Here is a 141,288-nt window from a genome sequence, read left to right on the forward strand (position 1 = left end):
GACCAGGCACTTGCCCCATGCGGCATTGGAAGGGAGGGAGCTCTGGATGGGAGCTGAGGGTGTGAAATCCTAGGCAGGCGCGTGGGTGGGGAAGCTGCAGCCCCGGGGTCCTGGTCAGTTTGGGGGTCTGTGCTCAGGGGCCAGCCAGGCAGTGGTTGTGCTGAGAGGTGCTGTGGAGACAGACGCCTGCAGCCTCCCGTCCCGGGCAGGGTTGTGCCTACGAGGGCGGGAGAGGGACGCGGCAGGGGGGCGTCTGCTCTGCTGTGTCTCTGGGTGTGAGGCCGTGACTTTCTGGGAGAGAGTGAAAAGCAGAACAACCCCCCCATCCCGGTCCTGCATGTCACTTCATCCATGATGATGATGATAACACACATCCTAATGACACCCCCTTATGCACTGTGCACACCACATATACACTGTATACACACTGAGTGTGCATACACACCCCATGTGCGCACACACATACACACTGTATACACACTGAGTGTGCACACATGCCCTATGTGTGTGCACACATGTGCACACTGTATACACACTGAGTGTGCACACACATACACACTGTATACATGCTGAGTGTGCACACACGTCCCATGTGCACAAACATACACACTGTATACCCACTGTGTGTGCACACATGCCCCATGTGCACACAAACATACACACTATATACACACTGAGTATGCACGCATGCCCCATGTGCATGCACACACACCTACACAGAGTGCATGCACACACATATACACAAAAGTGCACATACATGCACATAGGGCAGGCGCGCGCACACACACACACTTTGTCTGCCGAGCTCACCCTGCACACCTGTCCCCACACGAACACTCGTGGAGCCAGTGCAGCGCTCAGCAAATTCTCTCTCCCGTGGGGGGCTCGAGGGCATTTACCCTTTCCCCTTAGAGTGGGGCGGGTGTGAGGTCCACGGCAGCTCCTCTTCCCCTGGGGTCGAGGCCCTGTAGCTCCAGCGTGTCTCTGCTTGCAGGCTGCAGGTTTCTGCTCTTGGCAGGGGCCAGCTTTGCTCTGAAGGTTTCTCCCAGGGTTGGGGCTTGGCTGGGACGTGTCTCTGCTGGACGAGGGTAATACAGTGGTCTAGCCTGTGGGTGGGTGCACACATGTGAACAGCGGCCCTCTCGTGAGCGCACCCAGCACTGCTAGCCATGGCCCATAGACCCTGTAGCGAGAAGAGCTGCAGGATATTCGCCGTTAGCTTGCATTGGGGTCTGGCCTCTTCACACAGCTTGCTAAGCTCTCTCCATGGCTGGCCGGTGGTTTGCGAGGCTCTGGCTTTATTCCAGTGGTTGCTATTGAAGTCAGTGAGGTGGGACTGGAGCAGGTGCAAGAGAGACTGTGAACCAGCGGAACTCCCTGCCACAGGATGCCCCAGAGCTGAGGGGAAATGGGAACGGCACCTGCGGCAGCAATAACTGGTAATAAACAGAGAAGCTGGGGCTGGGCTGAGCCGATCCAGCCCCCAGGGGCTGCTGGGCTGTGGAGCAGAACCAGGCCCCGGCTCCACATCTGTGGCTGGCTAGGCACACTGGCGGGAGGGGGTCTCACAGGTGGAGCTAGGCCTTGAACTTCACGGCCCATTGGCCTTGCCCTCTCCTGAGACTGTATCTGCTGCCCCAGGGACCCTGCTCCCAGCCTGTCTCTTCCCAGCCTGTTCCTGGAAAGGGCCTTGCCTGGGATCTGGACCTGTGCTCAGCCACTTAGCTGTCTTCCCTGCCCCCTCCTGGGTGGCTGCTGGTCTGCTTCACAGAGTGTCATAGGTTCCTCACAGCCCACGCACCAGGGGCTGCGCACGCGGAGCAGCAGGGGCTGGAGTCTGTCCCGGAAGAGCTCCAGGATGCTGATACAGGGACCTCTTCCCCCAAGGCCAAACGCAGCCACTTCTGGGCTGCAGCAGAGTCCATGGCCACTTAGCATGAATTGGAAACCAAGCAGAGCTCAGAGGAGTTGGGCCCTGTTTGCTTTTTGGACTGAGGGTGTTGCCAGAGGCCCAGATTCCCAGGCAGAGGGCCGGCTGGCACGTGGGCGTGTGGCAGCACCAGGGGTGCCAGACAGCTGGAAGTGGAGGCTGTTGGAGGCACGAGGGTGTGGGGTGCCCCCAGCCAGACAGTCTAGCTGCAGGTCTGGGGCATTAGCGTGCAGTATGTTCCCAGGCTTTTTCTCCGTACCCGTGTTGTATCTGATGAGGGGCTTGGCCAGCTGCCCCTGCAGGGGCTGGGCCCTGGGCCTCGTGCTCGGAGGTGATAAGGGTCTTCATACAGATCTGGCTCTCTCTGAGGAGCTGAGCCTTGGGGCAGCTGTGTCCTTAGGCTGGATACAAAGGAAAACAGTAAAGGAAATATGTCCCCGCCAGATGTCAGCTCAGTCCCATCTCCAAGGGTGTGTCCCCTGGCATAGACATTCCTTCCCACTAAGCCTCAGCACAGTAGCACACTGGGCACAAAGGCTGAGCTGTGTGTCATATGCCCTACGCTGCTAATAACTAATGGCGATTTTCCTTCAGCTCTGGAGGAAGAGGCCTGCTTCCTGGGGGATCCAAGCCCTGTTCTAGCCTGATCTCTGGTGCAGGGCCTGGGGGAGCTGAGGTGGCACAAAAGGCCGGGAGAGCCAGGCCCACTTCCGCCCTGTTGGAGCCAAACTTAGCTCTCGGTGAGGTCAATGTGAAGCTGGGGCTAGCCTGACTCAGGTGCCTGATGTGGCGCTGGCTGAGGACCACTGAGAAACAGCAGTCCCGGCAAGTCTCAAAGCTGCCTTCCCGAGCCACACTCACAGGGGTTCCCATCCCCAGCCAGCTGATCCTGGCCAGGGGAGAGTGAGCCAGATTCTAGCCAGGCTCCTGCATCACCTGCATTAGAGAATGCAGAGAAAGAAGCCAGCAGGGAGGGGGGGATTGGACCCCTTAGCTGGGGCAGAGATGGGACGGGATGTGCCCCTGGGGCCGAGCTGCCAGAACTACAGCGCCCCTGTCCTGGCCACAATGCTTCCAGCTGGGGAGTGACGCTGCAGGCCTGGGGCGGGACCACTGACTCACAGCAGGGCACAGCTACCTCTCAGGCTGAGTAGCTGACCAAGCTGTGGTCCAGGGGAGACCTCCCATTGCTGACCCCTGGCCCGGGTGGGCTGGCTCCAGACTGGGAGTCTTGGACTGTGTTTCCCTTTCATCTGCCTAAGCTGCCCCCATCCCGAGAACATCAGGCTGCCCCTCCCATGATCTGGGGTCAAGTCTCAAGCAGCCTCATCCCAGCTCTGAGCCCACCCTAGTGTGACCATCCGCCCTGCTGTTCCCAGGACAGTCCCTTACTTAAGCTGTCTCACAGGCGTCCTGGCTTTTTTAAGCAAAGGGTCCAATTGTCCCGTATTTGTGGGGCTCCTGTTCCCGGGCATCTTGGTGTGGCAACCCCTGCTGCCAGGAAGCTCCTCCATGGGGCAGCTGCCCGTTCCCAGCACCACCAGTGAGCTTTGCCACTGGGCAGTTGACTTGTTCCCTGGTGCCCTACGCCTAGGGGAGGCAGCTCCTGCTGCCGGGGCACCCCTCTATAGAGCGGCTACCTTGGTCCCCAGCATCTTGAGCCTCAAGGAGGCAGCATCCACTGCCAAGCACCTTGCCATGGGGCATCGGCTGCATTCGCTGGGAGGCTGTGAAGCACCTATTCTTGGCCCCCCTCTGCCCCCACCCAGGAGACTGCAGGGGCTCCATCCTCCATGCCCCATCAATGGGAGGCTGCTGAGCTCCCATCCCCCGGACATCCTCGTATGGCAGCAGCCCCCCCACCACTGAGGATCCCTGACATGGGACAAACCGCCCCCCATCCCCGGAGGCTGGCGTCCCATGTTTGCCACAGCAAATGTGGTCACCCTCTCCCAACCCAACCGTGAAAAGCCCCTGGAGCACTCTGCTGCATGCACTGGTTCATTACCGTAGTGGCTAGCTGAGCAGGGGGCCGTGTGCATAGCTTTGTTATCGTGGGGTCTCCCTGAGGACTGTGCCCTAGATCGGGGTCGGCAACCAGCAGCCCAGGTGCCAAGAGAGCACACGTGCCAATTTTCATCTCCACACGAAGTGGGAGCTCAACCTCATCCCTCCTCCACTTTGCAGCCAGGAGCTTGCTGAAAGCCAGGCTGCCCGCAGTGTGACATAAGCCCAGCTAATGCTGCTAACCACCTACACGGTAAAGCTCTGTGTCCGGATGTATTTATTAATGAAGCTGTTGTAAGTAGGATTGTTAGTGACTTTAAAAGGTATCACCAGCACTTGGACCGTACATAGAGATCAAAAGGTCAAATTTCGGCTCTCCGCCTTGGAAAGGTTGCTGACCCCCGCCCTATATACTGGTTTGTTATTGTAGGGTCTTTCCACAAGAAGTACAGGAGGTAAGCAGGATCTCACTGGGAACTCAATGCCCAGCTCTAGGCTGAATGTTGTTGCTGCATGTGACCTAGAATTTGGATCCTGGTGGTGTCAAGGCCTTCTGCAGTAAGGGAAAATCCCCCTCAGCAGTGCAGGGCCTCTGACACACAGTTGAACAGTTCTTCTGCCCAGCTGAAGGCAGTGCTGCTCATGGCTCCTGTTAATACTAAGACTTCAGGGCACCAGCTGGGAAGGGTAGGGATCTGGAGGGAAAGTGTAGCCATCTTCTGCCACTGGGTGACACTAAGCAGGCAAGGATGGGATGTGGGTCCCCTCTGGTGAGGGAGTGTGTGAGACCCAGCAGCTGGCCATGAATGAGGGGCTCAGCAGTGCTGGTGAGGGGAGCTGGCTGTTGGAGCAGTCACAGAGCCAGGGAGGCTGGAGCAACCCGCCAGCTCCCAGCCCCGTAACCACCCCCCCATCGAGCTCACAGGAAGTCACTAAGCAGGCTGGCGCTTGGCTCCCTACTGCACAGAGAGGGAAACTGAGGCACAGAGCAGCATCGCTTGCCCAAGACCACTCAGCAGGCCACAGCCAGGGTCAGATCCCAAATCCCAGCCCAGCCCATGCACGAGGCCACGCTGTCTGCAATGGGACAGGGCAGTGGCCAGCAGCTGTGCCTGGCTGCACTGGCAGGGGGACGGGGACAGCTGTGTTTGCACCTAAGGGTCCTGCTCTGCTCTGCCCTGCCCTCCCCCCCCGCATGGTGCTGACCCCAAGGGCAGGGCTGTCTGGGCCACCGACACTGGGCTGGGCCACCCTGGTGGGCTGAGAGGGCTGGGCAGGAGCCAGGGCTGGCCCCTTCTAAGTGGGGGCCCCTCCTAAGCAGGATGTCCCAGGGAGAGGCCCTGCAACACCCCTGCCCTGCCCCACACACTGGGGAGGGGGAGGTGCCCTGCGGGAGCCGGGCACAGTGTTAACCAAGATGGGCTGGGCATCAGGTCGGCCTTGTGCAACATCCCGCCAGGGCCTTAGGAAATCAGAGGGGGTCGGTGTCGAAACAGGGGCGGGCGGGAAACCAGGGGCCCCAGAAGGTGATAACGGCCCAGAGGCTGCAGCGGGGGAGGGGGCCAATCAGTGCCTTTAACCCTTTGCTTGCTGCATTTCCCCCGAACAGCACCCTGGCTCTTTCGAGAGCCTGAGAAGCAGGTGGCAAAGCTGCTCTGAGAAAGGCTTCAGCCAGGTCACCCAGAGGAACAGGCACAGAGCTGGGCCTAGACCCCAGGATTCCTGGCTCCTAGTCTGATAATGCTAACCCACCAGACCCCAGGAGTCCTGGCTCCCAGTCCTGTGGTTCTAACCCCCCACACCCCACTCCCCTGCCAGAGCTCAGGGAGAGAGCCCAGGAGTCCTGGCTCCCAGTCCTATGGCTCTAACCCACCAGACACCGAGGAGAGAGAACCCAGGTGTCCCGGCTCTCCCCTCCCCCGCGGCTCTAACCCACCACACCCCTGCCAGAGCCCTTGGAGAGTGGAAGGGGAAGGGGGCTGATATTTAGGCCTGGCCCAATGCCCCCACCAGTGGCGCTTAAGTGGGGGAGGGGAACTGGGTTTGGTATCTGACCCTGTCAGCAGGAGGGTGTGTTGCATGTTGCTTCAGTGCGACCCTCCCCGCAGAGGGCATAGACCTGGCTCAGCCCTGCAGGGAGCTGCCCCTGATCTGGGGTCTCAGATCACAGGGAGGGGAATCGGGCCAGAACAAGGCGGAAGGAAGGGATGAGAAAACAGATGGAGTCCTGGATCCAGGCAGCGCTGGGGCAGCTCCACAAGAAACCCTCAGCAGCCTCGTCCACCCCAGCCTGCCCCCCTGCCCCACACCCGCAGCCCCTCCACTGGTTCATCCCCCAGACCACCAGGGCCACTAACCAGGCCTACGCTGGCTGCACTGGGCGCCCGGCCAACCCCAGCCTGGTGCTCCAGTCCTGGTGGGATGCTGCTGGTGCTGGCTGCAGATCCCACTGGCTGGAAAGCACCTGAAAGCAGAAGTGAGCGCAGCGTGCGGTCTGGCTGGGCGTTCCTGCGGCTCGGGCGTGTTTCTTGCCCCGGGGAAAGAGGGATGAGACAGCTGGGGGCATCTGCAGGGCATCGGCAGGAGACAGTGCCAACCTGCCCTCGCAGGGAGCTCCCACGAGCTCCAGGTCCCAGCCCGGCACACCACAGTGCTCCAAAAGCAGCACCAAGGCCTGTGCCCCATCTCGAAGACTTGGGAGTGTGGCGAGGCTCCCCATGGCCGGTTCTGATTGGCCGTGTGCAGTGACCAGGGTGTTTCGGAGGAACCCAGCCCCATATTTCTGGGATCAAAGAGTTGTTTCCTCTTTTGACATTTCGTCGTCGGTTTTCATATATATTCTTGGAAAATTACGAAATGTTTGTAATAGATTCAAAGGGGCGGTTGGGAACGTCTCGGCCACCGGCCCACGGAAAACCAGCCCGAAACTTCTCCTTGAACCAGAGTGGGCCCTGGAGGAAAACAGCCAGCCTGAGTTTCAAAGCTGCCAATGATGAAGACAAAAGCAAAGAGGGAGGGGGGAAGGGAATGAACCTAACAGACAGTCTTGGGGTGGATTTTTCACACCCCTGAGTGCCGTAGCTGTTGACCTAAGTTTTAAGTGTCGAGCACGCCTCTGACTGGAAGCTGCTGCATCGCACCCCAGAGGCGGCCGCATTTGACCATCAACTCTTTGGCAAAGGGACTGTCTGTTGTGTTTGGACAGTGCCTGGCAGGCTGGGGGCCTGGCCCATGAATGGGTTCCCATACGCTACCGTAATACACCTAACAAATGACTGTGGAAAGCAGGAACCTCTTGAACCCCTTCAAATCGGATGTTCAAACCGGAGCTGAGATGTGAGTCGGCAACAAGAAAGAAATTAGCCCAGGCAGCAGCTTCCCAGGGGACTGGGGGGTTCTCCATCACGAGGGTAGGCCCCCAGGTAGATATAAAATTGGTATCTATAACCACATCTCCATCTGCAAAAATGAGCTGCGATTATCTGTATCCACATCCACAGGTGCGGATATAAGTGGGTACCTGCAAATGTGCAGGGTTCGAGATACAAAATTTCCACCTGCATCCGCAACTGTGGCTAGTGACAAAAAATGAGTGGAGGATATTTGCCACCCGGCCAGCTGAGGCAGAGGCTCGCGGATGGGGGCCTTTGCAGGGCTCTGCATGTGGAGGCTTTCGGCTGCAGATGGATGTGTGTCTACTTGATCCGTGTTATCGGCTCCCAGGCTGCAGGAAGGGATCTGAAGAGGCCCTTCAGGTTTTATCTTCAGGAAATCTGTAGATGGTACATTAAATTCCTTGCTTGGCCTGCAGCCCCTTCCCTGCTCCCACAGCAGGTCAACTGCCAGAGCCTGTCAGCTTGGGGCGTCTTGGCTGAGTTAGCCGCCGGCGCTGCCTGTTGGGTTTGGGTAGGTGGCCATACGGTGGAGGCACCTTGTCCCTCTGTCCAACAGCCGCCTTTCTGGTACAGCAATGGGAGTGACCCATTCGGTGCCAATCAGCCGCAACACCACCCCTGATTTGACTTGTTGGTTACATGGGATCTGTCCAGATGGCCCTTGGCAGCCCCCGTCTCTTCCCCCAGTTCTGATCTGACCACGCCCACTGCCCCCCCCTGCCCCCGAGCTCATCCCTAGTGAGACTCACCCCTTGTGTCTGAGTGGCACCTGGCAGGGCTGTGGGGAGAGGGGACACCCAGGGTCTGTCTACACTACAGAGTTATTATTCCAAAATAAGCTATTTGGGAGGATCACGTCCACATTGAAGAGAATCCTCAAAACAAGCAAAACTTATTCTGAAACAGCGTGAGAGAACAAACCCTGTCCCAAGGAACTCCCAGGCTGAACAGATGAAAAGAAGGGAAACTGAGGCCGCAAGCAGGGGAGCAACCTGTTGCAGGTCACTGCCAGGAACAGAATCCCAGTGTCCCACATGCTAGGGCCCCCTCACATACAATAGAGCCTATGGCTGATTAGCACCCCTGGAAGGGCTGCTTCCTGGGGCTGCAATCCGAAACACTGTGTCTCCCTAGCAGTTTTATTTATGAATAAGCTTTTCCGGATGAAGCTGAATTCCCTGTCTACACAGCTCCTATTCCGGGACATTTATTTCAGAATAGGTGCCATTCCCCGTACAATGAGGTTTACCAAATTCGAAACAAGCCGTCTGCAATTTTGAAGTAATTTGGAGATAGCGGCCATGCTGCGTAGACCCTGGCAAAGTGATTCTGGAATAGCAGCTGTTATTTCGAAAGAACTCTGCTGTGTAGACACACCCTCAGTGGCAGGCTTTGCAGAACAGCATCTGAGAGGCCACATAATCCCAGTTGGGTTGTCAGTGGGGTAACACTGCCCTGAGGAACTGGGCGGGGGGGCAGTGAAGGGGGCTGCACCAGGAGATGGACTATGATCAGATTCAGGTGGGACCACAGTAGGTGAAGTCCTGCAGATTTGAAACAGTCAACTGGCTGGTGATGGGTGGCTGGCGACGAGAGCTGGACAGGCATCTGGGCAGGGTCCGTCTTTGCTTTTCACCCCTCCCTTGGTTCCAGTCTCACACCTCTGACCCACCATTTCATGGTTTATTGCCCCATTGCCATAGGTCTGGAGCTGGGCTGAAGGGGCAGGGATTTCCCCAACCCCCATCTTTATTGTGCATTACTCAGCAGGCTTCCCCCAAAGCGGGAGCTGGCTTCGTGGCTGTTCCGCTCTCAGGACGGGGTGGCAGGTTTGCAGAAAACTCCAGCTTCATCTGCAGGCCTGGCTGAACCCTCAGGAAGTGGTGAGCTGAGCTGGACTTTCCAAGGAACTGCTGTCCAGCCTGCCCCTGGCAGAGCCATCTGACGGCTGGCCTGAGTCTTGGCACTAGGAGACCGGGAATGAGGCAGGGAGCATTGCTCTGCCAGAGTCTGTCCCTGCATGCCCCGTGGAAACAGCTGGGCCATGGGGATGCAGGGGCAGAGCTGTCTCTCTGGACTCCACAGAGACACCCAGGCCATAAGGAGGAGCCAAGATCTGTGCCTTTGGGCTCCACGGAACTAGTCTGGCTATGGGAGAGAGCGAGGATAGGTCCCTTTGCGCCCCAAGGAGCTGGCCTGGCCACGTCACGCTCATTCCTGGGGTGGCACAAGCCCAGTGGGATTCAGTTCCACGGGAGGGTTGCGGATTCTGACTCCCCACTCCCCATACAGGGAGCCTCATCCTCACTGCTGGAGGAGGGTATTGTGGGGTATTCTTGGTGCTTGGCAAAGCTGAATGGAGCCTCAGAGAAGCTTCCCTGGCAGGGCGCTGCCAAGAGAGGGGGTAACACGGGCTGCGGGTGGGGCTGGGAAGCGACGGGGCCATTTCTGCTTCTCTTCCCGGCAGTCCGTGGGCTCCCCTGCTGCAAATAGCCTCTTGTGAAATCGCTGGAGGGTGGCAGCCCTGACCACAAGCTCTGGTGCTGGCACTGTGGAGGGCTGTGGGCCCAGAGAGCGGGGTAAGGACTCAGCAGGGGGTCGCACTCCCCTGGGTCTCAGTGCCAGCCCCACTACCCCATTGGGGCACTAGGGGGTGCTGTGCGGCAGACAGCAGAGTGAGAGGCTCAGTAGGGGGTGCTCTCTCCTGGCAGACAGTGTGGGCCCCACAACCCCAGTGGGGCACTAGGGGGCGCTGTGCTGCAGGAGGGTGCAATGTAAGCCAGGGCTCTAGTCCCCCCATGGCTGATCTGAGCTGGTTCACTGTCCGCCCCCTGGCCCCACTTCCATAGTGCAAAACAGGATTATTGTGTGTGCCCCAGAGACCCCGAACAAGCGCTACGCGGAGAAACAAACCCTGCCCTGAAGAGCTCCCAGGATGAATAGACGCAAAGAAGGGAAACTGAGGCCTCAAGCAGGGGAGCAACCTGCTGCAGGTCACTACCAGGAACAGAACCCCGGTGTCCCACATGCTAGGGCCCCTCACTAGATCACACTGCCTCCCACAGGCTTTGGGCAGTCTCATGGGGGTGTCTGGCCTTGGATGGCGACCAGAGGAGGTCAGGGCTGTGGGGGGGTGGGTAGCGCACAGTGGGGTTCGAGGAGCTGGCAGGGTGTGAGCCTGACAGCGGCTGGCCCGGGCACATGCTGGGGCCATGCCTCTGCGGGTGATAAGGTTCTTATCTGTGTGTTGCAGGAGCAGAGCAGGCATCCTCTGGGCTTCATGCATGTCTGATTTTGCCAGCTGCGGGCTGCAAATTCACAGAACCAGCTCAGAGGTGAGGGGAGCCACTGGGTCGAGGAGGGGGGGCTTATCAGGGTGCCAGATGGGGTGGCCACACCCAGGGCAGCTGTGGGGAACATCCCACCGGGCTGCTGCAGAAAACATGGTGCTGGAGAAAGGCTGCAGTATCCGGCCCTTTCTCCTTTGCCAGCCATGGGGCAGGGTGGGAAACACCAAGGGGTAGCTCAGAAAGGGCTAGAGGGGAGGAGGGAGCAGAGAGTTCACCCCAGGCACGGGGGGAAGAGACGTGAACAGGCCTGAGGCAGGAGTAGGGTACGGGAGCAGCAGGGGACGAGTGGAGGTGGGATCTGGTGGCTGTGGTCCTGACCACACCCTGCGTCCCTGGATGGGCTGGGATTCGGGGTAAGATCGCCAGAGACTGGTGGGAATCAGGGACTGGAGTCTTTCCTCTGGACATCCCCCACGCCAGCCCTGGGTCCACACCCCACTGAGCTTCAGGAATGGAATGTGTGAGACACCCCTCAGCCCAGTTACAGCCAGAACCATTCAAGGACACTCAGCTCCAGACTGTGACTCCCCCACGCAACCCCTCAGATTTGGGGTCTCCACAGCACGATCCAGCAGGAGCCTGGCCCCTGCCTGGTCCAGCAGGCCCATGAGAGATGTACACAGCAAAGTTGGCAGCCAGGTCCACCCATGGAGGGAGGGGAAGGAGGGGGCTGTTACCCCAGGGCCTGACCTTTCAAAGGACCTGGGCCTCCGGCCAGTGCTGCCGCTACTTTGGCAGTGGCTGGAGCTCCGGGCCCCTTCGAAGTGCCATGGCAACACCGCTCCACCACTGCACACAGCTTGGAGGGGTGGGTGGTGGGCAGGCAATAAGGACTGATTGCCTTGGCCCTGCCCTTTCTGAGGTCAGGGAGCTGGGTCCCTTCCCACCTTGCCCTGACCCCACGGTGGCTGTCAGCCCAGTTATAGGCATCCCCTGGCACACCCACCAGGCCATTCTGGCCAGAACAAGCCTCTGGCCCCTGGGGAACCTCCTGCCACAAAGAGCTCCTGGGGGCAGCCCACAGCAGAGACAGCTCTCCAGCTATCAAAGAGAACAATCTCAGACCACCAATCCCCAGGCTACAGAGTGGGTGGGTGGGGATCTTTACCAGTCATCCAGCACAAAGGCTGGGATGAATCCTGTCTCCACCAATCACCAGCAACGGATCTTGTCTTCAACCAATCAGCAGGCAGTAAAGTGAGGGTGGATCTAATCGCTACCAATCAACATTAGTGGTGGATCCAGTCTCTATCAGTCAGAAGGTAGGAAGGCTAGGATGGATCATGTCTCTACCAATCGGCAGGTGGGAAGGCTAGTTTGGATGCTATCTCTACCAATCAATAGATAAGAGAGCTGAGCCTTTATCCAATCAAATTTTTTCTTTATTTGTGCCGCAGACTTTCACTGCCACGGCTGGTTTTGGAGTGGCCCTCCTGGAGCAAACGCTGGGCAGGTCCTGGGCCGGCAAGATGCCCCCTTGCCCCCCGCAGCAGGGCCGGGCCCAGACGACGATCCTGCCTGCACCTCTGCCAAGTGAGCCCAGCCAGCAGGGGGAGATAGAGCTGACCTGGCAGGAGATTATGTCCATTGCAGAGCTGCAGGTGAGCCCCAACCTGAGCCCTGGGTCCGCTCTGCTTCCCTCCCCCACCCAGGCTGGCTTTGGACACAGCCCCGTTTTCCCCTCTCTTGGCTGAGCCGCTGGCTGCAGCCAGCCCAGATCCCCGCATCTTCTGGGCTCTAGAGAAGCTGGAGGGGCAGTTGTTGTACAAAGGGGTGGGGCTGACGCAGCTGTGCCGGGGCCCTAAGGCACTTGGTTGCCATGCCCCTCTCCTCACTGGGTCGCTGCCACACACCTGGATGGCTGACTCCCACAGAGCTTGGTTGGCATCTCCCCTGGCACTGGGGCTTTGTTCCTGGGCAGTGTCTGCCATCGGCTCACACAGGTGACCTGGGATAGGCCAGGCTGAGAACCCCGACCCCAGCAAGCGACTCACGCCCAGCACCTAGAAGGGGGAAACTCTGTAGTGCAGGTTGCCTTGAGCCTGGCCCAGGTAGGGGACTGCTGGCCCAGCCCCCAATGGCCCCCTACTCCTTTGGCCTTAGACTCGTTCCCAGGGGTGCTAACTGGCTCCCAGGGCTGATGGAATCCCCACACCCCCGAGGGATCCCTGAGCGAGGGAGCAATGCTGCCCCCTAGTGGCTGCTACCGGCACAGGCCAAGGGAGCACGCCTCCTCCTGGTTCTAGCCCCACATGCCTGGATTCCTTGCAGCCCCCTGGATCCATTGCACCAGGGACAGGCGACCTGGTGAGCATGGGGAGCCAGCTGGGGCCCCCACTTTCCAGCACCCTGTGCTTCCAAGGCCCAGGTGGAGCTGCAGGTATTAATTACACACCGCCGGCTCTTTAATCTTCCCAGTGGGGTGGAGCTGCTCACCTGCCCCTGCGCCAACACTGCCCCATTCACTGCAGGGCCCTGGTGGCGTTCGGCTGGTGGGGGCAGGGCGGGCGCACAATGGGGCATCTGTCTGGAGAGATGAATCGGCTCCATTGTTCTGGGAGGGACGGTATCGCGCTGTCCATCTCTGTAGGGCAGGCACCTGCTGCAGGGCTCAGCGCCTTCCCGGCATGCTCTGGGCCCAGCCCCCCCGCCCCCGCAGGGTGATCCTGGCATATTCCCTTCCCCCTCCCACCCCAGGAATGACACATTCCCACCATGCTGTGGGCCCCGCATCACACCCCAGGGAATAGTACATTTCCAGCATGCTCTGGGTCCCCCATCTCACCCCAAGGAATGGTACATTCCCAGCATGCTCTGAGCCCCCATTAAAACCCCAAAGTGTGTGTGGTGAGGTCCCTGCATGCTGCATTCCCCCACCCCTCATCCTTAGACCTCCCTGACCCCTGTCTAGGGCTGGCAGCCCTGCAGCGTGTGGTGTGGGTAGAGGGGCAGGGTTGCTGGAGCCCTGACCAGACTGGTGAGGGTGAGTGCAACATGTGACAGTGCAAAAACAAGAGGGAGGGCACATGCCCCCACCCCGCCAGGGCAAGATGCAGAGACAAGATTCCTCGACACCACTAAGGGCTGTGTCCTGGAGCAGTCAGCCCTGAGAGCTAGCGGACGAGGGCAGAAGTTCGGTGGCACACAGGATCTGGTCCGAGAGATGAACCCGGCTGACCCACCGAGGAATAGCAAAGGCAGCGTAATTCAATCTAGCATCCGAGGGGGATAACACAAGAAAACCCGCCCTGGTAACACAGCCCTTTAAAAAGGGGAACAACCCAAAGGAGGATGCTCAGCAGTGGGACACTAAAAGGCGGGGTCCCAAGGGTGAAATGCCTGCAAGTGGGGGGGGGAGACTGTTTAAACCACGAGAGTGAAGGCTCAGACTAAAAATACCCCAAATCAGGAGAGGCAATGAGAGAACCAAATGAACCACCAGAGCTAAACAGCCCGATATGCAGCACGAAGGCCTCCCCAGGTCCCGGTGAATGGGTAAGAGGAAGCTGTGCTAACCGGCAGCTTAAGCATCCCCCTAAATTAAGGCAGGCGAGGACAGAATTTGAGAAACTGCTTGCTCAGGACACAAACACTAATGGTTTAAATCCATCACAAGCAGGAAGCCTGTCCCAGCCAAAGAAGGGGGGCCATGGAGGTGCTAAAGGAATGGAGCACTCCAGGAAGGCAAGGAAACTGATTGAATCTTTCGCTTCACTGCCCACACCTCAGCCGCTCGTTCTTAGTGACCCACCCAAGGAACTGTCCCAAACCGAGGGCTCAGTAGAGGAGGTTTTGGAACAAGCTGATCAATGAAGCAGTGACAAGCAGGGGTGATGTGTGGGTGGAGGCATGAGGCACATGCCCCCCTGCCAAATGCTGTGGGTGGGAGAGGCGAGGAGTCAGGAGCTGGCAGTGCCAGAGCCACTGGGTGGCCTGGTGGGCTGGCCGGGTGTTGGGTGCTTGGTGCCTGCACTAGAGGTTGGGCCTCCCGCACTCAGTGGCAGGGGTAGCAGAGCCATGCAGCCTGGCCTTTCTCTGCTCCCCCGGCTCCTGGCCACATTGCTCAGGCAAGGGGATGGGAGAGTGGGAAGTGGAGCAATGCAGAGTGGGCTGGGCTGGGTCTTTCGCTGCTGGTGAGGGCAGGGGGGCACCAATTCCTGCTGTGGGTGCCAGACTCCCACTGTACCCCAGCATATGTTTTGCAGGGAGAGGGCTTTGAGGGAGGAAGCGGGGCAGGGGAGGGGACTAGGACAGACAGGGGGTTGTCCCACCCCTGTGCCAGACTAGGGGAGGAGTCATGTGAGGCGGGGGCAGGCATCTGGCTGGGACAGTCACATGGCCAATACCCCCTTGTCCCTTTTCAGCAGTTGCCCTTGGCAACAAGTCACCAGGATGCAGCATTCGTCAAAAAAGCAAATAGGATGTGAGGAATTATTTAAAAAGGGATAGAAATTAAGACAAAGAATATTTTACTGACCCTTTATAAAACTATGGTACGCCCACATCTTGAATACTGTGTACAGATGTGGCCTCCTCACCTCAAAAAAGATATTTTGCATTAGAAAAGGTTCAGAAAAGGGCAACTAAAATGATTAGGGGTTTGGAATGGGTCCCATGTGAGGGGAGATTAAAGAGGCTGGGACTTTTCAGTTTAGAAAAGAGGAGACTGAGGGGGGATATGATAGAGGTCTATAAAATCATGAGCGGTGCAGAGAGGGTGAATAAAGAAAAATTATTTACTTGTGCTCATAATTTAAGAACTAAAGGACATCAAATGAAATTAATGGGGAGCAGGTTTAAAACGAATAAAAGAAAGTTCTTTTTCACACAGCGCACAGTCAACCTGTGGAACTCCTTGCCAGAGGAGGCTGTGAAGGCTGGGACTATAAGAGAGCTGAAAGAAGAGCTAGATAAATTCATGGAGGTTAGGTCCATGAAAGGCTATTGGCCAGGGGGTAGGAATGGTATCCCTGGCCTCTGTTTGTCAGAGGCTGGAGATGGATGGCAGGAGACAAGTTGCTTGATGATTGTCTTCAGCCCACCCCCTCTGGAGCACCTGGAACTGGCCACTGTCGGCAGACGGGATGCTGGTCTAGATGGACCTTTGGTCTGACCCAGTAATGGCCGTCCTTATGTTCAGGGTCAGTTGGGAGTCACTCAAGAGTTCTGAAGTATGGCTGTGCAGATTTGCTAGCTGTACTATGGAAGTCAGGGACAGGCAGCCCTGGATAGAGGGTGAGCTGCAGCAGCCCGGGGCCCACCTGCAGCCCCCTTGTTGGCCCCACAACCTCCGTGTACTCTCATGCACTTGTACACCGAAGCACTGCACTCATTCGCTCCTCTGCATTCCTCCCAGCACTATCAGAGCATGGAAATCTGATCCCTGCTCTGTCTTGCTCCTCTGCAAATCAGCTGTTCACATCTGTTCAAGCTCTGGGAGGAAAGGAGAGGAGCAGGGATGGAGTGTGAATCAGGCTATTCAGAGCTCCTCCAAAAGTGCTGTGGTGGTGGGGTACAGGAAGGGCAGGGCTCCATTGCGTGAGAGGTGCCATGAGGTTGAGGGGGGCAGCCAGGGGGTCCACAGGCTGCAGGTTGCCCAGCATCAATCCAAACCCACCACTGAGATAAGCCTCTGGCCCCGTTGACTGGAGGATAGCTAATGTGATGCTGATTTTATAAAAAAGAGCTCAAAGGCGATCCTTCAGTTACAGGCTAGTAAGCCTAGCTGCAGTGTTGGGCAGATCACTAGAAACTATGGTGAAGACACATGAATAAACATGATTTGTTGGGAAAGAGTCAGCATGGCTTTTGTAAAGGGAAATCATGCTTCACCGAGCTATTAGAATTCCTTGAGTCAACAAACACGTGGACAAGCCTGATCCAGTAGATATAGTGAACTTGGACCTTCAGAAAGCCATCAAAAGATGAAAGGGAAGGTGCTCTTATGGATCATATGGATCTTATGGAATGGGTTACCTAGTGAGGTGGTGGAATCTCCATCCCTAGAGATTTTAAAGTCCTGGCTTGACAAAGCCCTGGCTGGGATGATTTAGTTGGGGTTGGTCCTGCTTCAGGCAGGGGGCTGGACTCGATGACCTCCTGAGGTCCCTTCCAGCCCTAGGACTCTATGATCAGTAGCTGTTTAAAAGACAGAAAACAAAGGGCAGGAATAAATGGTCAGAAATTGTAGGGTCCCCCAAGAATTGGGACTGGTGATGCTCAACATATTCATCAATGAACTGGAAAATAGGTAAACAATGAAGTGCAAAGTTTGCACAGGACATGCAATCACCCCAAGACAGTAGTTAAAACCAAAGCTGACTTTGAGGAGTTACAAACGGATCTCACAAAACTGGGCAACTAGACAACAAAATGGCAGATGAAATTCAATGTAGATAAATGCAAACTAATGGACATTGAAAAATATAATCCCAACTACACATACCTAATAATGGGTCTAAATTAGCCATTACTACTCCAGAAAGTGATCTTGGAATAACCAAGGAAAACCAGCTCAATGTGCAAAGCAGTCAAAAAAAGCGAAGAGGATGGTAGTAACCATTAGACGAGGGATAGATAATTAGAGAGAAAATACCATCGTGCTGCTACAGAAAGCCCTGGAAGGCCCATAAATATGAGTCAACAGTGTGATGCTGTTGCAAAAAAGGTGAACATGATTCTGGGATGCATTAACAGCTGTGTTGTGAACAAGACGTGAGAAATCATTCTTCCGCTCTACCCTGCACTGATTAGGCTTCAGTTGGAGTATTGTGTCCAGTTCTGGGCACCACATTTCAAGAAAGATGTGGAGAATTGGAAAGGGTCCAGAAAAGAGCAGCAAGAATGATCAAAAGTCTAGAGAACATGACCTATGAAGAAAGGGTGAAAGAATTGGGCTTGTTTGGAAAAAAGAAGATTAAGGAGGGACATGATAGTGGTTTTCAGGTATCTAAAAGGGTGTCATAAGGAGGATGGAGAAAACTTGTTCTTCTTGGCCTCTGAGGATAGAACAAGAAACATTGGGCTTAAACTGCAGCAAGGGAGGTTTAGATTGGACATTGGGAAAAAGTTCCTAATGGTCAGGGTGGTAAAGCACTGGAATAAATTGCCTAGGGAGGTTGCGGAATCTCCATCTCTGGAGATATTTAAGAACAGGTCTAGACCGTACTTGGTCCTGCCATGAGGGCGGGGGGCTGAAGTCAATGACCTCTCAAGGTCCCTTCCAGTCCTAGTGTTCTATGATTCTATACCTTGAATCGTGGGTGCAGTTCTGGCTGCTCCATCTCAAAAAAATATAGTGAAGCTTCAAAAGATTCAGAGCAGGGCCACAAAGATGAGGCGGGTGGGGGCAGGACTTTACAGGAAGAGGCTGGGAGAGCATGAGCTGGGGGAGGGGAGAGGACGTTGGTCCGTTCCAGAGCCTGTGGTGCTTGTGCGTCAGTATTTTGGGCCTGTAGCAAGGTGGGGAGCATGGCTGCGGGGCGGCAGGAGGGAACTGGGCAGCAGGATTCCCGAGTGCTGTTCCTGCCTCTGCTGCTGACCCTTGCCCCGACCTTGCTTACCCACCTGATGCCTCGCTTTCCTTGCCCTGAACGATGGGGACAGTGCCTCCGGCTGGGGGCCCAGCCCAGGGGAGCCTTGCGGGAAGCTCCTAGCAGCACTAACTCGCATTTCTCAACCCTCTAGGGCCTGGACGTGCTGAATGAGACCCCCTGCGACCCAGCGCTCTACACCCTTATGCACCAAATGGCGCCTGTTGCCAACTACGGGCACTGCCCACTGCTGGGGGATGGCCCAGTGCCCAGCTGCAGTCAGCCGGCCCCAGTCTATGACCGCCACTACCTGGATGTCATGGGGGCCCCGTGCCCCCGGCTGGGGATGGGCCCTATGCCATCTACAGACCCCACTTATGGCTACACCGGGATGCTGATCTCCAGCGTTGACCCGGGGCCAGGAACCACTGCCCTAGGCCAAGTGGGCACCAGCAAGACTCCATCCCTGTCTGGGCTGCTAAGTGAGTCCCTAGGGGTGGCTGGGGGCCGGACGGAGGGCTACGGCCCCCCACAGCCCTGCAGTGCCCAGGAGGACTTGGAGTCGGACTCAGGCCTGTCACTCAACTACAGCGATGGTGACTCTCTGGAAACAGAGGGGCTGGAGCCCAGCCGGCTACGGCCGGACTACGCGGAGCTGTACCCGGTGGATTACAGCTCGCACTACCCGCCACTGCCCTCCTTGCAGGAGACGTCCCCGTTTGCCATGCCGCCCCTGGATCCCTTCAACGCCCCCCTGGAGAAGGGCCGGGTGGCCCCGCGGGCCGAGCTGGCCTGCAGCCGGGATGAGCGCCGCGCCTTGGCCATGAAGATCCCCTTCCCCACCGAGAAGATCATCAACCTGCCGGTGGATGACTTCAACGAGCTGGTGTCCAAGTACCCGCTGACGGAGCCGCAGCTGGCGCTGATCCGGGATATCCGGCGCCGCGGCAAGAACAAGGTGGCCGCCCAGAACTGCCGCAAGCGCAAGCTGGAGAACATCGTGCAGCTGGAGCAAGAGCTGGAGCAGCTGGGGCGGGAGCGGCAGCAGCTGCTGCAGGACCGCTGCGAGGTGGACAAGACCCTGGGCCTCATGAGGCAGAAGCTGGGCCAGCTGTACCGCGAGGTCTTCCTCATGTTGCGGGACGATGCAGGGAACCCCTACTCGCCCGACGAGTACTCCCTCCAGCTCACCGCCGACGGCGGCATCTTCCTGGTGCCACGCAGCAAGAAGCTGGACAGCGGGGACTGAGCGGGGGGAGGCCCTGGGCCCCACGGCCAGGCCCTGCCTGTGTGTGGGATGGGGGTTCTTACCCAGCCACCAGACATGCATGGGGGGTGCCCCTTTAGCGCGTGACGCACCTGAGCCCTGGAGGCATCCTCTGGGGAGGAGAGGCCTGACAGTGCCTTACACACCCAAGCTCTGGAGGTGTCATGGGGAAAAGAGGGGTCTGCCAGAGTGTTGCACAGCCAAGCCTTACAGGTGGCCTCCGGGGACCCTGTAGTGCATTACAGACCCATGTCCCAGGTGTGGCACTGTTTCTGTGGTGAGCGCCACACCCTCGTCGCTCCCCCGCGGAAGCCAACCCTGCTGAGTTCCTTGCCGCCTGCCCCCCGAGCTGTGGTCTTAGGGGGCATTTGAGGCCATGGTGCCAATGGCAGGAAAGAACAGTGCTTCTCATGAGCACTTGCCCTGCACAGCTGCCATGGCCTGGAGAGAGGGAGAAGGGTTCAGCTGCAGGAGCTGCAAGGAGCTGGCCTGGCTGTGGCAGGGGATGGAGAACCAGGCTGTGCCCTGTGGGCTTCACCCAGTTGACAGAACCAGAACCTCTTCCTTCCTGAGCATCAATAAACCTGTTTCCCAACTGCAGACACCGAGAGCCAGAGGAGCCTGAGGAGTGATCCTGAAGGCCAGGACTGTTGGGGAGAAGGGCTGGGGACAGGAGCGGGTCTCTGAGGGCAGGGTGCGAAGGGTGGGGTTATGTGGAGAGGAAAAGCAGAGGATCTTAGAATCACAGAATTCTAGGGCTGAAAGGGATGTCAGGAGGTCAGAGTCCAGCCCCCTGCCTAAAGCAGGATCAACCCCAACTAAGTCATCCCAGCCAGGACTTAAAAACCTCTAGGGAGGGAGAATCCACCACTTCTCTAGGCAACGCATTCCCTGAGGCAGGGTATGAAAGATGGCTTTGTGTGGTCACGGGGGGCATAGGACAGGGACAGGAGGGTGTCCCTGAGGCAGGAGGGAAGCTGGGGGAGCAGGAGGGGTCCCCGAGAGTGCAGTGTAAGTAGAAGATCCTTTCCTCCTGGCAGTGACAGGCAAGGAGAGTCCAGCCTGGGGCCCAAGGCCCATGGCACTGAGCCCAGGTGGCTGGGAACAGAGAGCCAGCCAACCTTCATGGTGGGCTGTGTGGCCAGCTGGGACCCTGTGGCCCAGAGGCTGGGTGGCCTGGGTATGTCAGGGTCAGAGGGTTAAATATGGGGGGCTGTGACCCCAAACCATGCAGATGCAAGGCACCCTGGTGATATCCCCCCACCCCTGGGTTTGGGCAGTTGTAACTAGAGACCCGGCCTGTCGCTGTTGTCTGTGCCCAGAGGGATCGGGGGAGCCTGCCCCGGGTGCCTGTTGCTGTGGGTCACACACTGACCCGCACAGATGGAGTGGGAGGCAGACAACAGGAAGAGGCTCCAGCCTGTGGAGGGATGGGGGCGGGGTGTGAGCAATGGAGGAGTCTGTGTGTGACAGGAGTACAGGGATTGTGTGCATGTGAGCGGGAAGAGGGTGAGGCCTGTACGCAGCCAGAGGCTGGGGTGTGGGACAGTGGGCAGAGCCCAGCCCAGTTCCACTTGTCCTGGCTCCCCCGAGCCCTGGCTCTTCACAGCATGGCCTGCAGCCGGCTCAGCCTCCCCCCAGCACCACACAGAGCTGCCCTGTGCTGCCCACGGGCGTCGCAGCTGGCGGGTGGAGCAGCCTGTGAGCACCACACACAGGGAAACATGGCTCCGATGGGGGAAAAGTGGCCCATGAGGTTGTGTTGCTGGGACTGGCCATGGGGTGATATGGACAGGAAATGGGACAGGGCATGGGGAGAGCATGTGGACAGGGTATGGGGGAAGCTGTAAAAACAGGCTGTGGGGTTGGGCAACTCTCAGGCTCAGGATATCTGCTCTCTCTCCCCCCACCCCCACCCTTTTATCACATGCAGAGATGTGTTGAACTCAGAGAGAGATCTGACTGTGCCCCAGTTGGGTCACTCCCCCAGTAAGACATGGCAGAGCCTGTCTGTCAGGCTTTGGTTCCAGGTATAATGAACAAAGAACACAATTTTACTGATCGCCGTAGAATGGCGAGGAAGGGCTTTGTGTGGCTTATGCATTGTGTGCGTATGTCGTGTAGTGTAGATTGTGTAGTATGGGTGTGTGTTGTGTGCATTCTGTGGTTACGCATTCTGCAGCAGGGACTAAGCCCCCTCGACTCTCTGGCAGTGGCTGCATTGCTTGGGGGAGAGGTGGACACCCCCCCACTCACTGATGGGAACTGCAGACACAGCCAGGGGAGCACAGCCAGATAGGGCCACATTGCTCTGCTTCCTGCTGCTGTGCGTGGGGGACCTGACCTGCTGCTATATGCCTCCCCTGCAGCTTCCCAGGCTTAGTCACTTGAGGGGAAGGGAGGAGGCAGGACAGGGGTGGTGATGGGGTTGTTCTGGCCTGTCTCTGAACTAGGGTTAGTTAGTTTCATGGCCAGTGCCAACCCCCACCCCCAATGTCCTTCCTCACCAGTCACCCCGGGTGTGCTGTATGGGTGGGGGGATGTGTTGTGTGGGTGCATCGCATGGCAGGTAGCCACATGGCTGCTGCAGCTGGTGACACACATCCAACCCTCTGCCTGGTACTGTAATTGGGACAACTGACAGGGAGCACCGTGTTTTCCCAGTTAAAAGTCACAATAGAGCAGCCAGCGCAGCACAGGGGTGGGAGGTGACAGCACATCAGTTGAAGTGTGAGATCACTGCAGTGCAATCAGAGGCCCCAGGGCTCCTCTGGCACCCAAACAGGCTGGATTAATAGCCACAGTCCAGCCAGCTCATTACTCCAACCTCCTCAGACCGAAACCTAGTTACAAAGCTTTTAACCCCACACCCTGCTGGAAAATGGATGAGCAGATCAGAAGGTCACCTTGAGGTAGGTGCCATAGGGCTCAGTTCTGGCTCTGGGGTTAACACCATTATTAATGACTTGGATATCAGAATAGACAGCTGGTGGTCAGATCCGCAGATGATAATACCTGAGGGAGAGTTGCAAACACTGGAGGAGAGAGCTGAAACTCAAAGGGATCCTGACAAACCTGAACTGGGCTAGAGGCACATGACAGAAGGAAAACCCAGTGCACAAACACCGAATGGGGGATAACCAACTTGGCAGCAGCATTTACTGAGAAGGATCTGGGCATTGCAGGGGCTCTCACAATCTGTAATGTTGTTAAAGGGAAGCAACAGAAGCGCACAAGTCCCAGGAGGTGATAGGGCTACTCTGGTTGGTACTGGTTAGGCCTCAGCTGGATGAGTGGGCCCATTTTGGTCACCCCTGCACAGAAAGGATGCAGAAAAACTATGAAGGATTCAGCCGCAATGATCCAAGAGATGGAATGCAGCCCTAGCAGCAAAGGCTGAAGGAACTTAGTTTGGAAAAAGATGAAGGAGGAGGGGAGGGGCTGACAAAGCCGGTTTTTATTTCCTCCTGCCACAGAAGGCAGGACTGGAGGCAATAGGCTCAGCCTACTGCAGAGCAGATTAAAAAGGAATCTGAGGAAGTTCTTTCCTAACTGTGAGAGGACAAGGGCACTGACTGCTTTGGGAAGTCATGGTAACTCCTTCCTGGCAGGCTTTTGAGAAGAGGCTGGATAGCCATCTGCCTCGCATGGTTTCAGACACAGGTTGTGCAGCCTGGTAGGGGGTTAGATTTGATGGCCCTTGCAGTTCCCTCCGATGCTCAGGTTCTGAAGGGTAGCATGCAGGACAGAACTCGAGGGAAGTGCCCAGCAAGGGTTACGCCTACAAGGGCCTGGCAACACAAGGCCTTGCTGTTTCCTATCCTGTACTCCTCGCCAAAGTCAGGCAGGCAGTCTCTCTCACATCAGGCCCAGCTGATCCACCCCAGGAAGTGCTGCAAGTGCTTGCTCCACAGCAAGCCCAGGATTGCATGCAGGAGTGGGGCCCCTGAGCAGCAGCTCCTCCTGCCCCTCACGCTGCCATTGATTCAACTGCCCCTTAATTGTTCAAGTGAAGGCCCCCTGGCTACGCATCAACCTCCATGAACCTAGGGTGCAGTGGTCAGCTTCAGCGATGAGTAAAAGATACCTCTCCTGGCATCCCCAGGCCAGAGCTGTGCCTTCTTGTGACCTACCCAACCCAGGCAAGCTAAGACTATGAGGGAAAGAGGTTGGTAACTCTCCAGTACCAGACCCTATTTACTTCACTGATGTCTAGTGCAGCAGTTAACAAGCTGAAACGGAGCTGGGAGGGAGGCACAGGCCAAAGGGGCAACTGGTTGGACAGAAGCAGCACTGCGCCAAAGGGAAAATGGGCTGCTCGCCTCAGCTTGGGGAGATGCAGCTGCAAGGGGATGGGAAGCTGCCCCTGCACTGGCAGGGAGCCAAGGGAAAGCACAGGTGACTAGAGGCCATAGGGACCCATGTGGGCACCCTGAAACTGGGGGCAATTTAGCACCTCAAGTTTTGTGGTGCCTTATGGGGCTGTGGAGGCTACTGGTAGCAAAAGAGGTTAAGCCAATAGGATATTTAAGGGCAGCATGTACTGAAGATCAAGGACCCCCTGAAGGGGACTAAAGCACTTCAGGCATGGGTGGAGGCATCTTCTTACCTCAAGTCTGTAAAACTGGATGTCTGAAGTCACGCAGGACCAGGCTGAGAAGCCAGAGGTGACGCATGGAACTGCAGCAGCTGCAGCAGGACAACTCCGAGGAGCAGAAACCAAATTGTGAAGCTCAGAGTGACCTAGCCTCCCTGCACACCACCCCTGCTTCCAGGTAAATGTTTCAGTCCCCTCCTCCACTTAGCCCCATCAGTTCATCCCACTCCACCCCGCCCTACTTTTGGTGCCACCATTCACCTGCCCATCAGCCTCCTTTCCAGATACACAAATGGTTTAGGGCAGTGGCTCTTGTCCAGGGCAACAGGAACCTGTGGCGTATGCAGGTATGCAAGGAGGAACAGGAACCAATTTAGTTATTTGGCTAGTTTTAAAAACAGGCTAATAAAGAGCATTTGTGAAGTCAGCACAAATTAAATTTCATACAGCTTGTTTAAGTGTGCTATATACATTGAAATCCAAGCAGAATATTTATGTTCCATTTTATAATTGACAGTAGGATGAGCCATTTTTCTGCAACTGCGTGATAAAACACTTGTTCATCAGCAGACATCATGCCTCTCATGCTATTGGGAAGTCTTTGTAATACCTTGCACAATGGAATACTGTCTCAAGACTGAGGCATGGGGCAGGCCTGCATTACAATAAAAGTTCCAGCCACAATAGCTGTATTATAAAAAAATAAAATTTTATTTAAAAAAGGTGCACTCATACATGAATGCGTGAGCACAGCTACATAGCAGCTCTGATTCTCCACGAAGCCATCAGCTGGGTTTCCACCTGGTAAGGATAGAAAGCATTACAAGAAAGTGAGACAGTACATGACTAGAGAGCAGACATCACTACAAGTCATTTGGGATCAGCAGGTCTGGTTCTTCAGTGGGCCCCTAAAACTCCTTCATACTAGCCCAACCCTTATACTCCAGGTGGAATGCATGCGATCTGTAAGTCTCCCCCATCGTACTCGGTCTCTGTTCTAGCTGACCCCAGGAGTACCCCATTAGACAAAGCCACATCTTATTCCTGTTTGAGGGCTGAGTCTACCCCACCCTTCCCAAGATAGTATGGTTTGTTGGGAAAACTAAAGCCCTGAACATAAATCAGGCAGTAACAGCAGTGACAGAGTGACCTATAAGGGAAAATGCCACAGATCTCACCTTTTAAAGCAGGCACTACAGATGTACAGGAGAGTCCTCTAGTTTAGAGGGCAGACTTAAGCAAGGGACATTTCCTCCTACAAAAATGAAGGCAGACGTTAGATCCTCTAGCATACTTGCTCCCTAGGACATTTAAAAGTTACCCTGCTTGACCACCCCTTTGCAATTTAACCAGTTAACTGCTGGCCAACTTGTGCGATTCAGAGGGCACTCAATGCACTAAGGCAGTTAACGGAATCTGGATGTCAGTGCTAAGCAAATGGGTAAACATTAAGACGTGCCCATAATGGCAAAAGTATGAGAGGCAATGCCTTGTGAAAAAGAGTGTGCCACAAATAGGTTGGAGAGCATTATTTTTAGGCCAGTGACAGAATAATTTAAAGTCACCATATTCCAGCCATGTGGTGCTTGCACTTACAGCAGTGGGCAAATTTAAAGAAGCCCACCTTGTACATTTCAAGACAGCTAGCCTGACTACTTGGGTTCAGTACACAAAACTTTAGTAAAGTACCAACAGAAATTAAATACAGGCAAAACCATATGGACATAAGTAAAATCTGTTCTTACCTACAAGGACAGTAATAAAACCTTGCCTTCTGGATCTGACTGCTAGTCCTAAGAGCAAGGATCTTTACTCTTGTCTGCCTCCTTCGATGGTCACTGATACTCCACTCACTCCTAGAGTGCAGAGCCTGCACCTGGCTTATCTGTGTACACTGGACTCCACACACAAGTGTCTACTCTCTCTCAGCTGTAGGAGCGTCTGAACTCGAAGCCATTCGTGCTATGCTTGCTAGCAGCTCCTAGTAGCTCAACATCTGCACGTCTCCTGGATCTTTAAGCTACTTAGTTCTCGGCTCCTGGAGTGCCTTCCTCTGTTGTGGTACGCTACCATGTCCTCAACGTTATCAAGTCATGCCAAGAGCATACTCCATGAATCCTGAGGTCTCGTCTCCCTCTATAAGTTTAGGATCCACCTGCTATTGCGAACTCAGCCACACAAAACCCAACAGAACTAAAATTTTTTTTTTTGCATTCCACATTAATACACTTCATAAATCATTGAACTGAAGAGATTGGTTAGAAATATGCCAACATTATTTAGAATCAAGCCTGCTTCACAGTTACCATGGGACTAAGTTGCTTTTTTTAAAAATCAGAGGATTGATATCACAAGTGAATGCCTTCTGATTTGAAATACCAGTAGAGTAACAGAGTTCTGCAATGACTCCCATGTTCTGCAAAATAGCAAACAGAAGGAAACTAAAACCATGCTTTTGGGTAGCTGTAGAAAGCAGCACCATGTATATAATTTGTGTTAGAGAGCAACTGCAGAACAAAGATTTTATACTCTGTTTTTAGACATTTTATACATTAGAAGACTCAGATCTTCACTGTGTTGGAACATAGAAGAGAAAAATGGTATAGCCAGTTCAGATTTTATCCCAACTATTTCAGCAGCTTAACTTTAAACCTTTAACATACAAGTTTTTAAACATTCTTCAGACTGATAGGGCTGGGGAAGCTTGTGCATCCCACCTGATTGCCAGCCCTCTTACACATGCCAGCAAAGATCTGATATTCCTAATGAAGAGTAACAGAAGCTTGTTTTACACATTGGGGCCATATCCATACACTAATGGTTGGTTTTGTCCTCTGCAATTCCCCTTTAAGACAGGTTGAGGCATGTTTAATTACCAACTAGTTAAAGGGGGGACCCAGTTACAGCACCTGGATGTTTACTGTATATGCACAAGTTTAAAACCACAATGGAATCACACTGCAGGCAGAAAATGCCTCCTTATCAAGAGGTACCAATCATAACTTCTGCAGAACCCACTCAGTGCTTAAAAGCAGCAGCAATTAACTTGAAGTCAGCCTTTGAGTCAGTGTCATGCTTCTACCATACTTATGGTTACACCACTTTCTAGTGGGCGGGAACATTTAACACGGGCATCTGTGCTGGATAGCTTTGCGAGAAAGAAAGGGTAGCTCTTTCAAAGCGACCCTGGATATGCACAGCTTTCCTTGATCTCTACACTGGTAAGATTTGGTGGCCAACTAGACTGCCGCCCATGAGCATCTCCTGCTGCTTGCTGTGAATATGGGGTGTTCCCCCCATTAGGGCCCCACCACCTAACTGCTTGAAATAGGGTTTAGAATTACTCTTCCTTTTCTGGAGTTGGAAAGGCTGGTTTTAAGTTTCAATCTCTATCAGCCATTAGGGTCCTTGCCAATGGGAGTTAATATCACTTTAACACTGAGAAATATCCCATAAAACTGTGTCCCTGGGCAAGTTTTGGCTGGCAAGGGTTGGTTTGACTGGCTACTGTTGGAACTCCTTACTGGCTAGAGGAACCCAGTATGGCTGGTCTTATTTCACTTCGGTTTACAGCCCTAGCTAGTCAACAACTGACTTTTGTTTTTGTATACAGCAGGATCCTGATACTTTGTTCAGTGAAGTAAGTCTCGTTCAGTGAGACAAGGACAGTTTACGTGGGTGTATGCACCAGAGGGGCACTGAGCCCCTTTTGCGTGCGGTCAGTCTCCGGACCCCATCTATACTAGCACACTTTACAGCTGTAATTCACCAACAACTGCAGTCAAGGGAACTGGAATATAGGATACAAAATCAGGAATACAAGGAGGAAACAACTAACTTTACACATTCCATTGTTGCTAACTCTAGTGGTTACAGCTGTGAAGTTTGCTAATGCACACAGACTCTGGTATTAGTATTCAGGACCCACAAAGGGCTGTTTCTGTACAACACTGCAGTGGGACTTTTGCTGAGCTACATCTGGTCTAGCTACATGCAGGTAAAACATATATAGCTAGGATGGCATTCAATTGACTTATATCAGACTAACTTACACAGCACATTTAAAAAAGACACATTTATTCAGCGTCATGATCAGTCTATTACAATTAGCAATCAACAGCATGGCTGCGGAAAAAATAAAATAAATTCTACATAAAAACCCTTGTTGGAATGCTTTGCACTTTCCACAGAACAAAAACTAAAATAACCTGTTATACAATTAGTCACAAATACAGTCCTTATGTTTGCAAAGGAGAGTTTGTCTAAACACATGTCTTCATGTAGCAGCTACACCCTGCCACAACTGTGTTTGGCTGAGTTCACAACTGTTGTAACCTGTAGCTTCCCTGTCCCTTCTCTGGCTCTCCTCTCCTGCTAAGCTTTGTTTCCTGTTGAATAATATGGAATAAAGTTGTTAATCTAAAATACATTGAGACTCAAGGCTACAATCCAATAGCAAGTTCTTTCCCACAGATTACTGATCTGAATTAGATTAAACATCCAACAGTTTATTGCGATTATATCTTTAACTACCGTGTACTTGCTCAGCTACATTAATTACTATTACTGATTCATTAGTATGATACGTTTGACTGAGAGGTGCAACATCCAGATGCTTACCTGGCAGTTAAAACCTTCTACCACCGCCATAACTACCTCCACTACCGGAGCCACCATAACCACCTGAGAGAGCAATGTGAAATGGTGTTATAGCAAATGCAAAGATGAGGTGGGGTACCTGATTAGAATTATTCAGGTAAGTCACAACAGAAAAGGACTAAGTTTGATCCCAACTGTGTGTTACAGTCTCTGCAATATAAAAATCTATCCTGCGGCATCAGTTAGTTCTTGTTGGACAGTAAAGTTATGATATTCAGCCAGAGTTACATTTGACTTCTATGATCACAGCAGCCTAAATCTATTATGTAAAAAATAAACATTTATCAGGAGGAAAGTTTTTTTTTTTTTTTTTTGTGTGTTTTTAAACTGCAGACTGGTCAACGTTCTTTTAGTTAAGGCCAGATAATTGCAGACACTAAGCAGGTATATTTCAAGTTTCTACCATAAGCACGGCATGAGGTTTGGCTTCCTTTATGCTTATACCCTTTCACCAGGGCTCTTTTTTCCCCCCCAATACTCACCACCACCACCGCCGCCGCCACCATACGGCCCAGAGCTCCTGCCTCCGAAATTCCCGCCTTTCATAGGACCAAAGTTTGAAGATTGGTTGTTATAACTGCCAAAGTCATTGTAGTTGCCACCTCCTCCAAAGTTGCCTCCTAGGGAGTGGAGCAATGAAGGAGCAGGTTATGATTTTTAATGGAGTTTTAATCTGTCTGTTGCTCCCTCCTAAAGAGGGCACTTTGCTGTTTTTGCAACACAGCTGAGCACCTGAAGGCTGTCCTCAAGACAAGAATGTTCTCTTGCCCGTGCAACTTCACAAGGGAGGGAAAGAGGCAGCCCCAGGGTAGAAAGGGGACAGAATGCAATTTTGGAAACACAGTACTACATGTGTTAATGGCAAGGTTTAGCTGGCTTAAGAAATTATGCCCCAAAGGCTTTTTGTCAGGAAACGGCAGAGCAGAAAGCAGCACCACTGTTGACAAAGCTAATCACACTCCAAACAGGACCCCATTCTGTTACTGGGGGTACTTACCTCCACTGCCACCGCCAAAGCCACCACCTCCGTTGTTATACCCATCATAATTGCTACCGCCACCATAGCCTCTGCTTCCTCCTGAGTAGCTAGGGCCACCGCTGCCGCCACCACCACCATAACCTACAACACAAATACAGGGCTGCTGAATTCAAGAATTTCACAACCTCAAGTTCACTGATGGAATCCCTAAGAACTGATCGCAGTATGTGCTTTAGTAAATCAATGTATTCGTGTAGAAAATTTGTGACCAATGTGACACTTAATACAATTGTTCCATCAGTTGTATCCATGTAGTAGTAAGTTTGTATCAGCCATCCTCTAAGCCAAGGGATTGGAGTTTAGATGCTTTCCTCATGTTATCAGTGCCTCTTAATAGGCGTAGCACCTTTCAGTCTGAAAACAAGGAAATCTGGCCACTGATGTCAGTAAAGTTATGCTTTGGCCTTACCCTCATTGCTAAATCCATTATAGCCGTCTCCACTGCCTCCATAGCCACCACCGCGGCTGCCACCAAACCCACCTGAAAAGAACAAACCTTTGTGTTCAGTCTATCTGGGAAGGGACAGTATCAGGTGCTGGTGCCCAGGGCCTACATTTTGTAAGCCAGTTTTACAGAATAAAGCGGCTATGTAAATTGATGGGAGAGACCGTTGCAGGGAATCGGGGATTCCAAGATGTAGCTGAATGAGCCCTTGTACCACTGGTTAGAATGCAAGAGCCAAGGAAGGAGAATTGCATTTTAGTTCACTGTCCACCAAAAAACAGCCAGAACTTCAGGAGCCACATGCTAACCTAGGGGCTGAAACTTTAATTTTGTTAATCTGCCTTTTAACTTAAGTCAGAAAAAACCTCTCAAATCCCTTACCACGACCACTGAAGTTGCTGCCACGGTTAAAGTTATCATTTCCACCAAATCCACCTCCACGGCCACCACTGAAGTTCCCAGAGCCACTACGACCTAAAGAAGATATCAGCATTTGTGAATGACACAGCCACTTGTCCAATGTCTATTCGGGTTAGTTACAATCAGATTTATAGAAACTGGCACTCACCTCTTTGGCTGGATGAAGCGCTAGCCATTTCTTGCTTTGACAACGCTTTCCTCACTTCACAGTTGTGGCCATTCACAGTGTGATATTTCTGAACTGAAAGAGAGAAAAACCCAGACATTAGGTTATATGTACACCTGCCTCCTGATTTTAAGGCCAGATCAATTCTTTACCAATTTGCAGATCTCCGCATAATAGGCTTGCAAGGATACTTACTAACAATCTTGTCCACAGAGTCATGATCATCAAAAGTGACAAATGCAAAGCCTCTCTTCTTGCCACTACCACGGTCTGTCATGATCTCAATCACTTCAATTTTGCCATACTGTTCAAAGTAGTCTCTCAAGTGGTGCTCTTCTGTGTCTTCCTTAATCCCACCAACGAAAATTTTTTTCACTGTCAGGTGAGCACCGGGTCTCTGAGAGTCCTATGCCGAACAGAGCAACATACTATGAATTATTAAACAGAAATGTACAAATTTAGAAGTCCACAAACACTGGCTTGAATTTCAACATTTCCATGGGTCAAAGCCCGTGTACAAAAAACACTGTGGTAGCTGTACACAAATTACATTTGTCCCCTTTCACAATCACTTATAGTAACTAACAGGACGCTTCTGTTTTAAGAACTTCAGAACCATCTATACCCTCAAATATGGTTATAAATTTGTCAATGGCTGTTGACTAACATCTTCTCCATAAATATATTTTGGCAGATATTAATGTACAAAGGAAGCCCTGCATTAGTAGTGACAGCCAACATAAGTAATAGGAGGGGAGCACTGTCGTCTAACCCCATGAAAGGGGCAGAAGCTATACTCTTCTCCATTGAAGCCCTTCATTATAAACAAACCACTCACGCGATCCTCAAACCAATTCCCACATTCAGCATTTTGTAGCCTTAAATTGGCTGGTGAGACATTCCATGGTTAGAATGGACATGAATTCATACCTCTCTGGATACTGCCCTCTTCGGCTCGACAACCCTGCCATCAACTTTGTGTGGTCTAGCATTCATGGCAGCATCAACCTCTTCAACTGTAGAGTATGTAACAAATCCAAAGCCCCTGGAACGCTTGGTATTTGGATCTCTCATTACCTAGAAAGAGCATCTTGGTAAGTGGCCAAAGTAAGTAACACAATTCAATCAAAGCGGCATAAAGATGAGAATAAAGGAACATCTAAGATTATCATCTAGCATTGACTATATCTTAAAAAAGTTTTCTTCTGACTGTCAAAAGCTGAGACTGTGTGGATCATTTCATATGTTCCCTACTCTCAGAAGGGTAGCCATGTTATTATTTCCCCCACCACTTCTCCTCTTACTTCCTCCCCCCCCTCCGCTACATAAGCTCTGGATACTTACAAACTACTCCAAATCTGATAAAGTAGGTCTTACACATGAAAGCTAATATAAATGTTTGTTTATTCCCTGATCTGTTTACTTCTGTCTACAAAGATTAGCTATCAGACATCATTAGAAAACAAGATACAGAGCTAAAAAGGACCATTTAACTCATTCAATACGAAGAAGTAGGCTAACATATTTTGGAACATAAGCTTTCAGGGGCAAAGACCTGCTTTCTAACTTGGCTACCTCTCCAATATGTAGATCAATTTGGATGTTCTTATGTACACTGACTATTTAACCGGTTTTTTAAATGGGATTTTACCTCTCTACAATAAACTCTTTAGAGCAACGCTGAACATACAACAGTAGCAATTACATAATGTCTACAAATTTAAGAATAAATTTAAAAACTGCAACGAGAAAATAAAAACAAATTCTCTCTCCACACTGCATCAAAAGAATGGCATCGCCACAGAGCCCTTCAACCACTTCTGAACTTCAGCATCAAACCCATAAAAGTTCATTTTTGCCCCACGCCCTGTAAGGACACATTTTAAACCCCCCCTGGGCAGGAAGTCACCAGCAGGCCTCCATGAGATTGTAAAGCAGCTGCCGGGCCCAGGAGGGCTTGGGAGCTGGGGCTGGGCCCAGGCCACTCACCACGCAGTCGGTCAGCGTGCCCCATTGCTCGAAGTGGCCCCGAAGGCTCTCGTCTGTCGTCTCGAAGCTCAGGCCGCCGATGAAGAGCTTGCGCAGCTGCTCAGGCTCCTTAGGAGACTGGGGAGAAGAAATAAACCGTGAGCTCAAACGGTCTCCTGGGGATAACGCCACACGGCCTCCCCCACCCGGAGCAGCGCAAACCCCCCGTCAGGCGCCTCTCCAGCCCAGCCTGATGGTGGCGGGAGCACTCAGGCGCCCCACCGCTCCCGCCCCAGAGGGCACAGCACTGAAGAGGGCGCACAGCCTCCTCGCTCCCACCGCACCGTGCCCAGCGGCCGTGCCCCCGTAAGCTATGCCGCGGAGGCGGCGGGCGCGGGCGAAGGGCGAGCACACAGAGACGCACGCGCATACGATGCCCGCCACGCGCTCGACCGGCCGCCATTGCTCTCCTCCGGTTCTGCACAAAGGCGGGCACGCACGCGCAAATGGCAGCGCGGGAGGGCCCACGCCCAGATTACTCCCCGCTACGCATGCGCATAAGGGTGTTTTCCCCTCCCCCCCCACGAGGGGAGGACGGCGCCTGCGCGCGTTCTAGGACGGGCGCTCGGGAGCGCAGGCGCAGTCGACGGGCGCAAGACGTGGCCTCGCGGGTTAGACGGAAGCGCCACAGGCTCTAATAGGCATAAGGAGCCGCTGAAGGGTCCGGAGCGGCAAGGCCCCAGGCAAGACCGCGCTTGTTGCTGGGTGGAGAAGATGGCGGTCAGAGTCCTAGGGCCTAGCTCACCTCAGACTTGGACATGGCGGCGGGTGGGGAGGGGGCTGAGGGCCTCCGTCTCAAGCTGCTGCGCGCGCGATGCTTCCTCGGTGAGGCGCCGATTCAGAAAGGGCTGAATGGTGAGAACGTCGCCGCCTCACTCCACCTCCCCCTTTTAGCGCCCCACCCGCCGCGCTCTGCCATTGGACGGATGGGGTCCAGACACGCCCCAACACATCCGATTGGTGCGCTGTGACCGGCAGTCACATCTCATTGGTGAAGGAGGTCCTTCACCTGCCCACTGCGGCTGTCTACTGGCTAGGTCGGCTTACGCCCCACCTTCTGACGTATATGATTGCGGATCATAACCCCCCCCCCCTTTTTTTTCCCGCTCCACAGTCGAGCGAGTGCAGCTCGCTTCCGATTGGTTGACCGAAGGACTTTCCCGCTGTAAATCGGCCAATGGTGGGCTGCTGCCGCATGTCGAGTTTGACTGGAAGCCTGTATTGTCAATCGCTTGGGTGAGGCGGTTGGGAGGGAGTCTTAAGAAATCCGTGTCCCTAGCCCAACTGTGTGAGCATTACTCTATGAAACAATCCGGCTTTGGGTCTTGTCTGCGCATGCGCTGGGACCATCTCGCGGTAGCTCCCGTATGTGCGAAGGGGGGGGGAAGCGCGGAGTGGCTACGCATGCGTAGTGTGGGCGACCCAGGCGCCTGCGCGCTGGGGAGCTATTTTGGCGGGCGGCGGGCGTTGCGCAGAAGCGGCCTCGGCTCTGAGGGCCTGCAAGAAGGGGGCGCGGTGCCGGACGTGCTTCGTACCCAGGTACTCGGGCAGCCGGAGGCTGTCGGAGTTAAGGCAATGGGCTGCGCGCGCGGGAAGATCTGGGGGTGATAGGGGGTCATTGTACGGAATGAAAGGGGTTCGAGGGCGGGTCCGCGGCTTGTGGTGTACAGGCAAGTCCCCCAATGGAGGGGCGGGGGCGGGACTTAGGTTCGGGACTGGCAGGAAGATGTGCCAGTGCTGGCCGCGCGGAAGAGGGAGGGAGCGGCTGTTGGGAGCGACAGCTCGTTCCGCCAACCAGGCGCCGCGTTGAGGAAAAGGCCTTCTCTCAGGTCCTGATGGACGTCGCCGCGGGCCAAGGGGCGCGCGGTGCCTTGGGGAGTGGTCCTGCCGCGCAGAAGGGTGGCGCTTCGGCCTGATGGGCGGGGCAGCGGACCAATCGGTGCCCGACGTCTCAGGGGCCGCCTTGGGGCCCCGTGGGGTGGGGAGGTAGCGCACACCCCCAAAGTGCCGAAGGGGCCTGGGACAGGTAGGGTTGGCTGGACATGTCGCTTTTCGGCGCGGACCCATGCACTGTCCTGCCGCACGCGGGCGGCCCTCCCCGGCTCCCCGGGATCTTCCTGTGAGGGCTTGCGAGGCGGTGGGTGCCCGGGCTGCTGGGGGCCTCTTGCACCGCGATATTCTGCATCCCCCCCCCTCCGGAGGCGGCCCTGTTGCCGGTTCCCTCCAGTTGGTCTCCTAGCGCCGCTGTGCTGTGCGGCCCCTCGTGTTGCGCTTCCCTCCACCGCCCTATCCTGCAGCCTTCGCTCCGATCCCCAGGAAACCCTCCGCTGCCCCAAGCCCTGACCTGCACCATCCCCCCCTCCCAACGTCCAGTCTCCGCTGCTCTCCCCGCTTGGATTCCCTGCACGTGTTCTGTAAGGCTGCTCCCAGCCCGGGTTCCCTGCAAATCCTTGTCCTGTAAACCTCCGAATTTCTTGCAACACCCCCTTTTTGCTCTCTTTCTGTCATCCCTTAAAATTGTCCTGCCCTCCACCTCCCACATCAAATTCCTCACCAGCCCCTTGCTGTTCCTCACCCCCAGTCTTCTGCACTGCCCTCCGAATCCCCTGCAGCATTCCTTGCTGCTTCCCCATAATCCTCTTCTGCTTCTATCCCTTGAACCCCCTCTCCTGCAGCAGCCCCTTGTGCTCCCCCGGATGCTGTCCTCTGGGATCTCCCTCAGCCCTTCTGCTGTTTTCCCGAAGGATCCTGTTCATTTCCCTGTCAGCAGCTCTTTGTCTGGAGTTCTCCACATCACCACCTGTGTCTCTCTGGATCCTTTGCAACAGCTCTTGTATTTCCTGTGTTGCCATGTTCTGTAACCTCCCTGGGATCCCAAATATATCCCCATACAGCAGTGTTTTGTGTAAGTCATGTGTTTGTGCAGATGCTACCAAGCTGATTAGTAGAGTGTCCAAAGCTAGGTTAGTTTCTACTGACAGTACACATTTGAACATGCCTGGGTGCATGTAAAATTGTTCCTCGTATTGGTGGGAAAGATTAGAGGGAACATTGCCCTTCAGTCCCCTAAATCCTCTGCAACACCCTCCAGACAGTGCTGAATTCCCTGCAACAGCCTGCTCTCTACTGCTCAGTCTTTTCTAGATCCCCTGTAAATCCACCACCCAAAATCCCTGCTACCTCAATCTTCTGCAAACCTTCCCTATTCGCACCCTTCCCACAATGCCCTGCAGCCTCTCTCTGTCTATCTCTTGGATCTACTGCATTGTCCTGTCCTCTGCAACCTCCAGCAATCCCCTGCCACATCTTTTGCACCTCCCCACCACCAGTCTCTTGTATCTCCCCCTGCAAACTGCCATATACCCTCATGCCTCTCATCCCCACCAGAGATATGCAACTTCTCCCTGGCATTTCTGCAACCCATTCTTCCCTACTACCTTCTGCCACAGCCATCTTCTCTCTCACCCCTCATGTCCTCCAAAACATACTCTCATAGTCCTACTCCTGTATCTCCTGCAGAAACAGCCCACCTGTATTGTTATCCTTCCCCCTGTCCAGGGATCACCTCTCAGCCTTTCTTCCTGTGAACCTCCCTCACAATCCTTTCTCTCCCCTCAGGCTTTCCTGCAACTGCCACTTACAGCCTTCTGATTGGGGAGCTAAGAACTGCACTATACCCTGCAGCATCTTGGTCCCCCCCCCCCACCCTCGCATCTCCTTCAGCCCTCCCCGTAAACCCTTTTAGCTTCTTAACTCTCCCCACTATTCTTTACAAACCTCATGGATGTTCTTAGCTGGGCAGCCTCCCAATTCATCCCCTAGAACTCACACAGCCCTACTTCCAGGCTGTAACTTTTTCATATCAAAATCCTGATGTACCAAGGATTTCTCCAGCAAACCCTGTACTGCTCTCAGCCCTGCATGTGCTCCTGCAGCTTTTCTCATGCCTTTGCCACCTCCCAGCACTGCAGATCCCTGTGGACAGCCCTCCTTCTCCCAGTGCTCTTCCTGTTTGTAGTTACACCTTTCCCCCATGTGAGTTTCATGCCTTTGCATTCATGGTGTAGAGTTCTCAGAGCAGTAATCCTGCTTTAGGAACCTGAACTTGGCTGCCTTCATTCAGGCTTCTTTCTATTCAAGAGCTTCTTTCCCGCTGTGATTCTACATGACAACATTTTTGTTTTGTTAGGCCAATAGTGGAGCATACAGTATTTAACTTATCTACAGTCTCAGGAATACAGCAGAACCTCAGAACTGCAATCACCAGTTACCAATCAGCAATCAGGCAATGCACCCCCACCCCCTGAAACAGACCCGTACAGTTTTTGTGTTAAATGGTTTTAAAAAAAATCTTCAGAGTAGTAAAGCTTCAAAGCTGCATTAGCCAATGTTCAGTTGTAAACTTCTGAAAGAACAGCCTGTTGTTTTTGCTCAGAGTTACCAACATTTTAGAGTTATGAGCAATCTCCACTCACAAGGTGTATGTAACTCCAAGGTTCTGCTGTAGTACAGCTGAAACTCTTTAATATAACAGCAACCTTGGGAAACAGGGTATGCTGGATTAAAGATTTTGCAGTGCTGGGGTAGGAGCTGTGGGATCTGGGTGTGAGGGCGTGAAGATGAGGATGTGCGTTTACCTGGCACCCTGCTCTTGGGAGCACAAGTTGCCCATGCCTCCCACTGCTCCCAGGCACGCCCGCCCCATGAGAGCTATGGAAAAGCCTCAGGGGAAGCAGCTCTGCACACTGATGTTCTCTCAGAAAGGGGTCGGGTCAGTGGCTGCACTCAGATTCACTTCCTGCCCAATACAATGGGTGTCGCTGGATTATACACACCCAGAGTATTGATATTTCAGTGTAACTTCCAAACATATTCATAGCATTCTTAATTTCTTAGACGGTGTGACTCCCATTGTACTAAAGTTTCCTGAGATGTGGTCTTGTGCTCTGTTATGGTATTTGCAGGGCCATCCCTGTGGGGGTGTGGGACCTGGGGCAATCTCCCTTGCCCTAGGCCCCTTCTTAGCCCATCCCCTCCCTCCCCCATTGCAACTCTATTCTGAAGCCCTCTTCTCCAAGCAATGCAACTCAAGGGTGCCTGGCATGGACCAGTAGCTGGGGTCTTCCTCCCCTACTATTCAGTGCAGAGGCAGGAGCCGTGGGGAGCAGAGTGATCCAGCAGCCTGCTCTATTCTGCTACCCATCTCTGAGCCATGTCTATCTGCTTCCTGCCACCTCCATGAAGCAGAGCAACCTGACTTGGAGATGGTGGTGGAATGGAGCAGCCTGCCCCATCCATTCTGCTTCCGTGAGCTCCCGTCACCCCAGTGAGGGCAGGAGGGCTTGACTTCTGCTGCCACGCTATGCCAGGCCCTCCAGGCTGCCTTAGGCACTGCAGACTAAACATCAATATGAGAGACTGTCTTATCCATGGGGTGGTTACTGCAGGCTCTGGAATTAATGTCCTCATGTGAAAATTAATTTGGAGTAAGGTAGGATGTGAATTTACAGTGGTTTATTATAATGATCCGTAACCCCCTAATTCTCCTTTATCTTGTGACTGTAGTGGATTTAACTGCCGATTTTCACACTGAATGACCTTCTGCAATGTGTGTTAACTGCTTACCTGTTTCACACTTGTATTTAGCTGTAACACATACGTTAAGTACCTTTCCCAGACCTGAGGAACAGCTCTGTGTATACTTGAAAGGTTTGTCTTTTTCATTGGTGGAAGTTGATCCAATAAAAGATATTATCTACCCCATCTTGCCTATCTGATACTCTGAGATCAGTATGGCTAAAAAAAATTTGCAGTTTACTGTGTGTTAGGTGTTCCTCATTAACTCCATGTCTGGATGCTTGTATTCCAGAGAAAGCACATATTCTGAATTAGGTTGAACCTGAAAAAGGTGTTTATTTTGGAGTAAATATCCATATACAGCATGGTTTCCCAAACTGGATGGCATGAAGAAATTGAGGGGGAGGTGCAAGACAACCCCCCCCCCCGTCATTCCCATCACCCCAAGAAAGAGCTGGGCTTTGTTTCTGGCTCTCAGCCCCTGCCATTTTATGTGGGTAACCTGGCGCAGCTGCTATAAAAAGCAGGCAGCTGGTGAAGGCCCACGTGGAGCTAGCTGCCTCCTGCAAAGGTGAGTGAGTGTGGGTTGAGAGGTGGTGGGGGGGCTTGGGGGCACCTGGCTCAGGTGAGGGGACTAGAGATGGGGTAAGAGCGGGGGGGCTAGTGGTGCCTGGCCCTGTGGGAAGGGAGTGGCTTGGGTGGGTAGTTCACAGGGCTTGTGGGGCTTGGGTGGCCAGCCAGCTTGTGGAACTCATGGGGCATGGGTGGCTGGCCCCGGTATCGCAGGGCTCAGGGGGCTAGGGCTGGCGGCTGACCCTGGCAGCATAGAGCTTGGGTGGCTCAGGCTGGCAGGAGGATGGCTGGCCCCAGCAGCACAGGGCTAGAGCAGCTGGCCCTGGCAGCGTGGGGCTTGGGCAGATGGCTCGGGCGGCTGGCCTGTGTCTGGGGTGGGTGGCTGATGTGTGGGCAGCTGGTCCTGGAAGCAAACAGCTCGGGCGAGCACTTTAAATTCATACTCACTCTACTTTTCTCTGAATCAAGTTTCATATGAAGATACAAAGCTAGTAGCAACGGGAAGGGGTAGATATCTGTTGTATACTCTAGCACAGTGCTTTTTCACCTTAGTTTGCAGACTCCTGAATTTTGAATGGAGGTGTAGGTCCTCTTGGAAGCCTTAAATATTCTCTGCAGACCCCAGTTTGAAAAAACACTGTTCTATGGGAATGACAACCTTTCGTGGACCCCTTAGACATGATCGATAGACCCTCCGGGGTCTCTGGACCACAAGTTGAAAACCACTGCTGTAGCAATTGCCATGCTTGGGTACTTAGATACAAGTTACTACTCTATTTGTAGCAAGGTAGAACCAGACTTTAACCCTGTGGTGCCCAACGTGCTAGCCACATGTGGCTATTTGGCAAGTTGAGTGTGGCTAGTTGGCTTGAACAATAAATACGTTTTCAAAATAATGTGGCTAGAGCTACTGCTTCAGAACTGGTTGGACACCATGGCTTTAACCTGCATGTGAAGAATAAGAGTCTTCAATTTATAACTCTTTCAATTACATAATAAAGCAAAGATTGTCTAATTTCATATCAATTGTTGGAATTCTTATTCTTCCTTTACTCTTGCCCCAAAAATTGTTCCATGAGGCAAAATTGTTCGTGTCTAATGCAGTAGTGAGCAACTTTTTACGTTGGGCTCCACCTTATGTCCCTGCAAGGAGCAGCCCCCACTCCCAACCTATCTAATGTAGTCCAAACCAACAGAAATTTTAGTTATGCTCATATGAAAAAAACCTGGGATGGATGAGCCCTGAAACCCAGCAGCCAATCATGCTATGCTGTGTCCCCCCCCCCCGCCCCCAATGAAATTGCCTGCCCGTCCACCATTTGGTGCATCTCTTATCTAATGAAGGCAGACAGAGCCTTTTTCCTCTCTCTGAAGAAAATCAGGATTTCAGAGCACAATGAAGTGTTACCAGCTCTTGTTAGGTGAATTGTATGATTTAGTTCCGGGGTGGGGAACTGCAAGCTGGAACACTGGCTATGGGCCAGATCCCTGTAAGCTGAGCTCTTGAGCTGCTGCCCAGCTGATCAGCGGATCATCCACAGCCACTCACAGTGGGCAGCATGTGTTTCTGTCGGTGGTGCATGTCAACACATACCTTGGTGCATATAGCAATTTATTCTGCGTATGGGTGGAAAAAATTAGAGGGAACGTTGCCTGTGGTGTGTTTGCATCTGACCTGTGAGGTTTGTAGCTCAGTGCCTGTCCCTCACCTCCTGGCAGGAGCGTGAGCTGATGCTGGTTCTCCAGTCATGGAGTGGGCACCATGGCTGGAGCATCAGTGACTGCTGGCTGTCACCACTGTGGGGGATGGGGAAGAGCCGTGAGCCTCATGGGCCCAAACCAGGAAGCCGTGCCTGGAACCAATCCACAGCCTCTAGAGGGAAGCGCTCCATGCAGGCCGGGCATCTTTCACTTCCATGGGCTGAGTTGCGGCCAGGGGGAGAGGTCAAGGGCAGTGCTGGCAGAAGCCTCTTTCCTGAAGCATGCAGTGTAGTGTGGAGCCCCTTCCCTCCCCTTCAGCTGTGCCAGGTAGGTGTGCCCTTGCCCCCATCTCCTGCCTCCTCCCTTCCAGACTTCCCACCCTGCTCCTGCACACACCCCTTCCCTGTCCTCTCCGTCCATTACTGTACCCCTGTCCAGACCCTGCACCCCCAGTCCTGCCCCTCCCTTCCATGTACACCCTGCACTCCCTGCCCACTCCTGCATCCTACTGTTCAGACCCTGTATGCCCTCCCCAGTCCGTTCCCTGGCACACCCCTTCCTGTGCACTGTACCTCTAATTTTTTGCCCCACCCCAGAGTCTTGGAGTGTCCCACAAAATCTATTAACCCCCGTCCTGCTGGGCTTTGGAGTGGAGCTTTGAGGGTAATGAGGTAAATGTCTGCTAGTGAGGTCTATTTCTGCTTTCAGTTGGGGGCCACATCTGTGCAGGGGTTGGGTTTTTTTTGTTTGTTTGTTTCACTTGCATGTGTCCCCTGACTGATTTTTTTTTCTGTGGGTCAGTGGCCTCCAGCCCAATAAGGGTTTCCCACCCTACTTTCACGTCTGATGAGGAAATTATATTGTGCCCACATATTTTAGCATATGGGGTAATGAGAATCTGATGGTGTGAGTGGGTATTTCCCATTGAAATCCTGGGTTTATATCTTCTCTCCTCCTATTTAATCAGTTATGATGATTGGAAGCCAAGTTTGACACATTCATGTATGAAATGAGAGCAGGTAACTGGAGCCTGTGTTTCACAACTGACACTTATGTAACTTTAGTTTTTGTGTGCCTAAATTCTTGTCTCTGTCTCATCCATCCTGCTCTGAGCCTTCCTAATACAAGAACAGCCAGATTGCTTGTTTTCATAAAAGTCTTGTTTTAAAATAGCATTTGACAAAATGTTTGTGTCCCTGAACACTGTGTTAGGTAAAGACCTTTTAGTTGTGTGTCCTGTAACATAGAGAGCCCCTGTAATTCAAAATGCCTGAGGTATCAGTTGGTAGCGGTTTTTATTTAATAGCCTGCTTAGTATAATGATGAGACTAAGCATGTTACTGTTCCAACTGTTAACCCCCTTGCTTGTGTCCGTTGGATCTCTAACTAGTTTTCATCCTCTTACTACTTGCTGGTTTAACCATCTTCTATAAGACTTCTCTGTCAGTCAATTCTCACAAGATGGCTGCCATCATTTTGTTTCTGAAATGGCAATTTTTACTTCAGATTTAAATTCTGTTGAAGATCAGTAAGAGCAGTAATTTTGGGGAACGAATGGTGATCTTTCAGCTCAGAAAGGAGGCATATTTCTCCAACTGACGTCCTAATCACCATATTTAAATGTGTTGTACTTACTGTCTCACTTTACATGAACAGTAGCTCCATGAAGTGTTCATGTGCGTTTTACCTTCAATAGTTTGAAAGTGAGGCTACTTCTGTGCATTTGAGCTCCAATGAGCTGTCTTACAATAAAGGAAGTCCTTTAGAAATGTGTAGATAATTTTGATTTTTTTGTTTTTTCTATTTAGCATATTGTTTGTCCAAAGGAAATAAATGCATATTGCAGCAGTATTTGCTCATCTTTATTGAACCAGTATTGTTACCAAGTGCAGCAAATGTTTCTGTACTGTGCACAAACTTGGATGTTTTTCTTTGCTAACTATGCCCTTAGTTACAAGTAATCTTCATAAGTGGAAAAATTGTGATAGAAATACAGCTTTGCACGTTATCTTGTACCAGCCATTCACGAAACTGATGCATTTTCAGGGTAAAATTTTCTATTAAGGTAGTTCTGGTCCTGCAGATACAATCAAGTTTGCATGACACAGTGGGTGCAGTCTTTTGTTTTTAGTGCAGCTGGGACCTTACCACTAGGGTCCCCTTCAAGGCTTTATAGAATCATTGAACCATAGAAGACTAGAACTGGAAAGGACCTCAAGAGGTCATTGAGTTCAGTTCCCTGCCTACTCAGTAGGACCAAGCACCATTTAGACCGTCCCTGATAGGTGTCTGTCTAACCTGCTGTTAAACATCTCCGGTGATAAAGACTCCACAGCCTCCCTAGGTAATTTAATCCAGTGTTTAACCACCCTGACAATTAAGAAGTCTTTTCTAATGTCTAATCTAAACCTCCCTTGCTGCAGTTTAAGCCCATTTCTCCTTGTCCTATCCTCAGAAGCCAAGGAGGACAATATTTCTACCTCCTCCTTGTAACCCTCTGTAAGGTACAGTAGTCCCTCAGGTTACACAAACGTGGTGTTCCCATGCTCTCTCACGTGTCCTGAATTTCCACATGTCGGGGGGCGGCTTTTTTCCCTGGCGGAACGCATGTTGTGCGGCCGTGGAAGCAGCAGGAGCACTGACGCTCCTTTTGAAAGGTAGGACCTGGAGTTTGGTGGGGGTGGTGGTAAGGGGCAGCTGGAGAGGGTTAAGCCTGGCAGTGGGTTGGGGCTGCAGGAGGGGCGGGCGGGTGGAGTTGAGCTGGAGCTGTGGAGGGGGTTTGAATTGGGGTGAGTGTGGTGAACTGGGCCTGTGCAGGATGGGGGTGGGGCAATGAGTTGTGCTTAAACTCTAAATTGTGCGCTTTGAGGGTTTACTGTACTTGAAAACCGCTGTCATGTTTCCCTCTGTCTTTTTTCTAAACTAATCAAGCCAAAGTACAGAATTGACCCGCTGTGCTATCTGGGTCTCCTGGTGTGGTTATACTACGTGGGTGACAAGACCCTTCATATGAAGCCTTTTCATTTTGTTACTATAGCAAGTGGAGTGGGGAGGGAGCTTGGGAGGAAGAGAATTCTCCTATACCCGGGCAATAGCACTGAGTGTAGCTCCCCCATTGAAAAACTTGGGTCTGTTCCTCCTGTTCCCCCACATGAGCCTTTTGACCCACTGGCTCTGTTCAAGTAGGAAATACAATAGTTCTCTTGTGCTCTGGCTCCAGTGTATATAGGCTCATTGCCCCAGAACGTAGAAGTTGCAGAGGCAACAATATGTGGTTTCTCCAGCTGTATCAGTGGGGTTTTCTGCATAAGTGTCAACCCAGAGTAGATGCTGTCTGCAAATGCTAAAAACGCTTCAGCTGGACGGGTCTACTCTGGCCTAGTCATTGAAAATTAGGGATTCTATTCTTTCCTGTCCCATTTCACATAAAAAGATGTGAACCAGATAGCCAGGTCTTTGGGTTTCATAGGACCACCACTTCAAATCTACAAACCAAACTAAACAGGAGCCAGGTCATGCGTTTTTGTAATGCTGCCTCTCACCTCACTTGAAACAACTTTGTTTTTGGAATATCATAATCCTGGCTCTTAGTATACATTTTTCCAAAACAATCCTCATAAGACTTAAAATAATGGAAATGTTTTCATGATTTTTAAATATCTTTACTGGACAAAAGCTATTATTATACAGTAGACCCCTGAGATACACGTACTCATGTTTTGCGTATCTTGGGTTAACGCAACTGGTCAGTTTCCCAGCACCTTTCAGGGGCAGCAGCCAACTCAGCTGCCACTACTGACAGGAGAGGTTTCCCCGCTTCTGTCAGTGGTAGCAACTGATATGCTGCCACTGCCAGGAGTGGCTACTGCCCCTGACAGGAGCTGAGAAACCTCTCTTGTCAGGGTGGCAGCCTGACTCTCACTGCCCCAACAGGAGTAGTTTCCCCGCTTTTGTCCGGGGTGGCAGCCGAGAGTTAGGCTCTTCGCTGCCACCACGGACAGCACGTGGGGAACTGACCAGCTCAGCAGCCCTTGTTGGTTTCTCAGCTCTGCATATTTGCACAACAATGCAACTGTCTGCATAAGGGGTGGGTTGCTAGGGTACAAACGTTTCAAAATGTGCTATTTCAACACAGCAGTACTTAGATTAGAAGCTAAATGGAAAATAGGCAAAATTCTCTCACCGCCCTCCCCCCCCCCCCAAGTGACTTTGGATATTTATTGTTCAGCTTGAGAGAACAAAAAGTAGAATGGATTTCTAGAATCTTTAAGTTTTAATGAACTCACACTTGATGATAAAATTCTAATAGTGCATTTCATCTATAAGAATGGCCACTACAAGAATCGTCTGCATATAATGGTCAAAACCACTGGGACAAAATCATTCCCATAACAACATAAAATACTGCACTTGTAAGAATCAACCACTTATAGGAGGCAGTACAGGCAGCTATAGACTAGTAAGCAAATAGGATGAAACTGTGGTAAAGAACAGAATTGTCAGACACTTAAACGCACATAACAAGGAGTCCTGTGAATAAGGGGATTTCGAAGTTCCCGGGGTCCTTTTGAAAACGACCCCCATTTGGACGAGCTGCGCAGCAGTGAAATGTGGCAATTTTGAAGAGCTGCGGCTGGCGGCATGCTAATGAGGTGCTGAATATGCATTTCATCGCCTCAGTAGTAATCTTCAAAATGGCCGTTTGTGTGGCCATTTTGAAGGTTTGTGCTAGTGTAGACATGGCCTAACTGTCATAATGTGACTGTATACTCTGTGGTACATCCACAACTTGAATTTTATATGTAGTTCTGATCACCCCAGCTCAGAAAAGATTATATTGGAATTGGGAAAAAATACAGAACGGAGCAACAAAAATTATTGGGCGTATTGAAGATCTGTCATGTGGAGATATGAGACTGGGACAGTTCAGCTTAGAAAAGATCCAACGAAGGGGCAAGTCTGCATTACAGTCCTACAACAATGCAGCTGTGCCATTGTAGCATGTCTGGTGAAAACATGCTATGCCAGTGGGAGAGGCAGTTGCCCATTGGCTTAATTACTCTACTTGGGTGAGAAGTGGCTGAGAGAGCACCTCCCGCTGACAAATCCAGTGTGAACAGCACAAAATACGCTTCCTTCTTTGGAGGGATCTTTTTCACTTTCCTGAATGACTTAAGTTTGACTTAAGTGAACGATGGACAACCTACACTAGTGAGTGGGTCATGTGAGTGGCTATCCTTCAGCTCGGTGGGCTGTGAGATTGTCATAACCAAGGTGGTCTCCTAGGGTAGAGGTAGTTCTATTAATGGTGCTTGTGTACCTAGAATTTGTATGATGCGCTGCTCGAACCGTAGCAGCGCTTTATTGGATGCAGAGCATATGCATGGCTCTCGCAGGCAATGATGTGTACAGTCAGCACACACCTCACTTCCCATGCTCTTTGCACATGTATCAGTTTAGTAAATACTGGTAGGAAAACACCTCTGAACAGAAACCAATGAATCTGGCCACCCTGTGCTTGGGCGATGGTAAACAAGATGTCTCGTGGACTACGTAGAACCCTGATGTGGTCCATGATCCACAGGTTGCCCACCACAATCGTGAGGAGTAAGGGGAGTCAATAGGAGTGTTTCTCATGTTGATTTCCCGCTGTGGGGATGGCAGAAAATACTGATTTTTGGATACAGTGACTCTAGCTGGAGTTGTTTTAAATCTATTTTTCCAGCTAGCATAGACCTGGCCTAAGCTTGGTTGGCCCAGGTATACAAACCAGGGTGGGACTCATTGGACAGGATATTAGTAATTCCCTCCCGTGTTCTCCAGACACTCAGCTGGTAGTTGTAGCAACCACATAGTATGCACAGGCATCCCCTTCTCCACACCAAAACCGAGAAAGTCACTAGTGATTGGTGCTTTTCACTCTGGGGGGGTGACCACATCTGTCTCTTGAAAACTCAGGGTCTATGGTCCAGAGAGGATCTGTCTCTCGATATAAGTGTGATGGAGCTGAGGGGCAGGTGAGTGACAATGTATACAGACAGTACGGTGGCAGTGGGTTGTGTGTGCACAGAGAGGGTGTTACTCTCTCTTCTCTTGTGTGCTTCATAGCCCTGGATTTATGGGAGTTTTGCATGGCCAGTTCCATGACACTGTGAACATCATTCCTCCTAGGGGGTATACAACAAGCTGGCGAACCTACTCTGTTGCTTGCTCTGTAACCATGAATGGTCTCTCAGGCCGGACGTTTTGTTACCAATCTTCCAAACATGGGGCTTCTCCCAGCTAGACCTGTTTGCAACGAGGGTTGATTGCAAGTGCCTGATGTTTTGCTCCTTCCTAGGAAGCAGTCTCAGCTCCCTCTCTGTTCTGTTTCACGTGACCTGGGCTGCACATCCTGTTCTTTGCCTTGTCACTATTCTCACTAATACACACAGTCCTCCTCAAGAGGGACAGAGCCTCCATCATCCTGATAGCTCTGGCATGGCCCGATCAGCATTCATTCTTCTTTATATGGTCCCCGTAGGTGCTCCATAGCAGGTGATGGGCCAGCCCCAGCCCACAGATTGGACATTTGCAAAGCAGTTGCCATTCGGATCACGCATGCGCAGGAACGGGCCAGGCCCTTCGTGCCCTTCTAGTCACATGCATGATCTGGTCTGACCCAGTTCCTCTCAGCCGCTCTCAGCTGCAGATGGACTTCTCCTGCGCTCTTCAGCAGCATGTCTGAAAAACAATGTTTAATATTCATTATCTATTGTACATAGTTTCTACTGAGTTGTTAATAGTAGCTTTGTTTACTAGTTATAGCATTTTAAAAAATAGTTACATAAGTTTCTTAGTAGAGTTAGTAAGTTTAATAGTTCGTTCTACCACCTTGTTTGAAATTCTAAGAGCTAAGCTGTTAATAGTTGTATTGCTCTGATAAAATGCCTGCATCAGGTTTTTAAAAAGTGTGACTCTTGCGGAGAGGCAATGCTGGCCTCAGATGGCCATGCTCAATGCATATGCTGCGTAGAGTCCCATGTGCCTCATAAGTGCCCACATTGCTCTAAACTCACAGCAAGAGCTCGAAAGGACAGAGAAATAAGACTGATTCTCTTTGAAAAAACTCTCCAGCCTGATACCGCTGACCAGCCAACATTGGAAGGCAAGGGAGTGGGTCAGAAATGCCAAGTGGCCTCACTGGTTTCCCCGGAAGGCCATAAGAAAAAGAAATTCTCTCCAACTCGATCTTTGCCCATTTCATCTGGTGATGAGACGAGTCGTATTGAGGGCCGAGCTTCCTCACTGGTAAGGAGGACAAGCAGCCGAAGTCTAAGAAACCAGTTCCACTGGTGCTGGAGCAAGAATCCTGCCTGGAACTGACAGGTTCATGGAGCTCATTTTTGCTGACACCTACAGACCAGTCAGTGCTGGAACTACCCCTTGCGCTGCACACTGTGGCAGCTGAGCCAGTGGTATCAACGGTCCCAGCACCGGTTACGACACCAGGGTTGCCCACGCTGATTCATACTGTGCCAGTGGGCACCGACTCCTGGAGGGAACCGAAGAAGGCACATGCCAAGACTCAGCACTGTAGCCCATTGCCTCAATCACCAATCCTGGCCACATTCTCTCCTCAGCCTACGTATCCTTGCTTTCCTCTGGTGCTGTTGTCATTTCAATGCCCAGTGTCTCATCTGACATTCCTAAGACCACTGTTCCATCTCTTGGAACAACCACATCATGCCTACAGCCATGGCCACCGCAGGTCCCCTTCACGGCTACAGTCTTCGAGGTTGTCATACCTGCATTACTCTTACTATCATCATGGGTACAGGAGATGGTCTATCTCTTGTGCCTCATCCCTGGACACTTGCCTATCTACTACCCTCACATCCACAGGGACCCCCATCAGCGATACCACTACCACAGAAGATCTAGAGATGTCTCTCCCAAATCCAGACAAGGGTACAGGCATTCAGCTACCCCTCTACCACCGCCGTTACGACCATCTCCATGGGCTCAATCTGTAATTGCTGCCCAGTCGGAGCTGACAACAGGACCAACCAGGGGAGTTAGAGGAACGCATGGAAACTTACCAGACAGACGTATCCTCTTTGCCTCCAGATGTGGCAGTTATCTCGCGTGACTCTTTCCCTTCTGATGACTTGAGACCATTTCAAGAGCTGTTTAAAAGTGGCTCAAAGTCAGGATGTTTAGATAGCTGAAGTCCCAGAGACGCAACATACTTTTAAAGAACGTGAGACTTCTGGCACCATCCCATTGGTTGATGCCATAATGGAGGCAGCAAATAACATCTGGCAAACCCCTGCTGCCATCCCAGCCACTAAAAAGAGGCCAGATAAAAAGTGTTTTGTACCATCTAAGGGGATGGAATTCTTATTTAATCCTCCTCAGCCCAACTCTCTGGTAGAATCATCACAGCAGAGGTCTAGGGTATCCCAGTAAAAATCTACAGTCTCTGGCAAGGATGCTCAAAGGCTCGATCTGTTCGGGAGAAAAGTCTATGCTTCTTCTGCCCTCCTATTGGGCATGGCTAATTATGTTGTGCACGTGTCTGATCATAATTGTGATAACTATACAAAATTAACAACCCTCATGGATCACTTATCAGACTCCAAGAAGTCTATTATTAAGGCAGTTGTTCAGGAGGGTTATGCAGCATCTCAAACAGGAGTACAGATAGCCTTGGACGTCACTGATACTGCTGCATGTTCCACAGCGACTGCTGTGATTATAAGGTGAGTATCCTGGCTTCAGAATTCCAGGGTACCTAAGAAATTGCAGATCAAGGTTGAAGACCTGTCTTTTGACAAAAGCAAATTATGTGCCGAAACTACAGATACTGTATTACATTCCAGCAAAGACTCTCGAACAACACTTAGAACCTTAGGCATGTGTACTCCACCCTAGAAAAGAGAGAGAGATTACCTATGTCAAAGACAATACAATTACCCATACCAATGGCAGTCTTAGCAGCAGAGAGGCTAAATTCAGTTGAGACAACCCCATAGACTGTCTAGAAGGCATAACCAGCAATACAGTTCACCTCCGCAAAACCCACGGTGGCAACTTTGAGTCCTCTGTCGAGGTCTGTGCTACCGTCTTTACAGTCCAGCACGAACTACCAGCCCACCATCTTTCATTATCAGCTATGCCATCTTTACTACTAGTGGTCCAAGATCACCACAGACAAGTGGGTACTGGAAATAGTTTCAGCAGGCTATGCCGTGCCATACCACCCACCCTGATCCCCATCGTGCTGGGGCTGCTTACACAGAGCCAGCGGTCATTGACGCACTCACAGCTGTATACGCTTTGTCTACTGGCTTGGCTGATAATTAGTTTGACCCCTCAGAGGCCTTGTGTTCCGAACAGGTCAGGCACGTTTTAATGCACAGTCAGTGAACTTCCACAAGAGAGTCGTATACATACAAGTGGAAATGTTTTGTGTCATGGTGCTCCACGTGGGGCGTGCACCCAGAAGAAGCCCCCATATAGTCCATTCTGGACTACTTAGCTTATCTTAAGCAAGAGGGACTTGCTCTGCCATCTTTAAAGGTGCATGTAGAAGCCATCTCGGCCTTTGGACACATGACGGATGGGATGTTAGTATTTGTGCACCCAATCATGGCATGTTTTCTAAAAGGTTTCACCAACCTGTACCCTCTTCATAAAACTATTGCTGCCTTGGAGTCCAGACCTAGTTCTGGGTACAATATCCAGACCTCCGTTTGAACCATTAGATCTGGCTATCACGTCTGCTCACCAAGTTAGCAAGCTGGCTGCCCTGATGGCTCTTCCACTGTATATGATATTTACCGAGGAGGCAGTGACGCTTCGATTATGCCCTGCGTTCATTCCAAAGGTCACGTCCGAGTTCCACTTGAATGAGCCAATCATACTTCTGTCTTTTTACCTGAGACCGCATACTTTCAGTAAGGCAGCAAGACTGCATTCTCTGGATGTGAGAAGAGCCTTAGCGTTTTACCGAGAAAGAACAAAGCCCTTCTGAAAAACAGATGGGCCATTACTGTCTCTTGGATAGAGATCTAAGGATGAGGTTCTATCGTCACCGAGGCTTTCGAGCATTATTACTTTGTGTATAACTAGGTGTTATTCTTTGTGGAAGACAGCATTACCTGTCCCACCTAAAGCTCACTCTACTAGGGCACTGGCAGCATCCATGGCTGCCTTCAAGGGTGTTCTTCTTGAAGGACATTTGCTGAGCAGCGACATTGTCATCTTAGGACACATTCTCCAGGCGTTATGTCGTGCATTGCCAGATGGCTGAAGACACGAGTCTTTTAACAACCATGCTTTCGATGGCTACTTACATCTAACTCTGGTACTCCCCTCCATGTTTTTTGGAGCGGGGAGGCGGTCACTGCTATGTAGTCACCTGATATGGAACACCCATGGGGATCACTTGAAGAAGAAAAAAGTTATTCACCTGGGTGGTAACAGTGGTTCTTTGACGTGTCCCCATGGGTCCTCTGCTACCTGCCTGTCCTCCCCGCTTTGGCGTCTGTCTTATGTCTTTAAAATGTGTGATTTTTGAGGTGGCTTGGAGGAGCTGGCTCAGATTGGATTACTAACGTGACTAGAAGCGCACGAAGGGCCTGGTGTGCTCCCGCACTTGCGTGATCTGAAGGGCAACTGCTTTTAAAATCTCTGCTCTGCCGTGCCAGAGCTGGCCTGACAACTGATATGAAGCACCCATGGGGACACATCTTGAAGAGCCGTTGTTGCTACCCAGCTGAGAACTTCTCTTTCACTTAGCTAGTGAATCTGTCCATGGCCACTCCCATGATGCTACTCCCATGTCAGGCTCCATCACCCCAGTCTAGAGTCTCTGCTCCTCATAGAGTGGATGCTCTTTGATTCAGCTCCCCCCTTCCCGAATTGCTCAGCTCATGAGGCTCTCGTGAATGTCGGGAAATGATCCACAAAGGCTGTGTACCTGGCAAAATGAAGTAGTTCACCATATGGTGCCAACATAAATACTTCCTACTCCAGATGGCACCCATAGCTACAATTTAAGGTTACTTTCTACATGTAAAGCATCAGAGGTTGGTATTTTCCTATATAAGGGTACACTTAACTGCCATTTCCACATTCCACCCTAGGGCCCAAGGTAGATCTGTGTTTACCAGTCCGTTGGTGACACGCTCGCTCAAAGGACTAGAAAGACTACTCCATCACACAACCCATTATCCAGTGGAATATAAACCTTTTATTGGTAAAGCTTAGGGGACTACCATTTGTACCTTTAGCCACATGCTCCATGTCATACCTGTCATGGAAGGCAGCCTTTCTAGTGGCTATAACCTCGGCTAAGAGGGTCTTTGCACTTAGGGCACTTACAACTGAGCTCCCATATATACAGTATTTGATAAGGATAAGGTCCAGTTATGGCACCACCTGGTGTTTTTCCTAAGGAGGCTTCACGTTTTCCTGTATACCAAGCTATATTTTTGCCTGTCGTCTTTCTAAAGCTCCGTGCTAATGAGCACGTTACACTCCTTGAATGGTCGACATGCCCTCACATTTCATATAGACTGTACGAGGCTGTTTAGGAGATCACTGCTCTTATTGGCCTGGGCTAGTGGGTGAGGGGACTTCTGATCTCAGCACATCTCACATTGGATCATGTCCTGTAGAGGGATTTTTTTTTTTTTAATGACTTGGCGAAGATTTCTCTCCCTTCACTGTTGGCACAATCTAGGAGAGTCTGAGCATCCTAGAGAGCACCTTGGTTCAGGGCATATGCCAAACAGCAGCGTTGTAAATGTATGCGCTGAGTATGTCCCATTATGCTGTCGTATGACATAGAAAGGATGACATGACTTTTTTTCAGGGCAGTCCTTGCTTTGGCCACAAGATGAATTCTGATCTCCACGAGAACTGCTTGTGAGTCGCCTGTTGGCATGCCCATGAGCAATCACTAGAAGAAAAAAGGTACCTACTTTTATAACTGTTGTTCTTCGAGATGTGTTGCTCATGTCCATTCCAAATCTCTCCTACCTCCCCTCAGTTGCAGTATTCTGGCAGGAGGGAACTGATAAGACAGCAGCTCGGCAATGTCTTCTATGCCTCTCCCTGGTGGTGTCACTCCCAGGGTGCTCCACAGCCAACACAAAGGATACCTCTAGGATAAAAGCTTTCTGGCAGCTGTGCATGCAGTGTATGTGCACACCATTTGGAATGGATGTGAGCTGTGTTGCCTGTAAGCTGTACACTTGTGCAGCTGCTCGGGAGAGAGAAAACGCCAGCCGTCTGATCACCAGAATGCCCACAGCTAGGTTTTGATTCTGTTTTTGGTTGTGCATATGAGCACACAAAAATGAGCATGCACAAATCTGCCCATGGATGAAAAAATCTGCACCTGGATGAAAAATTAGAGGGAACATTGGACGCGAACAACACTTTTTGAAGATCAACAGTTTAAAGAGGTGTAGGTAACAATTTCTTATTGGGGGCTCAATTCTGCCCTGTCCCTGGGGACGCTGGATAATAAAGCTTTTATGGTATGTGCTTATACACTGTGATTAAGTCAGGCTTTACGCTACACTCTCTTTTGTTGAACTAAATACATTTAGTAACAGAGAGGGAGCCGTGCTAGTCTATATACTATCAAAACAAAAAGCAGTCAAATCGCACTTTAAAGACTAGCAAGGTAATTTATTAGGTGAGCTTTCATGGGACAGACATTTAATTTGTGCTCCTTGAGGGTCTTACTATAATGCATCTTTTCTAAGGCTTTTATCATGGTGGCTTTTCTCTGAAACTTCTTCAATATATCATCTCTTTTTTTGAAGTGTGGAAACCAGAACTGAACACAGGATTCCAGTAGTCAAATACAGAAGCAATAACGCTTCCCTACTCCAAGATAGTTGTCTATTGATGCACCCAGTAATTACGTTAATGTTTTTAAGCACAGCATTGTACTGGGAGTTTATGTTCAGTTGATTATCTACTCTGACTCCCAAGTGATAATCATCTACTTCTTCCCAGGATAGAGTCCCCCGTCCTGTAAACATGACCTGCCACATGTATGTTTTTCTGATGTTTTCAAGGAACTATCCAAGATATTCATAGAGAATCTTTAAGGTGAGGAAGGACCAGCAGGATCATCTAGTTTGACTTGCTGCTCACTGCAAGCCACAGAACCTCACTCCCACATTTCTATAATAGACCACTAACAGCTAATTTAGAAGCCATCATTTTATGTGTAGTTGGGTTATGTTTTCCAATGTGCAATTACTTTGTATTTATCAGCATTGAATTTCGTCTGTGTGATGGGGTTTAGGGGTCCCCCTGCACTGCACCCCGTCCGCTGGCAGGAGTGACTTTGACTCAGCAGGTACAACAGCAGGTTTATTAGGCAACAGATGTTCAGTTTCTTACAGAAGCAACAGCATAGCAGCCAGAGACAGTCCTTCCAACCTGTTCTGGGGGGAAGACCCCGAGGGGTGCCCCTCTGGGGTGTAGCTTTCCCCTCCTCAGGCTGGCTGCCTTTCAGCTCTCCCTTCTCCTCGCCTTTAACTGCCGCCCCCGATTTAAAACCCAGCTCAGCTCCTCCCTGCTCTTTGTTTAGGCAGAGGTGTTACCTGCCAGTTGTAGCCCCAGGGTTATCCTTAGCCACTGGGAGCTGCTGCTTGCCTTGGACATCCAGCCTGACTCACACATGCACCCCCCCTACTCCATCACATCTCTCCCCCCTTCCAGACCGCACTGAGCGGGGTCACTTAGCCAGTGACCTGGGGAAGTTTGGGGCCCTCCCTGCGTGACAGGGCATCGGCTATGGTGTTGTTGCTCCCCTTGACGTGGACCACCTCCATGTCGTAGTCCTGCAGGAGCAGACTCCACCGCAGGAGCTTGGCGTTGGCCCCTTTCATGTGATGCAGCCAGGTTAGGGGTGAGTGATTGGTGTACACGGTGAAACGCCGTCCAAACAGGTACGGCTGCAGCTTCCCCAGCGCCCACACCATGGCCAGACATTCCTTCTCTATGGCCGCGTAGCTCTGCTCCCGGGGCAGCAGCTTCTTACTTAGGTACACAATGGGGTGTTTTTCCCCTTTGTTAGTTACCTGCATTAGCACCGGCCCCAGCCCCACGTCCGAGGCATCGGTGAACACCAGGAAGGGCTTGTTGAAGTTTGGATTTGCCAGCACTGGGGCCCTGACCAGAGCTTCCTTCAGCGCGCAGAGGGCCTTTTGGCACTGCTCGGTTTAAACCACCTTGTTAGGCTTTTCCTTTTTACACAGCTCCGTGAGGGGGGCTGCGATGGAGCTAAAGTGGGGCACAAACCTCCGGTAGTACCCCGCCATTCTAATGAAGGCCTGGACCTGCTTCTTAGTTTGGGGTGTTGGCCAATTTTTGACAGCCTCCACTTTAGCTGGCTCTGGCTTTAAGCAGCCGCTGCCCACCTTGTGGCCCAGGTAGGTTACCTTAGCCATTCCCACCTTGCACTTTCCTGCCTTGATAGTTAGACCAGCCTTTTGGAGTTGGTCCAGCACCTGCTTGACCTGGGACACATGGTCCTCCCACGTTTGGCTGAAGATGCAAATGTCGTTCATGTAAGCCAGGGCAAAGCTTTTCATCCCCTTTAGTAGCTGGTCCACCAGACGCTGGAAGGTAGCGGGTGCCCCCTTGAGGCCGAAGGGCAGGACCAAGAACTTGTAGAGCCCCACAGGAGTGATGAAAGCCGACTTTAGCCGGGCATTTTGGTTTAATGGCACTTGCCAGTACCCCTTGGTGAGGTCTATGGTGGTGAGGTAACGGGCTCCCCCCAGCTTGTTTAAAAGGTTATTAGGCCTGGGCATGGGGTAGGCGTCCGAGACAGTGATGGCGTTAAGCTTGCGATAGTCCACACAAAACCGAACAGACCCATCTTTTTTAGGGACTAACACCACGGGAGAGGCCCAGGGGCTGGACGAGGGTTGGATCACCCCCAGAGCCAGCATGTCTTTAACCTCCCGCTTTATGTTCTGAGCCGTTCTCCCTGTGGCTCTGAATGGCACACACTTGATAGGGGCGTGGGTGCCTGTCTTTATTTGGTGGACAGCCAGGTCAGTGCGTCCGGGTTTGTCCGAGAACAGCTGTTGATGCGAATGCAGCACCTCCTTGATCTCCGTCTGCTGGGCAGGGGTCAGCTGGTCTGAGAGGGGAATAGACTCCAGCAAGGAGCCGGCTTCAGTTCTTGTGAGTAAATCCACCAAGGGATCTTCCCCCTGCCCCTCCCAGTGTCTGCACACGGCCAGCACCAAGTTCTGCCTGTTTCAGTAAGGTTTTATCATGTTCACATGATAGACCCGGTGGCGGTGGGCCCGGTTTGACAGTTTTACCACATAATTTACGTTATTTAGCTGTTTGACGACCTTGAAGGGCCCATCCCAGGCCGCTTGCAGCTTGTTTTGCCGCACAGGTATAAGGACCATCACTTGGTTCCCGGTGGCATAGGCTTGGGCCCTGGCGTTACGGTTATACCAGACCTTTTGCTTCCTTTGGGCCATGGAGAGGTTTTTCCTGGCCAGGCCCATGAGCTTGGTGAGTTTTTTCCAGAAGGTTAGTACATACTGTACCACTGACTCCCCTTCAGGGGAGGCCGTCCCCTTCCACTCTTTTTTGAGCAAGTTCAAGGGTCCCCGTACCCTCCTTCCATACAGCAGCTCAAACGGGGAGAACCCCGTGGATTTCTGGGGCACCTCCCTGTATGCAAACAGCAGGTGGGGTAAGTACTTGTTCCAGTTATGGGGGTATTGATTTATGAAGGTTCTCAGCATCTGCTTTAGAGTCCCATTGAACCTTTTCACCAGCCCACTGGTCTGCGGGTGGTAGGCTGTGGCCCAGGTGTGCCGGACCCCACACTTGTTCCACAAGCTTTGCAGTAGGGCCGACATGAAGTTGGACCCCTGATTTGTGAGGACCTTCTTGGGGAACCCCACTCTGCTGAAAATGGACAGCAGTGCATCTGCCACGGTGTTAGCGTTGATAGAGGTCAAGGCCACTGCTTCTGGGTATCGCGTGGCAAAATTTACCACTACCAAAATATATTTTTTCCCCGAACGCGTTGCCTTGCTGAAGGGTTCCACTATGTTTATAGCCACTTTCTGGAAAGGCTCCTTTATGATGGGCAGTGGCCTTAGGGCAGCTTTCCCCTTGTCCCGGCTCTTCCCCACCCTCTGGCAGGGATCGCAGGACAGGCAATACAGACGGACAGCTGCAAAGATCCCAGGCCAAAAAAAGTTTTGTAACAACCTTCTTCTGGTGCAGTGGATCCCCTGGTGTCCTGCAAGCGGGACATCATGGGCTAGGTACAGCAACCTGCGCCGGTACTTTTGGGGAACCACCAGTTGCCTCTGGACCTTTCATGGCTCCGCTTTGCGTCTGGGAGCCCATTCCCGGTACAGGAATCCCTTTTCCCACAGGAATCTTTCCCTGCAGCCCTCCCCCAGCTGCGGAGCTGGGCTGAGACTGGCCAGTTCCCTCAGCTTTTGCAAGGAGGGGTCTCTCTGCTGCTCTGCCTGGAATTTTTCCGCTTGGGCAGGAGCGGAGGCTACTTCCCCATCCCTGCTTGGCTCCAGCATCCCTGGCCTGTGAGATCTGGTTTTTGGGAGCCCCCTTTCTCTCAGGGTTGGCCCCTGTGGCTTTGGCTGGGCCTGTACCCCTGAATCTGGGGAGCGCACCCCTCGTTTTCTTTGGCTACGGGTCAGGACCAGGGCACGAGGGCGTTTACCTTGCCAGTTTTCCAGGTCAGCCCCCATCAGTACATCTGCCGGCAAATGGCTGTGCACGCCCACTTCCTTGGGGCCTTTCTTTTTTCCCCATTTCAGGTGCACCCTCGCCATGGGCACCTTGAAAGGGGTCCCATTAATTCCTGTTATTGTCAGGTGGGAATCGGGTATCATGCAGCCCGGTGCCACCACCCCGGGTTGGGCCAGCGTTACGTTAGCGCCTGTGTCCCAGAACCCCGTGACCTTTTTCCCGTCTACCTCGAGGTGTTTGAGACACTTGCTCCACAGAGGTAGCGCTGCCCCCACTTTGTAAACTGGCCTTTGAGCATTTGGTCCCCCTGAGGAGCTGGTCTGTGGGGCGGATTTGGCCCAATCCGAGTGCCCATTGTTAGCACCACCCGCCTTGGCCGCCAGCCCCTCTGACTTCTGGGACCCCACCCAGTTGACTCCATGACCCCCCGGCCTGCTCAACCTGTTTGGGAGCCTGGGGCACTGGGCTGCTCTATGCCCCTTTCGCCCACAGCGGTAACAGCCTGGGTCTGGTTGTGTCCCTCGGGCCGGCTGCTTTGTCCGGGCTCTGTTTGGCTCTTTGGGGGGTGGGTGGCTCGCCCCTCTTTCCTGGGCTTGCCCAAGAGGTGGTCCCCTCTGTCGTACAGTTAGGGACCGGTCTCTCTGAGATTCTCGGTTTCTCCAGGATTCCCTCTCCCTCCGGGACTTCCTCTCTCTCCGAGACTCCCTCTCCTTGTGGGGCTCACTTTCAAACCTGGCCCGGCTGTTTGTGAAGTCATCTGCCAGTTTCCCTGCATCATGTGAGTCCCCCGGCTTCCGGTCCACGAGCCACACCCTCAGGTCAGGTGCGCACATCTCGTAGAATCGCTCCACAACCGCCAGCTCGATCAGGTCCTCTACGGACTGGACTTCCATTTCGAATGCCCACTTTTGGTAGTATTGCTTCAGGCGGGCGGTTGTATCTACGTGGGTTTCCTCTGGCCTCTTCTGCGCCTCCTGGAACTTCTTCTTGTACATCTCCGGAGTCAGCCCGAACTTATGCAGCAGGGCCTGTTTGAACCGTTCATAGTCCCCAGGCTGCAGCCCCACCAGCTGGCTGAGCACCGCTGCGCCCTTCCGGCCCAGCAAGGGGGTGAGGTGCCGGAGCCACTCATCTGGGGGAACCTCATGCAACTCACAGGCTCGCTTGAAGGCGGTAAGGAACTTGTCCATGTCCCCTGTGTCCTGACACTGGGCCAGCACACGCGTCTCCAAGTGACTGGCCACCCCGAGCCGTCTGGCCCTCTCCCCGCTTACCGCAGCTGGGGCCTCTTGGCGTCTTGCCTCTGCCATGGTTCGCTCATGCTCCCGCTCTTGCTCTCTCTCCTTCTGCTGTCTCTCTTGTAGCTGGCACTCGTGCTCACGCTCTCTTTCCCGTTCCTGGAGCTCACGCTCACGCTCTCTTTTCCGTTCCTGGAGCTCACGCTCACGCTCTCTTTTCCGTTCCTGGAGCTCACGCTCACGCTCTCTTTCCCGTTCCTGGCCCTCACGCTCTCTTTCTCGTTCCTGTCGCTCATGCTTACGCTCTCTTTCCCGTTCCTGGTGCTCCAGTTCCTTTAATTTCACCTTGAGTTCCAGCCGTCTCAGCTCTGCGGCGGGGGACTCTGCCCGCGATGGACCACCGCTAGCTGAGCGCGACCTGGTGGGCACCGCGTCTGTCGGACGGCGTCGAGCCCCTGCTCCTGTCGGAGAATCCGAAATGCTTCCCGAGGCTGACCGGCCACTTTCTGCCGGGACAGGCTCTGCCCCCCCGGATTGGTCATTCTCTTCCAGCTGTGCAATGAGCTGGGCCTTGGTCGCCTTCCCCACGGTCAGGCCCCTCTCTCTGCACAGCCCTGCTAGCTCTGCCTTCAGGAGTCGGGTATAATCCATCTCCCCGCTATTTCCCGGGGTATCCACTCACCAGCAGCAGCTGCAGGAATGGCTCTGTTCCCCCTCTGACTCTTGTGAGACTCCTTCCTTCTCTGGTGCTCAGTCAGCCACTGCTGGGAGCTCATCCGTGGGTGCAGTGCATCCCACTTCTGACACCAGTGTGATGGGGTTCAGGGGTCCCCCTGCACTGCACCCCGTCCGCTGGCAGGAGTGACTTTGACTCAGCAGGTACAACAGCAGGTTTATTAGGCAACAGATGTTCAGTTTCTTACAGAAGCAACAGCATAGCAGCCAGAGACAGTCCTTCCAACCTGTTCTGGGGGGAAGACCCCGAGGGGTGCCCCTCTGGGGTGTAGCTTTCCCCTCCTCAGGCTGGCTGCCTTCCAGCTCTCCCTTCTCCTCGCCTTTAACTGCCGCCCCCGATTTAAAACCCAGCTCAGCTCCTCCCTGCTCTTTGTTTAGGCAGAGGTGTTACCTGCCAGTTGTAGCCCCAGGGTCATCCTTAGCCACTGGGAGCTGCTGCTTGCCTTGGACATCCAGCCTGACTCACACATGCACCCCCCCTACTCCATCACAGTCTGACATTTTGTTGCCCAGTCACCTCGTCCTGATTTGTGTATCTCTTCAGTCAGCTTTGAATTTAAACATCTTTAGTAAGTTTGTATCTTCTTCAAACTTTGCCACCTCACAGCTTATCCCTTTTTTGAGATCATCATCTATAAATATGTTGAACAGTAATTGGGAGATATTATTTACCTTTATGCATTCTGAAAACTGACTTTTTATTCCTATTCTTTGTTTCTTGTTTTTAATCTGTTAACTGAAGCATGAGAGCACTTTCCTTCTTATCCCTTGACTGCTTACTTGGCTTAAGAACCTGTGGTAAAAAAGTACAAAGAAATTCCAAGTACACCAGCTACCTTTCTGAGATTATCTCCACTGGATTACCCTTGTACGTGTATTTGTTGATCCCCTCAAAGAATTCTGATAGCTAAGGCATGATTTCCCTTAACAAAAGATGGGTTGACTTTTACCCCAACAAATTGTGTTCATCTGTAGCTCTGAATTCTGTTGTGTATTATAGTTTCAACCAATTTGCTTGGTACTGAAGTTAGGCTAACCTACCTGTAATTGCCAATATTTCTTCTGCATCAGTGGGTAGAGGCATTTCCCACTGAAGAGTGTGGAACCTCTGTTTTATTCCTTATGCCTAACAGGATCCTTTTTAACATTTTTTGTCCCATTAGCTGTCCTCCGAGTCTTGTGGTACAGAAGGTCATTAAATGATAGGTTATGTACCATAACTAGTAGTTCTGCGGTTTCATATCTAATTTCTGTTACAACTTTTGGGTGAATGCCATCTTGTCCTAGTGACTTGTTTTAATTTTTCAGTTTGTTCCACACTGTAATCTGGGACAGTTCCTCAGACTGAAAATCTAGAAAGAGTAAATCAGTTATTCCATTATTTTGCCCCAGATGGATTTTTGGCTGACAGTCCTGTAATTACTATATCTTGTTTTTTACCCTTCTTAAATATTGACACGTTAGCTTTCTTCCTGTTTGATGGAATTTCTCCAGTGCTCCAAGACTCTGTTTTTAAATCAGCATTAAAGAGTCTGTGAAGCTCTTCAACCAACTCTTTTAAAAACACTCTGGGATATAAGTTATCCAGACTTGCTGATACAAAAAAATGTTAATTATACTACCTCCTGATTAGCATTCTCCTTAGTGTTGGAACAGAAGGTATTTAATCATCAAGATATGTATATATCATCTGACTTGTTCCCAACTACAGATCAGAATTATATTTATAGTACCCTTCTGCTTTATTATTGACATCTTGATCTTTATTTTGACTAGCGAACATGAATTAAAACTACAACTTGCAGCATATACCTCTTACTAGTGCTGGCATGGCTTACGAAGCAGGCTAACAGATCTGCATTAACCTAGCATCTTTTAGCTTAAGCCTCTCCCCTAACCTAAAGCACAGCCAACTAACATGGTTTCAAACATACTTCATACCTTCATAGATCTTTTCAGTCACATTAACTTAGTTTAAAAACTACCTTTTTTGTCTGTGAAGAACAGGACTGTAAGCTACTTTCTAGGTTATGACAAGAGTAGCTAACATGACTGTGAAGATTTAAATTGTGTCTGCATTTGGTGCTAAATCACTTTTGAAATAATGTTAGATGAGGCAAGTTACCTACATCAATTTAAAAAACTGTCTTGTTTCTTGATTTAGTAAATATCTGCATGTAAATTAGAAGGTGACATAAAGCAACCCCCCGAGATTGGAAACTGTTCTAGTGAGATAGACCTGCTTGCATACAGCAGTGCTTGCCCTTTAAGGGGGCTATACCAGTTTCACCATATTGGTTTCAAAACTGATGCCAGGTGGACACTTAGTGCTTTGCTGGTACAGGTATACCAGTAGACTGGCATCAAAATGCCCACAGGGTGGATACATCTTATATTGGCAAATCTGTGCTTTTGCCAGGTTATTTAACACCCTTCTTCTAACTCCCACTACTCTCCTCTCTCTCAAGCCCCCCATGCCCTCCACTCTAGGGGCTTGTAGCTATAAGTCTGTTAACAACTTCTGAACATCATAGTTATGCCAGTAGTGTTGGCTTAGGTGTAAAGACAGGGCCCAAGGGTACCTATGGACTTCATAACATTTGCTTCTTAGCATTCTTAGTAAAATTATTTCCAAGACCTTCTAATAAATCAAAAATATTTTTCAGTGGAGTGGAGGCTCTTGTTCTCAGTAAGTACCACATCTGTGCCAAGTTTCAAACTGAACTTGTTTGTGCTATCACTTGTGTGTATTATTTTAAAGTGATATCGCAATGAGAAAAGATTGTTCTTATCTCTCCCATATCTTACTGCTGAAAAGACTCTGAGCGCTTTTCTGTAAATTTTCTTTGTGCAGAGACCATGTGCAGAAAATGTTGGAGAATATTTTTATGTGTTTGTAAGTATGTGGAAAAACAGGGTTCATTATAGTGGAAAATGTTTTGCAACATTGGTAATTATGGTGTCTGCTAGACCCCGTTAGAATAACTGCAGTTTCCTCTCTGGCTTACCTTCAAAAATGTTTAGGTCATTGCTGTGCTGGCACAGCTGTACACGTGGAAGCAATAGCAAGAATACTTGTGAAGAAGAAAAGCTGTCAGCTGTTGTATTTTAACCACCATGTTGTCTAGTCACTAAAATGCAGGTGACTGCTTTGCACTAGTGCTCTCGCTGCTGTATCTGCAGAGTGAGCTGACCTACTGTTTGAGCAATGGTAAAAAGATATTTTGGGCCTAGTATGAACAATGGCCTGGGGGCCTGAGTGGCACGCAATTCTTGAACCAGTTTTAATTGTTATGCATAGGACTGTGATTTCCCTCCCTTCCCCCTCGCCCCCGCCCCGAACTAGTTCAATCAGTACAGGTTTTAGTGGAGATTCACTTGTGTAAGAGTGTTGCATGCTGCCAGACAAAAATATCTATACCAGTACAAGTGCATCTATGTTAGGAGGGCTGTAACACTTCAGCTGCAGCGGTATAATTAGTGTTTGTAGACTAGATGGTGTTCGTAGTCATCAGCACTAAAACAACACCAGAAATGTGTGAACTTGGTGGAAATGACAAGGTCTAGTTGTTCCCATTTATTCGGCAGAATCGCACACTAATTAAAATGGGCTGTAACTCATTTAATGTACACACCACTGTGAATTTTTAAAACTCTGAAATAAATGTTGTACACAATGTTTAGATTTTAGATGCAGGTGGAGTTGGCTTCCTGCTTTCATAACAATGCTGTTTTCTTGGCATGACTCTTGCTGTGGGAAGAAGGCTGTATGGGTTGCTGTTCAAGGCCCCGTCTACTCTGGGAAACAGCATTTTTAACACAGTATCTAACATGCTAAATACATCTCTTTTCCTAGGTCAGACGAGGATTTAGGGCCAGACTGTATAAAGTGCTTGAACTTCCAAGGTGCTGAATCCTAATGAAGACTGGGTCTACTGTATTCAATGTGTAATCTGGTTTTGTTTCTTTATGTTCAGCATATTTTACCTGTGTTTATAACAATAGTACAGTATTGAAAGAATTTTCAAAAGCTATGTCTTCATTGCAAAAAAAGTTTTTATATCAAGATGTATCCACTAGGAATTTAGCTTATGAACTGTAGTTTTTAACTTGTACAAGTAATCAAAAGTAGACCTTTTTCCGTGAAGACAGCCATTGTCTTGATGTCTGTCCATTGGGGCAAATTTCCCCTTTCATTTAGCTTGGACATTTAAATTAGATGATTTTGTAATATTTTCTGGGTCTCCTGCCTGAAATCAATGCTGTTTTTTGGTTGCAAGCACTGTGGGAGAAGGTATATATTTTAAATATAAGTTTTGTAAAATGTCTTTAATCCAGAACCTAAAGAACCCCGAAAGAGGGAAATAACCATGTATGTTTGGGGTTCTGATAAATTGTGGCATACAATATTTTATACTTAACTCATTTAGAGAAATATAGAAAGAACTATCTCCTACAGCCTTGCAAATCTGAAATGGAAACATGATTTCTTCTCTTGGAATCATTTAAATTAATAATAATCTGTAGAAACTGAACATACATGATATGGTGGCACAGTAATTCACACTTTAAAACATCAGAAATACTTGAGAGGGCCAACAAGGTTCAATAACTGTGGTTTGTTTCACCGGTCATCAGCTATTATATTTTTACAAGCTCTTAAATTGCTACAGAGAGAAATTGCTTTGGATTGTAATGGATGGTTAAGCAGCTGCCAAGACTGCCTTGTTGAATGGGGTGGAAACAGTTCAATACTATTTTGATCTTATTTATCTAAGTTCTAGGCAATATACACTGATGTGATAGCAGGACAAAAAGTTATACTGAGTATTAAAGGGAGTTTGCCAAGGGCTCCACAAACATTTGGAAGCCTCTCCTTAGTGAAGAGCAAATATCATGATTGGAGCTCTCTCTAGTTCTTGTTTATTAGCATGGGATTCACAACATCCGTGCTTAGAAGAACCAGCCATTCTGGCTGGATCTACACTTGAGAGTTTTTCTTCTGTTGACGTAACTCAGGGAGCATCTACACTCTTAAAGCATTCTGTTGACAGATTGTCTAGAGATTATGCCTCAAATTTTTGAGGCATAATACTGTTGAGGCAACTGCAGAGTTCTGTTGACAATGTGCTGTCAACAGAAGTACAAGGTGGGCACGTCTGTCGACAGAAAGGGTTTCCGGTTGCCTGGCAGCCCTCTTTGCAGAGCTGCCATTCTGCATTACCATTGTGAGAGAAATTGAATCAAATTTTAAAGAAACCTTAGGAATTGACTTATTCTGCAGAGGCCAGCAGCAGGTCTAAGGGTACATCCAGAATCTAGACAGAGGTTTAAGGTTGCTGTATTTTAGTTATTCTGGCTTGTAGATCTGACAGATGTGTTAATTTTCTCAGGAGGATGTTAAACACTAGATATTTTAAAATCCGCATGTCTGAATAATTCACATTTGAGAGCTTTAAAAGAGCATTCAGTGGAACTTGTTGGACTGTTTAATTTTGGTTTTCAGTAAGCCTTGGAACATCAGAGAATCTGGTATGTCAAAATATTTAAAAAGGATAAACGGGTAATAATAGGCCTGTCCCTCTGACATTGATCACAAGCAATATAATGGAACAACTAATACATGTCTCAATTAATAAATAATTAAGGGAAGGTAATATAAATAATGTCAATCAACATGACTTTATGGAAAATAGATCTTGTCAGACTAACTTGATGTCTTTTCTTGATGTGATTACAGGTTTCATTGGTAGAAGTTGATGTAATAGACTTCTGTAAAACTCGGGAAATTTTTATTTTAAAGAAACCTAGAAAAAACAAAAATGAACACTGCTCATAAAGTGGATTTAAGGCTGGCTAATGGTTATATTTTTTTAAACTTATGAAATGAGCACATCTCTTTTTTTCTCGGTGGTCACGCAATAAGCAGGACATTCTTATGTCGCCCTCCTATGTGGGAATCTATTGGTGGCTACTTAACTCGATTCTGGGAGCTGCAGAGCTTATTGCAGAACAGGCAGGTGCTGATACCTGTTGGAGGGGAACGGGACAGTTTTTGATGCTCTTTTCTTCTCTCTATCTCCCCGTCTGCACTGTGTCAGGATCTCTCAAATTGTGCCACCCCCTCACCGATTGCCATTATCCACTGTGGATAGTCTTAGACGAGGTTTTCCCAAGACACTGATGGTGCACTTTTTCACGTGTGCTTTCAGCATGCCCTGGTCACTTGCTGGCCTCCAACAGTCATTTGTCCTTTCACCAACTCAGAAAACAATCTGTTTTGGGAGATTAAGCAGACATCTGAACCACATGACCAGTCCAATGACATTGTTGATGAATGATAATGGTTTCTATGCTGCTCATGTTCGACTCTTCCAGGATGTTAATGTTCTTGCGCCTATCCTCCCAGGAGATACTTAGGATTGTCCCGAGGCAGCATTGATGATGATGATCAAGTGCCTGGAAACGACGCTTGAATGTTGTCCAGTTTTCACATGTGTACAGTGGTTTTGGAACAACCACTACATGGCCTACAAGGAGCTTTGCATTGGCATAGATGTTCCAGTTCTCGAAGATCCTTTGTCTCAGGCAGGCGGAAGGTGACTCAGGTGATGCTGGATTTGCACATCAGTGTTGACTTTATCGGAAGGATGACTTTCAAGGTATGGAAAGTGCTCCACATTTTCCAGCAGTTCTCCATTAACTTCAATGGAATGTGCATGAGATTGGCCCATTGGCAAGGGTTGGTGGAGCACCTTGTTTTTTTTTTGATGATCAGTGTGAGGCCGAGATTCCTGTATGCTTCAGCAAAGTCACTTCAGATGGTGTGAAGGACTGCAGGAGAAGGAGCAGAACCATGTTGTCATCTGCCTACTGGAGCGCCGTGGTTAAAGTCGTGGAGGTCTTGCTTTTTTAGTCTTCTGTCTCCTGAGATTGAAAAGCTTCCTGTTCATTCTGGAGGCTTGCCGTCAATGAGGTGAAGGGTCATAGCGACTGAAAATGCAGAGCAGTGATGGGGCAGTGACCCAGCCTTGTTTGACTCCTGTTTTGACCTCCAGTGGGATCACTTTGGGGTCTGTTGTTGCTCAATACTGTGGTAGTTGTGTTTGTTGTGAAGCAGGCTCAAGATGCTAATGAATTTTTTCGGAGTGCTTAACTTTGAGAGGGTAGTCCACAGGGTCCTATGATTGACTGACTGAGTTGAATGGTTTGGTGAGGTTGATGAAACTCATGTATAAGGATTGGTTTTATTCACAACATTTTCCTTAACCACCTGGCAACTGCACGATCATGCCCCCTGTTCCTTAAAATGGTCAGAAACCACACTAGCATTCTGGAAGAATTTCTTCGGAGAGTGGCAGGTGTCGGTTTGCAAGGATTTGAGCTAAGATTTTTCCCTGCCATTGCCAGGAGAGGGATGCCACAGTGATTTTCACAGTCTGACTTGTCACCCTTCTTGAAGAGACTGATGGTCAGTGTGTGTCTGAAAGCTCACAGCATCTCCTCCCTATCCCAGATATTGAGAATCAGGAGATGAAGTTGTTTGTTTGTGGAGCTCTGGCCCATCTTCTATGAAGACTTCAGAGGGGATTCTATCTAGTCTGGCTGCCTTGCTGCACTTCATCATTTTGATGGCAGCTTGGACCTCACTTGGAAGGAAGTGTTGTAAGACCGTCCTTAGGTAGTTGCTGAGGGATTTGGTCACGGAATTCTAGGACCATAGGTGGTGGTGGGGGGCAGTTCAAGAGCTCATTATAGTGCACCATCCAGCGAGAAACAATGGCTTTATTGTCTTTCAAGAGATGGTTACCATATTTTGATCTCAGGGGCTTGATTCCATGGTTTCTCAGTCCATAAACAGCTTTGAAGAAAGCTCTTGTGTCATTGATGTCTGCAAGATACTTTCTTGTGCCTTGTCAGTCCACCACTGGTTTCCTCAGAGTCCTTGTTTTATGATGGACTTCTGCGTTGGCCTTCGCATGCGCTGCTCTTTGTTCTGCAGTTGATATTGCTTTACCAGGCCTTAAAGGCTTTCCGTTTTGCCTCAGTTAGGTGTTCAATTTCCATATCATTCCCACCAAACCACTCCTGGTGCTTCCTGGACTGGTAGCCATTGGCTTTCTCCACAAGCTCCAATGAAGGCATTTTTCAGTTGACACCAGTGTTCTTCGACATCTTCAGTGTGTACTGTTGGCAGCTTCCTTTGGAGCGCTGCCTGGAATTAACTTCATCTGATGGGATCCTTAAAGCCTTGTACATTGATCTTTCATCAGGTCTGTCTCCTCTGACTTCTCTGTTTGGTGACAATTGTAATTGGTATTGTGGATCCAGTAAGGTGGTGATCAATCCTGCAGTTATCAGCAATAGTCACTGAACGTGTGAGAAGGACATCACACTGATCCCGAGCGTGGATGGTGCCATTGCATTTATCTAGGGTGTTGCCATGAGGTGTATTTTATTTGCGTTTCTGGCGCAAGAAGGTGTTTGTGATGACAGGCTTATGTTCATTTCATAAGGAAGAGCGCTCCATTGGAGTTGCTGCTGCCAACTCCTTCTTTCCCAAGTTTGTGTTTCTTCCAACCCTGGCATTGCAAATCCCCCAAGAGAATAATCTTGTCTTCTACGGGCATGTCCAGTTGGGTGTAGAACGTCTGCTTGGCATCTAGAGTTGGTGCATAAGCACTGGCGACAATTTCCTGTTGCTTTTTGGCAAGGTTCAACGGAGAGCATGAGATGCTCATTGATGCTGACGAGGACTTCAGAAAGAATCTTTGTCAGTTTGTGTTTGATGTCAAATCCTACCCCATGAAATCGTTTTTCTTTGGGGTTCCTTTCCAGAAAAGTGTGTACCCTCTACCTTCTTCTCTTAGCTGTCCTCCTAGCCTATGCATTTTTTTCCAGGGCAGCTATATCGATGTTGAATCATCAGAGCTCACAGACAATAATTGCTGTGTCTTTTTTTTTGGTTCACTCAGCATCTGGGTTGTCCATTAAAGTCTGAGTATTCCATGTTCTAAAGTCTACTCTTCGATTTTGACTGCATAGAGGCAAACCAACTGGACACGGTTATCCAGTCAAGGGGATTGAGGTGGACTGTGTGTAGGGCACCTTTTCTAGTCTCCTCTCCATATGGGGTGAACACAGCAAAGTCTAAATAAGGCTGCTCAGTCATGGATGCAGCAGCCGGACTGTTCTACCACCTCAGTCCTTGAAACGAAACGACTGATGCTTACAAAAGCTGCCTACGTGCTGGTATGTGACTAAAAGCTTTCACAGTCCTGCTCCCGTTGCCATTCGCCGTTAGCTTAATTGTAGGAGAGTAGTACGAAGGGAAAGACGCCTGTGCATGACTCCCTTAACATGGGGGAACTGTTGCATTGCAGCCACCATACAGTTCTTGCCAGATAAAAGGCTCAGATCCAGTGGCGTGGGATCCACGACAATGGGGAGTCTCCTCTCTGCTGCAGCCTTCATCCACTGACTCACCAGATTGTTACCTTGCCAGGGTGAGTGGGCTTTTGTGTTCCAATAAACCGGAGCGCCATGCCTTAGGGAGTCTCCTACTCCCACCAGGGTCACCCATGGCAGCAAGGTCAAGGGGGAGGATCCAGATGAAGAACAGTCCTGAAAGTGGCAGAACAGGTAGAGGATAGCAAGGGTAATGCTCTAAAAGGCAAATTGTCATTGAATGAAGGTGTGTGATTTTCTCCAGCACTGTGAGATTGCTTGCTACCATGTACGCCTACTGTGAGGAAGCTGGAAGTCTGCTGGAAGTCCAGTCCTCAACCCTGCTGGTCATAGGCAACACAAACACTCTTCAGGCAGGCTCTGCTCTTGCTAAATAAGCTTTAGCATGCGCCAACTTCCATGCGTCCCCTTGGAGCGAGCAGCATCGTGTCTACTGGACAGTCATGGACCTGTTGCTTCGAAAGGGGCAGCACACACCACTGTACAAAATTCACCTCAGGATCATCGTTCTGTTTAACACACAGCTGTTAGATACGACTGTAGGTTCATTTAACAAAGTGTGGGGATTAATAAAAGCATAACATCCATTCTGGAACCTAGACTTACTTAACTAGGTACTGTTGTTATTCTGAAAACAGATTTTCGGGTACCCCCAGAATAACTTACCTATTATCTCCAAGGGTTCCCTCAAAAGAGGCAAATTTAAATACCCCTTAAATTTTTGTCTCTTAAAACCATTGATGTGTGTGCCTCAATCTGTTTTCCTTGGGTGTGGGTCTCCAGGATGGCTAAGGAATTTTCTTAAGGACATGGGTGCAGCCTGCTGGTAAATAAACAAATGAGACAAACCAGTATGTTTTCCAAAACAAGGCACTCTTTTTTTATTGATACAAATAACAATCTTTAATACAGTAATAACCTAAACCACAAATTCCTTGCAAGTTAATGAGCGCCCCAAAATGAACAAAGAGGAGGGAGGAGCCGAGCGGGGTTTGAATCGGAGGGGGCAGTTAGAAGGTGGAGGGGAGAGGGAGCTGAAAGGCAGCCAGCCAGGCGAGGGGGAAGCAACACCCCAGAGGGGCACCCCTCAGGCTCCTCTCCCCAGGACGGGTTGGAATGACTTTCTCTGATTGCTGCACTGACTCTTCTGTGAGAAACTGGGCCTCTGTCGCCTAATAAACTTCCTATTCTACCTGCTGAGTGAGAGTCACTCCTGCCTGTGGCCAGGGTGCAGTGCATGGGGACCCCTGAACCCCATCACACCAATCTGCAACAGGACTTTGATAGCAGCTCTTACATGTTTCTTAAATCTTACCTATACAGTATACCATACATTCATTTTGCAACTAACAGACATTCATACATCTTTATTAATTGCAGAACACACATTTATGCATTAACACTGTACTGTGTGTGATATGATTATGACAGCCAGGCTTATGCCATCTGCTGATGTCACTGTCTTTTCCTTCTTCTCTGTCCTGGTCTGTGTCTCTGTCTGTGGCAGGGCAGTGCTACTGTCTTGCTGCTTTGTCAGCTCCTTGGCCTGCCCACTGACTTTTATATTGTCATGACAGAACTTTCTAGACACTTCTGCTAATATCTTCCTGTCAGTTTTTTCACGACAGTTACCTACATTCCAGACTGCCAAGTCTATTTTTAACCTGCAACCATTGATTACCTCAGAGTTGTGATCTACAGGCTGTTCCTCTACTTTGGTTTTTCCTCCAGTTCTATTTTTCAGTATTATGTGACCTGCAGCTTCTAATGGCTGAGTGACTCTTAGTTAAAATGGAAGCCAGGAATAGAAAATGGAATCTATGGCCCTCTGGAATCATTCCATTCCTTAATTGTTTGGTAAAATTTATATATCTAGCCATCACCTTGAAGTGAGTTTGTTAGGTATTTGGCTTTGCCCAAAGTTGGCTCATAGCTGTCTCTTTGAGGTTGAGCATATGTTTTCTTTTTCACTGGCACAATACCTTGCTGCTTCTGTTCTGCCTTAGCTGAAACGATCACATCCTCCTAGTATCTCCCTTCCTTTCAGTTCAGTGTGCTAAAATAAGCACCTCAATCACCACCAGTATCTGAAGCATTAAGATCACTATAATAGATGCATAATTGATTGTGTTCTGGTTTATTTTAATTTGTAAAGTGACATAATTATAACCCTGTCTATAGATTTTTGACTCTTTTAAGACGTTCTTACAGATTACTTTATATGTAGACAGAGAATTGTTTAACCAAACTAGGGTAAAATGGCTTACATTTAGGTAAACAGATGGTTGCTGTAAATTTGTTCACATAAAATTTTAATATGTTTTACAAATTTATTTTTAAACTTCTTTTAATAAACTCATTAAAATTTCTAGGCATTTTTGAAAACTGTTTATAATGTGACATAACATTTTCTTGGTCCAAAAACACACACTAGTAAATAATATGCAAACAATTTGTAGAAAATTGAGTCTGGGGAATTTCTCAGGTATCTTCACATCTTTTGGTACTGTTCAGTAGTGTTTTTCAGCAAGGTGTGCTCTGGGGAATATGGGGGTGTCTGGGGTAGAGAGAGTACCTTTGACTCTCCAGCAGCTGCGCCTTTTCAGGCGGACGGAAGCACTGGTCCTCACCCACCACTCAACTCTCACTGTTGGCTCCAAGCAGCTATTGTGCATTACGGCGACGCCATCCCCTCGGCAACTGCATCAGCTCGCAGGCGAAACACAGTGAGCGGGGTCTGGTCTGTCTCACATACCGACCTTATGGAGGGACTTGTTCCTTCTCCCTTCTAATGCACAGTCTCAACAGCGGACCAGGAGGTGTAGTACAGCAAATTGACAACTCCTGTGAAGGTGGAGGAAGACGCCCCACTGCCTTGTGGGTTATTCTGGGAAGGAGTAAGGCTAAGGGAGTAAACCCTGACAGAAAATCTGGAGGGGAGTCCTGAGGTGGTTCTGTGTCAACTTCTGGCACTGTCCCGGCCACTCCTGCAGCTGAGCTGGTACCAAACGTAGAGGTTATCCTTTCCTTTGGACTGTGTCAGATAAGCTGGGGGGCGGGGCTGGTATCTGGGCAGCCCACGGTCTCCATAAAAATTGCCCAGGCTCACACGTGGAGAGGTACTCCAGCATCGCTTAACCGTGTTGAACCAACACGGAAGGCAACAGATACTGGTTATAAGCTCTTGCTCAATTGGCTTAGAGAACGAGCGCCAGGGGTTGCTTCTAACAGTGGGAGAGAACATCATATCTCATTGGACAGTCACCACCTGCCTTAAGCTGGGCAGCCCCCAGCCAGTAGGGTGCTGTCTCACCACAGTTCACTTGTCTCACTGGGTGCATGAGGCTTAAGGTTCCCAAACCTGACAAGTGACTGAAATGAGCACCAGACAAACCAACAAGAAAATTACTAAGAAAAGGAAATCATCAAAGTTTCAAGCTTGCTTGTTGGATTGTATGGACTAGGTTGACCGGTTTGACTGAAGATCTTCAGGACATCAGCGACAACTGAAAGACTGCTGTCATCAACGAGGAACTAAAGAGGCTCCAAGTTGACATCACCACTTTGTAGGATCTCCTGCAATCCCTAAAGGAAAAGGACTACAACTTTTTCTGGCAGGGCAAAGCCTAAGAGGAACCCAGGGAGCACGGTGTCAGCTTTGCCATCAGAAACACCCTTCTGCAAATAGTGGAACTAGTCACGGGTGGATCAGAAAGACACCTTCAGGTCAAACTTCAAACCTGCGCTGGTCCCAACCACCTGATCGGCACTTATGCTCCAGCTCTGAACGCCACACCAGAAACAAGGGACAAGTTCTGTGACAAGCTTAGTGCTGCCATAGTGCAAATACCCTCTCGCGAACAATTGTACCTTTTGGGTGACTTCAATGCAGGGGTTGGAGCCGATCGTGACTCACAGCCCTCTTGCCTAGGTCACTTCGGTGTGGGAAAAATGAAAAATGAAAAAAGACGGCAAACTCAGGAAAAAGCTGAAATGTTCAGAGAGACCCTTGAGAATATGCGCAGCAGCCCTGGGGGTGCTGATGCGATATCCATATGGCAACATCTGAGGGACACAATCTACAATATGGCCTTGTTGGTGTTTGGAAGAAGAGCTGGAAACACAACCAACTGGTTCGAAGTTAACTCTGATGAGATGATTTCAGTCATTGAAAAGAAGTGTGCTGCACTTCTGGAGTACAAACGCTCACGGAGTCAGAGTACCCAGCAAGCACGCAGAGTAGCCAGAAAAATAGTACAGTAGATAGCCAGGCACTGTGCCAACAACTACTGGCTTAAGCTATGCAGCAGTATCCAGACCTGTGCTGACTCAGGTAATCTCAGAGGAATGTACGAGGGCATAAAGAAGGCAATGGGACCCATCCAGCACAAGACAGCAAATCTGGTGAAGTCATCACTGACAAAGCCAAGCAGATGGGGCGATGGGTCGAGCACTACTCCGAGCTGTACTCATGCGAGAACACTGTGGTTGATACAGCTCTCAACGCTGTCGAGCTCCTGTCAGTCATATACGAGCAGGACCAGGAACCAACTGTGGTCGAATTGAAGAAAGCTATTGACAGCACTGCGGTATTAAAGGCCCTAGGCCAGGATGGTATACAATCAGAGGTAACCAAGTGTGCCTTGGACACACTCCTGGAACCCCTACATGAGCTGCTGTGCCTCTGCTGGAGAGAGGGTCAGGTTCCAGAGGATGTGCGGGAGGCCAAGATTGTAATCTTGTATAAGAACAAAGGAGACAGAAGTGACTGCAATGATTACTGTGGAATCTCCCTCCTAAGTATCACTGGTAAACTGTTCACTTGTGTCATCCTTGGAAGACTTCAGAGCTCGCTGAGAGGGTGTATCCTGAATCCCAGTGCGGATTCCGCACCGAGAGGTCTACCATTGACATGATCTCCCTGAGGCGGCTGCAGGAGAAATGCAGAGAGCAGAGGAAGCCACTCTGTCGTCTTCATCAACCTGACCAAGGCTTTCGACTCAGTCAGTAGGGATGGACTGTTCAAATTGCTCCACAAGATAGGCTGTCCACCACGGCTACTCAAGATGATCCAGTCTTTCCACAAAGACATGAGAGGAACCATCCAGTATAATGGCACATTGTCAGATGCCTTCAGCATCAGGAGTGGCGTCAAACAAGGATGCGTCCTTGCTCCAACATTGTTTTGGGATCTTCTTCACGCTCCTCCTGAAGCCTTTGCATCCTCAACAGAGGTCATCTTTTTGCACACAAGATCTGACGGGAAACTGTTTAATCTTGCAAGGCTGAAGGCTAAGTCTAAGGTGCGGGAAATGCTCATTAGAGACATGCAGTTCGCAGATGACACTGCTGTAGTGACGCACACAGGAGGCCAGTTTCAAAAACTGCTGGATCAGTTCTCCAAAGCATGCAAGGACTTCGGGCTTACCATCAGCCTAGAGAAGACAAACGTACTTGGTCAGGACATGGCTGATTGATGGAGGTTCAGCATTGACAGTTACACGCTAGAGATCATCCACGAGTTTACTTACTTTGGGTCCACCATCACTGACACCCTGTCGTTGGAGTCTGAGCTAAACAGGAGGATTGGAAAAGCAGCCACAACTCTATTCAGACTTAGGAAGAGAGGTGTGGAACAGCAGCAAGCTGTACACTCACACCAAAATGCAAGTCTACAGAGCCTGCATCCTCAGCACCCTCCTCTATGCCAGCGAGTCTTGGACCTTGTACGCCCGCCAGGAAAAGAGGCTGAATGTCTTCCACTTACGCTTCCTCAGGCGCATTCTTGGGATACCATGGAAGGACAGAGTGCCCAACAATGCCATCCTCGAGCAAGCTGGAATTCCAGCCATGCATACTCTCCTCAGGCAGCGGCGGCTCCGCTGGCTTGGCCATGTCCACCGGATGAATGATGGAAGGATCCCGAAAGACATCCTGTATGTCGAGCTAGCCTCTGGTAAAAGACTTCCCGGATGCCCCCAGTTGTGCTACAAAGACGTCTGTAAGAGGGACCTCAAAGAGGTAGACATTGACCCAGATAGTTGGGGAGAGCTGGCAGAGACGACCGCAGCAGCTGGAAGCAGGAACTCTACACAAAGGCCTTCAGAAGGGTGAGATGAAAATCAGACATCTGGCAGAGGAGAAGCGAGCCCGTAAAAAGGACAGCAAGGACCTGCCAGACACCCACCGCATATGCAGCAGATGTAGCAAGGACTGTCACTCTTGTGTGGGCCTCCACAGGTCACGGTCAACACTGCAAATGACAATCTTAAATGGAGTTACGAAGGGCGTGATCCATTGTCTATGCAGACTGAAGGATGCCTACCTACCTGTGCTCTGATCCTTTTTTTCATGAAACAAGCCGCATTCTAAACTTGCCTTCTTAAAGAAGGATCCCATGTGTCTTCTTGCATGCTTCTGTTACACCAGACTAGTTCTTTAACCTTCGTCATAATCAGGACACTTTCCGGCTCCGTGTTCCTTCCTCTGTAGACTTTTGTGATCTCTTGTTAATTTCATTGTATTGGTTAGCTGGTGGCTCCATACGCACATAGAGGTGCAGTTTAGGATACCCAGTGACCTTCCAAAGAGAAAAATGTCTATTGCCCCTTGCCTGAACAATTTGTTTATTGCCTTCTTTTTCTGGTGACTTGTCTTACCTTGAAAACTTTTTTGAAATGATACCCTTTGTTTTTAAAATGATTATGATGACCGGCAGGCAATGGACTCTGAGACCTTTACATACTCTTACTTGGCTAACTGTCTGTTGATATGAGACCCCCAGGGATCCCTAAAAAGCCCATAGATTCTTTATGTCCATGGTGTTCAACATGCTAGCCACATGTGGTTATTTGGCAGTTGGAGTGTGGGTCGTTTGCTTAAACTATAAACTTCAGAATGATGTGGCTAGTTTGCTATAGCCGGGGGTCTACAATGAAAATAGCGAGAAGAGCAATTTTTTTTTTAAAAATCTGTTACAAAATCAATACTGGAAGAGATGCATTGCACATGAATATGAGTATCCTTAAAAACATCAAACCATACTTTTTGTAACCCGTAGCTAGAGGGACCTCAGGGCTGCATGCCAAGGAGTGTGGAGTCCATCTTCCTCCTCTTCTCTCTCCCCCACCCCCCCGCAACCAGGTGGCCCAGTTGTGTGCAGCTCCTGCCTTGGAGCACTAAGCTGGTTGCGTGATGCCCGCTGGGGAGATTATGCCTGGGGCTTGCCACCCACCTATCCCTGCCCCCAACACTCCTGACTGCTAGTGCAGCTGAGGGGTATAGGGACTCTCTTTGTTCTGAGCCTTTGCAATGAGCCACTGGGCTGCCATGTAACTCCCTGGTCTGGTATACTCCTCTCAGCACCTCGCGTGAGCTTCTCCTCACCCACGTGGCACTCATCTGCAGCACACAGCACCCCGTTACTGGCACAGTCCCCCCATGGCTGCAAGGGATGGAGTGCAGCAGCCCTGGTGCAGGTGCACGAAATGGAAAGTGCTGATTGGCCCCACCAGTGGCCACACCACAGGTTACACAAGTCCAGGCTGGTGACGGTCCTTCTCCCCGGGCAGGCAGGAGTAGCCATATAGTGCTGCAGAAGAGTGCCCCTGTCTCTGGATCCTTGTCCTGTCCTGATTGCAGGCCAGGGAACAGCCTGGCTGACACTGCTGATTCCTCTGCCGCTCCCTGCCCTGCTGCCGCTGAAACAAAAGAACTAAATTTAATTGTTTAACAGCAGGCAGTGCGGTGGGGGAGGGATCCAGACATTAAACCAACTAAATTTTAGTTCTGCTGTTTCAGTGGCGGAATGGCAGGGAGCTGCAGAGGGGTCAGCAGCGGCAGCAGCAGCAGCATCCAGAACTGCAAATGGCTCCTTAGAGAGCCACATGCAGCTCTGGAGCCACGGGTTGCTGACCCCTGACTGTAGCAGTAGCCCCTGTCAAAGTTACTGCTTCCAAGCTGCTAGTGCAAATAAGGGTTCCCTGGTCAGTGTGTATTTTGTCTGGGGTTGATTCTTCACCCAGCTGTATATAAAGTTTCTGTTAATGACCTGGAAGAAAACATAACATAGTTACTAGTTTGTGCATAACATACAAAAAGTGGGAAGGTAAATAACAGAGAGAACCGATCATGGATACACAGAGATCTGGATTGCTTGGTAAGTTGTGTGCAAGCATACAACGTGTTTTATATGGCTAAATGGACTGTGACCAAAATTTGCATAGTCTGTACTTACACAATGGGAGAATGTATACTGGGAAGCAGTGACTCTGGAAAAAACTTGGGGGCCGTGGTGGATAAGTAGCTAAACAGGAGAAGGGCTTAATGCAGTCCTTGGCTGTATACACAGCAATTTCAAGCAGGGGTGGTTAGGAGCTATTCCTCTGTATTTGGCTATGGATCAACTGCTTCTGTAATACCGTGTTCAGTTCCAGTGTCCTCAAAGAGAGAAGGCTACTGATAAAATTGGAGAGGGTTCAGAGAAGAGCCAAAAGAATGATTCAAGGATTAGAAAATCTGCCTTATAGTGATAGCCTCAAGGAGCTCAATCTATGTATCTCAACAAAGAGAAGATTAAGGGTGACTTGATTACACTCTGGAAGTGCCTACGTAATGAACAGATAATAATGGGCTTGTCAGTCTAGCAGAGAAAGTTATAATATTAGCCAACGGCTAGAAGTTGAATCTAGACAGTCTTACTGGAAATTAATGCATACACTTTTAACACAATAAATAAACCTTGGCACAGTTTACCAAGGTCTGTGGTGGACTCACCATCATGACTGTCTTTTAAATCCTTACTAGATGCTCTCTTTCCTAAAAGATCTGCTCAGCTCAGTTCACGTGATCACAATGGTCCCTTCTGGCCTTGGAAACAATGAATGACCATCAAAAGTCCCAGTTCTCTAAAAAGGCACCTCTTTAATGGTTATGGATTAAGGAACATGTGGTATTGAAAATGTTTTCCAAAGTGCAGCTAGATAGCAAAGATTCCTTTTTATTATGTCCAAAATATACTACATGCTTTATAAGCCCATAAGAAGACAGGTCTGCACCCCATGAATTTACCGCCTACACAGACAACATAGCTAACTCACCTGCAGACAAGACCTACCATCCCTAGGGATTACCTTGACCAGCTAATCTGTTCAAAAACTACAGCTGTGTTTGTCTTGACTTGAATGTTAATGGATTCTCCTTGAAAATCATTTGAGGCTCTGCAATGACTTAGCCTTGACCTGCTTTTCTTAACCAAATTCTGTCTCAGTTCAAGTAGGAGCTATGAACTATGCTTGCTGAATGTGATTGTGTCAGATCATGAAAACCATTCCAGGGTGCTTCCCTCTTGTAGATTCCTTCCTTTCTCCCACTCCTAGAAATGAGAAGTGTAGGGGTTCTTGGAGGTGATGATTAATCAGGATAATTACCGCTTCCGTCCTGTAGTCGCTGAAATACTTAAGACTGATGTGCTATGAGATCCTTACAGGGTTCATATCATGTTCTGTGTTTGTGCAGCATTTAACACGCTGTCAGAAACAACCAAATTTGGTAGATAACAGTGGCATAGAAAATGCACATCTTATTTTGGATACTTTTAACTTTGTGTTTTCAAACACTCTCTTTCTAGTTTATTTTGCAGTATTATATAAGTATTGTAAATACTGAGCCAGTACTACGTGTAATAACAGGTGCTACACAGGCTTCCATATCTTGCAGGCTTCCAACAGTTTAATTTTGTCCATCTTCCTCTCTACCAGAAAACTAGAAGTGTCTATGTTTAGAAAAAGGCTATCAGTGGGTTCTGTAGTAGCGGTACTTCAGATTCCGAAATTGAAAAGTGGATATGCTAGTTCACAGAACGTCCAGCAGTTGTAGATGTATGTAAGAGACAATCCCACTAGTTCTCTCTCTGCACCTAGGTTGTGTCTGGAGTTGACATTTGTGTCTTGAGTTACTGCAGGCCCCTGTTCCTTTTTTATAATGTTTATAAGAAACAGGCTGACATTGAAAAGAGCTCAGAGCATCCAGAGCATGAAATTAAATGCTCAGTTTTTCAAAAGAGCTCAACGCGTTCAGTAGACACTGGTGTGGAGTGTTTTGCACTTCAGCAGAGGGGCATTAGTGGGTAGTCCATGTACATATAGTTTCACAAAGTTATTAACTTAATAAATTACCCACTGTTAGGTAAGTATGGGTGTACAATATCACTAAAGTACTAAATTAGTTATTCCAAGGCTCTGTCTTAGAATTTCCCTGTGTATAGAATTGGGTCTGGTCTACACTAGAATTTAAGGTTGGTTTAACAGCATCAGTCAGAAGTATGGAAAAATCCCTCAATAGCATTATTAAGACAACCTATGTCCTTTTGTAGATAACGCTAGGTCAACAGAAGAATTCTTCCATCAACCTAGCATTCACCTCTCAGGAATGTGGATTGCTTTTACTTAGCTGTGCTGCTGTAGCATTTTAAGTGTAGACAGACCCTTTAGTGTTTTAAAGTGTGTACAGAGGTGACCTGTATGACTGAGGCATAATGATGTTACAAAGGGTGTTTTGAAAACAGGCTGTGTAAAAAAAGATTCCCTGTATTTAAATGCTTGTGTGTATGGGGGCAGGGGTTGTCTGGCACATGAGCTGGCATGTTCAGATTTACAAGTTAAAAGGCTCCGCAAACTCAGCTTGAGGTCTGAGAGGATTAGGTTCATTGTGGATCATGCACCCCCATCAATAATTCTGCATTTGTAGTTTAGTTAACAATTCTGTTTTTGCAGCTGGCAGGTTCACTGAAATAGAGAAATTAAAGTGGACCTGCTGGTGGTAGGTGCGTTTCAAGCTCTGCCACTAGGCTTTTTCTACCCTCAGGCAGTCTATTCATTCACTCCTGGGCTGCAGGTATACTAGTGCTTCATAGGAGGAGATGCATCCCTGTATAAAGAACATTAGCTTTGTGGCCTGAACTGACACAAACCAGGAAATTCCAAGTTAAGAACTGGGAGTCTGCTTTAACGTGGAATTTCCTGGTTTCTATCTGTCGCACGCTGCCTGTTCAGAGGGCGAGGGGGTGGGTTGTTTCATTCATCTTTAAAAAAAAAAAAAAATCTCTAATGAAGTTATAAAAATAGTATTTACCTCGGAGCTTGGAAAGGTTCACTGATAAGTCTGTATACTGAGAGATACTGTTAAGAAGTCCAGTTTTAAACTGGGACCCTTTTGCTAATTAGCTGTACCATGTGCAGTAATGGGAGTGTTCTGCATATGTACAATGGCAGAGTTTTATATCAGAGGTCTGTAATTTAAAAATAAAATAAATTTTAATACCCAATGCAGTTGGACCACACAAGGTTTATAGACTAATAATTTGTGAGACTTGTTAAACTGGAAGCAGAGTAAGTTATAGGAGCACAAATCTGCTATAATAACGTTTTTCGCTCTTGTACCTCAACTGATGTAATTTGATTCCCTTCCCCACTTTATTACTTTTAGTCTAAAACTTCACTGTGGGACTGAAACCTCATAACCCCATGTTTCAGTCTGGAATGGTTTTTATTGCCAAGTAATTTCTGGAAAAATACTGTTTTATAACTAATACTGACAGAACTTTAACTATTACCGTATGAATACCTGCTTTTATTGGAAGTAGACCAATAGTGTCACAGCAGTAACATGATATTCAAGGTTGAAAGAGCCCATTTTATTTCTCAGTTACTTTAAGTCTAGTTTTGGGCTGAACTTTCCCTTGTTTCTAAACCATGTATGTTTTGGAAAGTGATGATAATCTGTTTAACTCTTTTAGTAATACTTGCATAGCAGTTTTCATTGAAAGCTCTCAAACACTGATTAATTTAACCTTACTACTCTGTTGAAAGATAGCAAAGTATATCCCTGGCTTGCAGAGGTTTGAAATGGAGGCTTGTGGTTTTAAGGTCCGGTCTGTTACTCCAGTACAATTGTTTCTCTTATATCAGGATGCAAGCTAGTTAAATCACAGCTGGATCCTTCAATCTAGTCTGTTAATATAGTCACAGTTTTTAAGGTCTGAGCCTCATTTTCTCATTTCTAAACTAAAAAGCTGTCCTATAGCACTTAAAAGACCAACAAAATAATGTATTAGATAATGAGCTTTCATAAGACAGACCCACTTTTTCAGATCTGGAAAATTCAGAATTTAGAAATTAATAAACTATTTTATTATAATTATTTAATTATATACTAGTGCATAAATATAATTATTTTGTTAGTCTTTAAAGTGCTACAGGACTGTTTTGTTTTTGTTTTTGTTTTGTGATTATACAGACTCACACGGCAACCTCTCTGTTCTCTTCTCTGTTAAACAGGTAATATATGCTTCCCAGTAGGATAGGGCAGTTATATCCATTAGTATGTGTAAAAGTGGTGGTTATAACATTGGTTCAAGGACAGTCAAGTCCCCTGCACATGGAGGAAACTGTTTCAAAGGAAAAATCACGCCACTGATAACTTTCAGCTCTGCTGCTGCTAGAAGCCTAACCGCTGGCCTTGTACACCATATGATAAACATCGCCTGCCTGTACTGTGGCTTTTAGCATTGCTAACCCTTGTGATGCTGGGCAAGTGTTCAGAATTTCTATAAAATTACATTGGCATAGGTAGGGACCTGTTGTTTGTAACTGGGTCCCCAGTTGTAGTTATAGTTCTAGCTGGGGGCATTCCTGCTGGGCAGATTCAAAAAATATATTTATTGAACTCTGCATCCAGCCCAAGGTAGACAAGCTTTCCATAGATAAAAGCTGTAAGCAACAGCTCAACTGGAAATACCAACTCACTCCAGGGATCTTGCAATTCACTTTGTCAAGTCCTTTAATGACAGGCCCATAGTCTTATTCATGCTGGTTCTTCCACTTCTGTTTATAGTGGCCTTTTAGCCCTGAACCTGCAGTGAGCTCTGGCCATGCACCTTTCTGCAAGATCAGTGCTTTAGTGACAACAATTGGAGAAACCTTTAGAGAGTTCCAAAGGGGTGGGTGATACCTTGGCTGGGAGCAGTGCTGTAGCCTGCATCAGTGCCAACAATTAACAACATTTCACTTCCGATTTGCAGGAATTGGGTGGCCTTGGTGCATTAGGTGGAACTTCCTGCGCTATGGGAAAGAAAACCAAGAGGACAGCAGATAGTTCGTCCTCTGAAGATGAGGAGGAGTATGTTGTGGAGAAGGTGCTAGACAGGCGTGTTGTGAAGGGTCAAGTGGAGTATCTTCTCAAGTGGAAAGGATTCTCTGAGTAAGTCCAACTTTCCTTCTGACTTGGGCTATCTTCTTCAGCAGCGCTCCAGGCAGTGCTTCAAAATTGACCTTTGCTGCCCTCATTCAAGCTTTCCTAAACACCTTCCTGGGTGGAGCTTGCCTTCACTCCAGATAAGAGTGGCGTGCATCCATTTAAATGAGTGGGTCACGAGGAGAGGGCCTGGGGTTTATAAGTGAGTTATGGAAATATTGGCAAAAGTTACCTTTTCTTGGCGTCTGCGTTCCCTCTCTCACTTCATGGAGTTGGTAGTTCCACTTGAGTTGTTCACCAGCACTCTCGTCTATAGTCTTCCTCCTCAGTTGAGCATCAGTGACGGGCGCACGGGTGGAGGTGCACCTGAGAAGTTTTTTGTCTAGATTTAGCATGGAAATGTTCTAAACCGCAGCTTGGGCAAATGGCTGTTTTAGAAGAGGGATATTTCAAGTGCCTTTAAAAAAACTCTTCCCCATAACTTCCTCTTAATCTGTCCCAGTGGGGAAACTTTCTGCCTGTTGTGTGTCCTCTTTGTTTATCATGGCTTTTGGCCAGACCACTGGGGAGTCTTCTAGTCTACCATGAAGCACAATCATGACTGAAAGGGTATGTCTACACAGCAGCTTTATTTTGATATAAGCTATTCCAGAATAGTTTATAATTTTGAAATAACACAGCTACACACAAAATACATTTTGAAATAGCACTTAGCTATTTCAAAATACAGCATCTACACATAGAGCCTATTGTGAAATAGTCATTGGATGCACTATGGATTATTTTGAAATAGACTCTATTTCCTGTCCTGACACCACCTGTTTTGAAATAGGGGCTATTCCTCGTAGAAGGAGGTTTACCTATTTCGAAATAAATTCTTTCGAAGCAGCGGTTGTATTGTGTAGATGCTAGGATAGTTATGTCAGAATAACAGCTGTTATTTCTAAATAACTTTGCTGTATAGACCTACCCAAAATGTGCAGGGTTTATATCTTGGCATGGAAGGTTTAAATGGATGCACACTGCTTTGTAGGGGGAGGGCAGAAAGTTTAACACAGGTGTTCAGAAAGGAAAGTCCTGAGGGGGAGAGGTTGGGAAGTATGTACTTGAATAGAAAATCTGGTATAACCTTGTTTAGACAAACCTGGTTTGTCCATATGTCTTCATTCAAAATAATGGCCTCCATTACCTCTGCAGGCTCCCAGGTGATCCTAGAACAATCAAATGCATTGTGTGTCTCCTGTTAGTATGAAGTTATGCTTCATTTTGAAACGTTACGAGTCACTTAAGAGCATGGCAGTTTGCGTTCATGAAGTGCAAGTGTGTGTACAGTATTGATACTGCAGGTGTCTGGACTCCCAAAATAAATGGGGAACCCAGCTTAAAATATTGGCCAATAACTAACTTTCTTTGCTTTAGACTAGATCAAGGTCTCTAAACTTTGGGTGGTAGCAGTGAAACTTCTCCCCCTCTGTTTTGATTGTTCATGCCCATCTTTTCCATGGCAGGGAACACAACACTTGGGAACCTGAGAAGAACCTGGACTGTCCCGAACTGATTTCTGAGTTTATGAAAAAATATAAAAAGATGAAGGAAGGCGAGAACAACAAATCAAGAGAGAAATCTGAAAGCACAAAGAGGAAATCCAGCCTCTCCAACAGCGCTGAGGACATCAAAACCAAAAAGAAGAGGGAGGTGAGCTTTTTTTTCCCTTTTTCCTCAGCTCATTCTGCTGCAAGCTTCTGGCAAAGCCATGAGCCCAGTTCTGCATAGAATGTATTGGGCAGTGTGGCTGGAAACTTCCTAAAAATTACATGAGAGAATTTTAGGAACAAACAAGTTCAGAGGGCATATTCTATTAGACAAACTGGTGAGGCGCAAAACCCCTTAGTCCTGCTTACTCTATTTGGCTATGCCTTCAGTCTGCCAGGTTTGTACCGCTCGTTTGAAAGCTTCCCTAGAATAAGATGAACTAATTGTCTCTGATGCCAAAAAATGGAGTCATCAAAAATAATTAGGGTCTTTATTAAACAGTGAACTGCAGTAGGCTAGGTTATAAGAAATACAGCTTATTGTTTGAATGTTTGATAGAATGAAGAGACTTTAAATGCTGATTTAAGACCAACATAAAGTAGAGTTTATGGTAGAATTTGCTTTAAAAGAGTATATGCTTAAAGCAAGACACTTTTTCCTGTATGTCCAAATTGCAGCAATCGTGGGGCTTTGGGGAAGATGCCTCAGTAAAATGACTGCTCTCGCTACCCAGAAGTGTTCACCTAGGAGCAGATTTGAGGGAAAAATTAATCTTGTGGGGTATTTTTAACATTTGTATAGGGTGACCATATCTCCCTGTCTTAAATATGGGACAGGGAGATATGGCTGGGAGGGGCAACTTCTCTAAGCCCCAGGGAGCCGGGAAGGAGGCAGCAGCCTCCAGTGCTCCCTGAGGACGCTGCAGCTGCCGGCCCTTCCCCGCAGCCCCTGGCGCTCCCCAAGCTTCCCCAAGGCTGTGGGGGGGATGGCCCAATACGGAAAAATTCATCCCTTCTAAAAAATAAGTTGGGATGCCTTTTTGGCATCCCCAGTACAGAATGGGTGGTCACCCTATATTTGTAGCTATTTGTTTTAGTGTCGTCAATTTTAAATGTTAAGCTTATTGTTCTGTGCAGTGACTAAGCACTACATTAACTGTCTTGTGCCCAAATAAATATGAATATTTAAGATGTCTGGCATAGTTAGCATTGCTAGTGTCTTCTATCCAAAGCCCAATCCATCTCCTCTGCCCTTCCCTTGTGTTTGTGATTGATTTGGTGTCTCCCACTGGGGTGCTGCTGAAGCATTTCTGCTCTCCTCTTTGGAAAAACTTTTTACAAGATCTCCTGAAAGGTGCATCTCTTTGTGCAGGTGGCTAGACATGGCAGCTAACACCCAGAGCTGGGTGTGGTGCAGATCTCCTTTGGGACAGCTCTGGCTCCTGAACATTTAACCAGCTTTATCACCCATTGACTTGTCATGGAGAGAAATATATTTTCCGAGATGGGCTTAACTAGTAAGGGCTTCAAAAGTCAGAGGTGAAATCCTGCCCTCCTTGCAATTAGACACAAAGCTCCCCAATGGGGCTTAGATATGTAGATCTGATACTGAATGGGAAAACAGTTTACATTTTATGGTAGTTGGGCCTTTGCCTCACTGAGACCAAAGCGTTGGTCAGAGCTGTGAAAATTGTGAAAGACCGACAGGCCTTTCTAGTCTGTTAGCAGATATTTCTTGAAACCCAGCCATTTAATTTTGTAATTTTGGAGGCAGAATTATAGTATGGGCTGATGGACAGCAATGCCCAGGGGAACTGGGAAAGGTTAAGCAGCTGTAGAGGGAGTGTCACGGAGCCCTACTTATCCACACGGCAGGGGTGGTGGGTAGACCTTTCATGGTCAAGAGGGGTAATGAAATCAAGGAATACAAAACAGCTATAGAAACATGGAGCTGGAGCACTACACAGTGTTTTTAGCCACCATTAAAAACCAATGGGGCACTGAAGGTAAATCCCCAGACATGGTTTTGAAAATGTAGAAAATCCAGACAGGATGCTGGAGGTAATGATGCCTGTTAAATTACTGGTGGTACTCTCCTCCCTCGCTCGCTATAATACACACTGTTTTCTCATTTTTGCTCCAAAATCTGATGAAGTGGCTCTTACCCATGAAAGCTCATTGGCTAATAAACAAAATTGTTAGCCTTTAAGGTGCTACAGGACTGCTTGTGGTTTTGTGGTACTGCAAGCACCTTGATACTTAGGTATGTGGGAAAAGGGGCCTTGTTGACTGAATTATAAAATAAAAATGTTGTGTCCCTTTAAAAAAAATGTTTCCCAGATGTGCATAATTCACTATCCTTTGTACAAAGCATGAGAAGTGGATTATTAAAATTTTACAGAATTTTCCATCTTTGTGGAAGAGACTAATATATGGAATGTTATATAAATGAGGACCATTGAGCAGCAGTTTATGTCTTAGCTTTTTCTTTCCTGAAAAAGATCTCCTGCAAGTCTCTCTTCTTGTGGCTTTTTTACAACCTTATTTGAAGAAATGCCGTGCCCTTTATAGCTGTGTCTATACAAAGTTATGGCTAAGTCATTGGAGATTCACACCTACATTGCTACTGTCTGCCTGTAATGAAATCATAAGGGGTAATAAGGTCATATATTTCATATCCAGAAGGTTACCCAAAGTGTGTAGGAATTAGTTTTATAACCCATTATGCATCCTATTTAAAGTTTTGGAGCTGAAATTGTCCAGCAGTAAAATGAACAGTTTGATTTCTGCTGCTTAGCTGGAGCATCTTCTCTGCTTATCCCACTGTTTTAGCTTGGCACCATTACCCATGGAGATGATGCAAATATCAGCACATACTGGTATGCCTCGTAAAAATCCATGCCATTCTTGCATGCACCAGTGTTTTCCATGGTGATTGCCAGGTATCTGAAGCTGGAATCTCCCCTGCTGTGTTGTTGTCAGCCACAATAGTCTGTGAATTACATGTTGATTAGAGGGAAAAACGAATAGCAAGTATTTCTTAATCATTGTTAAGTAGGAACATTGTGTTGAAACGTGGAATTTTTTTTTTTTTTTTTAAAGGGGGGTGGGTGGGAGGGAAGTAGTTTGAGATGATGCACTTGTCCCTGAGTCCCCTGGTGAATTTCTGTAGTTTAATCGCACTTTCTGAAAAACATGTTTTTCCTCCCCTTTCTTGTGTAAAGACAAAAGGAGAAGCTGGATAATTATACCAGAAATAGGCAAACTGATGATATGCAAAGTGTTGTCAAATGCACAAAAATACTCCTGGGAAAAACTTTTTCCATCTAATCTCTCAGTGATGATGATCTCAGTTGTTGCATGTAACAATAATAGAGCTGCTATTTAAAACAGAAATGTTGTTTTTAAGCTGTGTTGCTTATGCTATGTGGTGTCTGGTATGGCATCTGCAGTAAAACATACTTGAGTTACCCATCTTTGGCTACGTCTACACGTGCACGCTACATCGAAGTAGCTTATTTCAATATAGCGACATCGAAATAGTCTATTTCGATGAATAACGTCTACACGTCCTCCAGGGCTGGCAACGTCGACGTTCAACTTCGACGTTGGGCAGCACCACATCGAAATAGGCGCTGCGAGGGATCGTCTACACGCCACAGTAGCACACATCGAAATAAGGGTGCCAGGAACAGCTGCAGACAGGGTCACAGGGCGGACTCAACAGCAAGCCGCTCCCTTAAAGGGCCCCTCCCAGACACAGTTGCACTAAACAACACAAGATCCACAGAGCCGACAACTGGTTGCAGACCCTGTGCATGCAGCATGGATCCCCAGCTGCAGCAGCAGCAGGCAGAAGCCCTGGGCTAAGGGCTGCTGCCCACGGTGACCATAGAGCCCCGCGGGGGCTGGAGAGAGAGCGTCTCTCAACCCCTCAGCTGATGGCCACCATGGCGGACCCCGCTATTTCGAGGTTGCGGGACGCGGATTGTCTACACGTGCCCTACTTCGACGTTCAACTTTGAAGTAGGGCGCTATTCCCATCCCCTCATGGGGTTAGCGACTTCGACGTCTCGCCGCCTAACGTCGATTTCGACTTCGAAATAGCGCCTAACACGTGTAGCCATGACAGGCGCTGTTTCGAAGTTGGCGCTGCTACTTTGAAGTAGCGTACACGTGTAGACATGGCCTTTGCTGCTCCACATCTCAGCCAGATCTGAGCTGTCATTTTTAAGAATTCCCTGTCTTACCCAAATGTACCACAGAATGTTTAGATTTAGACTTTAAGAAACTGCTCTGCTGAGAACTCCTGATTGTAGTTTAACGTATTTTTGAATGCGACCAGCTCCTGTTTAAGCACCTGAATGAAGTGGAGGGACTTTCAAAGCACCTAGCTCCAATTGTTCTCAAAGCAAGTTGTTTAGGTGCTGAGTTCTTTTGAAAATTAGGCCCCTACTCTGTCGTACTGCAGCTGAAGACAGGGAGGAGAACGATCCACAAAATTATCATTCAGATCCCAAACTGAGGCTTATACTTTTGCTTTAGATCTATTTCTAACGTAAAAATTAAATGCCAGTTGTCTCCAAATTGCAGTGCAGATTGTGATGCAGTAGTTCAAGGTTTTTTGTGTTTTATTCATTTACTGAATCTCAAAATTGATGCTGTGTCAGTGGATCTCCCAGTCACTAGTGAAGTAGCCAAATTTTGCAGGGTTCTGTATTCTCTCCTCACCCTCAGAATGTTTCTACGTTTAACAAATGTTTTTTGTGCCTCCATAGCTGAGCCGGCTGCCCTTTGTTTGCCTCGTGGTCTGCATAGCAGCATCTGTTGTATGTGAAGCATGGCAAGCAGCAAACATGCATATTTGAGAATACTGTGTGCTGCTGCAATGAAAGAGAGAGACCATTCCCCAAACATTATGCTGGTGGTGTCTAAAAACTGCCAGGCCACTTGACAGCCATCACATAGTATGTGTCACCCCCACCTCTTCTCTCTACTCGCAAGCCGCATCTCACTAAAATATGCACCATGTCCCTTGTTATCCATCTCAGGCTAGAGACCACTTGGACAGAATTAAGCTCTGCTCTTCCTTTGGTGTAGATTGTAGCCTTGAGAAGATAACATCAGGGCAGACAGAGCTATACCTTTTCTGGGGAGAGCAGCCTTTGATCTCTGAGAATGTCTGTTATTAATCCAGCATCTCTTGTCAGCTGTAAATTTAATCTGAAATAGGGGCTTGGCTTTATGGATTTCCTTGTTTCCCCCTCTCTCCATGTGCATTCTTATTGACTATATTGATTCAGGAATTACAGATTCCAAACAATAACTTGGAAAAGTTAAGGAGCCTGATCACCTGTTTGTAACCCCACCATATTTCTACATGTCAGTGGGTTGCTGGTGCCCTTTTAAGCCTGCTTCATTCTAAATTGTCAGGATGTAAAGAGACGACCAAAGAGAATATTAAGTGTTATAATTTTTTTTTTTCAATCCGTTCTGTCCTTGCCAGAGCAACGATATCGCCAGGGGCTTTGAAAGAGGATTAGAGCCAGAAAAGATCATCGGTGCCACAGACTCTTGTGGAGATTTAATGTTCTTAATGAAATGGTAAGTCTGGGGTGTCATCTCCCCATTTTTCAGATTAGTAGCTTGGTTGGTTTTCTGTTCTATGCTCCCTTCTAACACACCCAGGAAAGGAGAAGTCCCAGATGAGAGTCACCATAATAAACAGGAGTAGGGCAGTTAGGCAGCTCCAGTTTCTTTTGTGTGGCTTCATTCTCTCATTCAGGCTTGCCACTCTTGCGTTAGGTTTTACTTCTGCTGTGGCACTGACCTGGTGTTCACTGGTTTGGTGGCTCACTCGCTCCCTGTCCTGGAACACAACTGAGTTCGGCTGCCCACTGGAACAAGCAATTAGGTAGTTTCCAGCTCTGTCGTCTCCCTCCCCTGCCGCTCCCCAGTGACAGAACACAGGAAATTCTTTGAAAAGAGCATTTGGCTCCGTTGGTTCCTTTTCCTTTTCTCAGCCGGGTTGGCGTTTTTCTGGGCCCCTTGTTGTACAGCAGGCAGGCGGTGGCCCCTCCCCCAGCCTCTGCAAAGACAGAGAGCCAGGAGCTTCATGCGCAGCAATCCTGCTTCTTTGCTAGGCTGGGGAAGGCTGCAGCTCTGTTCTGCCTGCCTGGTTCAGTTCCCAGCCCTTGTGGCCCCTGTCCTCATTGGCGGAGTCCAGCACAGAGTGAGCCCTGACTCTGCTTTAGCTTCGCTGATGGAACAAAGCAGGGCAGAAACAGATTTCCTCACTTTCCTCATATCAGCAGGTGGAGACTCTTGTTCTTCCCACCGTGACTGTGTTTAGTTTTCGTAGCGAAAGCCTGTTCCACAGGTCTTGGGATCCTCTGCCCTCACTGAGCACCAAACCTAAACACTGTAAGGACAATGGGGGTTGTTCTTATTATTCTGAATGTAAAGATCTAAGCTTATTCAGAGTGAGCACACTTCTATGGTGTAAGCTGCAGATTCCCGTGCTATAATGAAGACATTTTTTAAGGCAGCATCTTGGTCATTTTGTCAGGCTTTTGCAGATGCTGCAATTGAGAAGTGAAGGCAGCATCTGCTGAGACCTCTGGTCCTGTGATAGTGTCTTTGCAAATGGAAAGCAAAAGTTTTTCCTCTAACACGCACTCTGAGCTCAGCTGTTGGATTCTGCTGCTCTGATTCCTGCACTGGGGGTTTGAACAGGACAGTGCAAGTGATGAGTTCACTTTGACTGTTCAGTCTTGTTCTAATTCACCACATTTTGGGTCAGTTCAGTAGAAGAGTCCAATGCTGTGTTCTGCAGACTGATTTAATTGGGTAATTTCATAATTAAGTAGGCTTACAGGTTTGAATGCCTTCTATTTAAGAGAGCCGTGAGTCACCTGATACGGTGATTGACAGGTGTCATCCTGCTGCCTCAGTTGCACAGCATAGATTACACCTCGTGTAGGAATGGTGAAACTCAGGGAAGAAATTGTACTTAAAAATATCTTACATTAGTGGACTGTGTTTATGGCACCGGGGTGGAAACTGCAAGTAATCTCAATAAGCTGATGGCAGCAAAATCTTGGTAGATGAGGGAGGCAGATAGTAGTATATAGCTCCTTGGTGAGGGGTGGATACTAAACTAATATTGTTTTTAGCATTGCTGTAGTGGAGAAAATGACACTGTTTGGGATAGGAGGTGTTTGCTATAATCCAGTACATGAATTGTGTTTTTTCTGGCAGTCTTGCTGGGGCAACTGATGTTCAGTTCAAGTAGTGTCCGTATGGGTGATCCACCGTAGTTGTGCTTGTATTCCTGCACTGCTGATTGGAGAACTTCAGTAGGAGTGCCCATAAGAGCCAAACAGACGCTGCCTGTCCTCATGCTGTGCTACCTGTCCAGTGAGTGTGGGCGGGCTAGCCCCCCCTCAGTTCCTTTGCAGCTATCCCTGGCTATAGGCAGCACTGTTTACAGTCCATTAGGACAATTACTTCTTAGTTATTTTTTTTTCTCTTTTCTTTTTTTTTCCCCCCTTCAAAAAAATAGTTTTAAAAAGACTCCCAATTTCTTTTCCTGCTATTTCATTGGAAATTCCCCCCCACCAAGGGGGTGTACCTGACTCACTAGGCTTCAAGAATGCCTGTCTTGCAAAGAGGCAGTCCCTATTGCAGACAAGCACTCTGAGTGCATTTGCTGCCTTGGGGAAAGCGATACCCCACAAAACAGTTGTCTTTTGCCACCCATGTTTTCGAAGGATAGAGAGCTCGGTCAGGTTATCTTCATGGAGGTAGCTCTCCAGATCTGCACCAGAAGTCATCTGTGTCCACAGCCCTTAGCATCTACAGACTGTGGGTCAAAGAAGCAAGCTGCTGACCCTTCTCAGAAATCCTAACTCTTGAACATATAGCCCCACTTTTGAGCCCTCTGGTTGCACCTTATGGCCTCGATGACCTTGGCCATGGATCCTCTCGAAGAAATCGTGAAGGAACAGGAGAATGGTGTTGAGGAATAAGTGATCTTGAGACCCATTTCCTCCTCCTCCTCCTCCTTGGATGAGGCTCTAGTGCCTCTCCTACTTTCTCTGGGGGACAACTTTTGCATCTTCTAGAACCTAGCAAAGAGAGCGGTGGATGCTTTTTCCAAATGCCACTAGAAGAGAACAAGGACACGTGCTATTATTAGCAAGGCCTTGGCAGACCTCTCAAGAACCATCAGGTCAACCCAACCATTGATGGCACCAACCTGGAAGTAAGAGGGCAAAGAAAATTGTTCTGTTAAGGGAGATTCAATTCCTCCTCTTCCGCCGTCCCTTCACCTCCATTGTGGTGGACACTGATAACTTCCAGAGCTGTCTACACTAGATGTAGGACTGGTAGGGATTAGAAGAAGGGCCTGATTCTGTGGGGGCTTGGAAGCATTGAACTTTTTGGGGAGGAAGTGGTACTGATCAGTTACCAAAGGTGAAATATGATTATGTAAACCATTCAAACATGGAGTGATTTTTGTTGAACGGCTGCCCGAGTCACATCATGACCAATTTAAGGCCATCCTTCAGGAAGAACTGCTAGTAACAGTCTGCGTTACCATTATAAATTATCTGTCCTTGATCTAACTGATGCGGAGTCCAGAACTGTCTCCACAGCAGCGGTGGTGTGGCATGCATCTTGGCTCCATGTATCAGCTTCCCAAAGACGGTGCAGTCAGCTGTTGAGTATCTTCCCTTTTAGGGCACTACGCTCTTCATGGAAAAGACCAATGCTTCCCTTCATGCTCTGAAAGATTCTTGGGCCACCCACCACTCGCTTGGCATTTATATGCCCAGACAGAAGAGGAAATTTAGTCTGCGGACCCAGCGTAAGTCTTGTACATCGTGATACCTGGCTGAACGTTACTGTGAGCCACAGAGAAAGAGAACTAAATTTTCAGCGCACAAACCATCTGACCTGCTATCTTCCTTGTCTAGGTACCAACTTTGACTGGTTGCGCAGCTGATGGACCATTTCCCCCCAACTGCTACTGCTAGCCACCCATTTGGCCACCGGTTCTCAGCATTCCACATAGCATGGATTAATAATTCTCAGTGGATGCTCTATCCATTGCATCTGACGAAGTGGGTCTTTGCCCACAAAAGCTTATCCTCCAAAATATCTGTTAGTCCATAAGGTGCCACTGGACTTCTTGTTGTTCTATCCATTTTACATCTCTACTCCCTCCACAACTTCCTTCCAAGCCCTTTTCAGGGGCCCAAGAACATGTTTATTGCAGCAAAAGAGATCACGTGCTCCAGCTCAGAGTTATAGAGCTAACACCTGTACATCTGTGAGGCAAAGGGTTCTTCTGCCTTATTCTGTAATACCCAAGAGGAAGGGGAGTTGGAGACCCATGAACTCCTCAGTGTTCTCATCAAGTTTGTGAAGGCTCAGAAATTCAGGTTGGTCACTTTAGCTGCTGTCATTCTAGCGTTGGAACAGGAACGCTGTTATTTGGCCCTTGAACTTCAGGCGGTCTATTTTTCCATGTCTCGGTCCTGCTGACTCAGATGATTACTCAGATTCACTGTAGCACAAGACCAGTACCAATACAGAGTACTCCCCTTTGGACAATCAATGGCCCCACAGTTATTTTCCAAGATTTTCTCAGTACTGGCTGCTCATTTATGCTCCCAAGGGATCATGATTTGCCTTTGTGGGGATGATTGCCTCTTCAGAGCCCTCTCCCTGCACAAGTCTCATTGACCCACCATAGCTTCAATGCACATGTTTACAGAACTGGGCCTAAAGATTGGTTCCCAGAAATCACTCTCACTGCAATGCAGTACCTGGCATTCATAGGTCCCAACCTCAACTCTTTGCAGGCCCGATCTCTCCTAACTCAACACAGATTCCTCTCTTTAATCATGCTCCTGGAGACTGTTCAAAAGAGCCCACAAATATCAGCCAGAATCTGCCTCCCAGCTCCTGGGGCATGTGGCAGAGGTATAATGGTAATACTACACACCAGATTTCATGTGCAGTGCCTCTGGAGGTGGTCCTGCTTGGTTTGCAGACCAGACTGGGACAGAATAGACAGACCCTGTCACTACTCACTAGGGTCAACATCTCCGTGGGCTGGAAGGTCCCAGCCAACATTTGCAAAGGGATCCCCTATTTGGCAAACACTGTCCCTCAAACCTCCTCTTCCTGGAGCATGGATGTACCTATAGCATAGTTTGGGGGTTCTCTACCTCAGGGCATGGCTTCTTGGGTCAAACACCTAGAAAGCTCTTACTTGAATGATGTGCAGGAGGTGGCATTATGAAGTAGATACTTACCTGCAAAAATGGTCCAGTACTGCCAAACTAATCACCCCAACATCCAAAGGTTCTTCCACACAGTTTAGACTGTGTTCTGGCCCTAAAAGATTGGTGCTATCTCTGAGTCCTCCTAACAGCCTTTCACCATCCAATAGAAGGATACTCAGTGCTGTCATATGCAAGCTCCAAAAGGATCCTCCGGTTATAGGAAACTTCTTCCTACTCTCACATGGGACATAAATCTGCCGCTAAAAGGGCTGACTAGGCTTTCCTTCAAACCCATGGCCACCTTTTTGCTTGTGTACCTCTCAGTGGAAATCGCTTTCTTGATAGCTACTACCATGGTCAGGAGAATAGGCAAAATAGTGACTTTGTTGGCACATCCCCACTTCATGGTATTCTTTGGGACAAGGTTATACTCAGGCCAGCTTTTCCTCTTTGTTGTGGGAAAATCCCGGGACTCACCAATATCAGCTCAAAGACACTCCAGGTGGATCTCAAACTGCACCAGACAATGACCAAGTTTGCACTACAGCCTACGCGACCAAGTTTGCACTACAGCCTACGCTAGCAAGTTCTTCCAAAAGATTTGTTGAAAGAAGGGACTCTTTCAAAATATCCAGCAGAGCGTCTACATACACTAAGCATTCTTTCAAAATTAAATCAAAAGAACGTGGTGCTCCTTTTGAAAGTGCTCTTCCACTCCCATTTCAGGAAGAGCATCTTTTGAAAGCTTCTTTCGAAAGAAAACGTGTGTCCGTGCTCTGCGGTCCTTTTTTTGATCTCTGGCCCATTCTCTGGAAAGAATGGGGGCTGTGTGGACACTCTCTTTTGATCTTTATTGTGCGTGGACACTCTTTTGAGAGAACCTCTTTCAGAAGAGATTTTCCAGAAGGACTTCTGTCACATGATCGCTGTAGTGTAGACATAGCCTATGACGCCTCTAGAGACTCCTCATACGTACTCCTGAAGGTCGATCTCCTTAGTTGTTGTCTTTGCCAAGAATGTCCCTGCAGAGCAGCAACATGGGCATTAAGTCCACAGAACATTATACAATCATTGGGGACCTGCCTCCGAGGTTACTTTCAGCTTCACAGTGCTGTCGTCTCTCAGCCTTCATCTACACAGCAGCGTTATTTTGAAATAATCCTTTCAAGAAGAGGTATTCTGAAATAGCTTATTTTGAAATAACACAGTGGCCGTGTCTACACTAGCCCCAAACTTTGAAATGGCCATTCAAATGGCCATTTCGAAGTTTACTAATGAAGCGCTGAAATGCATATTCAGCGCCTCATTAGCATGCGGGCGGCCGCAGTGCTTCAAAATTGACGCGGCTCGTCCCGATGGGGCTCCTTTTCAAAAGGACCCCGCCTACTTCGAAGTCCCCTTATTCCCATCTGCTCACAGGATTAAGGGGACTTCGAAGTAGGCGGGGTCCTTTCGGAAAGGAGCCCCATTGGGACGAGCCGCATGGCGGCGAGCCACATCAATTTCGAAGTGCTGTGGCCGCCCGCATGCTAATGAGGCGCTGAACATGTATTTCAGTGCTTCATTAGTAAACTTCGAAATGGCCATTTACATGGCCATTTCGAAGTTTGGGCTAGTGTAGACATAGCCAGTGATGCACAGGAATGCATTTCGAAATAGCCTGTCTAGGCACACAGTGCCTATTTTGAAATGGCGCCATTGAATGCCATTATGGCTGCTTTTGAAATAGTGTTATTCCAAGTCTTAATAGGACCAATTTTGAAAATGCTGTTATCTCAAAATAATTTTGCTGTGTGGGCATAGCCTAACTGAACTTCCAGCCCTCCTAACGGGGTAGTGCTCCAGAGTCACCTGTAGAGAAGCACCCATAGGAACACAACTTGAAGGAGATGTTACTCACCTTCTGCAGTAATGATAGTTATTCAAGATATGTCCCCCATGGGTGCTCCGTAACCCTCCCTTCCTCCCCACCCCCTACTTCAGGGACCTTGTCCATGACTGAAGTAGGAAAGGAACTGAGGGTGGGTTAGCCTGCCCATGTTGACATGCCATAAAAAGAAGAGCACCTGTGTGGGCTCAACAGACAGTGCTACCAGAGTTCTCCAATCAACAGCACATGGACACAAGCTCACCTACATTGGAGCAGTCATAAGGAGATACTTCTCAAAGAATGTTACTGCGCAAGGCAAGTAACTTATTTTATGTTCATGGTGAGCACACGATTTGATAGGAAACATTTGTCACTTCTTGCCTTACATGCATGGGTATCATTTCATTGGGCTGTTCCACCCCAGAGACAGCTGCAGTGTGCTGCATAAAAGCTAGAAATTGAAAGGACACTGTAAGGATCCCCAAGTTACTGCAGATCTGTGGAGAGTTCCTGAAAATGCTCTTACTCACTAATTGCTAGTAGGAGTGGGAGTCAGTGTTTAGTCTCATGCTGCAATGCTTTTTGTGAATGATAAGCATTCTGTCGAAACAAAAGCTGCTTAATAGTCTGTCACTGATATCTGACAACAGTTGTTATGGGCTGCATTCCCAGTGCTGTGTGCTTTCCAGGCACCATCCAAAACTAATCTGCACCCAAGAATTTAGGAGACCTGGGTTCAGTTATTGGTACAGCCACAGACTTCCTGTGAGTCTTCAGGCAAGTAATTTAGGTCTTGTCTATGCTACGTGGAAGATTGACCTGGTCAAGGTTGATTTTTCCGGAGTTTGATTTTGTGCATCTGGTAAAGATGTGCAAAATGAATTTGTCTGAAATCGGCAGTCAATCCCTGTACTCCTCACTGTTGCGAGGAGTAAAGGAGGCTGACAGGAGAAAAGATGCTGTCAGCTTTCCTTAGTGAAGACAGGTAATTCGATTTCCGACATGCAGTTCTAGCTCTGGCAATTGCATAGCTAGAATTGACATACCTGAAATGGACTTATTCCCTGGTGTAGGCCTTGCCTTAGCGTCTCTAGCCCTCAGACTTCCATCTGGGAAATGAGGAGGATGCTTCCTTTCCTCATGAGGAAGCCGTGGAGGTCAAGCTTGTTAATGGCTGGCTAAGGGATTGGGGTGGGAAGGGCCAGGCATGTACATAGAGACAGACACATGCTGGTGTGTGTGTGTGTGTGAGAGAGAGAGAGAGAGAGAGAGCGCGAGAGAGCGAGAGAGAGAGAGCGCATAGTTTTATAGCTCTATTTTACAGTAGAACCTCAGAGTTACAAACTGACCAGTAGCCACACATCTCCTTTGGAACCGAAAGGACACAGTCCGGCAGCAGCAGACACAGAAAATACAAACGAATGCGGTATGGTCCCATGTTAAATATAAATTTCTAAAATAAAAGGAAAGTTTCAAAAAAGATTTGACGAGGTAAGGCATCCTCCTGTGGGAGGTTAAAAGCATCGTATGTCTTATGCCCAGTAAAGTTTCAAAGCTGCATTAAGTCAGTGTTCAGCTGTAAACTTTTGGAAGATTTGCTCAGAATTAGTGTGTGTAACTCTGAGGTTCTAATGCAGTGGTGTCCAAAAGTAATTGATGGGATCGCTACGGGCTGCCCTCTGCCCCGAGATTACTAGCTGGAGCTGCACTGCCGTGCAAGCACCCTGCAGCTGGAGCCCACAGCTCGGAGCTGCCTCTGCTGCTGCCACCATGTGCTTGTCCCACCACGTGGGTGGGACACGTGCATGGAGTGGCAGGAGGGGTGTCCCATGTGTGGCTCTCCCGAGCTGCATTCAGCACATGTGGCAAACAGGGAGCATATTGGACACCACAGTTGTAATGTAGTGTTGAAAGCTGGCCACTAGGAGCCCAGAGCTAACAAGGATAGTAATGCTCCTCTCTCTTTGACTCTTCAGGAAAGACACGGATGAAGCAGACCTGGTGCTAGCAAAGGAAGCCAATGTGAAATGCCCGCAGATTGTGATAGCGTTTTATGAGGAGAGACTGACCTGGCACGCGTATCCAGAAGACACGGAAAACAAAGAGAGAGAAGCAGCAAAAAGCTAAAGCGCCAGCCTGGGTCATCCTTAGCTGTACATACACATCCACCTGACCTGACCACATCCATTGAAATGTGCTTATTACTGTGCTCCCAGGAGAAACCTGTTATTGGTTCAGTCATAACATGAATGATTTGCTTTATGTTCAGCTTCATCCTAGTGAAACCCACGAGATTTATGTGCTGTGTGTTCTCTCTTCTCCCCCTCCCCCTCCAGAAAACGGTTTTAATGTCTCATGTCTTCTTAGCACCGCCCAGGTTTTTTAGAGTTGTTGGCTCCCTTTGGCTCAGTCCCTTTTTGCCGCTTTCAGTGCTGAGTGACAGCGATGCTGCTTCTAAGCAGAACTAGGTGAGGTTGGCTGGGAAAAGGGAGCGGTCTGCATTTGGGAATCCCTTCCATTCCTCCTGCCTAGTGCTATACAGGACAAGGTCCATGGCCTTGGGGGGGGTTGGGTCTGTGTGTTGGTCCATAACTGGCAAAGTCTTGATGGGACAGTGTCTCAGAGGACTCCAGTTGTCTTGGGTCATGATATCTTCCAGCCTATCTCACGCCTAGGATGGCTTCCAGCTGAGCTGTGTTTCCCTTGCAAGCCTAGTCTGCATTAGTATTAGTTCCCAGATGCAGAACAAACGTCCTTCCTCTGGGAAGAGGCTAACACGTGGGAGGTAAGGCAAGCAAAGCCTTCTTAACTTTAAAAGCAGTTGTTCATCCCCTGTTGGATGTAGGTGGAGGCCTGCCATTGCTTTTGTACAATCTTACACTTTGTATGCATGGATTTGCTTCTCATTTGAGCTGTGGTTTTCTGAAAGTGCGAGCACCTCAGCTGGCCTGGTTTTATGCCTAGGCACCTGATCCATTTCTGTCACTGACTGTTGCTTCAAAAGCAATACGTTATGTTACTAAAGTGGCTTCCCCTTTGAGGACCTCTTCTTCTCTCCTCCCACGATCCTTCTCGGGAACATGGACAGCTGATCTGGTCTGATGTGCACAGCACTTCTCCTTGGAACAGGTGCCCCAAGCTCTAGGACCTGTCAGTGGCACAGAGAAGGCTCTGCTGCTTCCCAGGAGGAGGAGTGTTCGTTCTGTAGGGCCTAGCTATCTGGGACAGTTGCTGTGCTGCCCAAGAGAGCTGGCAGCACAGTTAAGCAAGATGGTGCAAAACTGAGCTACTGTATCATTAGGCACTGCTTTCAGGGGTTCCTTTTCCTTTCCATCCCTGAGTATTAACAGAGAGGTAACCATGTTAGTTTGTATTCTTACTAAACAGCAGTCATAGCACTTCTGGGTTTGTCCCACGAAAGCTCATCACCTAATCATTTTGTTAGTCTTTAAAGTACTACATGACTCCTGTTTTGTTTTATCCCTGAGAATGGTAAGGCTGGAGTGGAGTACTCACCCAGGACTGGTTATCTGATCTGCTCCTTCTTATCCCAGCACAGCCTCTTTTTGCTTTCTAGCATCCCGTATGCTCTTCATGCTGATCCTACATCTGTGCAGTTTAGCTGGACTTCAGCTCTCTGGCCTGTGGTGGTCTCCTTGCCCGAAGGACCTGAGGGATGTCTTGGCATCCTCTCACTTTTCTCCTGGCTCTCTTCCCCGTTTTGTTGCAAACAGTCTCCTCCTTGTTGACTAGAAGTAATCAAATTATAGTGTTGCAATATCAGCGTTCATTTCTGGCAGGCTCATTCTCCATGCAAAACTCCTGAAAGAATGAGAGCTTGGAAAGGCTTACTGCATGACGTGGTGACTGGCAGTTGAACAAATTGGAAAGGGGTTGCAGTTTTATTCTCGGGAATGAAAATGCCATTGTTGCATCTGCACTCTCTTCAACCAAAGGCCTGGTCCTGTTCTTGTTCATGTCCCCTCATTCCTACCTTTGTGCTACTGTGATTCTCTAGAGCAGTGTTGGGCCATGTCTGCAGACTGGGCACAGAGGGAGTTATATCAATGGGGACTGACTCCCTTTTTGCTCCTGGGATTCTTGTTCTGTGTCACGGACACAAAGAGTTTTCCTTGTTCTGCTTTTCTAAAGCACATGACACAGTTTGTTCTCAGGCTCCTTTTCTCTGTTCTTGGCACAAGCCTGTTCATCATTAAGTTCACACTGCTGGATGAATTCTGCTTGCAAACAGTTCAGGGGCCAGGAGGGAAAGGGAGGGAATCCAGGTACCTTAGAAATCGATGGTAGAGCTCTCACTGACTCTGGTGGGGCCAGGATTTCACTCTCCCTAACATGACTTCTAATTGAGCACATATCAATAAGTGGCTTTCCCGCTTCACTGACGCACCTGCCATTGTCTTCTGTGCCTTTTGGAGGTGTGTGGAGGCAGAGTTAGCATGGCTGGTGCTTAGAGCAGTACACTCAGTAGCTCTTTACTTCTGGAATTTCTATTGGCAGGACGAGTGTTGAAAGCAATTTGAAATATTTAAAAAAAAAAAAAAATCTGCCTTTTGAGCCACACTGCCAAACAGGTTAGCCAAGCTGCAGCTGCCGGCACGTGGGGTAGAAATGTTGAAGTGCCTAATGCTGAATGCTTTTTTTAATAGGTGCTGGGACCCTTCCAGGGTCTGTTTAGCAGCATTCCTTGTAAGCTGACTTATCATTAAACGCCTGTGGTGTTCCAGCATCCTGCCCCAGTAACCGTGGGGTTTGCACAGGTACCTCTGTCTCACACCAGCACAATCCCTGGACAGGGGGTATATTTTTCTGGGGTTCTGAGATTTTAAAATTTGGTTTGAGTGACTTTGGGCTAGTCAGAGCTCACAGAGCCAGGGCCCAGCATATGGTGATCTTCTTTAGGGAGGAGTTTGGGGAGCCCCCATCATTCTGATTTGTGTAGGATTAGGGCTGAGCCTGACATATCTGTTTGGATTGACGTTGGATAGCATGGGCTCATTGCTGTGTAGCATGTTGTCAGATGTTGATGCTAATACGTGAATTGTTCTAGGATGTAGTTGCTACAGTAGGTAGTGGCAGCAGCTGGCTGCCTTCTGACTGCATTATCTTAAGGACTTCCTCACCCATAATGCAGAGGGAGCGGGGGTTACTGAAGGAAATTTTTACAGGGCTGGATGCAAGAGCATAGCCTGGCTGCAGCCTGTGCCACTTTGGTGCACTGATTTTCAGGTATTAACTCACCTCTGGGAAAAGCTGCTGGCATGTCAACCTACGGCTGTCTCTTCTGCTGGTCCCCGTTCCCTCATCATCACGTGTTCCGTCCTTTCCCACAGTTTCAGCAGACAGACTTGCTGCTGTTTATCCCTGCCTCTGTGTTAATTTCCTTTCTCTGAAGGCCGACAACCTTCAACCTTCCTCTGGTTTGCTGGAATCATGATTTTTGCGAGCTCTGGAATCTTTCCCTCGCTTCACATGCCCAACCTCCAAACCACTGCATCAAACACATGGGGATCAAGGCAGCTGCTCTACAGCAGTGCTTTTCAATCATGGTACTTGTACCTGTGGGGATGTGCAGAGGTCTTTCAGGGGATGTGTCAGCTGGATATTTGCTTAGTTTTATAAAAAGTACTAGCAAAATCAGTAAAACTAAGATCTCATGTAGGGAACGACTTTGTTTTGTTCTGCTGTATGTAGTGCATTGCTGTTTCTCAGCGTGGGGGTGGCAGGATGGGTTATAGTGGGTTGCAAGTGCAGGGATAGCACGCGATGTTCCTGCTAATCTTTCAAATCCATGTGTAGATTTTTTCCATCCAGGTGTGGAATAAATTTTTGTGCATTGAGGCATGTGCAGCTGTGTACCACCAATAGAAACACAAATCTAGCTGTGGGCACTCTGCTAATAAGCGGGTCAGCATTTAAATCTCTCCGAGTGGCGCCACAGGTGCACAGCTTACAGGGAACACTGGTGGTGAAAACTAAGGTACATGCTGAAAGCAGACCCTTGAAATGGGTACCGTAGTCTGCAGAGGTTGAGTCTCACTGCAGGAGTGGCAGGTCAGGATGGATTAATGCGCTTTTTGTGCCTCTCTGCTGCAGATCAGAGTGGATAAGCGTGTGGCAGTAGATAAACATGCTGGCGGTCCCTGAGCCAGTGTGAAATGCTCTAGAGCAGAGTCTGATGCCAGCACGCACAGGGCAGTCACCTTCAGCTGGAGAAAGGCCCCATCCTCCCTCCCAGAACATCTTGGGTCTCTTGAAAGTGAATCGAAGCAAAATCCGTCAACTGTGGTGTGACTGGAGCTGGTTGCAAATATTTCCTGTGAGCTTATTGGACTCTCATTTTAGTTGTGCTGCATGTTCTAATAGAAGCAGCAAAATGGTTCTGGATAAAAAGCCTGATGCGAGTTCAGCTTAGAGCCATCTAGCTCAGCAGGCTTCCTCCGTCAGGTCAGCACTCAAGTCTTGAGGGAAGCTCTTATGTCTCCTCCTTTCCAGCCTGAATTACTCCCCTTTGGGAGATGCAAAATGGTTCTTCAGTTGCCTCAGCGTTCCAAGTGGCTTTTTGACAGAGTGATAGATTGTACTGGTTGCAGCCTCTGACAATGCAGTATGTGGTGTCCCTTCCTGCCAGCGCAGCTCTGAACCAGCCTGTAAGCTTGTGTGCCTGACGGATGCTGCCTGTCGAGCCTACCCCAGATCCCTCCTCAGTCACTCCCTTTTAACCGCTTGTGAATGCTCAGCCTTGCTGTTTGTTTTTATGTCTGAGGAGAGGCAGCTTCTCTGCAGCTGGCCAGCCACCTTCTCGTCCGGCTCGGTTTTGTTTTGCTGATTTCCAGTATCCGTATTGCTCAGAAAGTTAGATGCTGCAGCTGTTGTGGGAAGAAGTGGGGTGGGGAAAGAAGAGATGTCAGAATTGTGAGCGTGTGGGGGAGGGGAGGGTTACCAAGTCTTGTGACCGAAACCAAATACTAAATAGTAGGCTGAAAAGCTCTCCCAGGCATTGCTTATTTTTTGTCCCAGTCTACGTGTCTTGTTCTGAGCAGTAACCTGGTCCTAATCTTCTTCCGGTTCATTCGGGGTAGGAGGTTAAGTGCCAAACTAAGTTCCTGGAATGGCACATACCATCCGAAAGAGAAGCTGTTGTCCTTGTGGCTGTCAGGAACCAAGCCCCAGCCCTTTTTCCTTGGCCCTGTTTATCACAAACAGGCCTCACAAATTGAGTTCCTTACTCAAAACAGCTTTGTCTTTGTGAACCAGCTGCCCGTAACAGTACGTTTCAAACTGATCTCATCCAACCAGTGTGAACGGGTGTGTGGATGCATATTTAGACTGTTAAGAATTGGGTTAAGCCAAGCAGAAATAATTGCTCGCACAGGCATTCAAACTGCTTCTGCATCAGTTCATGTAGACGAGTTCTGTGTGGCTTTCTACAAGACGTTAGGGGTGAGGAGAGAGATTGGGTTGGGAGCCTGCAGCTCTCAGACCATAGTTATCTCCCCCATCTATCTGTTACTCTAGCCTTCCTTGGCAGTCTAAGGTAGAACAGGGATTAATTGCTGCTAATGGGGCTCCTTCGGATCAGATCTTAATAGGCAGCTGCCTGCTGGTGGAAAGCACTGGGCCATCAGGCGAAAAGAACTGTGGCGACTCCTTAGACATCTGTGATGTAAACAATTACACACCATCTGCGGGGGCATTTTTACAGGCTCTTTTCCTCTCTGCACAGTCCTGCTTGTTGCTTCTCTCTCTCTGGCTACGTTTATACTGGAGCGATCTGACAATAGAAGTTATTGTCAGAAGATATCTTCTGGCAAAATTTCTGTCGACAGATCACAGCCAGACTGCAAAGCAGATCAAAAAAGCCAACCACTCTATCAACAGAGCGGCTGGACTGTCCAGCCACTCTCTCAACAAAACAGCCAACGGGAAGTATAGCAGACAGGGCTGCCCAGTGTCCCACAAGCCCTGTCTGTCAACAGCAGGCCCCCCGGAACGTCCACACTGGCTTTAAGTCAGCATCGATCTGTTGAGAAAAAGCTTTTCCGCATCATAGGGGAATGGCAGAAAGCTGTTGATGAAAGTACTGCGTTCTGTTGATTTACTGTCGACAGAACGCCTTGGGAAAGTGGACGCGCCCCGAGTTTGTCGACAAAACTCTAATGTAGAGGTAGCCCCACTGGGAGCTGCTCTTGTTTTCTCCCCACAGGTCATTGTCAGGAGTTAAGCCCAGACTGAGGCCCAAAAAATGCGGTTTCTGTTGTTTGCCTCCCATTGGCCCATGGTCTCTGTTTCCTCCCTGTGTGTGCCATGTTTGGGCTGAGGGGGTAGGTGCTAGGACTGGAATCCTCTTGGTGCATCATAGTTGTTGAGTTGAAGTTTGATGCGAGCTAGGCTGCTGGTCCAAGCGACTGCCCAGCCATTTTGGCACTTGGCTGGAAGTGTGTGTCGGGACAGGGAACCAGGCTCATTTTCAAACACAAAGCGGGGTCAGCTCCGACTGGGACGGGGCTGGTGTGTAGTGTGGGAAAGGAGAAATGAAAAGCATTTCATCTCTGATCCTAAATCCCCTCCTCCTTCCATTTGTGGTGTTCAGAGACTCAAGCCTGTCCCAAGGTAAAGGAGTGAACCTCTAAAGTGTTTCCCAAAGTGTCGTAGGTGTACCACTGGAGGTGCTCCAAAAGGATTTCAAGGGGTACCCAGCAGAAAATAATTGACTAAAAATCCGGAGATAAACACTGGGACGACACTGGGAGAGAGCATACGCTGATGAGGCCGAAGTCCCGAAAGGGGTACTCAGATGTTTTAAGTTTGGAAAGCACTGCTCTAGAGTGAGAACCTCTCAAAAGAGGACTGGCTGGGGTGGGCATCGCCATCACAGGAAGGAAGCTGCCAAAACCCAGGCTGAAGCTCCTGCCCTCCGGGCACTGCTGTCACTGAACAAAGACCCACATTCAAACACCAGGCAGGTGGGGCTGCAGGAAACCTGGTTTTCAAGGAATGGGACAGGCCACAGCTGCTGCACCTGTTGAAAGATGGGGTTTGGAGGGGAGCTCAGACTAGGGCAGGGCAGTGGCTTGTCTCTCCCCATGAGGAATACAGAGAATGCAGGAGAGTTGGGGCAGGGGCAGTGAAGTGCTTTTCTGATCCTCTTTAATCCCTTGTAAAAGGCTGTAACCCAGTGCTGTCAAGGCAGCTTGAATTCCCTGTGCCAACTGAATGATCCTCAGCCCTACTGCCCTGGGTAAGGCCCCTGACACTTCCATATCCACACTCCCTGTCATGGAAATCTGTCTCCATTCCTCCATCCTTCCCTCGAGTTGCTGTTCCTGGTGGTGGTGGTGGTGGTGTTTTTTCATGGCAAAACAGAACGCTAACATTTTGTCAAACTTCTTTTGTTGTTGTTACATAGAAGGGATGGGGGGAGGGGGGTCATTCTGAGATATGGGCGTGGTCTCTGGCCAGCTTTGTAACTAGTGTGTTTTTTAAAAAATTTCTTTTATATACTGAGCACTTCTGTGTGGATGCTTTATAGGCTGAGTCAGTTCTCAAAGCCAGTTGCCAACACTTTTTCAAGTCTTGTGCTAAAGGTTGGATCCGGCCTGTGTTTAAAGGCTGGCACTGATTAACTGGTCTGTCTTCTCTTGCTGTTACTTGGAGACTGGCACTTTCAAGGGAAGAGGGGACATGAATTTTTAATTAAACCCATGAAGTTTTGTCACTGGATGTTCTTATTTTATCTGGGATTACATCTGAACCCTCTGTAGGTTGGTGCGTGATTGTTGTCCTCCTTTTATACAGTGGGCTCCCCTCTCCCTCCCTCTGATTAGTAGTCCATGGGTGAGGCCTGATTTGCTAATGTTCACACTTCTGATCGCACACACACAGGCATAACAAAGCCTTCCTTCAAACTAGTGGCGATTTTACTAGCGCAGTAATCTTGTAACATACCTGCCTCCTCTTGTACCAGCACAGAGTCCATGCCCTTACAAGTGGGAATCAGTCCCTGGCAAAACACAGGGCTGTTTTCTACTCTCAATACCAGCAGGTTAGGCCCTCTTGTTATATTTGGGGGCATTTTTCCTTCCCTGCCAGTCTGAGCTTTTAGGGGTTTAGCTGCCACATTTTGATGACTTTCCCCCATCCCTTTTTAAAAAAAGTACATCTCTGACAAAATGACTCTTCTCCTAAAGAGCTGAGAAGTCCTTGCTCAGCTGGCCACGTCATTTCAAGGTCTGACACTTTCGTGCCCAAACTTATTTAACAGTGTTACTTTAAACTGAGCCCAGCCCTCTTTCCCACCAGCTGTCCAGTCACTGCTTGGCGTGAGTAAGGGCTGCAAAGTCCGGCACGTTTGGATGAGGCTTGGTAGGACCCGGGGCTGCTCTCTCCTTGTGCCAGGTGGTATTTGTTTCTTTGCTGTGTCACCACTGTTGCCCAGGCAGCAGCTGGCACAGTGCTGTTGGTGTGGGGGCCGTGGGCAGCAGGCAAACCCCTCTCCTTGTTGGAAGTGACTTGCCAAGAAAGAGCCGTGTCTGTCCGAGTTGGCGTGCGGCTCATGGCCCTCTTTTGTGGTGTTCGGTAGCGTAGCCTGTCTCGCCGCTAATGTATATGTTACACTTTTTTTAAATGGTGATGTTTTTAATATAGGGATTTTTTTCCTGTCATGAGACTGACATGTTACAAAGGTCCCCTGTCCCCTGCCCCTTCGCACTCTTTCATACTCTTGTATTGGTTCTAATAAATGGTTACTTTTCAGTACAGGATCCTGTGTGGTTTTTCCTTCCCTGCTCCTGTGTCTGTGATAGGTACAACTGTCCTGCATAGATCTGTCCACTCTTGGTATTTTGCTCAGACACATCAGGCCAGTCAAGGCAGCTCGAATTCCCTGTGCCGACTCAGTAATCCCCAGGCCTTCTGTACTGGGGAAGCCCCTGACCCTTATACTCCCGCATCATGGAAAACAGCTCCTTGAAAGCACCCTAGAGTTATGCTGATTTTTAACCAGCTGAGGACATGGACCTGTATTCAGCATGTTTCTTCAGACACAGGCAAGGCTGGTGCTAAGGGCTGTGTTTCAGCCCTGCAGAGACACATCCTGCTGTCGGGATATAAGGAGCAGGCAGTTACTGGGTGAGCTGCTGCGTGCCTGGTTCCCCTCTCATGTACCTCAAACTCGTTGGGAAGGGACTGTCCCTTTGCCATGTCCTACCTGATATTATGCATGTTCAGGGGTTTCCCATAAAGATTCCTTAGGCCTCCTTCTCCTTCAATTCTGCCTAGCGGAGGGCTAGTGGATGTCACCTCCCTGGGCCTCCACCATACCTGCTTAAATGGTCACAGGTTAATGCTCCAAAATGTCAGTTGCATTGCTAGGTTCCAGAGTCACAGCAGCTGATCTACAGGACAGTCCCCTGAGAGCAGGTCAGTGCTATGCTTTTTTTTTTTTTGGAATTTGCACAGGCTGTGAAAAATCCCATGTGCCTAAGCAGTGCAGTTGTACTTGCCTGCCTGTGCAGGGCTGCTGTGCAATTACCATCTCTCAAAGGGGTGGAGTTCTCCCCTATCCACTTACAGTACCTTTTGCCAGGAGCATGGCAGCTGAGCTCATGTAAATTTGCAGTGTAGAGCTCGGCAGGAGTCCTAGGGCTTGTAGAGGACTGGGTACCCAGAGATACACACACACCTGCTAGAGCTGCAAGGAACCCCTAAATGTCATATAGTCCAGGCCCCTGCCCTCTTGGCAGGACCAAGCACCATCCCTGACACTGATTTCCCCAATTCCTAAATGGCCGCCTCAAGGATTGAGCTCACAGCCCTGCATTTAGCAGGCCAATGCTCAAACCACTGAGCTTTCTAGAAGGCGATTTCTCTGCACGTTTAAACTCCAGGTGGGCCCCAGAGGGGGCTACAGCCATCTGACACCCGCTCCGGCTCAGTCCTTTGCAAAAGCACTTGTCCCACGGCCCGCTGGCGCTAAACCTGACGCAACTCTTCCCCTCCTTGACCAGACTCCTAGATTCTAGGCAGGGAGTGGGCTCTAGAGGGGAGCCTACGGGGGGCTGGGATCCTGGGTTCTTTTTGCTGCTGTGCCTGGCTGGCCCAGGGCTCGGCTAGGAGCGCAGTGCGCTGGTAGCACTTGGGACTTTGTGAAGGTAGGTTCCACTCTGGGGAGCGAATGAAGCCGCCCACGGGATGAGGCTGCAGCTTTCATGAGTATCCTCTGCTGGAGCTACCCAGTTTCAGGGTGTTCCATGTTCCCTGATTGCTCCCAGCACCTCTGTTTCTGCCCACCCGCCCCCGATTCTCCTCGAGCCCAACCACAGAAACTGGCCTAGGCCTGGCGTCTTCAGTTTGCACTAGAACGAGTCCTGGCCCCCTCCCCTACCTGCTCTGGGCACTGGACTTTACCCCTGCTGAGCGTGGGGGAGAACGTGGGAGCCCGGCCTGGTGCATCAGCCTGCACAGCCTGGCGTGGGGCTCTAGTGGCCTTGGCCAGGACTCTGCCGTGACGCTGTGCTGCTCCCCTGCCCCCCCACGGGGCGGGCGCTGGTGGAGCCTGGCTTAGGGGAAACATGGGGCCCTGAAGGGGGCTCAGCTCCGGCGTTAGAGGGGAAGCAGGGCCAGGAGAGCGGGGGCAGCGGGTTGCAAAGCACGCGGCGGCGCTGTCTACCTTAAAGTGCAACGCCCAGGAGCCCGCACTGCCGGGTTCGATCCCCTGCTCGGGCAGAGGAAACCGGCCCAAGGGCGGGGGGTCCCCAAGCCGAGACTGCCTGGGACTTGGTCCTTTCACCTCGCCCGGCTCCGGCGGCTCCCTGAGCCTTTCCTAGGGCGACACCTGGTGGCCGAGTCGAGCCCTGCGCGGGTCTATTGTCCGCGCGGCCCTCGGGGGAAGTGGGGGGGGCGGAGCAGCGTTGTCTCCTCTGCTGTGGACTTGTGCCACGTGACTACCGCCAAAACTCTGCCTCAGTTTCCCCATTTTCAAAGTGCACTTCGGATGCTGTGAAAAAGGGGCCAAAGCGTTTATGGGGCGAGGGAGGGAGCAGGGAGCAGCCATCTGTTGGTTGAATGTAATTGTATTGGCAATTGGATGAATTTTGAAACCGTTTTATTGAACTAACACCCCCCCCCCCCACAGCACCTCCCTTTCTCTGCCACGAACAGCCCAAAGGCCTTAATCCTGCACCCTCAGACTACAGGAGGTTTTATCACTCAGTAAAATAACCACATGAAGAGAAAACAGCCACAGTTCCAGGGTAAATATGTAACAAGTGAAATACCACAAAATCACACCAGAAAACTTACAGATCAGCAGCGTGAAGAGGCCCACAGAGGTGACCATGTTAGTCTGGACCGTCATAAAACACAAAAGCAGCCTCGGAGCACTTCAGATCTTTTTGTTAGTCTTTAAAGTGCCGCAGGATTAGCAGCTGTAGGTGTGTGTCAATAATCAAACTGTGCAATAATCATGCACACATATCAGTGTATTATGTGTTAGCACAGTTTGTAATTATGGGGCATTTTAACTGTCACCTGTGCCATATTGTACATGACTTGTGCTTATTAGATTTACTGATTTTATTACAATTAAGCCATTTGCTCTGACCTTTAAGAGCTGTGCAGTCCAGGTGTTGTGGTCCCTATAATGCCCACTGGGTGGCACTTGTCACTGCTGGAGACTGAATGATGCAGCTACTGGGCAGCCTCCTGCCACAGGCCCTGTCTCTGCAGACAGACCAGCTGGGAACAAATCTCTAGTCAGACCCACCAGAGGTGAAGCTGGTTTCCCAGACTGGGAATCAAACCCAGATCACAGCAGTGGAAGGGCTGATGGCCAGCCACTAGATCACTGGGGAGGTTGTTTTGTCAAAGGCCACGTCCCTCCTGGAGAGAGGCAGCTGGGCCCTGTAGAGTGTCATAAATGGGACTGAGGGGCCCCAGCAGAGCTGGGCGTGGACAAGCCTGATGGACCAGTGGGGGAGAGAATTAGACTGGCATTGGTGCCCCTTAATCCTGACCCACAGCCCCTCACTATGCCAGCCTGGGGCTCCCCCTGAGCGAGAATCCTGGTCTGCCAGCGCCTCTCAATCCCAATCTACACCCCTGTTATCCCACTCTGGGCTCCCCCCACAGCTCTGCCAGAGCCCCTCAATCCTGACCCCATGTTGTCCCATCCCCGGGTTTCCCCCAGCTCTGCCATTGCCCACCACTCTCAACCCACAGCCCCTCACTGTGCCAGTCCCAGAACACGTCTCTCCTGTCTCCTCGCCCCACCAACATCTCTCTTCTTTTGCCTATTTCTGCCTCTTCCTCACTCTCCTTGTACCTCTCTCTGCCACTGCTGTCCCCCTCCCCCTCCCGCGCTCCCCACTGGATTATGGGAAGGAGCGCGAGGCCTCGTAAAATATTATGAAGACATCTGTAGCGCCAGGCGGGTTTATGAGACGTGACCCTCGCTGGCACGTTGTAAACCCCGCCGTGGCTCAGCCAGGGCCCCCATCTGTCTGCCGTCTGCGGCGTTGCTCCGTCTATCCCTTACCGCAGCTGGGGGCACATCAGCTGGGCCGGGGAGAACGGGCCAGCAATGCAGGCCCTGCCCCGCTCTGCTGTGCTCCTTTGCTAATCAGGAACCAAGTGCATCACTCATCACACATTTGCTATCACAGACCGTTCCCCTGCCTGGATCCATCACTAGAGCCTGTGCTAGCTGCGGCCCTGAGCTGGACTTCTCCAGGGTGGAGGTAGGGAGTTCTGGGGTATTTACCATCAGAAAATTATTGGGGCTTCTGGAGATTCTCCCCCTTCTAGGAGCAGCAAGACCCAGTCAGCTTCACATCCCGCATCCTGGCGCTGAGTGATCTGAGCCGTGGTTGGCACGCACCCGGCCTTGTCTTCTACAGCACAGACACCCTCTCCCATCCTGGCTCCGACACATTCACAGCTCGCCTCTGCGGAGGCCAGGCCAGCTCTGCCTCCATGGGCAGTAGGCTGGCATTGGAGGGGAGGCGGGCAGTGCCACGTGAGGGCTCAGCAGGGGTTGGAAGGAGACTATTGGTACCCGTGAGTGTGCATGGACTAATTGGTGAGTGTGTGCAGGGGGCAGTCTGTGTTGGTGCTCCCTGTAAGCTGAGTGCTTGGGCGGCCGCCCACGAGAGATTCAGGTTCTGCCCAGCTGATTAGCAGAGCGCCCCCAGCTGGGAGCATGCGCTTCTATGGGTGGTGCACATCTGCACACACCTCAGTGCACATAACAAAATTTATTCTGCCCATGGAGGGAACACTAGTTTCACCCAATCTTTCTGGCTGTTTGACCTGCTTTACCCTCTGCCTTCCCTAGAAAGGAACTGGGAACAGTAGCTTTGCCAACTAGTTTGCTGCACCCAGAAGAATTGAGGCCCCAATCCTGCCTGGAGTACTGGGCAATGGGTCCCAGGGACTGGCCTCACCTGGGAGTAGGATTGTGCAGTGGAGGCATGGACAGGACAGGAATTCTTTCAAGGCCAGTTACTGCTAATGAACTCTGTTACTAGAGATGTGGAAAAGCAATCAATGCACAACTTAGCTCCTGTTTCATGAGCAGGAGGGACTCCCCCACCCTGCCCACATGTGGCTGTGGCTTGTTTGTAAAGTGGGCTGGGTGTTTCCGCTGAAGGGAAGTTAGGGGAGGCCATGTCCTCCAGGGGGTGGGGAGGGGCCTGAGAACCAGGGCTCCCAGGTTCTGGGTCTGGGATGGAAGGGGGTCTACTGAGATAGAAGGTGGGAGCTGGGAGTCAGGGCTCCTGGGCTCTACCCCCTCCCAACCTATGACAGAAGTGAGTCCTCTGGCACCTTCTTTGGAAGCAGCTGGTACCAGAGACAAAGGAGTGGTGTGGACAGAGCCTGTGTCTGATCCAACTCAGCTGTACCTCCATCCTGCAGACAGGAGTGTCTCCTGCACGCTCACATGTACATGACCTGCTCTGTGCATGCTCATTGGCATGCATAGTGCTTCATGCTCATTTGCACATTGTACTGCTCCCTGCACGCTCACTCATGTAGGAACTGCTCCACACACACACACACACACACACACGTGGACTTGCTCCAGGCACACCCACTCACAGACTGGTCTTTGGACATTCACTCACACACAGCCTGTTCCAGGCACTCACACATGGATCCGCTAATCATTTTCTTCCATGTGTGGAATAAATTTTGTTAAGTGCACCAAAGCATGTGTGACTGTGCACCACCAGGAGACACACAAACTTTGCTGCATGCGCTCTGGAGGTGATTTTCAAGGTGGTCCCAGAGGCCTCTGATGAGATGTGGGCCATCCCTGGCTGGGGTGAGGTGGGGCACAACCGGGCAAGCTGTATTCCCACCCTCAACTGAGCAAAGCCCCAGAGTTGGAGCTGGACTTTCTAAAGCCCCTGAGCCAAATCTCAGACTGACTCCAGCCTCCTGGTGTGTGGCCATTTGTGGGGGACTTCATTCCAGTGAGTAACAACCCCCCAAAGATGTGGGTGGCTGCCCAGGGCTGTAGAGGATCCCGGGAGACCACACCAAAAATTCTGGGAAATTCCGGGGAGCAGTAAGCTCATGGCTTGAGGGAAGTAGGGCTGAGATGCCAGTTAGCTGTATAGGAAGCCCAGCACTGAAATTCCAAGCCCTATCGACCCCCCGCCCTCCCACCTGCAACCCCAAATCCACTGGTTTCAATGGATGGTAGGAGTTCATATGCCTTTCAGGAGCTGACACTACCCCCCATGTTTTCCCCCCAACCTGGCAACCTCCAGCACATCCCTCGCAGACCCTCTGTCCACCTCACCTCAACCCCCCCCAGCCTGCCCTGAAATGGGGCATCTTCTGGCTGGGTCCTCACAAGCATCCTTCTGCCCTGGATGCCCCAGCCCAGGCCTAAGAAGACAGGGGCTGCACCCTGTAACCGCGTGTGGAATCGCACCCCTGAGAGCGGATCTGAGCCCTTCTGACTGACAGCTCGATGGAGGCCGGGAACATGAGCACTGCTGCTTGGCACTGGTCCCAAGCCAACCACCGGCAGCCTGCGCCTGGCAGCTATCCATCCCCACGGGCACGAAACAGCCGGGCGAGTTTTTAATAAGCACTTGGTATTTAACTGGCTAAAAGGTATTAAATGTCAGAGCCACGCACGCCGGAGCCATCCTCGGCTTTATGTTCTGGGGACGCCAGCCATTAATTGCTTCTGGTTTATGTTAATTACCCCACACTGGCATGGCTCAGCTGCGGAGCCTCCCCTCCCCAGAGAAAAGCAGGTGGGGGGTTGTTTAACTGGGTGGCAGATGCTGCCTGTAGGGCTTTAGCTGGACATGGGTTCAAATCCCCTCTCGGCTACAGAATTCTGGAGTAAGTCGCTTTGATTCCAACCCACCAAGGTCTTCGATTCGCTCACTGCCCCCAGCTCTGCTGGGCCATGTGTGAACAGGCCACAGGGGAATGGAACTGCTCTTGCTCCTTGGGCTCTGCCCTGTCTCTGCAAACTACAATTGGGTCTGTGTGGTGAGAGCCGGAGGCAGGGCCCTTTTAATGACGGCTCCCACCTCCTACAGCTCCAGGAATGCCCTGGATGCTCAATGGTGCAGTACCAGGGAGGGGAGGAGCTCAGGGGTGTGGATGTTGGCCTTGTAAAGCCAGGGTTGAGAGCTCTCTCCTTGAGAGGGCCTAGGGCAGGTTAAAACCTGCTAGGCCTATGGGGCCTGCAAGTGTGGGGGACTGGGCTCCATGGCCTTTTGATGTCCCTTTTGGTTCTATGATATGAACATTTGGCCCCTGCTTGGAGCTGGGCTGGAGGAATGTAATCTTCAAGGGAAATCCCTGTGGGGGACCCCCCCCACACATGCCTGGGCTTTGGTTTGCTGCCCATCACCATAGCATCTGGGCACCTCCCCTGGAAAACCCCCAGCAATGCCCAGTTTTCTCCACAGCATCTCCTGCTCTTCCTCCTCTTTGGAGTCAATGCTGTGACTCCAGCCCTGGGGTGGAGGGTGTCTCAGGTTACACTAAGCAGTGGCTACAAGCAGTTCACCCCCTTTTCCAGGCAGTGACCCATTTTGACAATTCAGGGCAACTTTGTGACCCAAAACAATTCAAAATGCAGGGGAGGTTCTCCCCTGGGAAAATATTTTTTATAAATCTTGATTCACTCCCCCACACCTTGCCCCCAGGCTTAAACCCCTCGCAGCCCCTAATCCCCCCCACCTCTAAGGCTTAAACTCCTTGCAGCCCCAAAACACCCCCCGGCTACCTCACACGAGCACTGTTTCTGCGCCTCCCCCCACTGTTCCTTCACTGGGCCACCACCAGCTCCTCCATGTGGCTCCCCCCAGCCCTCCAACTGCCTTCCTCCACCTGCAGCGTGGGCAGTTACCTGCCCTGGCGTGCCGAAATGGGACTCAATTTAATTGCTGGATCCCTCCTGCTGGATGTTTAACCGATTACACTGAGTTCCATTTCAGTGTGGCAGAGCAGAGACTTGGAGCCAGAGGAGTGAGCGGCGGCGGCTGCAAATGGCTCCTTAAAGAGCCACATGTGGCTCAGAGCCGCCCAGCTGGTGACCCTTATAAAATGCAATGGCGACCCATGTTTGTGTCCCAATCCATAGGCTGGGAATCCCTGGTCTAGGTGCTGGGACATTTGCCAGGGTTCCCCTGCTGGCCGGGCTGTGAGGGAGTTAATTCTCTAGAATTGTTATGGTCTGGTCCAACTCCAGCTCTGTGACGTGGGAGAAATGTTTTGGAGCAGGGCCTATCCTTTGGTCTGGGATTGTACAGTGGCACCCACTTTGGGGTCCTGGTCTGGGCCTGGGACTCAGGGGTGCTATCACAGCACACAACACACAGTGCCTCACACACGGGGGTGCGGGTCCATGAGTCGGGCTCTGAGGTGCTAGTGTTACACACAATGTACAGCACCTAGCACAGTCTGTGACCAGAGCTCCTCCTGCAAAACAAATTCCAGGAGCTCACCCCATCGCCTGCTAGTCTGGGTGACTTTCCCTTTATTCCAACCATCTTTGTTCCAGCCTCCTTGCCTCCTTCTCCCCACGCCTGTCCCATTGTTAACTAGGTGAGCTCTCCCACGCAGCACCTTGCTGCTCCACTCCAGCCTGAGGGGGCTTTTTCTGCAGGAGTTAGCTGGTTGCTATAGGGGATGAGCTTGGATTGCCAAGATGGAGGCAGCGATGGGTTTTTGTGTGTGTGTGTGTGTGTGTGTGTGTGGACTGCAATGCTGAGAAGGCTTCCGGCCAAACCCCACAACTACGGAGCCCCTGTCCTGGCCATCAGAGACGTAATCTGTCCAGCCAGCCACCCCGACCACGCCCAGCCTGCCCCCTTTCCAGCCCTGACCCTGTCCGAGTCCCTAGCACTGGGTGGGGGCAGCGAGGTGAAAGGGCTGTTCTCTGTTCCGCCCAGGTCTCCGCACGCAGCAGGGCCTGGCGGAGTTTCATGGGCTTGCGTGTGCACCTGCGCGTGTCCCTTGTTCCACCACCGCCCCATTAGCCAAACGCCGCAGCACCCTCAGTGCAGTGATCTTCCTGGCTCGCAAGCTGCATGCAAATGGGCGGCACCAGCCCTGAGCTGGGCGTTGTTGCCAGCAGAGGGGCATCTATTGCTGTGATTGCTTCTGGCCTTCCAGCTGCAGCTGGGGGACAGTGGGCGGCGGGAGAAGCTGCCTGTGACTGTGTCTCCCCCCACATCCAAATGCCCCAGCCCTTGAAGCCTCCAGCCTGTCAGTGCCAAAGGGGGTGAGGGGGTGGGAGTTGAAGCAGGGACAAAAGGGCCTTGGTGTAATTGCCCACCCTGATTGGCCAGAGGAGCTTGCAGTGCCGGGATAGAGCCAGGTGCTAATGAATGGCAGGGTCTTTGCCGTGGGGGGGCGGGGCACAATGGTGAGAGCAGCTGCTGCAGCCTCTTCACTCACACCACGTGTGTTGCAGGTGCACAGTCTAGCACTGGCGGCCCTCAGCTGGGGAAGCCAAATTTGGGAGGGAGCCCTGGAGCAGGAGTCCAGCCCCCTGCCTACAGCAGGATCAGCCCCGACTCAATCAGCCCAGCCAGGGCTTAGTCCAGCCGGGACACAAAAACCTCTAGGGATGGAGATTCCACCACCTCTCTAGGCAACACATTCCAGTGCTTCACCGCCTCCTGGGGAAGGTGAAATAGTTTTTCCTAATATCCAACCTACACCTCCCCCACTGTAACTACAGACCGTTGCTCCTTGTTCTGCCACCTGTCACGGCCTGAAACAGCCGCTCTCCATCCTCGTTACAGGCACCCTTCAGGAAGCTGAAGGCTGCCATCAAATCACCCCTCACTCTTCTTGTCTGCAAACTAAATAAGCCCAAATCCCTCGGCCTTTCCTCATAGGTCGTGCTCCAGCCCCCTCATCATTTTTGCCACCCTCTGCTGGACTCTCTCCTGTGCACCCCCATTCCTTTTGTACTAGGGGGCCCAGAACTGGATACCAACTCCAGATATGGCCTTACCAGTGTTGAATGGAGGGGAAAAATCACTTCCCTGAATCTGCTGGATATGCTTGTTCTAATGCACCCCAATATGCCGTTAGCCTTCTCGGCTGCAAGGGCACACTCATATCCAGCCTCTCACCCACAGGTCCTTTTCTGCTGCACTGCTGCTTAGTCGGTCAGTCCCCAGCCTGTAACAATACTTGGGATTCTCCATCCTAAGTGCAGGACTCTGCACGTCTCCTTGTTGAACCTCATCAGCTCCTGTCAATGGATAATCACCGCCCAGCTTTGTTGGGCTCAGCAGAGGACAGAGGTTAGCATCCAGCTCTGTGGGCCTATGCCAGCTTCCAGTGGTGCAGGGGGGTCACTGCCCAGTCACTGCCCTACCCTGGCAGTACATGCCCCTGCACCATAACAGAGCTTCTCTAGAGACAGCCCTCACTGAACCTTCACATGCCTGCTAAGGAATGGCCAGGCAGTCTAGTGGTTACGCTGGCATCTGGGAGGGAATTGTTAGCCCACCAGGTTCTATTTCCTAGCTGGGAGTGGTGGGAGGGCTCTTGGTTAGAGGAAAGGGTCGCTGGGATCCAGGACTCCTGGGTTCTATCCATGGCTCTGAGACCTGCAATGATACTCTGGGTTCTGCTCTGCAACAGACTCTCTGGGTGATGCCGGGTGAATCCCTTTTCTCCCTGTGCATCTTTTTGCCTCAACCCTGCTTTTTTTTCAAACTGCCAGAGCTCTGGGGACAGGGGCTGTCTGTCACCTTGGGTCTGGGCAGTGCTGGGTGCCCTGTGCTTGGCTGTGACAACAAGATCCCTAGTTCTCAAATGTAAATATTTGGGTCCCTGTTCTTAACTTAAATGATTTGTTCCCCCATTGTATTGTTTAGCAGCCCCCTCCCCCGGAAAGCACATACCACTGCCCATCTCTCAGAGCAGAGATAAGCAGCTGCTGGCTGGGTGCCCAGCTCTGAAGTTGAGCAAAGAGCAGTGGCTGCTGGCTGGGTGCCCAGCTCTGAAGGTCCCAGCAGCAGCTCAGAAATCAGGGAGGCAATGTGAAAAGTGATCTGTGTCAATATCCCCTTTCATTGCTGACTTAACACCCCATTGCCACCCTTGCTTCTGCCTTGTGCTGCCACCCTGGGGCTGACAGATGGAAACAGATCCCTGGTGAGGGATGGATGGGATTGACAGGGGGTGGGTGGGGGAAGAAACTGAGCCTGGGCTGGAGCTTTGCCCTGGGTGCCAGGGCTCCAGCTGTCTCCTTTATCCTTACTGTCCTGCTGCAAATGGCATTTCTGCACTACCACCCCGCCCAGCCAGACACCACTGACAGCCAGAGCTCTTCAACACCAAACCAAAAGAGCAACAGCTCACGTCCCTAGACACCGCCCTTGGGAGACCCAGCCTGTCAGAGAACCACTGTGACTGTCACACCTACAGCAATATGAGTGTGTGTGAGACAGGGGAGGGCTGGCTCCCTGCCCTGCTGGGGCTGTCTGCTGCGAATACAGCCTGAAATCAAGGCCCCAGCGCTCTCTCTGCAAGGGAGGTTTCATTCCACAGGGCATTGGGCTCTGTCCGCCTGCACCGAATGCTCCTTTCCCACTAACATTCCAGGCCTTGTTTGAACATTTGTCTCTGCTTCCGTAGCATTAACGAATGCTGGAGGCACCAGTGCCCACCCCTGGCTTTATGGCTGGGCTCACCTGTGTCTGAACTCAGCCTAATAAAGAAACATTACCAGGGACTCAGGCAGCTGCCAGGGGCTCGGTAGTGAGAGAGCGAGGCGGGTTGAGGGAGATACTTACACTGCGGTGGGGGGGGTGGGGGGTTGGCGGCTGTTTTTTGCACACTGGTATCGGGTTGTCTGGTTTGAGGGGTGGGTCTAAGTGACTCAGGGACGAGGTTTCTTAGATTGCGTCGCCTTCTCCTTGCAGCTAGAATAAATCAGGCAACAGGAGCACTGCAGAGCCTTGGCCTCCGGTGAAACGGCTGAGAAGGGTTGGGCTGTAGCATTTGCAAAGCTATTGCCATGGCATCGCTGCAGGGTTGCCAGGGTGATTGCCGTGGTGTCACTGCAGCTGTGCTGGGGTGTCGCAGCAGCGTTGCCAGGGCGATTGCCATGGTGTCAGTGCAGTAGCACTGGAGGTAATTGTCATGGTGTCGCTGCAGCATTGCTAGGGGCGATTGCCAGGGTGTTGCCAAGACAATGGCCATGCTGTTGCTACAGTGTTGCTGGTTGCCGTGGTGTTCCTGGGCCGATTGCAATACAGTTGCTGCAACACCTGGGCAGTTGGCACACTGTCACTGCAGTGCTGCCGGGGGCTATTGTCCTGGAGTTGCTGTGGTGTTGCCAGGGCTGACTGCCATTGTGTTGCTAGAGGCAGAGGTGGAGCAAGTACCCCCAAAGTTACTTGAGTAAAAGTGCAGCTGCTTTCACTTCTGGCTACTTGAATACAACTAAGATGTGACGTGTGTGTACTTTTACTTGAGTAGTTTTTTATTCGAGTAACTTTTGGGGTTTTTTTTTGTCTACCTCTGCTTAGAAGCAAATTCCACTCGTACCCTTCTGCAATGCTGCTAGCTCCCCACAGTCCCCATCTAAGTTCCCTGTAAGCTGCATGGCTGTGTAGCTACCTATATAGCTTCACACAGGTGCTCTGGCGGGACCCTGATCCACGCCCCCACCCACCTGCCAACTTGCCATAGCCGGAGCCAGACCCTGCCACGGGCCGGGCAGCCTGGACCCACTTCTGCCGTGGCCGGGACAGCCTGGCCTAGCCCCGACTCTGCCATGGTCAGGGCAGCGTGGCTGAGCCGAGACCTTCCCCTGCCATGGTTGGGGTGGCCTGGCTGCAGCCTGGCCCTGATCCTGAGGTGGCCCATCCCCATTCCTAGTCTTGCTGCATCCAGGTTAGCCCAGCCCCAGAGCCGCCACAGTGGGGAGATGGCTTTACCCTGCCCCCCTGTCCCACCCAGGAGCTGCTGTGAGGAGAGAGCGCTGGAAGGGATGCTCTCTCCTTGCAGTGGCCCCAGAGCACTCACCTTCACACCCAACCACCTCCCATATCCAGCCTCACCCCATAGCCTGTACCCCCAGCCAGAGCTGCTGCACCTCAATTTTCTGTCTGGGCCCTGAGCCCCCACACCTGAGCTCCCTGCCCCCTCCCCGCCATGTGCACCAACATGAAGGTGTCGCACGTCACCTCCATACTGCTGGCTCACCCGGAGCTTGGCCCAGGAAGTAGGGGTGTGCGCCCCATTTCCCTGAGGCCAGAGGCCAGCCCTGCTGCCAGCCACGCCTGCCCCTCCCGCATCCCGCCAGCACCACCACCCTCCACCCGGGGCCCTGGCCACTGACTCAGACCTCTGCTGTGGCGGCCTGTTGTGGCTTGGTCGTCAACTCTCCCAGCCCGGACGCCCTTTGCAGGGAGCATTGGCAACCTGGGGTATGAGCCCAGCCTAGGGCAGCAAGGGGCATGAATGGGTGTGTATTTGGGGGGGCGTCACATGGCTTGGCACCTCCCACCCTAGAAGTAGCTCCATCCCCATAGCAGCCTGAGGGGTCTCCAGGCAGAGCATGGCTGGGGGAAACAGTTCAGCATGTGTGTTGTCGGGTGGGCTTGTGTGTGTGCACAAGCAGGTGCATGGGGCGTGTGAACATACGTGTGCTTAACATGTCACCTGGCCCAAAGGGGGAGTTTGCTACAAAGCGGGTGTGATGGCTGCGGGGGGAGGGCAGAGCTAGAACCTCCCCCTGGCTTCAGACCCACAGCAGTGCCCGAAGGGGTTGAGCCAGACCCCCTGGCCTGCAGGTGCAGCTTGGAGCTAGAGTTGAGCTTGTGTGTGGTGCGCGCGCGCGCGTGTGTGTGTGTCCGTGTCCGTCCTTTTGCAGCCATACAGCACCTGGATTTGGGATGGGTGTCTGAGCTCTGCTCAGGACAGAGTAGGGAAGCGTGGAACAGCTGGAGGTTCCCTTTGTTAAAATCGGCTGCTTATAATTGGTGTGTGTGTGTGCGTCTGTGTGTCCCTGCTGTGTGTGTTCATGTCCCCCTGCTACCCTCTGTGTGTGTGTGTCCCCCACTGGAGGGGATGAGCCCTGATCTCTGTGTCTCTCTGCTGCCCCCTGCTGGAGGAGACAAGCCCTGGTGTGTGTGTGTGTGTGTGTCTGTCTGTGTGTGTGGACTGCCCTCTGCTGGCGGGGATGAGCCCTGCTGTGCGTGTGTACGTGTATGTCCGTGTCCCTGCTGTGTCCCCTGCTCGCTCTCTCTCTCTCTCTCTCTGTGTTTTTAACCCTACTAAATGCACTGCCCAGCCTGGCCCCACAGCTCAGTCCAGGCAGCCAAACAGGCAGGTGTCTCTGGGGAATGGCAGCAGGCAGATCTGGGGAGCAGACATAGCATTAGCGTTCGGGCTTGGCCCCGGCCCCCACTTCTGCACCAAGCCCTTCCCCTTCCACCAGCACAACGCCCCAGCTGACGGGAGATGCCGCCTGCTGCAGCCACACGCTTGCCCTAGGGAGCGCTGCCCTGCCCGTCCCACTGCAGGATCAGCGGCCTGATGCTGCGGCTCAGCGTGAGAGATTGATGCCCACATTATGCTGCCACTCTCGGGTAACGGCCGCTCCATGCAAAACAGTGCTCGTAAAATTAAAATGAGATGAACAGAGCCACTGGAGAAGCTGTTCATCTCCAGGGTTCCTCTCCAGTTAAAGAGACAGCACGCCGGTGTCTGGGCCCCTCGGGAGGCAGGAATGGGGGACAGAGGGTGAGATATGTGGCAGGGGGGAATGAAAGGGGATGTTGTACTGAGACTGTGAGAAAGCCCATGTGGGAGGGAGGCTGGGGCAAGGCTCCGGCTAATGTTTTCCATCTGTGTGCAGAATAAATTTTGTTACATGTGCAGATGCGCACCACCAATAGACATGCACGCTGCTCACCGGGGGCGCTCTACTAACCCACCACATCTCTCCTGGGTGACTGCCCAAGTGCTCAGTGACACTAGGTGGTGGTGTGTTGGGGGGGTGTTGGAGGGGTACACCGTACAGGCACCTTGGCTGTGGCCACTCTAGCCTCATCCTTTTGGAGGGGGAATGGTAGTGCGGCATTTTGTCAGATGCTAATGAGGCGCTCCATGAATATGCAGCACCTCACTAGCATAATGGTGGCCATGCGGGATTCCAACTGGCGCCACCTGTGTAGCTGGGGGCCTTTCGAAAGGACCCCCCCAACTTTGAAAGCTCCTTCTTCCCATTTGGAAAACAACCATTTGGGAAGAAGGGGCTTTCGAAGTCAGGGGGGTCCTTTCCAAGGGCCCCCGGCTACACAGGCAGTGTGCGTTCTGAAAGAGACACTTTCGAACTGCGCATGGCCACCATTATGCTAATGAAGCACTGCATATTCATGGCAGCACCTCGTTAGCATCTCCCGAAATCCCTCATTAACATGCCCCCTCTGAAAGGCACAGTGGCACTGCTAATGTGTGTGTAGCTGGGTGAGCGTAGGTGTGTAGGGGTGTGTGCATTTCTAGGTGCCTGGCTCCCCTGCTGCTTTCTCTGCTCAGTGGATGGTCCCCCACTCCAGCCCCCTTTCCCCAGCCCCATTACCTGGCCCCCAAGCCAAGCCCCCACCTCCCTGCGCAGGCCCCATCCTGCAGTGGCTGATGCCAAGGGACCGTCCAGCAGGTGGAGTGCTGCTGCAGAGTTGTAGGGGCACTTTGGGGCCTGATATGGAGGCCACCTTTGCCCACAGAGAGACCTGGCCAGACAGCATCAGTGAGACACACTCAGCTTCATTACAGCAGCTCCCTTGGCTGGCATCCTGCCACCACCTGGCCTAGGGGGGCCTGTCAGCCCTCTGCAGCGCATCCAGGGCCAGCTTCCCTTGCAGCCTGCAGGGGGAGACACGTGTTCAGACACAGCGCCCCCTGCTGGGTCCCTCTCCCAGCGCCCGGCCATGGCTGCTGCGGGGCTGCTGGCAACCTGTGGGGACTCTGTGGGTCCCCAGCTGATGCCCAGCCCCTTTTGGAGGAGTCCAGTGGCACCAAGGAGCAGCCCCCTTACAGGAAACTGAGACCCCTGCTCCTGCCAGGTAATCAGACCCGAGGGGCAGTCCCTGCCCCAGAGAGCTCCCAAGCTGGGCAGGCCAGGCTGGGAAGGAGACAGACACAGAGGCAGCCGGGTCAGAGCTAGGAACAGAATCCAGGTGTCCTGAGTCCCACCCCTGGGCTTCCCCCTAGGCTGAGCCACATGGTTCTGCCCCACCCTTGGGGGGTGAGTTGCACAATGACAAGTGCTACCCCTCACAGGTGTGGGTCTGGAGCAGGAGTTTCACGCTCTTGAGGTTCTCGGCGCCTTGGGCAGGGATGAGCCAGGCTGGGAGTCCAGGCCCAGCCAGCTGGGTCCCCACATCCCCATCCTAAAGCATCTGTCGGGCCCCATATCGGGGGGGCAGGGAGAACAAACTGCCCCTGCCCAGGGAACAGCTCTGACCTGTGGGCGAAGAGGATGAAGTCGTGGACGTGCTGGTACTGGAGCAGCTGCTGGCGGTGCTGGATCAGGAGGGCAACGCAGAGCAACACCTCGAAGGAGACTCTGGCCGGGCACGGGGCTGGCCTGGTGTCCCCTGTAGGGATGGGGCAGGTGACAGCAAATCAGTGGAGCCTAGAAAGAGTGCAGGCACAGGGGCACTGGCAGAGCAGTGGGCATGGGGGAGCCCAGGGCTGGGCTAATGGAGGGCTGTGGGTCGGGACTGGGGGCACCAGCAGAGCAGTGGGCATGGGGGAGCCCAGGGCTGGACTAATGGGAGGTTGCGGGTCAGGACTGGGGGCATCAGCAGAGCTCCAGGTGTGGAGATGCTGCCCAGGGCTGAGACATGGGGGTGGGGAGGGAGTGGCTGGCAGCTGCCCCACCTTCCCTGCCAGTGGGCAATGTGACCCCAGCTGCCAGCTCAGCAGGGTCCCCCTCCAGGGCACTGAGCTCCATCACCCGCACAGCATCCTCGTGGTCCAGCTCCCTCTGGAACCGCAGCAGCAGCCACCTGGGGAGGGCAGGGGAAGGAGGTGAGGTGCCAAGGCCATGCCCAGGCCCTGCTTGATCCCTATCACTCACCCTCTGCACCATCCCTGCCTCCTCGCTCCCTCCAATGGCCACCTGCCTGCTCTGTCGGCTGCTCTGCCCATCACCAGCTCCCCAGCCCCACCCCCGCCCTCCCTCTGCTGGAGTCTGCCTGGGTGGTTTATCTCAGGGATAACTGAGCCCAGTTTCGCTTTAGCACCATGGTCCTGACCCTGCAAACACCAGTACAGCGCCACAGTGAGCCTGTGAGCAGCCCCCTCTGGCTCCCATGGGCCGAGCTACAGCCCTGGCTGTGGGCCCAGGGCCCAAGGGCCTGCAGGACCTGGCCGGGGATGGGGAGGGGGAGGGGTCGCACCCAGATTTTTCCTGTAAAAATTTTGGACTGTTTAATTTTCCCTGGGGGAGGGGGTGCCCTGGAGGAGCCAGGGAGCAGTGGAGCCACACTACACGGAGCTGAATTGTTCCCAGGCTTAACTCGTCCCATTCCCCTGCCAAACCCGGGTCATTTATATCTAGTGTGGGTCAAACCAGTATCTGTTCCCAGCCGCCGGCTCTCGGCTCTGGCTTTGGCTGCTGGATGGATGGAGCCGGCGCTCTCCGAAATCTCCTCTCCGTGGAGAGGCTCGTACACTGGGATCAAGCCACCCTGCAAACCTGCTCCTGGAGTGGAAAAGCTCCTGGGTCCCTGGGCCCGACGCCACCCTGGGGCGATGGCAACACCCAGCTGCGTTAGTGGAAACTGACACCCGGGCGCCAAAGCACAGTCTGTGCTGCCATGGGGGTGGTTCCCCTAACCCAAGCCATGAGCTGCTGTGACTGAAGCAAACAGCCCAGGCCCAGCGGCTGGAACTGGGGGAGCCCTGGACTATGGGGCTCCCAACCTGAGGCAGAAGAGCAGCCTCTCCTCGGAGGTGCTGGCGATGTGATGGTACAGCTCAGGGTCCACATGCTGCAGGAGCTCCTCGGCGGTCTCTGCGCTGGACACACAGCCGGCACTCAGCCCCGGCCCCGCAGAGTTGGGGGAGGCCTTTCCCCCCAGCACAGTGCAGCTGCCAGGGACCTTTGCCCCAGGCACGTGGCGCAGCCCCCAGGTGGCCACAAACGAAAAAAAAAAAAATCCAGAAAACTTTCGGTGGTCAGGTGACTGGGAGTGGAGTTTTACCTCCCAGCCAGAAGGGGGCGTCCCTACCACACATTGGGCTCAGCAGAGATTGTGAGGGAACAGCGCCCCCTGCTGAGCACCTGCCCCACTCCCTGCCCCACAGCGCCCCCTAGTGCTGTGCCAGGGCCGGCACTCACAGTGCCCCCTGCAGCATCATAACGTTTTGGCCCGGACCTGTCCATCCTTCTGCCCAGGGACTCCAATCCAGTGACCAAGAGGGTGGGAGGGGATATTCCCTCCATGTACAGATGAGCTTATTTCCCCCGAGTCAGACAGCCACTCGGGGCAGAGCTGGGAATGGAACCCAGGAGTCCTGAATCCCCGCCCTCCCCCACTCTAACCTCTGTACACCACTCCCCTACCACAGCCAGAACCAGAACCCAGGAATTGCGACTGACAGCCCTCACTACTCGATCCACGAGAGCCCACTCCCCTCCTGCAGCCAGGAATGGAACCCAGGCGTCCTGACTCCCAGACCCCTGTGCTCCAACCACTAGACCCCACTATCTGCCCTGACACAAGCACTTCCGAGGTCTCCAACGAGCCAGGCGCCCTGCTTGACACAAGCCCAGCTGTGGGCGTCTCAGCCCCCTACCTTAGGCCCCCTGCCTCACAGCAGTGCCTGCCCTTGGACTCGCCCACTGCCCTCAGCCCAGCCCTGGCAGGGGCCTGCCCTGCAGCCAGTGTCCCCTGGCCCCTGGCCCTGGCCCTGCTGCTCACGGATCTTGCAGGCCACGCCCTGGGCAGTCAGGCTGGGGGCCCAGCGCCTCATGCAGTTTACAAAGCACCAGAAGGCAGTGAACTCTGAGTCCAGCGTCTCCAGAAAGCGGCTGGCGAAGTCAGCCATGCCCTGGCAGTAGCCGATGTCTGGGGAGAGGACGAAGGGGGGTTCAGGGGGAGCGTGGGGTGACGAGAGGGGACGAGCGGGAGTAGGAGGTGAAAGGGATCTGGGGGCAGCAGGCAGTGAAGGGAGTTAAGAGAGGTCGGGGGCTTCAGGGTGGGGGGCAGGTGGAAGTGGGGCGGTCAGGGCCACAGGGAGGTCAGGGGGTAGCCCAGGGAGGTCTGGGAAGCAGGGGCAGTGAGAAGGTCAGGAGGTGGCGAAGGGGGACCCAGGGGCTCTGAGAGGAGAGGAGGGGCACTGGGGGCAGGGAGCAGAGGAGGGTGTTGGGGGCAGAAGAAGGGCACTGGGGGCAGGGAGCAGCGGAGGGCGCTGGGGGCAGAGGAGCAGTGGACACCTACCTTGGTGGAAAGCAACAAACGTGATCAGCATCTCCCTGAGGTAGAGCAACTTCACCAGCCCCTGGCGCCTGCAGAGCGACAGGAGGGGTACGAGGCTGGTATGTGGGCAGCACAGGAGGGGACCCAAGGGGGACCTGTGTGCCAGCAGGCGGCTGTGCTCAGGGGGTGCTGGGCACTGAGGGGGCAGCACCAGGGGAGGCTGCGTGAGGGTAAGCAGCTGTGCCCGGCAGGTGTGTGGCACTTGGGGGTACATGGGGGGGCTGTGTGGCAGCAGGCGGCTGTGCCCAGCAGGTGTGCGGCACAGGGGGCATTGGAGGCCCTGCCCGGCAGCGGCAGCTCTGCCCGCTGGGCACACTCACTGGAAGAAGCTGCGGTGCCGGTCAGTTCGGGGCACATCAGCATCGATGTCTCGCAGAGATGCCTGGAACTGCGGCAGGTTGATGGTCTGGAGCCACAGGCCCTGCTGGGGGGCGGGGGAAGGGATAGCGTTCAGCCCAGCAGCACTGCACAGCCGGGCCCTCTTGTGATCAGGACAGGGGCAAGGGACCAGGTCTCCTGGGTTCTATTCCCAGCTCCGGGGGTGCCCACCATGTGTCCATGGAGAATACAGCACAGTTCCCATGGCCTATGCAGCACTGGCATTCCCTGCTTGGAGTGCTGGTGGGACGGACCCCCACCCCTGTGCAGCTGCACCATGGCACCACCTCCTTCCGCACTGCCTTCCCCTTGGCCATCACTGCCGGCTGCAAGCCCCAGGCTCCTGCCTGCCACGAGTCAGCCAGGACTGGTGTAGACGTCTCACCTCCGTGGCCGTCTTGTCTGCCTCCATCTCCTGCTGCTCCTCATATTTCTCAATGGCCAGGGACAGCTCCACTGGGGAAGGTAGGATGAAGCTGGCTGTAGCCACCACAAGGCTCCACCTCTTGAAGGAGGTGGAGCTCTGTTGCTCCACCCAGTGGGAGGAGCTTTGTGGTGGGAGGTGCTGTGGGACTATAAATGGAACCCCCTGCATATGCTCACCTCAGGCTGTGGCTGGGTGGGAGGTGCTCATCTGCCCTGGGTTGTAGGCTAGAGATGGTTGCAGAGCAACTCGATCTCTAACGTGTGAGGGAGGCAGAAAGTTTTCAGCCCCCCAATGTGGTCCCTATTGTACCCCCACCCTGCATTCAGTTCTGTCTCTGGCTTGGTCCCCTGCTGTGCTGGAGGGCTGTTTAGGGGGGGCACTTACAGTCTGACTGCACCTTCATGCACCTGGCGCTGGGGAACTGCTGCTTCCAAGTGTTCTTCATGCTCTGATAGCGAGCGGCCAGCTGCTGGTCCAGCTGGCGCCGCTCCTCAGCTGTGGAGTCCGCAGGATACACACCGAAGAGAAACCTCCAGGTGACCTTCCGCTCACTGGCCTCTGTGCCTAGGCCCCAGCCCCCACCCCCCAAGGGCATGAGATAGGACCAGCGTTCCTTGTAAACTGAGCGCTTGGGCAGCCGCCCAGGAGAGATTCAGGTGTCACCCAGCTGATTAGCAGAGCGCCCCCAGCAGGCAGCCTGTGGTTCTGCTGTTGGTGCACCTTTGCACATGCCTCAGTGCACTTAATAAATTTTATTCTGCCCCTGGATGGGAAAAAATAGAGGGAACCCTGGATAGGACAGGACTGAACCACAGGCACCTGGCTGCACACTCATAGTACATGCTGGGGGCCGGGGGACAGGATCCAGGGCTCCTGGGTTCCCTTCCTGACCCCAGGAGGGAAGAGGTGTCTAGTGGCTGGAACAGTAGAGGCTGGGAGCCAAGACTTCTCGGTTCTATCCCCAGCTCTGGGAGGGGCTTTGTGTCTAGTGATGGGACTGGTGGAGAGGCTGGGAGCCTGCACTGGACACAGTAGTCAGCTCCCTGCTGGAGCAGAGACCCAGAAACATACATTTGTCAGGGGTTATATTTCTGTTCACTCCTAAGATCTCTGACTAACAAGCAGTTGCTATGTCTGTTGATACAGTTCCACTGTCTGGGTGCCGTGTTGCTGCTAACCACTGTGCTAATCGCTAGGGCATTGAAATGCCCTCTCTCTTCCCAGCAGCAGACCCCAAGCGCCTGACCAAGGAGGTCAGTTTCACTATCTCCACTACATGGATGGGGAAACTGAGGCACTAAGTGAGGCAGTGACTTTGCAAGGTCCCCCAGCAGGCTAGCAGCTGACCTGGGAACAGAACAAGTTGTTCTCTGCCTGATCTGACCAGCAACCCTTGTCTCGAGGCGGCTTCGGCCCGGTATGGCAGGCCCGTCCTGGCAAGCGAGCCAGCTCTTGGCCCTACCTGGCAACAGACTTGGGATTCTTGGCATCAGTCTCAGGGGCTGGGAGTGAGAGGTGGCTGATTCAAGAGGGCATCCCAACACCCCAGCCCAGCACACACCTGTCTCATAGACCACCTTGTACAGCCCAGCCAGGTCCAGCCTGCCGGCACCATCGAAGAGGCCCTGAATGGAGCTGGTGGCTGGGAGCTGGGATTCCGGGTCATGCATGCAGATGCCAGCCCCATCAGAGCACCTCCTGGCCTGCATCCTGCTTCTGCACCATGTTCCTGCTGCGTCCCTCTGCCTCGCGGCCACTACGCTCCAGCTGTGAAGGGGCCAAGGGTCAGGAGGGATCCCTGGTCAGGAGGCCCCCCTGCAACAGCAGCCCCTGGCACTGCACTGGGCAATGGAGCCAGCACTGACTGCTTGTGAGATGAAAGTGCCCCCTAGTGAGCTGGCCCCCTGCTCCATGCAGCACAGTGCCCCCTAGTGCCACACATGGGCCTACACTGACTGGGAGGGGAGAGCGCCCCCTACTGAGCCCCCTAGTGCCACACGTGGGCCTACGCTGAGTGGGAGGGGAGAGCGCCCCCTACTGAGCCCCCTAGTGCCACACGTGGCCTATGCTGACTGGGAGGGGAGAGCGCCCCCTACTGAGCACCCTAGTGCCACATGTGGCCTACGCTGACTGGGAGGGGAGAGCGCCCCCTACTGAGCCCCACCCCACTGTGCAGCACAGTGCCGTGGACAATGGGCCCAGCACTGTCTGAGGGGATAAGGCCCCCCCCAGACTCCCCACCCCACTCTGTGCAGCAGAGCGCCCCCTACTGAGACCTCTAGTGCCGCTTGTGGGCCTACGCTGACTGGGAGGGGAGAGCATCCCCTACTGAGCCCCACCCTGTGCTGTGTCTCACAGCGCCCCCTAGTGCTGCACCAGGACAGGGGGCCCAGCACCGACTGAGAGGGGATAGCCCCCCACTCAGCCCCCCCCTCACTGTGCAGCACAGCACCCCCTAGAGCTGCACTGGGGCATTGCGGTCAACACAGGTTGCCTTTGCATTTAACAAGAGTCGGCTTTCTCCACCCGCCACGCGCGCTATCTCCCCCGCACCCTGGCTGCAGCCCCAGGCGAGGGGCCTCTCTCCAGGGCCTGACCTGGTGGGCATGGTGTCCTGGTCTCTGGACCACGAGTGGAGAGCATGCAGGAGCCGGCAGCCACGGGCTCTGTGGAGGGCGCGCTCCACCAGGCGCAGCAGGAGGCCAATGGAAGCCCTGTGGGGGGCAGGTGGGGTCACACACAAACAGTGGTCAGGGCCTGGGACCAGCTCCAGGTATCTGTTTCCCCAGGAACCTGCTGCTCACCTCAGGGCCCTTAGCCAGTACTGCAGGAGCTGGAGCACCACCCCGCCCTTCATCTCCCGGTGCCCTGTGCTCCGCTTGGTGCCATAGGGGTGGGGGATCCCGGAGCAGTGAGACCGCAGGTAGCACAGGGCCAGTCACAGCCTTGTCCTGGGCCATTCTGCCCCCGGTCACACCCAGGGGATGTCATAATGGTACCATTGTGCTGCTGTTGCTTGGGAAACAGGGCTGAAAGTCACTGGGCCCATCTGGCCTGGCCTCTGGCCTCCTGCCGTGGTCATAGTACTGGAGAAAGGTGCTCAGACCTCTGTGCAGCACACTGGGCCTCTGTGCAGCACGGTGCCCCCCCTCATGCCACCTGGGGCCTACAGAAGAGGGCATTTATTGTAGCCTCAGAGGAGACAGAGGGTCCATCCTCCTGGGAGTCCTGCCTCTTCCTGAACTCAGATTCGCCCCTCATCTGTTTGGTGCAGGGATTCTGCAGCTTGGCTCCCAGTTGGGCAGTTGCTGGTAGGAGCTGGGGCCCTTACCCACCTCTCTGGGGTGCCTGGGGAGGGTGGGGTTGAGGGTGGGGGATGACTCTGTTCTCCCTTCTCCCTCTGGTTTTGCAGTGTACCAGGTAAATGCCTGGGTACCTGTCGCCCTCTTGTGGCCAGGCCCAGCAACCACACCAGCCTGCTCCTCACCTTGTTGGTTCCATCCCTGGGGCAGATGGATGCACTTCTGGGGCTGTTGCCCATTATCTGGGGTTTGTTCCTCGAGCCCTGGGGGTGTCCAGCTGCCTCTGTGCAAAGGACCAGGGCCAAGGAGCAGACGAGGAGTAGTTTGCTCATTAGCCCGGTGCTTGTCAAGGCTTCAGCTGTCATAAGAACATAAGAACATAAGAATGGCCATACTGGGTCAGACCAAAGGTCCATCAAGCCCAGCATCCCATCTGCCGACGGTGGCCAATGCCAGGTGCCCCAGAGAAGGAGAACAGAAGACAATGATCAAGTGATTTATCTCCTGCCATCCATCTCCTGCCCTTGTTATGAAGGCTGGGGCACCATACTTTATCCCTGGCTAATAGCCATTTATGGACCTAACCTGCAAAAATTTATCAAGCTCTTTTTTAAACCCTAATAGAGTCCTGGCCTTCACAGCCTCCTCGGGCAAGGAGTTCCACAGGTTGACTGTGCGCTGTGTGAAGAAAAATTTCCTTTTATTAGTTTTGAACCTACTACCCATCAATTTCATTTGGTGTCCCCTAGTTCTTGTATTATGGGAAAATGTCACAGGAGACCCACTTCTGCATGCAAGGGATAGTCAGTGTGATGCCTGCTCCTGGGAGCAGAGTGAAATGAAACCACAAACCAGCTGTGTGCTTGGAACAGATTGTGGGGTGTGTATTTGAAAGCTGTGGGGTGGGGGTGGGGGTGGGACACACTGGGGAGGTGAGCGTGATGGAGTGGGTGTGAGACATGGGGGTGTGTGAATGCACCACACAGGGGAGGGGAGTGTTGTGATGTGTAAGTGTGACACTAGGTGGAAGTGAGAGTTTTGGTGTATGGGTGTGACACATTGTGAGAGGGTGAGTGTTGCAGGGTACAGGTGTGATCTGCTGCATGGAGATGGGTACACGTGTGTGCAAGCATGACTGCCTTCTGCTGGATGGAATCAGAGCTGCCCCTGTGTGTCACAGGCCCTGCACTGCTGGCCCTGAGGGCAGTTCCCTGGCAGCACAGGGGTGCGGATTACAGGCCAGGGGAAGGATTTTGTCCCATGCAGCTGCCTGGATTACCTGACCTGAGACAGGCTGGGAGCAGGATTACCAGCTCCACCCACTGCAGGGACAGCTGGGCACCCATGGGTGAAGCTGCAGTGCCTCAGGCTAGTGGCTGAGTGCAGGAGCCTGGTCCCTGAGCCGACAGCTGGATGTAAGTTACCAGCCCGTGCTCTGGATGATTTGTGCTGTGATTAAGCTTCCTCCCTTGTGATGCCGCCAGCACAGCCAGGCTCCTGGTAACCTATGGAAGTGATGGGGGTGAGGGGAGATTAATGCTTCATCAAGGACACAGACCCCTGCCCCTGGGGCTGGCTGGGCCAGCGGCCTGGCTGCAGAGCAGGGTTTGAATACAGAAGTGTCATCTGGCTCCAGCACCTGGGGTGCTCTGTGGCTAAGTGCTGAAGGGCCATGTCCTGCTGGGGGGGGCACTAAGTGCTAATTCAAGTGGGGATTCTGGCCCTCCTCCTTTAATAACACCCCCCCTGGCCTGGCTCAAAGCCCCCCACAACTGAGCCCCTCCTCTGATTAAGTCAGATCAACAGTGTGTCCTGTAAGGGCAGAGACATGTCGGTCACAGCCAGCCTGATACCAAGGTGATGGGTGCACGGTAAGGACCAGAAACAAAAGACAGCCTGGCCAAGCTGTAGGGTGAGCTAGGACAATGCCATTGACCTGCAGGCTAGCCCTGGTCAAGACATTTCACAACCATGCATCAGTTTCCCTTCCCATCCTGTGGCAATTCAGACTGGAGGTTCTTTGGGGCAAGAACTATGCCTCCCTCTGTGAGTTGGCTGTGCAGCCAGCAGGAGTCCTGATCTTGTGGGGTGGGGCTGCAAGACTGAAGTTGATTTATGGAGGAGGCGACCAGGCTGTGATTCGCTGATTGAATCAGTGAAGGGAGAAAACTGTTTCCCTGAGTAACTCCCTGCAGCAGGGAATTGCACAGGTGAGCCCTCTAAGCACTGCTCCTGCTGCCATGTGATCACCCCTACCATGGGGCAGCTGCAGCTAAGTGTGGGCAGGGCCAGACCCATCTAGCTAGGTCTCTCTGCTTCCCAGGGCACAGCTGCCCCCTACATCTTTTCCCCAGAGTCCTGCCTCCTCCTCAGAGCAGATGGGACAGATTCCCATTGCTGAGGGGCATAGCCAGGTTATTGTTTCCTGAAACCACAGCAAAGTCAGGGCCAAGCCCAGCTCCTGCTCCCTTGTGCAAAATTTGGTGGGGGCAGAACTGTCTAGTGGTTAGCATAGGGCAGTGGGGAGGTGGAGCTCCAGGACTCCTGGATTCTACTCACAGCTCTGTCCCTGGCTGGCTGTTCCCTGATGCTGAAAACTGACTCGCTACATACTACAAAGCTTGCTGGCTCCAGGGGATTGAGTGTGGCAGGGCGGTGGCTCCAGGGCTGGCTCAGTTTACTCACCTCTGCATGTGGGTTGTCGCAGGCTTCCAAGGTGGCTTGTCAGCAGACGGGGAGGATCCCAGACTGGGGACCTGGCTGGATGCACTGCGGTCCCTGCTTGTCCTCTTTGCCCTATAGGGGGTCACCGGGGCCAGGGTAACCCCCCCCCCCATAGTGTGCAGAGGGGACTGTGGGGAGATGGGTAGTCCCAGTGCCCTCTAGTGGCACAACTGGCTCATGGCAGGAACTCCCCTCCAGTTTTTCCAGCTGGGGTTTGGGCCCTGTTACTCCCTGAGCAACAGGAAGGGCTGGGCTGGGCAGGGCAGGGGCTGTGGACGCTGCCAGAGAATTTATTGCTCCCAACAGTGAAGGAGCAATGAACAGTACTGCAAGAGAGCCAGAGGGTGGCGTGAGATCCCTGCTCTGTGGCTGCTCGTCCCACCCCCCAGCCCCCAGCCGGCCTCGCCCAGCTTCGCCCCCCCCTCCTCAGTGCAACCTGCCCATTCCCTACGCCCTCCCCAAAGAAACGGCTGTGGCTTGCAGTGGGGACAGGGGTGGTCTCAGGGGGCCCTACCAAAGCAACTAGGCCCCTCGGTTCTGGGGTGGGACCAAAAAGGAGGGGTTCAGTGTGCAGGAGGGGGCTGCCAGGAAACAGGGTGGGAAAGTGGTGTCTGGGCAGGAGGGAGGGTGCAGGAGAATCTCGGGGTGGACTGAGGCATCTAGGAGGGAGGTAGGGAAGTGGGGAGCACCCCTTACTCCGGGGGGAGCAGGTAGCTCTGTGCTTCCAGGCACTGCCCCCGCTCCCTGGGCTGCAATTCGTAGTCACTGGGAGCACTGGGGGTGGAGCTTGCAGGTGGTTCCTGCAGGGGAGGGGAACAGCTGAGTGCAGACCACCCCCCGCAGCAGGGAGAGCTGCAGCACAGAGGGGCTTTAGTGGCCCCGGCCCCAGGCTAAGAGGGGCACCCTTAGCTCAGAGCCCTGGGCTGCAGCTCCTAAAGTCCCTTTCTTTATCCAGCCCTGAATAGGGCCCTGGAGACAGGGGCGGTAAGAGAACTGCAGGTCAGCTCTTTCTGACCCCAGAGGATAAGAACACAAGAACAGACACCGGGGCTGTGTCTACGCTAGCCCCAGAACTTTGAAAGGGGCATGATAATGAACCCCATCGAAATATGCTAATGAGGCACTTCCATGAATACGCAGCGCCTCATTAGCATAATAGCAGCTGCGGCACTTAGAAAGTGCCACTTTCAATTGCGTGCGGCTCGTCTACATGGGGTCCTTTTCGAAAGGACCCTGCACACTTTGAAATCCCCTTATTCCTATCTAAAGTGGCACTTTCGAAGGGCTGCAGCCGCCATTATACTAATGAGGTGCTGCATATTCATGGCAGTGCCTCATTAGCATCTTTTGATGAGGTTCATTATCATGCCCCTTTCGAAGTTCTGGGGCTAGTGCAGACATAGCCTGGGCCTGTGTCTACACTTGCATTCCTCTTTTGAAAGAGGCATGCAAATGAGGGAAATCGAAAATGCAAAAGAGATGCAGATTTACATATCTGATGCATCATTTGCATATGCGTTCAAAAGAGCTTCTTTCGAAAGAAGAAAAGCAATGCAGATGTGGCTTTTTCGAACATAAACCCCACCTTTGAGAGAACCCTTAAAATGGGAAGAAGGGTTCTTTTGAAGATGGGGCTTACTTTCAAAAGAGCCATGGCTAAACTGCTTTTTTTTTTTTTTCAAAAGAAGAATATGCAAACGAGGTACCAGATATGTAAATCTGCACCTTATTTGCATTTTCAATTTCCCTCATTTGCATGCCTTTTTGCAAAGAGGAATGCAAGTGTAGACGTAGCCAGTGAGTCCGACCAAAGCTCTGTCTAACCCAGGATCCTGTCTTCTGACGGTGGCCAATGACAGGTGCTCCAGGGGAATGAACCGAACAAGGAACCATCAAGTGATCCCACACCAGTGGCACATGCCCAGCCTCTGGCAAACAGAGGGTAGGGCCACCATGCCTCATAGCATCAATGGACCTGTCCTCCATGTACTTATTTAGTTCCTTTTTGACCCTTGTTGTAGTCTTGTCCTCACGAAGAGCCACAGTCTATGCCCCAGGAATACCAGTCCTGGAACCTTTCCTTGCAACAAAGCCCACTGCCAGCTTTGTCCACATATCTTCTCTGGAAATACCATCACTGGACCTAACCAGGTTATTCAAAGAATCACGGGCACTTTCTCAGGCTCCTCTACTAACATCATATATGCCATCATGTGCCAACAATGCCCAGATGCTTTGTATATTGGACAGACTTCTAACTCCCTTAGACAAAGGGTTAATGGGCACAAAACAGACATCAAAACACTCCAGATCCACAAACCAGTTAGTCAACATTTTAATGGAATGGGGCATTCTATTAATGACTTAAGAGCATGCGTGTTACTGAAAAAAAAAATTTTGCACCGCTATTCAAAGGGAAACAGCCGAGCTGTCTTTTATATTCAAATTCAGCACATTTGAACCTGGATGGGAATTTTCTGAGTCACTATAGGGGCTCGTTTGCATACTTGGCTTAATCTAATTCTTGACTCCCCCCCCCACTCCACTCTCTGATTTGCTCACCTTGATCATTTTTTTCTGATTTGTCCTCCTTGATTCCTGTTTTTGGTTTTCTGTGCCTTAAATATTGAGTCCGTTCTGGTCTGGCTATGGTCTGAAGAAGTGGGTCTGTCCCACGAAAGATCACCTAATAAATTATTTTACTAGTCTTTCAAGGGCTACTGGACTGCTTTTTTGCAGAGCCAGACTGGGGGCCCTCCAGACAGTGAGTGACAGCCAGAGGGGTCCAGCCTGAACAGACCACACAGAGCAGGAAGGGGAAACGGAGGCATGGAGAAAAAGAGCAACAGCAGAAGCAGGAATTGAACCCACGTGTCATAAGCCTGGCACCCTCCCAAGGGAGCCACAATCTTGGGTGTCACGGGTGCTACATACCTTTGGATAGTCTATGATTCCCTTGGGGATCCGAGTCCTCCCTCCCCCACAGATTTCAGTCCCAGGCCCCAATCAGGGTGGGTGGGGGCTGTGTTGCTACTCAGCAGAGCCCTGGGCCTTTGAGCTTCCACTGGCAGGTCCTCAGTCCTGACCTGCAGCCCTTTAAAATCCCAGCAGTGGGCTCCCCAGTCCTGACCCACTGCCCCCTGCTATCGCAGCCTGCCCTCCAGCCCTGCCGGTGCCCTCATTCCCGACCTGCAGCCCCAGCTCTTCCAGTGCCCCTGAAGCCTGACCTACAGCGCCCCCGGCTATCACACTACAATACCCCCTTTTGTTCTCTGTCTGCCGCAGATCCTGCATTCGCTGCGGCAGCCTGCTCCGCCCGTCCCCCATAGACCGGCCGGCAGCGCCCCCTGGGGGAAGGCTGGGGAGGCGCAGGGACTAGGACGCTGCTTTCCCACCCGGCCAGACATCAGAAGGGGGCAGGCCGATGAGCAGGGACGGGGCATAACATGGAGCAGGGGGTTGCACCTCCCCAGTTCTACCCTCAGTCACCTGGGGGTGGGGGCAGAGAAACCCCATCCCCGCAAGGCAGGGAAGAGGTGCCTCTCCCCCTGCAATTAATGATGTACAAGCTGGTCTTGTAATTAAGAGCAGCACTGCTCATGCTAATTAATATGAAGCAGGTGCAGGGATGGGGGCCTGCAGGGAGTGGGTTCTTGATTTATGACGGGCAGAGATTGCTGTGCTGCCAAGGGGAAGAACCTTGTTAAAGCAAGCAATTAAAGGCACTTTCAGGATGCCAGCAGCTTCCTCCATGTGTGTACTGGGGTGGGCATGGGCCTGGCCTCAGCTGGCAGTCCAGCCACCTCTAGGGTACATCAGGTGCTATGCACAGTCTGTGGGCTGGGATAAAGGGAGTGGGCTGGGGCCACAGCTTTCCTCCCCCTCACATTTTACTTTGATACCCAGCACAGCATTAGATCACCAGGAAGACCAGGTCTTCCAGCAGCTGCCACAGCTCCTAATCCCACCCAGTTGGGGTGCTGGCTGCTGGGCTGTTTCCTGCAGACTGCTCTCCCCAGCAGGTAACCTGAGCTGGGGGGAGGGTCCATGTTTCTCTGGACCTCAGCAGGGGCAACTCTTTGTAAAGCCATAGCTCACCTGCCCCATGGGAGGGGTACTGGCCTTGGAGGAGGGTCTGCTGGGCCTGGCACCTGCGATTGGCTCAGTGAGACCTCCCTTGAGACCCGAATGCCTCTGCATGGCTGGGACAGGAATGTCTGTCTGCTCCAGTCCAGCTGGACATTCACACACCACTGGGTTGCAGCAGCCTGAAGAAGAGTCAGGACTCCTGAGTTCTCCCCACAGTGCAGGGAGGTGAGCTATGTCCTGTGGTTAGAGCAGCAGGCTAGGTGCTGGGTGAGCAGGAGTCTCCCTTGGCTGTGACTGTGGTCAAGGGCCCCTGCCTCAGTTTCCCCAACACAAGTTGGTGTTTTGAACCCTGAATGTTTGTAAAGCGTGTTGGGATCCTCACTGGGTACTGGGGTTGAGGCGTATTAGCCATGATAACCTGGATGAGGGGTTGGATTGCACCCTCAGCAAGTTTGCGGATGACACTAAGCAAGCAGGAGAGGTAGATACACTGGAGGGCAGGGACAGGGTCCAGAGTGACTTAGACAAATTGGAAGACTGGGCCACAAGAAATCTGATGAGGTTCAATAAGGACAAGTGCAGAGTCCTGCACTTGGGCTGGAAGAATCCCAAGCATTGTTACAGGCTAGTGTCCGACTGGCTTGGTAATAGTTTTGCAGAAAAGGACCTGGGAGTTGTAGTGGGTGAGAAGCTGGACATGAGTCACCAGTGAGCCGTTGTAGCCAAGAAGGCTAATGGCATATTAGGTTGCATCAAGAGGAGTGTTGCCAGTAGATCCAAAGAAGTGATTGTTCCTCTTTATTCAGCTTTGGTGGGGCCGCATCTGGAGTACTGTGTCCAGTTCTTGGCCCCAGTTATAGGAAGGATGTGGATACTGTGGAGAGGGTCCAGCGGAGGGTGACCAAAATAATGAGGGCGCTGGAGCATATGACCTATGAAGAAAGGTTGAGGGAATTGGGACTGTTTAGTCTGCAGAAGAGAAGACTGAGGGGCGACTTGATAACAGCCTTCAACTTACTGAAGGGAGGCTGCAAAGAGGCTGGAGAGAGGCTGTTCACAGTGGTCACGGATGGCAGAACACAGAACAATGGTCTCAAGTTGCAGTTGGGAAGGTCCAGGTTGAACATTAGGAAAAACTTTTTCACTAGGAGGGTGGTGAAGCATTGGAATGCTCTACCCAGAGAAGTAGTGGAGTCTCCATCCCTGGAGGTGTTTAAGTCTCACCTTGACAAAGCCCTGGCTGGGCTGATCTAATGGGTTTGGTCCTGCTTAGAGCAGGGGGCTAGACTCATTGGCTTTTTTAGGTCTCTTCCAGCTCTATTGTTCTATGATTCTATGATTAAGGCCACACACCCTCTCTTGGCTGGTTCCAGGAGCCCGATGAGGTGGGGAAGAGGCTGGTGGGCTCTCAGGGTAGGGAGCAGATGACCCAATCTGGGACAGGGGACTGGGGGGCTCACACCACATGGTCTCCCCCAGTGCCAAGTGGGTGACAGTTGAGGCATGTTGCCAGGCAACAAGAGAATCAGGGCCTGGTATTGCCATGGAGGCCTACCTGCAAGGACAGCAGGGATCACTCATGCTTGTTACTGCAGTGATGGGTGAGGCTCTGCTACTCTGAGGGGTAACCCTCCCCCAAGGCGGTGCAGATACCCCTGGCTGCTACTCCTGGGAAATTCCCCATGCTTGAGACAACTGGGTTTGGGGGGGTGGGGGGTGGGAGGCCACATCCCCTTCTTCTCCAGGTGGGAGAGATAAGCCTGGCACTTGCTTTCTGGACTCCAGACGAGCTGGTCAATCCTATCCCAGCTGGGCAGACGGATTTGGGGCTCAAGAAAGGTCCCACTGAACCAGTGGCAAGTGCCAGCTGTCTGCCCTTCCCAGCAGACCTTCCTCCCCCATAGGGAAGGTCAGGGTTAGCTTTATAAAGAGCTGCCCCTGCTATAGTCCAGGAATAACATCCCCCCAGCTCAGGTTACCTTATGGAGTGAGAAGTCTGCAGAGGGCAGCCCAGCACCCCCAGCTGGCTGGGGTTAGGAGCTGCACCAGCTGCAGACCCATTTTAGCAGGGTTGTAGGAGCATGAAGCAGAGCCACTGAGAATCCCCCTCCCCAGAGTGCACGGGAGCCCCCCACTGACAAAAGCCTGGCCTGCAATGATTGGGCTGAAGTTGCACAGCAAGTGGTAAAGCTGGGACTAGACCCTACACAGCCTGGCCCCATGTTCCTTCCCGTCCCAGCACTGGGAGTAGACTCCAGGAGGCCTGACCTCTGATTTCCCACCCCACCACCTGCTGGCTGCCTTCCCTAAGCACCACCCTCTAAATCTCCCCTCTGCCTGGTCCTCCCAGGCCTCTCTAGAGATGAAGGAAACAATCTCTCCTTAGAGCCAAGGAGTAGGGAAACCCCCTGAAACTCCCACTGCAAGGCTCAGGTCACACCCAGGGCCTAGACTGAGCTGAGCTGTCCCTCGATGGGCCCTGGTCTGTATCATGGCCCTGTCCTGGCTCCCTCCTGGCCACTGCCTCCCCGATGGGCCTCCAGGTTGAGCTGGACCCCAGCTGGCTGGAGGACAATGCTGGGGGCAGGAGCTAAGGGTCAAATGACTCCGGAGCCCACAGTCCCAGCCCTGCATCCCAATACCCCTCCCCCAATTCCTCACCCCTTCCCCATCTCCATCTCCCCCCCTCTGCCCATCTCCCTTCTCCCAGTTCCACCACCCTAGCCCACTCCTCCGACTCAGCCCTCCCACCCTGCCCTCCCTCAATTCCATCCCCCCATCTCAGCCCATCTCCCTTCCTGCAGTGCCATCACCCCGCCCACCCCCATTCCCATCCCGCTCCCCAATTCCAGCCCTCGCCTCCCCCTGCTCAGCCCTCCAGCTCATCACCCCTTCCCCCACCAACCCCACTCCTCTCCCCTGGCCCCACATCCTCTCATTCCCAAAGCGCCTCTCTCCTCTTGCCAAGATGCCGCCTGCACTTCCCAGCACGGCCACAAGGGGTCTCCCTTGCGCTACCGAAGCGCGCAGGGCGGCCCCGGGCACCTCGCCAGCGGGTTACCTGGGCCTGCACCTGAAGGGATGAAACCCCTGGAGGTGGGGAATAGGCAAAACTCCCCAGAGAGACCCCCCCATTTGCCCCACAGGCAGGACACATACAGCCCTTCCCCCGCAGGAGAGGGAGCACCCTGGGGAAAAGAGGCCACACCTTTTCTGTTTTGGGGAACCCCCCAAAATCCAATAAGTCCAAGGATCCCTCCCCCTAACTCTGTGTTGTCCTGTAAGGCACCTGCCCAGGTGCCACAGTGAGTGGGGCTGTAGAGAGACATGGCTGGGGGCTGTAGCTGGAGGCCTGAAGATCTCCGCCCTGGTCCTTGTTCTAATTTTCTCCATCCGTGGGAGGAGTAAGTGTTGTTACATGCAGCCAGGCATGTGGGGATGTGCACCACCCGGAGAAACACGTGCTGCTGGTTGCAGATGCTTTGCTAACCAGCTGAGCAGCAGCTGCATCTCTCCTGGACGGCTGCGCAAGCACTCAGCTTACAGGGTGCACAGGGCCTGGGCGTGCGGCTCAGTGTGTATCTTTAAAATGTAGCTCTGAGCCTGGGGCTGCTGGCTGTGCTCTTTGGGAAATGCAGAGACCTGCTCAAAGTGAGTCCTGCACCCAAGCACCCTGTTGTTGTGGCGGTTGGTTTGTCGGGGTTGCTGCTTGGCAAAGGTTTTCAACCCCCTGTGCAACAGAGTAAATAAATCACTGGTTTAGAAGACAAAGAAACAACAAAATGCCTGGTCTGCCTGCAATGTATGGAACAAGCCCACCTCCTGTACTGGAAGGGGAATAATCCAGCCTGCAAGGAGGCACTTGTACAGTAGGATACCTGTGTTCAGACTGCAGGGGCTTTACTGTTGGATTGTTAAAAACTAATCACTGCCCTAACCCACAACTATGGGAGAACCAAATCTGTGTGTAGAGCAGGGGCCTGCCCCCAGGCCGTTCTCAGCTCACACCTTGCTGTACATAGGGAACCTCAACTCCAACCTGACTAGAAGCAAATGTGAAATAGACCAGGCTGGTTCCATTGCCTGAGCTGGGAGTAAATACCTGGGCATTTGCTAGGTTTGATGATTTTCATTGTGACTCTTGGAATATTTCGTGATTAGCTAAAAGCCCAGATTTGAATGGAGAAGGTAGGCCAATCAGCTAATTATCTAAGGTGTTTGTTCACAAATGCAAGAAACCTGGAGGGGAAAAAGAACCAGGAAGAATCAGAGGCCCTGGCACAGTCGAAGGAGTACGAAGTGAGTGGAATAACGGAGATACAGTGGGATGACTCACGTAACTGGAGCACGGTCATGGAAGGATATAAACTGCTCAGGAAGGACAGGCAGGGGAGAAAAGGAGGAGGAGTTGCGCTGTGTGTAAGAGAGCGATGTGATTGCTCAGAGCTCCAGTGCATAGAGGGAGAAAAGCTTGCTGAAGAGTTTTTGGGTTAA

General features: G+C 51.1%; 3 protein-coding genes across 10 annotated transcripts in view; 2 read left to right on the top strand and 1 right to left on the bottom strand.

The window, feature by feature from the left end:
* The window catches only part of NFE2 (nuclear factor, erythroid 2), a 20,712-nt gene extending 601 nt beyond the window's left edge, over positions 1 to 20,111 (top strand). The window contains exons 1-4 of one of the 2 annotated variants that reach the window (XM_074979925.1): positions 1,348 to 1,439; positions 10,586 to 10,667; positions 12,080 to 12,283; positions 18,369 to 20,111. In XM_074979925.1, the coding sequence (XP_074836026.1) occupies positions 10,617 to 10,667; positions 12,080 to 12,283; positions 18,369 to 19,463 (1,350 nt within the window). In that variant the 5' untranslated portion in view covers positions 1,348 to 1,439; positions 10,586 to 10,616 and the 3' untranslated portion in view covers positions 19,464 to 20,111. Of the gene's footprint in view, positions 1 to 1,347; positions 1,440 to 10,585; positions 10,668 to 12,079; positions 12,284 to 18,368 lie in introns of those variants that run through there. The other variant, XM_074979924.1, reaches the window with a different exon arrangement.
* A 4,463-nt stretch (positions 20,112 to 24,574) lies between these two features.
* HNRNPA1 (heterogeneous nuclear ribonucleoprotein A1) lies at positions 24,575 to 33,712 on the bottom strand. 4 transcript variants are annotated; one of them, XR_012642785.1, is made up of 12 exons: positions 33,200 to 33,279; positions 32,797 to 32,913; positions 31,738 to 31,884; positions 31,003 to 31,213; positions 30,790 to 30,882; positions 30,603 to 30,695; positions 30,186 to 30,257; positions 29,735 to 29,857; positions 29,220 to 29,357; positions 28,699 to 28,761; positions 25,257 to 25,333; positions 24,575 to 24,879 (listed from the first exon to the last, which is right to left on the bottom strand). XR_012642785.1 is itself a non-coding variant. In XM_074979740.1 (11 exons), exons 1-10 carry the CDS (start codon positions 33,593 to 33,595, stop codon positions 28,706 to 28,708), a joined length of 1,065 nt encoding a protein of 354 aa, XP_074835841.1. In that variant the 5' UTR covers positions 33,596 to 33,712; the 3' UTR covers positions 28,139 to 28,466; positions 28,699 to 28,705. The 4 variants fall into 4 exon arrangements, 3 of the variants coding, with proteins under 3 accessions (XP_074835841.1, XP_074835840.1, XP_074835842.1); XM_074979740.1 differs by lacking the exons at positions 24,575 to 24,879; positions 25,257 to 25,333; positions 33,200 to 33,279 and adding exons at positions 28,139 to 28,466; positions 33,581 to 33,712; XM_074979739.1 differs by lacking the exons at positions 24,575 to 24,879; positions 25,257 to 25,333 and adding an exon at positions 28,139 to 28,466 and having other exon boundaries at positions 33,200 to 33,278.
* A 352-nt stretch (positions 33,713 to 34,064) lies between these two features.
* Positions 34,065 to 106,625, top strand: CBX5 (chromobox 5). Of its 4 annotated transcripts, XM_074979551.1 has the most exons (6): positions 34,323 to 34,374; positions 81,195 to 81,235; positions 81,979 to 82,157; positions 83,660 to 83,846; positions 89,190 to 89,287; positions 97,828 to 106,625. In XM_074979551.1, the coding sequence occupies exons 3-6, from the start codon at positions 82,021 to 82,023 to the stop codon at positions 97,976 to 97,978; spliced, it is 573 nt and encodes a 190-aa protein (XP_074835652.1). In that variant the 5' UTR covers positions 34,323 to 34,374; positions 81,195 to 81,235; positions 81,979 to 82,020; the 3' UTR covers positions 97,979 to 106,625. The 4 variants fall into 4 exon arrangements, with proteins under 4 accessions (XP_074835655.1, XP_074835651.1, XP_074835652.1 ...); XM_074979554.1 differs by lacking the exons at positions 34,323 to 34,374; positions 81,195 to 81,235 and adding an exon at positions 34,065 to 34,071; XM_074979550.1 differs by lacking the exon at positions 81,195 to 81,235 and having other exon boundaries at positions 34,267 to 34,374.
* The last annotated feature ends 34,663 nt before the right edge of the window (positions 106,626 to 141,288 follow it).

This window comes from Carettochelys insculpta, chromosome 29 (assembly GCF_033958435.1).
Source record: "Carettochelys insculpta isolate YL-2023 chromosome 29, ASM3395843v1, whole genome shotgun sequence".
NCBI classification, from domain to species: Eukaryota; Metazoa; Chordata; order Testudines; family Carettochelyidae; genus Carettochelys; species Carettochelys insculpta.

Bases quoted from the DNA above. Each gene is read 5' to 3' on its own strand.
- HNRNPA1 (XM_074979739.1), bottom strand. From the start codon at position 33,238: ATGGCGGCCGGTCGAGCGCGTGGCGGGCATCGTATGCGC. The intron at 31,214-31,737 runs GTATGAATTCAT...TGTTCGGCATAG, and splicing joins AGAGGGCAGTATCCAGAGAG to GACTCTCAGAGACCCGGTGC. The intron at 30,696-30,789 runs GTGAGTGCCAGT...TATCTTCTTTAG, and splicing joins CGCTTCATCCAGCCAAAGAG to GTCGTAGTGGCTCTGGGAAC.
- CBX5 (XM_074979554.1), top strand. From the start codon at position 82,021: ATGGGAAAGAAAACCAAGAGGACAGCAGATAGTTCGTCCTCTGAAGAT. The intron at 83,847-89,189 runs GTGAGCTTTTTT...TGTCCTTGCCAG, and splicing joins AAACCAAAAAGAAGAGGGAG to AGCAACGATATCGCCAGGGG. The intron at 89,288-97,827 runs GTAAGTCTGGGG...TTGACTCTTCAG, and splicing joins TTAATGTTCTTAATGAAATG to GAAAGACACGGATGAAGCAG.